Genomic DNA, 127,025 nt, shown 5'->3' with positions numbered 1-127,025 from the left:
AGAAAAAAGTGGGATTCCCCTTTAAGTCAGGGATATCGATACCAGAGCAGGGTGCTAGGTATTATTAGCAGCAGAATCTCAGAGGTGACTTCATCAATCACTGGCCAGACCTAAGCCGGACTATTACCGCACGCAAAGTACTGGAGACCCCATCACCAAAAACACGGTCTCTGGAAGATGGGACTCAGCAAGACAAAGCAAGAATACAACAGGGTTACACAGGAGGGGGGCAAACAAAGTCCAGTAGAAGATCATAGAGATGTAGTCTGGGAGACCCTTTGACCAGTAGATCCCAGTAATGTCATGGTACAAAGTGTCACCAGCAGGTTGGGAGAGAGAGTACTATTTTGGGTCCATCTGGCCAATGACCGTTTCGATAAATGTTTTAGTAACGAGGTCTTGTTGTTTGAATCACGAGCACTGAAATGATCCAGCGGGGTTTATTCATTACGGAGGGCGTTTGCTGGCTGAGCTTTCAGTGCAGAGATTTCACCGTGTTTTAGGAATGGCCAAGGCTGGCAAACGTCTCCTGATCTGGCCCTAGTTCATAATTCATAAAATAAACCGAGACATTGGGTGGAGAGAGCCCTGGTTCTATGAAATTATTGGGACTTTTGAGGCACCCAGGACTCAAAAAAGCTTGGAAATCCACTATTAGGTTTCAAATAAAAACAAAGATGCAGGTAATGTGTTGGATTAATATTTATTCGTTTATTTATTTACTTAGAAACAGTAGAATGTGATTGTGGATACACGTAGTGTATCTCTGTGTTATTTTGTTAGATCTGATATTTAATCTCTCCTATAATGAGATATTTTGTAATTTTCCAAATCTAGAAACTATATTTTTATACAATGAATGCAATTGTTTTGCAATGTATTACTTTTATTACAAAGCATGTGTTTAAAGGCTTATATAATTGTATATAACTGTCAGATACCCAGCTCTCTTAGGACTCTTTCCTCCTGGAATTTAGTAAAAACATGGCAATTTATTAATATGGCAGCCATCTTTTATTATTGTATTTATTTTTATTTTTTATTTATTTTTATTATTGTATAATCTCGCTATCTTTTATTATTATATTTATGTTTATTTTGTATTTATTTTTATTATTGTATTTATTTTTATTTTTTATTTATTTTTACTATTGTATAATCTTGCTATCTTTTATCATTGTATTTATTTTTTATAATATATACTTGAAATATCACACTAATAATGCATTGTGATATATTATTATAAATATGCATTAAACCTGATATATTATTAGTGGTAATATATACTATATACTATAATATATACTATAATATACACTTTCATTATTACATTATTACATTATTGCTTGGGTGTAATATATCTATGTCATTGAATTAATATACCCGGCTTTGCGCTCTGTGTAATATACCTCGATTATTACATTACTTTATGTACAGCACACCCAGAGAAATAAGATATATGCACATTCATGCTATTTTAGTCATTAAAGTTATCCATTGTATTATAATTTGTGATATTACATCAAAGTAGGTATTAATCTTATTGTATTATTATATATTATATTTATAATCATTCTGTTTGTTACATTGATTACTATATCTGTCTGCATGTTATATGTTTTCAGGATTAGTATCGCTGATGTTCTGCATGTTGGTTTCCAAATCTTTTTGACTCTTTAGTATACCGATTGGCACCCTGCCTACCCCGGTACCGGGAAAGAAACAGCGGTGAGATGACGACAACTCCCACAGTGGAAGCAGAAACCACACGAGCCCCCGAGATGAGTAAGAAGTCCAAGCTCCATTTCATGATTATCACGTGATTTCAACAAGCAGGCACAGTAAGTATGAGAAAAATGATGTCATAGATCCCACTTCTCCCACCCGTGACAGGGCTAACGGGGGAATTACTGGCGCGAGCTCCGTTAGGGAAAAGGTAAAACCCATGCGCGTCACACAAAATGTGCACAGCAAGAAAAAAGGTGCAACGCAGCCAAAGAACACAATATAAGCAGACTGGCTGCAAAGAAAATTAACTCTTTAAGTCCCTTTAGCATCCTGTAATGAGTAGTAGATACCACAAAACTCACATGAAACATACCACTGCTATTTTGGTACGTTTACATTATATAGCACGTAGAAACAGAGACCGTTTGCCATCGTTTGTACTTTGTGGGGGATATGAGATGTGAAATTTTATGCATTTATGCCCCAAACACACAAAATAAAACAAACTCCTTTTACTGGATGCTACAGTAATCTGCCGATGGTGTTGAATGTTCTGAGGGGTTTTCCCTGCGAACTTTCATTGCAAACGTCTTAACGTTAGATGTGCGGTGCGGGTTCGCGGGTACCCTTCAAGAACACCAATAGTATTCCAGTATTTGACAGCGAAGGGGTTAACAAACCATTTAATAATAAATCATTTACTTGCTAAGTCTCTGTTGAGCTGAGGAAGCAGCATGAACCACAAATGTACCACACACTGTCATCTCACTCTCTTCCCACTGAGCCCCCTTCCTCTATATATACCACACTGCGATCTGAGCCCTCCGCCCACTGCGCTCTCCCCGTCCACTGCGCTCTCCCCGTCCACTGCACTCTCCCCGTCCACTGCACTCTCCCCGTCCAGTGCGCTCTCCCCGTCCACTGCGCTCTCCCCGTCCACTGCACTCTCCCCGTCCACTGCACTCTCCCCGTCCAGTGCGCTCTCCCCGTCCACTGCCCTCTCCCCGTCCACTGCCCTCTCCCCGTCCACTGCACTCTCCCCGTCCAGTGTGCCCTCCCCGTCCACTGCTCTCTCCCCGTCCACTGCACTCTCCCCGTCCACTGCACTCTCCCCGTCCACTGCACTCTCCCCGTCCACTGCACTCTCTGATCCTTCCTATATAACCCCTCATCACTTCTATATACACATCACACACGCTTATCTCGCTATTTATTATTTACACACAGATATACCTTCTGGTCCTCATCTAAAACCACTCCGCTTCCCCATTTACCTACCCCAAAAACCTACGACTACGTCTCAGTCGTTTCCCTCGCCCGACACATTTAATGCTTTTCCCACCAGCCTTCCTTCTCATTCATTATTTTCGGGTGCCGTGTGGGATAACCGGTATCCTCCGAGGTCCAGCACTGGGCGTCTTAGGAAAGATAGGAAATAACAAGTAAATTCATTATAAAAACACCTTTTATTCGTTTACGCTTGACAGAAATAGACTGCTAAGAGTAGGCGAGCGCTCTGCAGAGCAGAGTAATAGACAGGCAGCAGGAAAGCAGTGGCTGCAGGGCGCATCTGCCAGGCGGCACTGCGGGTCAGGTTATTAGAAACCGCAGTGCAGTGTAGAGTGTCAGCAGTGCATCTAGCCATAAATCCCATGCAGCAGTGCAAAGCAGTGCATCATACACTGAAGTCCGTGCCGCTGCACTGCAGAGCTGCATATATGCAACAGTGCAAAGCAGCATATTGAGTTGAGCCTGCCATGCTTCTTTGCAGAGCACTGAATTATAATGCATACACACGGCAGGGCACAGTAGTGTTTAGCACAAGGAAGTCCGTCGCACTGCCCCGCAGAAAGCATACAGCAAACAGACGGGACAAGCAGTCAGCAACAGCATATGCAGTGCATCTTATTACACAACACTGGACAGCAGTGTATTACACAGCACTGGCAAGCAGTGTATCACACGGCATTGGCAAGCAGTGTATCACACGGCACTGGCAAGCAGTGTATCACACGGCACTGGCAAGCAGTGTATCACACGGCACTGGCAAGCAGTGTATCACACGGCACTGGCAAGCAGTGTATCACACGGCACTGGAAAGCAGTGTATCACACGGCACTGGAAAGCAGTGTATCACACGGCACTGGAAAGCAGTGTATCACACGGCACTGGACAGCAGTGTATCACACGGCACTGGAAAGCAGTGTATTACACAGCACAGCCTACACTGCCAATCACTGTGTTATATAAAGCGCGGCCTGCTCTGCAGAGCGTCGCACCCTCCTCGGCAGCCTGTAATAGAGCAGCATTGCCTGTGTCACACACAGCGTAAGATATTGCACGGTATATCACAAAGCGATACGTAACAGAGAACGGTAGAGGAAAACGTCAAGCAGCGCACTGCGGAGCACGACATCCGTGTCATGGAAAGTATTACGCGTGTGCCATGCAAAGACAGCGCCGCTCTGAGCAATGCTCTGCAGAACGCTCTCGCTCACGGCGGCCCTGGGCCATACATTATGGGAAGACATTAGAGCAAGAGATATAGACAGTGCAGGTATAATGTATATACACACGCATATATATGTGCAACCATATATGTATGCATACATAGAAGTATAATATGCATGGTTAGGGGCTGAGGTATAACACATCGGAGGAAGTTCGTGTTCAGCCCCCTGCATACCAGACCGAAGCCGTGACATTTTGGGCGCTCAATGGAGAAATTTCACAGCAATGGACTGCAGGCTGGTCTGGTCATGAGAGGGTTAACAGGTGCAGGGTGCGTTTAGTCCTTTTAATGGCACATTCATTGCTTTGATTTTTCTTTCTCTTTCAAAAAAAATAAAAAAATACACTTTTGTCTCCTAGGAGCAACTTTCAAGATGGCTGCCGACGGCCCAGGAAATGATGTAATCGGCAAAAATCTTTTTGTGTCCCTTGCAATGATTTTGAAGGACAGAATCCCCAAATGATCAGTAAAGTAAAGCAGCACTTCTTCTGTTACCCCGGTTGGGGGTAGAATGGGACAGGCACGGAACGAATCCCCCCATTTCAAGATCAGCGGGGCGTTCAAAAAATAAGTCCTACGGACGCCGGAAACATCGAACCGCAAGACTCTCAGCATCTGGGTGTTGATCACCACGACACCCTGCGCTGTACTAGTGCAGGGTGTTGATCAGCGCGGTACAGCGCAGGGTGTCAATCAGCACGGTACAGTGTAGGGTGTTGCTCAGCACTGTACAGCGCAGGGTGTTGCTCAGCACTGTACAGCGCAGGGTGTTGCTCAGCACTGTACAGTGATGCTCCAGTTCATTATTCAGCGCAGCATCTTCACTCCCATTACCTTCAGATGCTCAGTACAGCGCTGTACACAAGGCCAGCCCTAAGGTTTTTAGCACACCAGCCTCATGTTCCGGTTTTAGAGGAGAAGCTGGTATTACCACAGCTGCCGGTTAGCGGCTTTTCTGGTACTGCTAGCCCCGATAGTAAAATAACCTCCCTGCCTCTATACGCCGATCCGTGGTGTTTCTGTACCGTGAATCATCTGCACAGAGGCATCCAATCATTCTCCGCGTATGCATGGAATGGTACAGCACTGTGTATGTCGAGTATATGGACTCTGGATTGTTACATTGTGGCAAACTCGGTGAATACGAACTCAGGAGTCCTCTTGCGATCGGCGTCTCCTTTGGTGCGGATTGCGAGCTCCTGGCCCCGGGTGAGGAGTCCGCGCAGGGCCGAGGAGCGATCCACGCTTTAGATTTTGCTGTTTTCCAAATGGGAGTCGATGTGTTTGATCAGAACGTCGTCGGGGTAGCCCACAGGGAAGGCCAGCTGGCACAGGGGGCAACTCCTGACCTCAGAATCCACCGTCTCCATCAGCAGCTGCGGAGGCAGAGAGACAGCGATTAACGCCACGGGATAACCAAACAAACGTTATACAGCATAGAGACGTCAGTAGCAGAGAGTTTATTCACAAACGTGAATCTGCACAGACTTTGTTATACAGAACGTGTTTGCCCTGTATAATGCGTAGTTAAATCACTGATCGTTCTTGGGTCTCTTCACCTGTTGAGCTATACATTATAAAGGGCTCAGCCCTTCTTGTGAGGGTAAGCGGCCATGGCTGGCCCTTTATAATGTATATCACAGAAGCATAGGATTCGACGGCAGATAAGAACCATTCGGCCCATTAAGTATCAAAGTCAGTGAATGGAAACTGCAGCTTTCCCTGTTAAGCTGACCATTCTCTGATCAATAGAAGTAAAACCCACCAACCACCGTGGGACCCTTAAGAAGTTCTATGGTTCCGTTATACGTTCCGGTAAATATAAGAATCAGACTCGGACCCTCTTCCCATCGCTTGCTGTTCATTTGAATTCAGAGCGGGTGGGTTTTATAAGTACGTGGACCCCTATGCCGTATGGCTGCCTCGTTAACCCGTGTTAAGCTGTCTCCACGCATGCACCCTCCTCGTTACCCCCCGAAATCCTTACACCCACCACAGTGCTTCCTTCCTCCCCACACATTCTCACATTGATGGAGGGCCAGGATTGCGCATGTTCCGCGCGGGAGTACGATGCTGACATTCTCCTGTTAGCCATGTCAGGGATGGGAAACCCAGCACAAAAGGATGCACAGCGCACGGCTCCAGGCTCCGGACTGGGGGGCGATGGGGGGCTCCACTCCTCCTCATCAGAGGATTGCTGTGGGGGATCCTGGAAGCAGGGGACAGTAGGGGGGCTGCCTGCATATTCCTCGTTGTACGAGCGCTGTTTGGGAAGGGTGGCAGTGCCTATCGGCATCCAGAGGGAGCGGGGCGCCCGCGGGTACAACGTTTGCTCATTAATTTCAGAATAACTTCTGCGGGCTTGGAAAGATGCCTTTGCCTGGTGGGTGGGGGGCTTAGGGTATGATACCTCCGCAATACCAGGGGAGGGGCAGGTCGTCGGGACAGGAGATAGCCGAGAAGGAGAAGATGGGGGTACTGGAGAGCGGCGCTGGTGGGCTGGGGACTGGGGGACAGGCGATCTCCTCTGCATGATGGGGGAAGGGCACTGGGAAACGGGGGATCTTCGCTGTGAGGAAGGAGAGTGGCGCAGAGGGGTGGGAGAGTGGCGAAGGGGACAGGGTGAGTGACGGAGCGGAGGAGACTGTCTCTGACCTGAAAAGCAAACAGAATGGATTACGAAAGAAGGGAATGAAACTCTAGGGTCGCACGATACATATCCACGTTACCCACGTTACCCACGTTATCCATGTTATCCACGTTTTCTCTTACCTGCTTGGTCCTCCAACAGCTCCCTTAGGATCCGGCCCTGCAGAGCGGTCAAGTCCCGCAGGCGATACAGCTCCTCGGTCAGTTCGGTATAGGCCAGCGCCAGATTAACCCTTATTAAAGATAAGATAAAAGAAGATCTAAGAATTGAGAAAAAACAGTCAGGAACTCCTAATATTTATCAAAAACATAAAACAAGAGAAACCCAGTGAATTCCCAACTCTGGTTATGATGCAACGTTCGGGATCGGCCATTAGGCAACACCAGGAATGGCAAACGGAAGAATCGGCCGTAATCACCAGAGTAGGTGAACAGAAACTTTACAGCCCTACCGCACTGGCGTGAAAGGGGCCGTTATTAACGTCTATGGGGCCCTGGACAAGCCTCTTCTTATGGATTGCTCGCATGTCCCCAGGAACCCCGGCTTCTAAGGTTCTCCGTACTCCTACCCTCCGATTATTCCTCCATCACAACACTTCTCCCTCTCACCATCTTAATCCTTACGTCTCCCATCAATCTACTTTAGTCAGCCAGTTGTTGGCCTTTTCTTGTTGCTCTTGGAAGAACAGAGCTCACTTTAGTAGATGACACCAAACAGGTAGAAGCTTTTGCTAGGAAAGGAATGATTATTACCGTACCGTATGGATAAGAGAGGCTGATGTGGTTAGGATTGAGGTTATTAGAGAAAAAGAAAGGAACACCAAGTGTGGGAATTATGGTGTCTCACCCCAATATGAATAAATAAACTTCAACAATAAGAAGGAAGCGCACACAATAAAAGATATTTTTGCATATTTTAGTGAGTGCACCAGCTTCTCCTTATTTCAAGCATTGGGGTTATTATCAGGGAAAATATAAGAAGTCTTCCAGATTCATCATGTTACCCATGGAGCCAAGTGTGACAGTGAGACGGCCAACATGCGCTGTGGGGCAGACTGGGTTTGTTGACATGGAGTGAGATTTTAGGTACTGAAGATGAGGAAGGGGAACGACCGACAGAACAAAACAGAGCAAGCGGTCTGACGAGGAAGAGTATGTCGGTGCGCCGTTAGCATGCAGATGTCCCTGAAACCCAAACAAATCTGTGAGAGATGAGAAGAATATGGAACCCAGAAAGAGAAGCAGAAAGAACGCTTAACATTCATTCACCCCACAAGCTGGTATCGCAGCATTAATGCCCAAATATTTAGATATTTAGTATTTAGATTCTTCGGTTACCCATTTTACTTGTCCGTAAAACCTAAAGAATATTCTTTATTATTATTTATTTAAATTGATCCCTGAGGAATGAAAGCTCCAGATAAAAGCAGATCATTCTTACACGTTAAAAAATAACTTTCAGGTGACAGGAAGAGAGCGCTTATCGCTGCATCTCGCCCAGAAATGAATCACAAAACGCAGCTCCGAGCGCCGTCTCCTGCCCCGCGGTCTCTTCCTGTAAAGCGAGGTTACTCAGTACTTGCAAAGCCGGACAAAGCGCAGAACGATTCCAAAAACCACACAAATACGTGAAAGCCACACCAATAAACTCACGGAGTTCCGCGTGGAGATAAATATCCAGGCTTCTATTAACGCGCTGCCTTACGGTCAGTGGAATACGGATATAATCTATATAATCGCCCCGGGGGGTTATTTGCTGCAATGTTTGAGGCCTTTTAGCAGTCAGCGGAAGGCCCCGGTTTAACGGACCCTGCCATTTGTTTGTCTGATCGCAGGAGAACTGCGGCTTAGGATCAGAAGCAACGTAAAGTTTATTTTATTGTATTTTTGTTTTGCTCTTCAGAAAACAAACACCGGTAGGAAATGAAACTACGAACGGGCGTTTTTACTTAAGGCTTGGTGCGTGTTTTCTATATCTGTCTATTATCTGCACATCCTTATTTCCAGACACAAATATATCGCTGCAGGAGCCTCTACCACCTCTCGTGATCCAGGAGCCTACAGGTAAAATGTAAAAGGCTCCCAGGTATGGCGCTAAGGTATGGCGCTAAGGTATGGCGCTAAGGTATGACGCTAAGGTATGACGCTAAGGTATGACGCTAAGGTATGGCGCTAAGGTATGGCGCTAAGGTATGGCGCTAAGGTATGACGCTAAGGTATGGCGCTAAGGTATGGCGCTAAGGTATGACGCTAAGGTATGACGCTAAGGTATGGCGCTAAGGTATGGCGCTAAGGTATGGCGCTAAGGTATGGCGCTAAGGTATGACGCTAAGGTATGGCGCTAAGGTATGACGCTAAGGTATGGCGCGATCGCCATGTTCCTGCAATAACGAATAAATAACAGCGTTTACTCCCTTTTGAGAAGGGAGCAGCCTTTGTTTGCGATCGCAGCGCTCAGAACGTTGGTTTCTGTTAGTGAATTGCATCGCTCTATTATTAACGTGTACTCAAACCGCTCTAATTAATTAATTACGTTCTTTGGCCATTTAAGTGTTTGGTGAGAGTAACGTGTGAAGCGCGAACGCATCCTGTGAAACGCACAGACAGCTCAGACTATTTATGGGATGCAAACTGAATTAGCGTGAATTACGCGCACCCGCATTTTAACAGATTTCACCAACTTTTTTGATGCGGTTTAACACTTTTGCCTTGGATTTATGTTACCATAATAGATTTCAAACAACAGAGATACGATGGTTACCTGAAAGTAGCATCCAACTTATTCTCTAAACCTGACTCCTGGACCCCTCTGAAACGTAATGAAAGCCCCCTGAGCCACGCTGAGCCATGACTGGAGCGCTCTGACTCTCCCCAGGCTGATCTCCAGAGACGCGGGGAGAATTTGGGTCTCATGGGACCCACTTGCTGCCCCAACCTCTAATGGGTTTTAGCTAGACTTAAAGGGACACTCCAGGCATTCTACAGACCCCCCCCCACATGTGCCAAACACATCTCCAGACACATCATACAATTACCCCAGTCAGCTCCAGCGGAAGAACTGCCCTGCCACGACTGACCGCTGTCAGCAGCCAATCAATGGCCAGAATTGCCAGACCTCAGAGGTGGGGGGGGCAGCTGCTGGAACAGCACTGCAGCTTCTACCTTAGGCAAGTCCTTTATTAAAGTACTAGCACTAGCTTGAAGGAACATCGATGTTTTAAAGCATGCCGGGTTTGTATCTTGTGCCTAGGAACACACGTATGACCATCCACCGGGACAGTGCCAGGTGATTCGATTCACACCACTTTAATACTTTAATTGTGAAGACTTTGTCGCTAGAATTAAATGGCCGCTAGAATTAAATGGCCGCTAGAATGAAATGGCCGCTAGAATGAAATGGACGTATTACAAGCGTAGTATGCATGCACACCGGTCGTATTAACCGTTTAAGTGTCAGGGGTCTGGGCGACACACTGCACCATAATGCTGATTCCCCCCCTAGCACAGGAAGGGTTAAACGTAAGGCTGGCGTTGATGAGGTTAATCTTCGGACCGAGGGAGCAATCGGAGCACAGGATCCGGCTTCAGCTCGCCGAGAGTTTTTTTGTGTTGTTGTCACTCGGCCAGGGACACCAGAAATAAACACTGCAGCTCAGGAAACCAGCTGTGCGGTGCGGGGCAAAACCACACGGGCTGCGGGGGAGGGGGGTTACGGGGACTGACAAGAGGGGCTGATGTGACTAATGGGTGGAGATGGGGGTAATGACTAATAGGGAGAACGAGCGTCACTTCGAAATAATATAATGTATGTGGGCAGAGCACCCGAGGAACGGCGGGCAGAATAATGGCAACGATGGAAAGATGTGTACGGAGATGCAGATACACGGATAGGAAAGATGTCTGTCTCGCGTCATTTGCATGAGTGTTTATTGGTTTTATATCTATATATCAAAAAAAGAAACCAAAGAATGGAATCCTCACCATAATAGTACATTTCAAATAGAACTCTTAATATCCAATTCTTGTAAAATTACTCACTTTTTTACCCTAGGATAAATAAATTGATAAATTGGGCTGTTTATATATATATATATATATATATATATCATATATATATACACACATCATATATATATACATCATATATATATACACACATCATATATATATATATATATATATATATATATACACACACACACACACACACACACACACATCATATATATATATATGCACATTATATATATATATACACACACATATATAAAGCAACAAAGATTGTAACTGTATATTTTTAAGTAAAATACTCACAAAAGTAAGGCACCAATAGCTTATTTAGAAGCCTAGATACATGAATGCACGGATGGAGGTTGTGATTTTACTGCGTGTTATCACAGATATTTAATTACAGAAATGTCATTTTGGGATATATTGTACGTTCCCTGAAAATATAAAACACGCTGGTATTTTATAAATAATAGAATTGGCTTCATATATAATTGTATTAACCTGTACTAACCTTAATATATTATTTTGTTCATTTTTTTTTTAAAACAAAATAAAATCATGACAAAATGTATACTTATAAGTAATGCAACCTAATGGGGGATCCTAAAACGTACGTCAAGTTCAGACGCAAGGGCATCATCCAGTTGATTGGCTGCCTTCAGGACATAAGGTGCCCTAAAGGTCCTGAGTTTGAATCTCTTGGATCTCACACTCAGCTGAGTGCTCATCCTTTGGGGGGGCAACCAACTCATCTCAATGACCTGCCCCAGAATATGCTATGGAACCCCGGCATAGTGTAGCTCGTGGGCAAAAGCCCCATTTACACGACTTTGTTGCTTATCATCCTAATAGGAGATGCATTCCCTTGTTGAATATGGGTTTAAAGATTATTTAAAACGTATTGAAAGCTCCCAAGAGGCAGGGCCCTCTCTCTCTCCGCAGCAGTATCTCTAAAAACGCGTTACTTTTATTGCACCTTTTCTATATTGTCAATTTTAATGCCTTTGCTCGCTTTCACTTCCTTTTGTAACGGAGGACAGAATCTGCTCTATAAATATAACGTAAAGTAATACGGTGCGGAGTGGAGATGATAAAGGAAGATACAGTAAGACAGAAACGAAGGGGATACAAAGGGGATACAAAGGGCGTATTTTGGAGCAGATTTCACACCTGTTGGTAGCCTTGGATTTTTTAATCAGATATGGGGGGGCCACCTGCCAACCTAAGCCGATTATTGTGAGACCACCTTTCTAAGTGTTCTAGTGGAGTTTCCAGAAGTGCCTCTGTCCTCAGAGATTTATATACTTTTTTAACTATAAAAATGTAGCAGAAAATACTAACTCATCGTTATTTACTTTAATATACAGCACATTCCAAGGCAAGAGTTCAATATACTCCTTCTATATACTCCTTATATATACTCCTTCTATATACTCCTTCTATATACTCCTTCTATATACTCCTTCTATATACTCCTATATTCCTTTAATGATTGAAAAAGTCTAAAAAATATAGGCAAATTGAGAAATAAATACATGAAATATATATACCGGTATATATACATACATACATATGAATAATTCCTCTGTATTTAATTGATCCGTTAGCACTCATATGTTTTATCTTTGAATATATATTTAGACGCTTCCTGCCTGTAACACTTAAGGGATAGACCCAGCCTCGATTTCTGTAATCTTGACATCTTTTAGGGTAAATCCTCATCTTAAAGACAGCCTTTTGAACTTGCGGTCTTCACAATCTATTTATGTCCTGCATCAGCTTTCACACCTATATTCACACTCCTCCTGGTTAATTATTCATTTTGCTATAAATTAAGTTAAATTGAAAAATATATCTGAAGTCAAGAATGTTTGGGTGAAGTCCCTTCCAGATGAATTGGTATTTTTTTTTATTTATTAATGATACCAACAGAGACCTTGAGCTTTAGCTCGGCACAGGTACAGCAAATGGTTTAGGTGTCATAAATTCCTAATATGCATTTAAGATAAAAAAATAAATGTATAAAAAATAATATAATACATTATATAAAAATACATTTATCTATTTTTCACTTTATTTTATTATTAGTTTTGTGCCCAGGGGTAGTTCCAGCAGGGCTCAGAGATGTTCAGCTAATTCTTATAGTGGGTGCAGTACAAAACCTTCTAATGTATATATGTGTATGTGCATGTGCATGTATATATATATATATATATATATACACGGTATGCTTGCTTCAAATTAACAGGTCATAAGACCATTAAATTAATAAAATATAATAATAATAATAATAATAATTATATTGAAATGTGAAATATGTTAGGTAACTATAATTGATACCTCCAGCACTAGCACATGGATTATTGGGATTATTGGAATATACATTTACATATAATATACATAATATAATATACTTATTATTATCAAAACCCGTTTGACTTGTATTATGGTATATATGGCTCACTGACATACAGATCAGTCATTTATAAGAATACACACAGCCGGGGCTGTTCACGCCACATGATGCCAACTTGCCCTGGCAGACTATTATGAGACAGTGCCCTCTGCTGTATGAAATAATGGATAACTGATGTGTATTTACAGCAGTGGCGATTGAAGCGTTAGTAACGCGTTTCTTAAAGTGAGTTTTTTTTTATATTTAGGAAGAAAGTAAAACGAGGCATTCGGTTCCGGACATTGGGCCGGATACTATGTAGAACATCTTGTTACTTATGAACACACTGTTATATAATCTATTTACATTAAAGTAAATACTAAGTAAATACTAAGTTATTTAAAGAGACAGTGACGCCTAATAGGCTTTAGAGGTCAATGAAATAAATGTTGTTTACTGCACCGATCCCTGTTTTTTTACAAACCGATTAGCATTTGCCCCCTGCTCAGATACCTGGCAGCGATCTCCTTCTGCCCCCCCCCTCCGGTATATTTTTTACCCCAGGTTTACTGTTAAAGTTCCTTTAATTCTAGCATCCTCACCATCAGTCCAAAAGTGATGCTGGATAAGCGTAATAGCGGATAAATATAGGAAGCCGGATGTATATGTCATGCTATAAGATTACTTACTGGTCGTCGCCGACCTCCTTCAGCCAAGCCATCTCTCGCCGTGTCTGTCCTTTCACCAGCTCCTGAAGTTACAGCGACAGACGGACACGGAACAAGAATTTACTGCCATATACAGTGAAGTATAACGTACAGATTTCATTATACGTAAAAAGGAGGTAAGAGGTCCGCAGCTGGATACCAGAATGACAGAATAACCGCCCTGAGACTTAACTGAGTCATGATGAGCGGGATCGGTTTGCCATATTAAATAAAAAATAAAGTATTAAAGCAGCGCCGGCCGGCGGCATCAGCACCCAGCGGCCGTTTAGATTCGAGGGTATAGAGGGAAACATATACAAAAAATGGCTAAGATGTGGTCCTTTTGCTGTTTGTAGCTGACCTTTTGCAACAGCTGGAGGGTTATAGGCTGTCTAACCCTAAAACAAAATCAGTAGTGAAGGGAAGGGCATCTATGGCACCGCGGAGCTTACGTGGAGATGTTGTCTAGTAGCGTAAAGAATATTTTCTAACCTGCTCGCGAGCCTCTTTCTGCTGCTTTAGCTGCTCTTCGAGGCGCAGAACGTCCTCCTTTAGCTGTTTTTCTCTGCGCTGGGCATTCTGCAGATCTCTTCTGGCCTCCTCAAGTTCCGCATCTCTCCTTTGAGCTCCGATCTCCCGCTGCAGGTCCAGGCTGCGGGGGGCATGCCAGCTCATCGGGTGCTCTAGAACTAGAGACGTGAGATGTGAGAGAACCTCTGCAAACCCTTTCCATAGAGGCTTAACTAGAAAAATTGCCTAGGGGGCCCTCCACCTCACCAAGCAACATGTGCCACAGTACCACCTTTGCCCTAAACAACTTGTGACTGTCACCTTTGCCCCAATCAGCTTATCACTGCCATCCTAACCCCCAAACAGCCTGTCTGTGGCACCTTTCCCCCGGCTTGTCGATGCCCCCAAACAGCTTGGGGGCATCTTTACTCAAAAAAGCTACCATGTGCCATCATTGCCCTTAAATAGCTTATATGTACATCATTGCCCCCAAACAACTTGTCTGTGCCTTCTTTGCCAATTGCCTCCATTCCAACACACTCAGACATATAAACACACAAATTACACACACTTACTCATACTCACTCAACACACTCATACACATTCAGTTCGGTCCAGGTCAACTGGTACGAGAAGAGAGGGTTGCAGGGGTCGCCACTGCATGTATCTGTATTTTCCATTGAACGTCTTACCGTGTTGCATGCCTGACCCGGGGTGTAGAGAGAGGTACTGCATGTCTGGATCGGAGAGAGCAGACCCCGGGAAGGGATGGGGTTCATTGCACATCTGCAGCTGCTGCTCCAGGGACTGGATATGGGCTACGTGGCTCAGAACAAGGCCTTTCTGAAATGTATCGAACATTAAAGCGATAGTAATCGTTGTATAAGGAGTAGTTACTTGCCCCATAGCAGTTATAGAAGACATTAAAAAACAGTTCACAGATTGCGTGGATACCAGAATAACCATAAATATATATTTATGACTTATTATCCCAGCCGCAGACATTAAAAGTTCCGTGTGGACGAAACGCGTCCATTTATCTCGTACGTATAAATCGAGGAATGCGCTAGGAAGTTATCAAACGCCTACGATTTGAGATGGAAATCGCTGCACATTTACCATTTCATGTAGCTCCTCGTGCAGCTCACTCCTCTCAGCGCACATCTTCTCGCAGGCGCGCACCATCTCTCCCAGCTGCTCCTCGTTCTCTTGGTCCTTCTGAATCTGTGGATACAAATCAGTAGTCCCCATGACCAGCAACATACCTGCAGATCTATATATATACTATATATATACTATATATATACCGGCATATATATCTATACAGCCCCTGGATTTACACGATACACGATACACAACGCACACCCAAGTCACAGCTCCTGAAGTCCATGCTTTACGTTCCTTACAAGTACAAAAAGACCTTTCATAGCATTGATGTTTTTTCCCAATGAGTAGAAAACATCCTCTAATCAAATGAATCTACCAAGTGATCTCACCGATTTAACTGCGTATTACACCGATTTAACTGCGTATTACACCGATTTAACTGCGTATCACACAGCACCAAACCAAGTCAGAGCTGTTACTTCTACTCTGCCATAAAAGTATGGTAAATATCGATGGGTAGGACCACTATTAAACTCCACTCGCCACTCTAGTAAGTTCTGCACTGTAATTTATATTTTGAACAACGCGTGGCCAGCAGTATCGTCATATATCCAGAATACAATTAAAACCAGAGATACTGCAGGGTCTCGATTCCCAGCTGCCATGAACTTCCACTCCACGTATACTGGCAGAGCGTGACGAAAGCTGGGACACAATAAGCGGCACATCCGTGAATGAAGGCGATATCGTCACAGTTTCATAAATGCAGACTATGGTGTGAGATCTGTAAAAATACGCAATTGTTTGATCGTTTCTCACCTGTACGGCCAGACCTTCCAGCACGCATGATCCCTGCAGCAAACATTTATTAATTAAGGCTGTAAAATCAATATTAGATGGATATTGAGCTAAACAAGGGTTAATGGAATTGTCCGTTATATTAGTCTCTGGGTATTGCAGTATTGGCTGAATCGTTTTAGGAGGAAAGCATCCGTCCGTTTCTCCAGGTCGCGTCCCTCTCCAGGGTGCTGAAACACGGAAGGTTCTGCGTTCCTACAGATCGTCCGCTCCGTGTGGCTTTGTGATAAATAATGGAGAAAGAGCAGCCAGTCGTGGCCATTAAACTTCTCTCCCACCATCGCAAACCATATATACAGGGGCAGATCCTGTTCAAGTCAATCGGAATTCACTATATGATGTCATATATTACATTAAATGTATAACGTGGTTACAATAGAGTATAGTGAATAGAAATAATGTAAATATCATTAAACTTACTGGTGCTGTAGGAGAAGAGGGCCCTGCTCTTGTTCCATCTCAATTCTTTCTCTTATTTCCTTACTCACCATAGAATTATGGTCCCTTTAATATTTAATTACCCCCCCTTCTCAGAATCATTTATCATTTACTAATTCCTCTTTTTTTTAATTCCTTTTTAACTCTTTTATGTCATGCCCTCTTCAGAACATGATTAGTACAGCTTTCTGATGTCATTCTATCTACGCTAAATCCTCCATTCCCAAGCCTTTTCTCTTCATTTTCTTCCCTCCATCATCTTTTCTCTGCCTTTTTTTGTTTTCTGTAAACAGTCCAGGAAGTTTTCACTCACCTCGCGCTGGAAATCCTCCGTCCTCAGCAAGGAATGTTCCTTGGAGTCATAAGGAGAAAAGTTGGGATCATCAACAAACTCCGAGATAATCGGGTACTGTGAATAAAGATTAAAAGCCATGAAATCGGGATGCCACTGATTGAGATCTTTCCTTCTCCGATCGCATAGTGAGAGTTTGATAGCCTGGGGGTAATCTTGGTTGTAGGAAGCCTTGAATGAAAATATTGCATTTTGTCTTTAACGCTAGAAACTGAAAATAAAGGTAATAAAGTCCAACATAGAAAAATATGTAACGTTACAAAGATGAGATCTGTAGAAGAGAACTAAGTGGTGTAAAAAAGTAATGTGTGTCTAACAAAAATTATTATATGATCATTTACTCTATAACTGCTTATATCTGGGCAAATATCACAGATTTTTCCCGTACCGCTGCCTTCTGTAAGATACTTGAACAGCCTGCCAGTACACTTTGCTTCTAATCTCAAAATAAGTAACAATAGCAGCACCAGGAGGTACGGATCAAATAAAGGGTAACGTGTCACCTAACAGAATAATGATAGAGACCGTAACAACACAACTATAATAAGTCCTCTCGCTGCTCTATTACAGGACTCCCAACCTGCAACTGTCCAGTAACAGCTCAGCTGCGGGACCTCTTACCCTAAAATAGTCCAGAACCCTTCGCCGCTCTCTCACAGAACCTCTGACCCTATTGGGTTCCGGTCTCTCTGGCTGCTCTGTTACAGCACCTCTGACCTCATAACAGTCCAAATCATCTGAATGATGTATGAACTGTTCCCTGACTGCATGCACTGTGCTGTTTGTGATGATTTCAGTAGCATCATCGGTGGATCTGCCACCTTGCTTCTGCTCACCTTGATCTCATAGACTTTCAATTTCCGACGCAGAGTTGCGTTCTCTTTCTCCAGCACGCTGAGACGTTCCTTGATATCACCGTATGCGGTTATGAGGGCAAAATGAGATGCAGAACACATGTCCCCAGACTGGTCGGTGTTGGGGCTGTCCACCCAGTCCTCGTCCTCCTCCTCCTCGTCCTGTGCAAGTGCCTCTTGTGTGATGATGCTGATATCATCATTAAATACAGAGTCCATGGCCAGGCGCAGGGGGAGAAGCCAAGCGGCGTAAATCCCTCTGCACTTGGCGCCCTGTGAGGACGGCAGCGTTCCACAAAGAAGGGCCGTCCACGGTAGTGATGAGGACAACACAAGCTGCCCTAAGGACAGATGAGACCCTGTCCCAGACTCTGCCTCCCTATTTGGGTCTCTTCTCTTTTTATTCCTAAAACACCGGTGTGGCTGTGCAGATACTCACTGACCCCACCGTGGTTTGATGTACAGATGAAGCCTGGGGGCCTATTTCCAGCCTTGACCTGCAGATGAGCCCCCGTCCCAGACTGTCAGCATTCAGCCCCCACTCCAAGCAATGCAGATGATGCGGCGCCGTCTCTCTCCTGCCCCACATTCCTTGTTATGGTCAGGTCTGGCTCGTATTGTCCTGCTGTATCATCGAGCTCCCTCCTCCTCCTCCTCCTCTTCCCAGAGCCCTCCTCTTCTCCTTTCCATTCAGACTGCATACCCCATGACACAATGACATCAGTTCCTCTGAATCACCCGGCTCAGGGATCCTAAAACATAAAATCTAAGAAGCTCCAGGATGCCAGGAAAAGAATTTGTTGTCTGTCAGGAGCAGACGTATTGATCCCAGATGCACTTTATTCTCACAGCTGGGAAAAACATATAATAAAGCGGATTTGGGCATTTTATGTCATGCGTTTACGTGATATATTCTGACACGCGTGTACACAAGCCACAGTGCATTTCTCGGTATAAACACAACATAATTGCACTCTATGTTTCTATTTCTACGCTCAGACCTTTACCTCTGCTTTATAAATCACGGATACATAACGAGAAGTGCTGTGTAGGAGGTGACGTGGGAGGCGATGCTGGGCGCTAGTTTAGTGTTTGTCTTGAGATTTAAATATAAGAATTAGACCTCTATGCATGCATTTATCCCCCACTTTAACATCTTCAACGAGTCCTTGAAATACATTTCATGTGAATATTCTTAACTCACCATCTCACAGTCCATTGTCTTTTTAGAGTGATTTGTACCGAAGGACATTCATTCGCATTCACTTTGAAGAATGTCTATTGCATTTGCTTACAGTATCCATTTGATGGTTAAATAAAGACCGGAAATATGATGTCATCACATTGTGTATGGCCACAGTGTTTATCAGTCTTCACTTCCTGTCGTAACATCCTTATTTTTGATTGAATGTCCAATTCAAATTTTTTAAGTAGCATTAACTCTTTACTAAGCGGTAACTTCCATAACATTACCCAGACCCACCTTAGGTGCCCAATATCGCAACCCTTGCCGACATTGCCCACCAGACGTTCAAACTACCCTAGGTGGGGGGTTGGCACTAAATGAACCGTGCATTTCCTATGTGACCCTGTCCAAAGGAAACTCATAATACCCGACATTTTAATTGACCCTAACACCAGGTGAACGGCAATCACCATCCATCACTGCAATTCCAGGAGATCTCCAGAGATTGGGAACCTACGTGTTTGAGCCCAGGTGGAGCCACTCCATCCATCATTGTTTCTATAATGTCCAACTCATTTGCAAACAAATGTTAAGCTCTGCAGCCCACTCTGTAAAGATTTTTGGACGGCTCTGCGAAACGTAACCCTAGAAACCAGGATTCTCTGCTAGGAACGCTCAGATAATAGCCACGCGCTCCGCCACAATCCTGGAAGGGATGTGAAACAAAAACGAACCAATCTGTTCCTACAACGCGCTTTACTGTCTAACAAAAAGTTTTCTGATAAATAATAACATCTTCAGTACGTGATATTAACCATTTATGCTGATAAAGATCTTAACGTAACAGCGAACGCACCACGCTCAACATATAATCCAACCTGAACCAAGTCAGTTTAATGACGCACGCCGCTCAGGGAATCAGAAGGAAATGGTAAATATCGAGCGATTACCGTATTTACACGCTTGCCGCAGCGTAAACGTATGAATTTATACTCCTCCCAGCGCGTCATGTGCGGGTATAAACTTTATGGTTTAACGCCACACATTTATTGACGAGCCTTGCTAATCTATAATGCGATCTTAATTCTTTTGAATTCTGTCTACTTTTCATTTTTGATTTATGAAAGGGATTTATTGGGATGCGAATGAATGCATTTTAAAGTACTTTTTGAGAAGTTTAAAAAAAAAAAAAAAACTTCTGTAGAAGCTGCAGCTTCCCACCCTCTATGTGGTCTAAAAATTATCACCAGTGATTGGTCAGAAGGAACAAAATGGCCGCCCCCCCACTTCAACACACGGATGTCTCCTTATCCCCCCCCCAAGAGGTCTCCAAGCTGGTGCTGAAGCCAATGGGCACAGAAACATAGGTGAATGCAAAGAGGAGCCATTCATCCCATCTGATCTACTTGACTTTTCTTTGGTCTTGTCACGGATTCAGCCGTATGCCTCGTATCTCATGCATGCTGTACTATCCTGCATCACTTCATTTAGGAGGCTGTTCCAGTTATCTACCGCTGTCTCCGTAAACTGCCTTACATTATATATAGTCACCCTCCTCCGAACTCTCTGCAATGGGTCGGTATCCTTCTGGATACGGGGTCTCCACAACACCGTGGGTGAGGTCTGACCAGAAATTTGTAAAGTGGCAGAACCAGCTCTCTGGTAGCCCCAGCAACAAGGCACTTTTCCCCCATTTATAGAACACGATGTATGGTGATCACTTACCACAGAACATTAATAAATAGTTCCCTTTCATTCGTATTCTCTATAATCTCACCTTCACTTCTCAGATGATGTTTAGTGCAAACATTTTATTCCGTAACTTATATTGCGTCACAAGTTAATCAAAAGCTGCCAGGAGAATAGGATACAAAATTTTACTTTAATAAAGAATTTTCAGCGAAAGCTTTAGAACTTCAACAGCGTTCCTAGTGTTTGTGCTGCTGTATCTTATCAGAAAAGTGCTTAAATATAGCTGCAGTACAGAAACTTCGGGTCCAAACAAACAAAATACGGTGTGAAAATTATTCAGTGGCACCGAGAAAGATTGCGTTTATCATTGCTGCTCCAGTAAATTACAAGAACAGACACGGAGCGGTGGGGCAATAACCTAAGATTACAGATATCAAGTATCGGATGTTTTAGAAGTTTGTTTCTGAACCGATATGAGCCATACGCTCCCCTTACGTTCTCGCACTTCCCGGAGTCACAATTTCCGGAAGGCCGTATCGTAAGCGGTGCCGGCACATTAACAGATTTAACCCACACTCCGGGGACACTAAAACAAAGAGGCAGTCAGACACACACAAGTTTCATTTCCAGCACTGCATCGCTTTTTATTCTCCTTGTAGTCAAAAAATCACACAGCCCAGACACAGGATGCATTACGGAATATTTAGTGCCCTTCGCAACGTGACAAAAGGGGTGACAAAAGAGTTTTAACCCCAGCAGTACCAGACAGGAGGATCTGGATGCGCTAACGTTTTTTGTAAATTTGGTCAGAGATGAAAACCTGCACCCTCATCACCCCTTTACAGAAAGCCAAGATTTTAAGGTAAGCCAGAAGGCACCGAGTGGTAAACTACATGTTGCCCACTCATGAAAAAGTAATCATTGCTTTCCACGATGATCTGGAAGCGCCACTCATTTAACTCCTTTAAATTAACCCCTCTGTGTTCAGTTACCCTAAAGGCCCATAAAGAAATGACGTGCATAACCTTAAAGCGGGAAGGATGCCTACGACACACAAACACATTCACTCCTATCACAGACAGCCGGGCTCCGCAGGGAGTTGGGGAGGGTATGGGACTCACCAAAATCCCTTTACGTGATCCCACCAAAAAACAAGATAGAGGGCAGGGGATGTTTGACACCATTTTATTAATCTTTAACTGCAGTGAAAAAATAGAACCTTGTACAAGTGCCATGGTCCAACGTACGTCCATCCGTATCTAGAATATACTTATACATTTTTTTTTTTAATTATTTTCATTTAAACTATTTTTTTTCAATTTTCAATTTTAATGTTTAAGTGCAGGAAATTGAGTATCACATTAGTCAGTGAAATAAAAGTTAGCGTAGTGCTCTATGGCATAGCATCACTTGACTTACTGATAATCCGATTTTTTTTTTTGTTTTTTTATCTCACTACAAGGAGGGAGCCAGCACCGACTCAAAAACAAGAATGGAGAGAAGTGAGCCGCTGACCCCCGCCGAGCAAAAGGTTATTCACACTGAAGAAACCTTTAAGGATTTGATTCTTTGGCACGTTAGAGGGACAGGGCTGTTAACCTTCAAAACAAATTTCAAATTCTGACTCAATTTTTGAAGGATAGGGCACTATGTGCTAGTTTGAGGGCTTTTCCTGTTCCATCAATTTTAGCAATTCCTCTCTCGCCCTAGTCACAAGTTACCAAAAGAGTTAATGCCACAAGCAGCTCGCTTACTACAGGACTACAGAATATCCAAGCCAGTGTTTCCCCTAACTACTTCGACTGCAAGAGGCACCTGCAATATGCTCCTAAGTGCCGCTTGTAGAAAAGCAGTTAAAACAGAGTTAAACTAGAAAAAGACATTTTTCATACTAGAAACCTTGTATTGCATCTGATGACAATGCTGCGTGTTATTCCTCTAGATGAATCCAGAAGCACTTAGAACACTAAAAACCTTCTCCTCAGGGTCAGAATAAACGGCAAATGAAGTTCAGACTGTAGACACTGCTGTACCTCCTCATTCACACACACTCACTCTGACTGAAAAATCCTTCCGTTCAGGCTCCCTGCTCTCAGATGGGTTGCACGGCAGGGGGGTGCTGCATTCTTCAGCAGGGAGTTTGGAGGGGAAAAAAAATAAATGCAGGGGGGCAGATGTTATAATGAATTAAAAAATAAAGTTACACCAGTCACTCCTGCTCTGCCCTGGCCACAAGGCAGTGAAAGCAGACGTCTACTGCGCTTGTTCCTCTTGGGGGGATTGGGCAGACTATCACGGTTCTTCCACCTCATTCCCAGGAAGTCTGCTCTTCTCACAGCACTGCTGTGGTTGCATTATCGGTATGTTTGAAGCCTCACTCATTCATTCGCTCATTCCCAAACATTCAGTATCCGCTCATACTTCTCACTTCCGGGATATAATTTTGTTTTCAAATAAGGTTGGAGATTTCCAGTGGGCTATTAGGCATCACCTACCCGGCAAGGTCTAAAGAGAAAAGAGGAAAAATTAAAAGGTAGAAAAGCTTGTAATAAATGGGCAGTGGTTCACTGCTGCACTCCCCAGGTCACCACACAGCACCCTTTCCTTACCAGGCTTGACTTTTTAGCTTCCTCAGTTCCTTGGTGGCCCAAGTAGCAAGAGTTTTTGTCTTGTTTGTCTTGGACCTCCTTCCTTCTGTCAAAAGCTCATGAATCATTGGACGAGCTTCTACCAGTTTAAGAACATCCTTCCCAAAAGCTGTGCATAGATCTCTGAGGTGACAAAGGAAAGTAAGCTGCTAAACACGGACAGGGGCATATACTTCCGGGCACAAACCAAATCCGCATATTAAGGTTTTTAACCAATAAAGTTAGACTATACATCCAGAAGACTTTGCAATACAAGTCACAATTGTTATATTGCCTGTAAAGTTACCAGAATAGGCTTGATGTATACTACACATGAAAAAAAAGACTTTGGTAAATGATACATATTAGGGACATTAAGTAACATTTTTTTTTAGTGATGAACCTCCTTTTCAAATCTAGATTTCCAGGGAATCCCTAAGCCATTAATACTCACCCAATGAGACCAGCACCACAGGCCACAACACTGTCTGTGTGATCCTCATCACCGGCAATGTGATCTATGAAGGATAGAATGAACTCCACACGAGGCTGCACCAGCATCACATCAGCTGTAAAGTTAAACAGCTTGTTAAAGATGACAATATCCATATACACTGTCCAACATCAAGTTATAGTTACAGTCTAAACACACTGAGTTTTAAACCACCTTTTTGCAAACTGGAAGGTGTAATATTTAATAGGGTGCAGAACATTACAAATTACTAAAATCCAGGAGTCAGAAAGTCATGGCTCCAATAGTTTTAGGTCTAGATCATTATTGCACATCCTAAAAATATGAAGCTGACTGCTAACTTCTACACAATGTTTTCCACCCCTCTCTGCAAATACTCACGGTGCACGTTTTCTTGATCACCCTTGAGCCCTTGGATGATTCCGGTGTATGCTTCCAGACAACCCTCTCGCAGGTCATTCAAATAATCTACCATATCGTAGTCTGTCTAGAGTGTGGGGAGTAAAGGAGATAAGGGTCACCTCTCGGAGCTGTGCACCACGGATGATGTCTAAGCCCCAAAGCAGCCAGAGAATATTAAAAACAGTGTCCCAAAACCCAATAGCCTTACTCAATCTTCAAGTACTGTCCTACATTCATTGCGAAGGTTTATTGCCTTACCTTGTCAACTTGAGCTTGCGATGCTTGCTGTAATGTGTTGAGAACAACATCTAGATATTTCTTAAATTCCCCCCCAATGGCCAGGGCAATATCACCAAACACAGACAAGATCTGTGGCTTCACTGAGCGGTGAACATTCTCATTCTACAATGGAGGAAAAAAATATTAGAGTGTAAAATGTATTTTGTAGTCACTGTTTAAATTCACAAGATGATCAAGGCCTAAGATTAGTGAGTAAAAACAGTTCTTACACCCAAGTTTTCCAGGAGAAGTTGCATGATTTCATCACAGAATGGCAGAATATTTAGTTGTAGAGCTCGGAACAGATCACCTACAAGTCCCACAGCAGCTAAGCAAACCTGGAAGAAAAAAGCAATTCATACAAAATGAAAAGGAGTAGGATTTAGCAGGGGGGGGTATTAGCTTCTCAATTAAAAAGTATCCCAATATCTCAAGACTCTTGATGCCAGAAGGCACTGAAATAATGTCTTCCCTTATAGCAAGAATGTTAGTCTTCAGAAGTCATAATCAACACAGCTGTAATTCTGTGTGGTGCATGAACATGTCATCATCAGACCAGAGGAAAACTATTTTTCACCATCAGTTCACTAATTATGAAGGGCCAATACTGGCAGGTTCCTCCAGCTAAAATGGCTGAGCTGATACTGTTTAGAAATGTATACACAAATACCTGATACTCTGCATAATTCTTCAGGCCAATACCAAGGAATGGTTTAAATGCCTCCATGTACTTCAGAAACTCTGGTCCTAACACTGCATAAAAAAAATAAAAAATAAAAAGTTAAAGTACAGACAAACCAGGCAGTGAACACAAACATTTAAAGTTGTGATCACATCACCATACTCAATAGCACTTACTCCATGAACAAAGGAATCAAGATAAAGTACCATGCATGAGATATAACCTTATAAAGCCAAACGGTATCTTCACCTTCAACCAAAGTGCTCACAGCCATCAGAGCATCCTCTTGCACCCCCCCAGAGCCAGCGGTGCTCTGGAACATGCGGAGCAGAGACGCCATCACTACATCAGATATCTGCAGTGCGTCCTGGGGTTGCACCTTCCGAAGTACATTCTAAAAAGAAGAAACGGACAGTGAAATAAAATGTGGAAAAACAGTCTAGAAACGCATGGCTGAAACGATCGGTCTACAAGGAAGGCGACCCATCTTAAGAATGTAGAAAAAATGGGCAAAGAGGCGTCTTCAGAGAGTCATAATCAACACAGTATTTCTGCGTGGTGCATGAACTTGTCATCTTCAGACATTACAGAACTCACATCGCATTGGTATCAATATACACCGACATGCAGAAAGTACATGTGAAGTGTACTTCTAGATATGTAGAAAACATGAAATTTGAAAATATGGAGACATGCGCATATTTTTCACTGAAGTATACGTACACTTGTGAGGTCAGAACTAGGACAAACCTTTGTGTCTTTATAACGCCTTACCTGGAGAGTAGCGCACAGAAGGGACTGCAGATCATTGAACTGGATCCTATCTGACGTGCTTTGTATGTGGGACTGTGAAGAGAGGAGAGGAGGAATACATCACAACAAGCTGCTGGCTCAGAGTCCTCAGTCTCACGCAGCAGATGCTCCAACTCCTACCTCCATCTGAAGCACTTGCTGCAGCCGCTCCATGATCACCAGTGTGGTTTTCTGCACTGCGGGATAGCAGTCCTTGGCACTGTTCTTAACTATTTCCATTAGGGCTTCATAGGCAGAACTTCGTAGGTTGTTCTGGTGCCCGTCGGGTCTGGGGGGAGAGGGAATATTAGCTTCTCAAGAAAACAAGTATCCCAATATCTGTACACTCAAGAGTCTTGGTGCCAGAAGGCACTAACACTGAAATAATGTCTTCCCTTATAGCAAGAATGTTAGTCTTCAGAAGTCATAATCAACACAGCTGTAATTCTGTGTGGTGCATGAACATGTCATCATCAGACCAGAGGAAAACTATTGTTCACCTTCAATTCACTAATTATGAAGGGCCAATACTGGCAGGTTCCTCGAGCTAAAAATGGCTGAGCTGATACTGCTTTTTACTCCAAGGGACCGGATATTTTTTAGTATATCTTTGTTCAGCCATGATTCCTTTTTCCTGTTTAGTGTACCTGTACAAATTATTAGACGTGCAAATGGGCCAAAAATGATGGATGAGTTTTTCAGTGTCCTCTAAATGTTTTCCTACCTTCACTGCTGACCACGTCTACATCTTCTTTCATAAAAGCATCTCTGTGGACATAACCAGGCAACTCGTGCCAAAATGGCAAAGCTTCGGTGAGGGCATCTCTCCGATCCTCCAATCAGAGAGGATGTCACCACGTGAACTGAGGGCAATGTGGCAGTGCTTGCAGTGACGTCCTCTGCCCTGATTGGAGGACCAGGGAGATGCCGTCACTGCAGCGCTTCCATTTTGGCACAAGTTGCCCGTTATGTCCACAGAGATGCTTTTATGAAAGATTGAAGCGCAAGCGCTGCCATATTGCTCTCAGCGCTTTTGGCGACGTCACTGCTGCGCCGCCATTTTGGCAGAAGTTGTCGGGCTATGTCTGCGGAGATGCGGACGAAGAAAAAAGATTAAGGATTGAAGATAGATGAGGAAGCGGTTGGCAGAGAAGGTAGGGAAGCATTTAGAGAGCATAAATAAGTATTAAAGCGTGAGTGAGAGTGAGAGCTGACCCATGTCAATGTTGGATGAAATGTTTCTAATGTATAGTGAAGTCAAGGACTTTAAACTACAACTCCTGCAAACAGTTTAGTAAATAGACTGATTACAAGACCTACTTAATGAAAAGTGTGGTCACTGACCTGTCTGTGGTTTCAAGCAATTTCTGCACGATCACCTCAAAGGAGCTGGACAAGCAATACGAGGCAGGCTCTTCTTGGTCATCTGTTACATCTGCTGCTTCATATGCAGCTTCAGCCAAACTGGAAAAGGCCTGTAATAAGGCATACGATTAGACAGAACTCCCACCCTTCAATTGCTCAACAAAAAGATACAAAACATGGTCAACAACTAAATTACCCAGCAGACGTTGGAAGCAACTCTGGGTTCTGCCCCAAGTCCTTCCATGAGGCACTGCAGAAGAGGGGCCAGGTAAACGTCATTGATGGCCGCCTCAGGCAGCAGCTCACATATCCTGCCCACAGTCCATGCTGTTGTGTCTCTAACAACCACACTGGGGTCCTTCATGAGCTCAACCAATGTGGCCATGGCCTGTGGAAAGCAAAAAGATCCTATTACATAGAATTCCAAACCAAAAACATTCCTGAACAACGTGTTGCCATGATTCCATAAAAGAGCAAATAAGTTAAAACTGCAGACTAAAGGGAACGTATAAAAACGTATTCTGATTGGCTTCATATTTAGGAGGATTTAATGTCACACTATGGCCAGAAAACACACAAGTATTCTATCTGCAATAAATAGTTCAGATATACACACAGTTGGCGTTTCATAGTGCACAACTCTAGATTGCAGAATATATATATTTATATATAAGCCATGCTGCTTATTGCTGTCCTCAGAAATTCATAATCAACAGAGATCATTCTGTGTGGTGCATGAACATGTCATCCTTGGACAAAGCAGGAAAATAAAGGTTAACAATCTCCTTAATGTAAGGACATGTATGAGACTTCACACCTGGATGACTAGAGGTTTCAGCTGGCAGGCCTCTGGTCCTTCTAGGATGCAGCCAAAAGCCATAACAGCAGCATCTCTGTAACGCCAGTCCGGATTCTTAATATGCTCCTTAATGAACGGTAGGACATGGGGAACAATGTCATCCTCACAGCAGGTGGCAAGAAGCATGAGGCACACTCCGGCAGCCTTGCATGGATTCCAATCATCGTCGTCATCATTTTCGTCCTGGAAAAAGATTAAAAGTTGTATGCAGGTATACTTAAGAGGCAAGCAAATTCAGACCCACATGACAAAAAACAATTTCATTCCCAAAGGGGCCAAGACGAAGACACCAAACACTAAAGCCATGCTAAAGCAGTTTTTAGACGACAGCAGCACTTTGCTCACCTGCTTTGTAAGAGTTTGGGTCAGGATGGGGACAAGGTACTGCAAAGCCCCTTTAGCGTAGAACTTGCTCGTATGCTCTGGAGGTCTTCCTTGCTCAGCTGCCTGTACATAAACATTCATATATGACAAACTGTGCATCATGGTATTAAGATGATCCCCCCCCAAAAAAAAAAACCTTTTCATTTCACTTGTGTATGGATATGTATCGGTAAGAAATTAAGTCTTCAGAAAGTCATAATCAACACAGATGTTATTCTGCGTGGTGCATGAACATGTCATCATCAGACAATTATAAGAGTTATGCATTAATCTGAACATTTAGAAAACTATTTCAAGGAACACTCAATGTCACCAAGTTGTCACTTAAACGCTCACTAGAGAGAAAACAAAAATGTTCATCATAGAATATTTTATAGCAAATATCCTACCTCAATACGCCGTGCAAAACTAATTTCTGTGAAACACATGCCCTACTTAAAATACACATTAATGTGGAAAAATCGAGAGGTTTTAATCTCAATTGGAGTGAAACCGTTTTGGAATTAATTTGACCGACAGCCCGCTGAACTGCAGAAAAAAAACAAACGTACCTCTGTTGCCTCAATTGCAAGGTCCATCTCCTCGTCACAAACGTTGGACCAGAATTCAATTCCCTGCAGAGCAACTTCATCTATTTCATTCTTCATTGCTTCTACAGTGATCTGCAAACCCAAACACATATGAAGCCGGATATTGGAGACCAGCGACTTCTATCAAACTCCTGAAAAGTAAAATACTCACAGCAAACAGTGCAGGACCCATATAGGTCTCCATGTACTGGTAGTAGAGAGACATGATCTTCACCAAGTTTTGCAAAGCAGCTACTCGTACCTAGAGGACAAAAACGATCCAATATGTGAGCGGAGAAGACGCCATTAGCGGCTCAGGAAATTAGTCTAAACTGCTACTCACTCTGGTGTCTGGGCACTGCGTAGCTTCACAGACCACTTGCATAATATAGTGTCTTTCAGACTGAAAGGAAAAAATATAGCAAAGTGACCAGTCAGTTCCAGATAAGCATGTCTATCCACAATAAAACAATGAAATTCCACCCTTAGAGATGAAAAGCATATTGATAAATATATATACATCTATATCTATATCTATATCCTCCAGTTGCATAAAGGAAAGTAAATGAGACAGGAAAAACAAGCTTCCAAGGCACAGATTAAAAGTGCTGAACAAGGAGGTAACTTCAGCAGTTGATGAGGGGGCATGAAACAGACTGAAGGGGCTGAACACGTTAAAGCCATCACAATTTCTATTCCCTGGAAACAATGGCTAATTCAAGCATCTGAAATGTGTTATCTGCCAGCTCAGCAATTCTTCTCATTCCCGGTGCCACGTGATCAGCGTGGAATCACTGCTCTTAGAGAGCATGCTTTGGCCAGTAACTTCTCACAAGATCCTGTTTTGTCTCACAAGCGATCCACTCGGTGTGGCATCAGCTGTTTACTCACCTCCTTGTCGAAGTTGGCTTTGGTAAACTCCAGGGAGTTGAGCAAGGCATTGGTCGCTGCCAGCCTGACATTGTTACTGGGCTCCTCTTTCCTCATGCCCTGAATAATTGCTGTGAGGATCTCATTGGATTTGTGCTGCAGTTGCTCCGGGTCCTAACAAGAAAGCAAAACAGAACAAATAAGGAAGAGAAAACACCAGGGTGCAAGTAAGTACTCAAATAAGCTAGAGATCCTGGCAAGCAGGCCAATTACTAGCTGATGGTCAGCTAACACACAGGCCTTTTGGTTTGGAAAGATGTTTGTAAACTATAAAGAGGTACATCAAGATAACAGAAGACACTTTCTATCATCACTCCAGTTATGTTAAAAGGTGTGAAAGAACTGCTAAAATCTCCTAAAAGGAGGCAAAAGCTAAGGTGCCATTGATCCTCTATTAAAAACAGACCTTTTCCCATTATCACAACTACCCTGAGTGGAGCTCTAGAAAACAGATTGCACTGTGGGGTTAAAATAGGTCTTAAAAAATTGCTTGGATAACCCCCACCCTGACCGACCGATCGGACATATCGATGCCACAACTTTGAAGTAGGTGACACGCAATACAGTCAAACAAACTGATTTGCCATGCAGCCCGTGGAGGTGCCCCTGCTGCTATGAAAAATGCAGGATGAACCTCTTTTGTCCATACAGCAATGAAAGGGTTAATACAGTGCAATTGATGTAACTTACAATGTCCTGGCAGATGTATCCTATCGCCTCCAGCGTTGATTCTTTCATGTGTTCTGTACTGTTTGGGTCGGTCACATTGGCAACCAGCTGTGGGATGAGCTGAGGCCATTGGTTTACAGGTATTTCAGCACACGCTATGCCTGCCACACACTGCGATGCCGAGCTGGGCCTATAGCTCTCTGTGCCAAGTGTCCGCAAGACCTGAGGGGAGATGGCACAACAGCCACGTGTCAGCAAGGTTGCATAGCGTTTGGAACCAAGATCCACCATTCTTTCAAGCTGAGCTACCTACAACTTACAAAAGTTTTGATTTCTTGGCGGGCATTGGCATCGATTGCCAGCCAGCGCTGCTGGTATTGCGACTTCACATCAGGATCTTTTGAAGTGAGAGAGTTCTTAATTTGCAAGCCAGATGCAACTCTGGCCACCTGGCTGTTTGAAGGATTTGCAAGGACTTTTGAAAGCTCCACCAAGAAGGTTGGCTGAAAAAAAAAAAGATAAGAAAAAAAGTATCTATTAATCTGTACAGAAATGCAAAGGATTACATTAAAATACCAACTTTACACGTCAAGAGTAAATGCATGGATCCAGTGACACGCTGCTGGATAATCTGCTATAAACAACATTTGCTGAACGCATTTGCTGAACCCAAGTGCTTTGGGTACCTGTGAACGACATGCATGCATTTAACCTGAACGAATGGTGCATTGTCCACGCCACAGACACCACATACTCTAGGGTGACTTTGTAAGGTGGGGCAGCTCATAGAAACCCTTTTTACACAACTGCCTCTATTAGATGAATGTCCGTTATCGAGGATCTGTGACATCTTACTTACCCCAGGGGCTAAAGGCAGAAAGCAAACTGGCCCATATAGGCTGCCCTTATAGATGTTATTCCTTAGCTTTATGCTGAAAGCCTTTAACTCCTTTATCATGTTTGGACTAGAGAGAGGCCTGTATATTCTAAAGGCCTCCAAGTAGTAGCACAGGCAATGTAATAAATATCTTCCGCCATCGGACTGAAAATCATGCCCTTTAGTTATACTACTCCTTCCCTGATACATTGAAAAGGTTTCACTATCACCCCTTTCTCCTCTGACATGCAAATATTACGTTGGTAACGAGTTCCTGGATCTTTTGGTTAATAAGGTCATGTGCCATTTTCGTGGCCCTTCTTTGAAAGCTCTCTAAATGTATGTCCCTCTAAAGCCATGGCCTCCGGAACAGGACGATATTCTAGTAAGTCTACATCACTCTGAACCGAAGCCTAAAGATCTGCAAAAAGCAAATCTCCCCCCGCACCAAACCAAGAATACTAAATACTCGCTGGTATTCAGCCTTTGCCAGGGAAACCAAAGTAAAGTGGAGAAAAAAAAAAATCTAAATAAGTATTCCGTCACACTTCCAGACCATACATCGGAGACGTAACCTTTAGCCATCTTAAATTGGAGGAATAATCATGGGGATCCCAATAAGGGGTACGGCCTGATCCAGCTGATAAAGTCACTGCTCCCGAAGCTTGCTCTCAAACTTTGTAAATGATAGTTAGAGAGAAAAACTCAACTTCATCTTTATAATAAGTAACTTTAAAACCAGATCTCAGACAATCGCACTAATTGCAAAATATAAGCTCGTGCTTGATGTCGTTTTAATAACTGAGCATCGTATGCACACTAGCACCTACATTACATGAAAACACTCCCTTTAGTGAATAAACCCCAACACTTACAAGTCAGGTAAGTATATTCGATTACTTAAAGGATCATTACGAACCCTAAAAAAAAAAACCAAAACACTACATACTACAGCCTTATAGCGAGTGTAGAGAGTGTCTCATCGAGCAACTACAACTTCTACGATGGTCTAAAACAGGGGTTCTCAAACTGCGGCCCTCCAGCTGCTGCAGGACTACATCTCCCATACTCCTCAGCCAGCCCCTTAGCTGAAAGAGCATTATGGGAGATGTAGTCCTGCAGCAGCTGGAGGGCCGCAGTTTGAGAACCCCTGGTCTAAAAGCTCAAAGAAAATGTGTGCGTCTGGCTGAGAGCAGCGAGTGATGTCCAGCTACATCCCATACAGCGTCTAATAAACGCGTATCTGAGAATAGCGTCACAAACACAGAAACGTAGAATACAAGGGCAGAGAAGAACCACTTGACCCACCTAGTCTGCCCACCCTGGTTTAGAGACTCAGACCTTGCACTCAAATTCAGGATAGCTTTATGCATATCCCATATATGAATATCTTCACTGTTTTAGCCCCCTACCACTTCTGCCAAAAGGCCGTTCCACTAATCCACTGCTCTCAGTAAAGCGTCCTTACTTTACATCTAAGCTTCTATGACATTTTGCGCTAAAATTACTAAAAAAAAATTACTTCACGCAAGGTTTTCACATTCCTCTTCCCTCCAGCACATACTTAACATCTCAGTCTTACAACATTTTAGTCGCCCTCTAAGCTATCTCCAGTGTGACAATATCCTTCTGGAGATGGTCTTCAGAACCTCACACAATTCTGTAAGCGAGATGCGTAAAGTAGCAGAACTCCCTCCAGCTAGAGGGTGATACAGGAAGGTGGTATAATTTCCCCGTTCTGGCAGGAGAAAGTACGTAGGCACAGAGTTACCGGCCACAAAACCACCATATCTCCCGGCACCACTACGATTGCTTGGGGCATTTTGCCACCCATTTACAGGGGCACTATGAGACCCCCTTATCTTGCTGCAACCCACGTTACAAGAACGCAGCATCTTTCTTCAGACAAAGCTATTCCAGTACAATTGGACCCAACCACGAAAAGGTCTTTCACAAGCACTGATCTGCCACATCCAAGTAAGCTTCTTAAGTCTGCATGCAGCTCCACTGCTTGTTTTTAATTCTGAAGCATTAGGTTTCCCTATAACCACAGATGCATGTTTCCCATAAAGATGGTTGACAGATCTCTCTTTGAAAGAGACATCCATAAAACTATCTTTAGGGAATCAGACATAACACTACTTGCACTATTAACATTACCTAACCACCCATGCTCAGGGTTTTAGGGGAACCTGTATGATCTACTTGTTGGAAAGGCCGGATAAATGAGCCAGAGACTTACGGCGGCCGCAATAGGCCATTCAAAAATAATAATGTGACAACATTGAAGATCCGTCTATCGCGTCTCCCCCCCAGCAGGCTGCATTACAGTATGTCACACAGCGAGGATCCCTCCCAACTACGGAGCCCCAGCTCAACCCAACGTGCTTTGCTACCGCCTCCCGCGCGCACCGCTCCCCGCGCTCGCTAATATCATTGGTCCGACACAAACCGGCTCGCTTTTTTCTCAGCTTTCAATTGGCTGCCGCACGATGGCGGGCAGGTTAGGCTGCGCCTGTCTTGGCGGTTGCAATTTAAGGCCTAGAAGGAGTCCGACCTCAACTGCCGCAAAATGACAGGAAAGCAGGGGATTAACCCAGCACACAGCGACAGAGGTTCAGTCAGGCCATTGCCTCAAGCTAAGCGCGGGAGCCCCAACCGCCTGCCAGCAACCACTGACACTACCCACATATGTCATTCCCAGTGCTCACCAAGTTCTCGATGGCCGCCTGCTCCAGGAACTTCTGCGCTGCCTCCAACTCATTACGGTCTATGGCAGAAAGAAGGAAAAATCAGGCCCGGCAGCTTCAGACAGCGACCCCCCCACCACCACCACATTGCTGACGGCTAGCACTATAAGACCCCCTCAAAGCAGCATGCCCATTACCTAAGACCCAGGGAAACCCCCCTGCTCTGTGACCAGAACCCCACGACCCACAGCACCTCCGGCCGACAGCCTGGGCCCGGCACATTCCCTGCCTTACCCTCTATTCCTCCTGCCGCCCTCCTCCACCCTCTCGGCCTTCACATCCTATCTCCTTCCCACTATCTCCCTGCATTCCCCTTCCCGCCTCCATACCGGGCGACACGGTCTTCTCGAGGATGTTGATGAGCTCCATGCTTGCGGTGCCGGGTCAGAGCTCGGGCGGTGCCGGGCGGGCTGCCGGAGGGAAAGAGAGGGAGGGAGCGAGCGTGGCGCGGAGGAATCCAGGCGCTCTGTGAGAAGGGGGCGTGGTTCCGTCGCGCATAGATATTAGCCGGATCTCACTGTACGCCCTACTTCATGATTGGCGGTGGGGAAGACGGCGGGGCCAGTCATTGCTACTGAGGATTGTGGGAGCAGGGGGCGTGGTTTGCTATGTAGCGGATGTAAAATCAGCATGTGAGTGGCATGGCGCGAGGCGCGTTCCTTCATGAGAGCCCAGTCATGCGAGATTATAGCGCAATAAGTTATTACTCGGTGATCCTGTCACTGTACTGTACACACTTTATACACAGAAGGGCCATATTGATGCTTGGCGCCTAATGGCCTCAGTGTAGTTTGCCAGAAACCACCTGGTGTTGAGGAAGGAGCATGTTTCAGTCCAAGCCTCACCCATGGCCTGCTAAATACCGGTCCCGCTCGCCCTCTGTTACCCCACCTTGCCTTCAGGGCTTGTACCTGTTTGTACCGTATGTGAATGGTCACGGTATTCACTAATCTATCTAAATATGTTCTACCGAGAACGATGGTCTTTCCATGCTACAGGGGGGCGGTTACTCCAGCATATCGTCCCCGCGTGATGACCTTTCTCATTTTGCTCCGACTCACAAACTTCATTGGCTTCCAGTGCGACGAGAGTCGCATTCATGGAAGGAATATTGGGGCAGCTTGTGTCACCCTAACATTGTCCAAAATGTGTCATTACCATGAAGCGGGCATACGCAGACATTTTGGACAATGTTATGCTTCCAAATACGTGGGCATGGTTTGGTCAAGACCCTTTTCTATTCCAGCACGACTCTATCCCAGAACACAAAGCAAGGTCCATAAAGACGGTTGGATGACTTTGGAAGAACTTGACCGGCCGCACAGAGCCCTGACCTCAACCCCATCAAACACCTTTGGGATGGACTGAAACAGAGATTGGGGGTCCGGGCATTCCGTCAAACATCCGAGTACTCTGATACGCGTTGGTAGATGCCCACCTGCCACCTTCGTGGTCTGATGATTCTTGCTCCTGATGCATGAGTATAAGGGTTTTCATCAGACCCTTATGTCTCTTGTACAAAAATAAGGGTGCAGCTAATGTGACAAATGCATACGAGGGGTTCTGCAGAATCTCCCCCCCCATGCATTTTCAAGGGAAGAGCCTAAAACTTTAAAGGTACCACTCAGATATAAGCATTAAAGTGCATACAGTGACTGGGGTTTCCCTTTAAGTCTGTATTTACCTGGTATTTTGGTTGTATGTATTTTGTGCAGGTTACAGCGAATGAATGAATGACATCACATTCCTTATGCCAGTATTTGATAAGCAATATTGTGTGCAAGTTCTGTGTTTTTCCATGTTTGGTGAACTGCATACAAATTAAGAACAATAGGAAATGACTTAATGCACCAAAGTTGTCGGCTCTTCCAATCCACCCTGATGCCCGGGTTCTATTTTTCATGTAAGGAACATGGTCCAGTCATTAAGCAGGCATTATCTGAATGATGATGGGGTGGAACATTGCTAGGTATTACTACCATTCTGTTGTACAGATATTAGACAGAATTTCAACATCTATTCACCCGCAGGAAAATTCAAAATTTTAAAGAAACAAGTAAAACGCTCTGCTTGATGTAGAATGTGAAATAACATTCATGCACCTACACGAGTTTAGCAGTGAGTTTAAAAAGCTCCACGAAGCAATCTGGCAAAAGCCCTGTCCACGGAAAGGTAAAGAGAGATGAAGACAAACCAGTAGAAGATGAACAAAAACAACTAAACAGTAAAAGACGAGCAAAGAAAAGACAGGTTAAGGAAGTTTGGTTCAGGAAGCAAAATAAATCCTTGTGCATATTCAGTTTGTGGGCTTCCTGATACCGACCTGACAAACGCATATGAAACACGTGTCCGTTCGAGACTTCATAATCAGATGCTGCACACGTTACAGGGAAAGGAACCAGAGATCATCATGGACACATGGTATAGACCTTTTGCCTCCGCCACCTGATTTCATGCATGCGCACAGACAAATCAGTTGTTCAGTTGAAGAAATGAACCACACGAGAAACACAGTCACATTTTGTTTTTATTAACGTCAACATTTTTTTTTGTTGTCATTTGTAAGTTTTTTTTCCTCATCTTTTAAAACAATAGCACAAAAGAGGACTCAGTTGGGCACGTCTGAGAATTTAGGCCCATGGCCCTGCCACTATGCCGTTAGACTGCACAAACCCAGAATCTGGCTAACCTAGAAAATAATCTGGAACCGGGGGGGGGGGTAAGGAACCTTAAGGACAGCAGGACAGTTTCTGCACGTTTCTTATGAGCGCTGAAGAGGGACAATCAACGGTAAGAATAAGCCCTTCAGAACTATAGAGACCTCGGCTGTGCAAGCCTTTTCAGTACCGTCCAGGCCACCGAGAGGAACATAGTCGTGAGGGAAGGCAGGTTAAGTGCAAGTACACGTATGTGTAAAACCTATGTTGCACCTTTCAACAAGCAGTTAAACATCCGAGCACAATAGGCAGCAAACGGTACAGAGGAAATCACAGAAGGGGAACCCTCTTTAAAACGAACAAAAAAAGAGAGTAAAATAAATCACTGGCTAAACCCAGCCATCCACTTGCGCAAAGCCTTGGCTGAAGCACACACTGTAATGAGCTGTCACGTTACGGCCCTCTTACCTACAGATAACCGTCTGCAATGGAACCAACAAACAGTCCCACGTCGGGGATGCTCTTGGGGAAGTTCCTGCACCCGAGGGCTACCGGGGAGATTCACAGTTAGCAGCTGTACGCTACTTCTATCAATTATATGTACAGATGGTTTGAGTAATTGAATAAAACCCCTAAGGAGATGATGGGGACTGAGCGGGAGCGAATGAGAACAGGGAGACACTTTTTTTTTTTTTTTCCTTTTGTTGCATCTGCTTCCCACAGGGTGCAGGGGGGGGTTAGGGAATTAGGAAGGATGGGTACATAGCCTCCGTTATTGGGGGCGGAAGGTCTAGCCTGTCAGGGCGGTGAGACAGCAGGCGGGGTAGATGTGCATCACACGGTCGATGATGGAGCCCTGCGTTGCCGAAGGTACTCGTGCATGGCGTCGGCGTCGCGTTTCAGCCAGGCCGAGTTTAGCAGTATGTTCTCGCAGCACTGCTGCACCGTACGCTCGGCAGATGGGGCCGGGTGGGCTTCAAAGAAGGTCTGAAGTGCAGAAATCATGTGGTCAGTGAGAGGAAACAAATGGCAGCATCTATATTATTATCACCCCTAACAGAATAGATTTATCCATCTAACACCAATGCTGTAAAACCAAAACAAGCGGATTTTCAGGAGCTCACAACCACAGAAGTGAACTAAAGTCAGACCTTGGCGAAAAAGCACGTACTGAGAGCTCTGGAACCCACTAATAGGCATTGGGTTCTAGGCACACTGACCAGCTGGATAAGGGGAACGTTAAAAAGGACGAACAATGAAGGCCAGTTTTAGAAGTATGGCAAGTAATGCCTTCGTTCTCTAGCAATGGACTTGAGACTTTAATATTCAGTGCAGCCCATTATTAAAAACATTAATGAATGTCTACAAACGTTGCTGTGAGCACGAAGAGGGTCACGCCAGGCCACCTATGCAAATGCATTCAATCTTCCAGACACCTAATTTCTCATGCATCAAAGACACAATCACTATTCATTGTATTAACAGGCAGTAACTTTATATGCAGGAATCGATGGCCTGCTGTTTATTGGAGGCAAAGTGAGATTCAGACTTTAGTGTCATTTAAATTTGTGCACCAAGTGCATAAAATCCTAAACAGCATGAGAAGATCTGTAAGGGCTTTGAGACAAGCTGGGATCGATCAACCGCTTTATGCTTCTGGTTAAACTATTGAGCATATCGTTGATATACAAAGTCCAGTTAGCAGGAAAGTAATATCTCCTACGAAGAATGCTTGATATGAAAAACGTGAGTACAGGAAACGTATTCCGGGATCTACTAAACTGGCACTATTGGCAACAGAATGTGAAAGACCAGGTAATATCATTAAATGCTTGGATTTGGGGTGAAAAAATTACCTTGATTTCTGCAGCCATCTTTTCACTTGCGAAGCCTTCCAGTGAGACCTGTAACGAGACCGAGGGTTACAAACCCCACCAAGGGACTGCCTGATACTGAATTCACAGCATTAGAGTTGCGCTGAAAACCGTTCAATTTTCCGTACAAGGCCAAGACTCTGATCCCCGCGTACCTTTATTAGCCTGGAGATGAGGAATCCTCCTTGGTACCGATTATACAACTCCTGCCAGTTCTCTTTCACAAAGTTCCAGGCAGCTTTCCGGCCGATCTTACTGCCGCCAGCAACCCCTCCAATGACCGAGACCGTGTCCTGGGGACGCACGTCATCCTGCGAGAGGACACAGAAGAAAAATTGTGAATAAACCACCACTTATTAATGGAAACACACAATTCTATGAGCCTGGAAATTGAGTGCCAACAGAAAAAGATCTAACCTACTGAGTTCTACAAAACAGACCCCAATCGTACCGACACTCGAATATATGCTTTATTATCGAAGATTATTTCTATCTTTCTTTTCTGCGGTCCATTGAGCATTTAACAGAAAAACTGTTTTAGTTTTTTTCCTTTGGCATCTGCCCTCATGTTACACAGTTAAGTGTTTGAACCTACAATAAAACAGGGGCATCAACTATCTTTTGTGGCATTGATCAGCTTTATTATTCAAAGCACATCAATCCAAGGCCACTAAGCGTTTACACCCAACGCGTTTCATTCACATAACATTTCATTGTAACTTTGCCAGTAAAGAGAGCTGCGTCATCCACTTTGGGGGCTCAACCCGTCTGCTGGCTCTCTTAGACAGGTCTACCGCTCTGGTGTGCAGACTGAACCCATACCCACGCAAATCCTACTTCCAGGAGAATGAGTAAATCTTTCATTCACCATTCATTCGCATATTATTTAGGAACAAGCCTCACTTAAACATAAATGTCATTCTGCCACTACTCACAGAAAGGGAGAAGGTCAGCACTTTCTGGATTAACTCCTGCGTGGAGATGGCCCCCAGAACCCGTTCAATCCGATTCTTCTCCTCCTGCATGTCAGCTTGCTTGTGGAGCTGAAATCAGAGGAAAACTTTCCTTAACAGACTGTGTGTATCATGCAAAAGTCAGATTATATATTACAGGTCATAGACGGGAAGGGATGGATCAATAATACAGCCAATACCCAACCTTCTAAAACCCTGCGCCAGTGACCCCAGGCATTAGGTTATAGTTTACCCCTTTTTTTTGGCATGCAAATGCATTTATCTGAATGCACTCCTATATACCCCCCCCGCCGCTATTAGCCTGCAATTGAGGCTACTGAAGGTATCTCCCACTAAGCAGCGCCGTCATTCGCCAGCCAGCCAGCTGCAGTGTAGGTTTGTGGGAGATTCCCAGGGGGCCTAATGAGACCCCTAGCACACGTGCCAAAACCGGAACAAAATCAGAGGCATTGGTGCAAACCACAAAAAGCTACTACCAGACTGCAGAAGGCATTACTTTACTGGTGGAAGGGCGGTGTATCCATTTAAATAAAAAATACTAATAATAATAATATAATATAAAGCATTATTAGTTCTTTAAACTTAAAAGAAGCCTAGTCACTAGGCAAAGCACAGCCAATATGGTTCACTAACCTTCAGCATGGTGTCCAAAGTTGTGCTGTCCCCATGCTTCAAAACGGTCACATAAACCTAGACAAGAGACATACGTTAGAGAAGAGACCGAAAAGGCGTACCGAGCCGACAAGCAGACAGACAGACAGACAGACAGAAAGCACTGACTGGACTTCGAAGGTCAGCATTCAATGTGTTCTTTCCCTCTACATGGTCTTTGAACCGTCGTCTGGCTTCTTCAACGGTCGGTTTGTGGCCAGCCTTACCCAGTTTGCCTAAAACCAGTCCTCGGAGCAAAGCATCCAAATGCCCTGGGAAACAACAGCAAAATCAAGCGTCACGAACCGGTGCATCACGTTTCAAGCGCCTGGGCGAAGAGGAGTTTGGGAAGCTGTTAAAACCTTTTACCGTTATCACAAATTAACAATATATGGTTTTTCGTAGGCGTATTGGTGCCAACTGATCTCAAAATATCACTAGAGGAGCAGTACCGGAGCGGAACATGTGTGAGCAGTTTTTAGTTTTTCACCTACCCTCCCCGGGTTTTGGGTCCCAGCCCAGACGTTGTCCAATAGGGGAAAAGACATCGCGGATGAAGCCCTGGATCTCATCATAGAATTCTGTGTGGGAGAGCAAAGTGGACAGTACCCCCAGGTTGCTGCTTAAGTCGTTCCATACAGTGTAATTGGGTTCATTTACAAAGGCTTCCATGACTTTCAACACCTCGACCGTGCTTATCATCCCTGCACGGGCCTGACAGGAAAATGAATGGGTATGAAACACAGCAAGCACAGAAAGGATTTGCCACCACTGGCAGTAAAGATGTACTATAAAGCCAGCCAAACAACATAATAATCAAGATGTAACCCCCTGAGGGAACTCAAGACTCACTAATGAAAACAGATCGTTCTGCAATCCCAGTCTGTCCACCGGCGGCAAGGAGAGGTCTCTGATGCCAGGCAATAGGCTATCGAGCATGGCGGGGCTGTACTGGGTACGATAAAAACCCACCGTTCCAGGGTTAATCTAGAAAGGAGGAAGATTAAAATGCCTCAGAAACACCTGTGCACCACGTAAACATGTTGTTGTATACAGTAATATAGTGTAGAACTAAACAAAAGTGGGTTTTATTTCATATTGCTCAAATAGACTCCGTTTATCGGTGGACATGGAGGCTGTGGTAGGCAGTCATGCAATATCCGGGTGACATTTCCCACACAAGCACTTTAGACCGAGCTAATGGTTTATGGAAATGCTAATCAAGTCCTGCACTCCATAGACTTTCATTAACCAAAGGGTCCCGCTGAGTAATTCAAACAGAGCATTCTATTGTTTACCACAGGGCAATATTATAAGGACTTGGCTCGTATGGCAGAAACTAGAAAACATACAGATGTCAAAAACATATATAAAAGGTAATAACAGAAAACCAAACTTTACATTATGGTGGCACTGAAGATGGACCTTGGTGGAACTCTTATCTAGCAACAGATGCCTCCTTTTGAACATTTTCTCCTTTATATTCATCTACTTATAGTTCAGTATTTCAAGCTTACCTTTACCCACTGATCTGGTTTCATACCATTCAGCGAAACAGTCATCTCTTGCTTGTCCATCAGAATCTTTAATTTGGAAGAGGACGGTGCTTCACTGGTGCAGATGTTGATCGGTACCATCCACTGTGGACACTCCTCACCTGAGCGAGGGCAATAGGAGGATGTTATATGGAGAGAGGGGCAGCAGGCTGACCCGCCAACCTATCGTCGGAAGAAGTAAACAAAGGAGATAAGAGAAATAGATAGAAAGGAGAGACGGGTAGGGTGGAGCAGCTCAGGTAGAGCAGAAGAAAGGAAGACACCAAAAAGTATTACACAAAATGGATGCAGTGATTCGAGGGCAAACTGAGCCCTGTAAATACACTGCAGCCAAAGTGTAATCAAATTCAGATGGGGCCTTAATCATCCATATCCCCTCACAAATAGACTGGCTGCCCTTACCATGATGTGGTCCACTAGCACAAAACTTCTTCTGAGACAGTTTGAGGATCCTTGAATCTTCATTCTGTAAGAGTAGAGTTGATCCAGAGGCAATGAAACAAACCTTTCCTACCAGTGACCCTCAAAGCGCCTTTCAGGTCACGAGGTAGGACAATGAACATATTAGACTTACAACGCTGCCAATATCCTGCAAGACAGAGCTACATATGGAAGATGAGGGTATTTCATGCAATTCTCAGTGTCTCGGCATCCAGTTACCTGCTCGGAATCCACGTAGATAAGCGGGAAGCCCATCTGCTTGGTCCAGGTGCTCATCACAGCAGCAATTGGTTTCCCACTGGCCTGTTCTAGAGACTCCCAGAGGTCCTCTGCATCAAAACGAGTGCCGTCAATTTACACGGAAGAATTAGGACTCGAGCACCAGAGTGGCCGGGTCTCTAACATACGTACCCGTGGAAGCGTTCTTCTCTTGGAATTTGGTGAGGTACTGATTCATGCCTTTGCGAAAATCCTGGAGAAAAATACACAAATGATTAAAGGAATTGAGAACAAACGTCTTCAATGCGCTGAACGATAGAGAACTCTTTACTTATGTGTCCCCTTTTATTATGAGGGGACACAAAATCCCCAGGAAACCTTCCATCCCCTAGCTTTGGGGTGCTATATGTCTCAGTTTAGGTTTCAAGACCTTTTTTATTCTTTAATAAAATATTTAACTGAATGCTATGTATTTTTGAATATTGACTTTTAGGGTTACCCCCTTATCAGTTATCCCTGAAAGGATTTGTATTTTTTATCGTTTTCCACTCTTTTCCAGTGGAAAAACAAACTTGTTACCCTTCCCTGAATTTCTCTTTGTATTATGTTAGGATCTCTTCCCTTAGAAAAGTTGAACTATATTGCCCTTAGCTATACATTATGTATCAATCCACCTAATTAATGTTTAAGAAGACAGCTCCAAAAACCCTGCCAAAAAGCTCGCCCGCGTACCAGATACTACTTACGTCGTCACCAATGTAGTCGTGCAACATGCGGATCACCGAGGCTCCTTTGCTGTAGGAAATGGCATCAAAGATCTCATCCACTTCGGAGGGGTGTCCCACATTCACCTGTAGAAGAAGCAAAAGGTTAATCAAGGTAAACGTCTGATGATCAGCAACGCGTTTGCTGCGATATATATTTCTGTTATATGTTGGTTTAAAGATTTGGGGTGCTCTGCAGTTGAATTCTATAATTCCATCGCTTTTTAGGCATGAGGCTGCTTTTAAATTTTTCAGATGAATAATTCCCATAGGTGACATCTCAGTCGCTTCCACCAAGTGTCATGGAATACACAGGATTTCCCATGAAACCTAAACAAAGACTGGACCAGAACCTTTTGCATATAGGTGTAAGATCGGGGGCATTTTAAATGCACAGCACCCCTTTAAGAGGAGTTAAACTGCACAGCTACTTTCCTGCTTACTAAAAGGCTTTCAAAGGCAGCTTCACCCGTTTGATGCATCTCCCCTACATGGAGAACCGGAGTGATTGATCTTCTTCCAGTTCTCTATCAGAGGCCGAGCCATGCGTACCGGCCAAGGCTGATAAGGCCTTTTTCCAACAATGCCGGCATGGAGCCAGGAGTTAGCAGAATCCATAAATGTTGATGAGGGAGTTTAGTATTCTGGTACATGCGTGAAGAACGTCTCTAGGGTGACTGCTGGGTTTTTCTGCAGAATCTAGTAATTCAAGACTGGACTTTTATTATTGATTGATTTATAATAGCGCCATCATGTTTTGCTATTCTAAATAAAAATGCACGCTTTCAATGTGGACTGCAATGTCTATGCTGGTGGTTGTGATGCCATCAAAGGAAAAGAAGGGGTAACAAAAAAAAGAGACATTACGTTAACAAGCAAATTAGAACCGGTACATCAGGTGAGCCGGTGCCGGGGTAACTTACCTCAATGGGGTGGCTGTTTTCCAGTGCATCCAGTTCTTGAGCCCGTGTATAGTCTGCAAACACAAACTGCGTCCAGATATCGTACTCTGGGAAGCAGTGGTCCACACAGAGGTACTCTATCCAGGAAGCAAAGCCTTCATTTAACCACAAATGGGTCCACCATTCCTACAAGAAGTGCAAGAGGCAGATGTTCGGGCACACAGATCGCAAACGCATCATCACGTAACAGTTTCCAACTCAATACTTTATCCGCGTCGTCCGCTTTTATCGGCAGCTTCAGGATCGCTGAAGTTTGCAATAATTGGGAATAAAAAGAAACTAAAGCTGAAGGGTTTGGAAAATGTTTGGATACGATGCCATTTTACTGCACGTCAACCGCCCAGACCCCTGGCATCCTGATAGAGGAGAGCTTGATGTATATAGCCCAGCGCTGGGATTTAATATATACTGCCTCGCTTCCACAGAGCTACGGAAAGTGAGTGCACTCAATTTGTTTTAATAAACATTTTACACTACTGGACGTCTCGGTTCCTGGGGTCCACTCTGTGAGCACCTTTTAGCGTAGAAGCCTGCCATGGGTTAAATATTTACCGATGCTCAATCACATATATACCTTACACACTAGAGAGTGTAATTGATGTTCTCACTTAGTGGAGCAGCACCCTCAGAACTTTTTGGTGCCCACTTGACACGCGTGGCACGTAGAGCGACGCAGGAATTTTATGTAGAGTTACCAGTAAGGAAAGCAGTAATATGTTTGGTTTTTTTAATGTGACCGTATTTTATCTATTATGGGTTTGGATCTCCCAAAGCATAAACGTACCATAGTGACCAGGTTCCCAAACCACTGGTGCGCCAGCTCATGTCCCACAACTAGAGCTACCCACTGGCGGGAAGAAGAGCAGGAATCCTTGGGGTCAATGAGAAGAGCGGTCTCCCTGCAATTATAGAAAAAACATATTCGTTAACAAGCTGACGGAGCGAGGCTCAGGGCCGTATGCCTGGAGCCCATATGCATTCCATCCAACTTTATAGCTCTATGTACTTATACATGATCCTCAAGTCAGCACCAACAAGGCTGACGCTTCTCATCATTCCCCTGCCTCACCTGTACGACTCAATGGCCTATAAAAGCTCACACGGAGAAGGAGAAAGCAAACCCACCTGTAGGTTACCAGGCCCCAGTTTTCCATGGCTCCTGTGAAAGATAACAGACATTGTATAAGGAAGGGAGGCAGACCCTACGGAGGGAATCACCTGCACACAGAAGGCCATCGTCGGGAACATTACCAGCTGCAAAGTCTGCAATAGTGATGAGGTCGATCTTGGGGAGAGGGTAGGGCACATTGAAGTAATCCTTGTAGAAAGGTAGAGTTTTAGCAGCGACCTACATACGGAAAAAAAAGTTACAACTTAGACCGAGTATAGAGTACTGTGTGCTTGCTAAAGGAGTCTCGGTAAACAGCTACCTGCCTGGCAGATGTATATAAAAGGCAAGTTACCTCCAAAGCGAACTTTCCCTGCTCAGCCTTCCCAACCGGAGTGTAAACACGGATTAGGATCCCATCCGACGACCGCGTCTCCACAAAGTCATACTCGCCAACCACAAAGGCAACGAGGTACGTGGACATGACCGGCGTTCGGGCGAACTTCACTTCCACCATGCTCTCATCATCTGGGTACGGCTTCCGCTCAATCACATTCTTATTTCAAAAAAGGAGGACAGAGGCGGTTAACAATGGTTTACGTTTTAGACACAAAGAATGTCTAAAATAGGGGATGCTGGGGGCTAGCGTCTGCGACTATTGATTTCAATGAGCACCTTCCTGCCACTCATTGGCTGCTTGAAGCAGCCAATCACTGACGAGAACAGTCAGTCCTTTATGCCTCTCCATTGTGAAAGAATGCATATGGAAGTGCTGACAGGTGTCAGGGACGTTACACCGTCTTTAAATGTCTTAATAAGAGAGATACACATGGAAGACGGCTTCTCCAGCTAGGTTTTCATTGTTGCGGTTAGTGCCGCCAAAACTAATTTACCGGCAACACTCAATATTACACTCAAGCGCATACCATGTTGGACAAAGCAACTCTGTCCTTGGGGACAATTAGCGTGATATCAAAGGTGGCCTTGATGGCGGGTTCATCCCAACAAGGGAAAGCTCTCCGTGCATCGGTAGCCTGCGATGAGAAATACGTTACTTGCTTGCGGTACATTTTAAAAGCGCAATGATCGCCCCGCACGCCATGTACCGGACAATCGAGTGAAAAGCCAGAACCTCGTCCTTCCCGCAACGGCGATTTCCTTACCTCAAACTGAGTGACTGCTGCGTAATGCACCTCCCCGGAGGCCGTGGAGTATTTACTGCGATAGAAACCCTTCATCTTATCGTTCAGCTCCCCGACAAAATCGATTTTCAACATTCCAGAACCTGTCACACAAAACAGCGAGACGATCAGAGGAAACTACAACGGGAGAAGCTTGAGTTTTCACAATAAACACAATCGTGCTCGATTCACTTGGGCGAGAGGAGAAATGATAGAGCGAACCAAAAAGTTATACGGCAGTCAGACCCGAAAAACGTCCTATTCACGTTAACGGATTCCGAAATTCTGTATCATGACACGGAGATTAAAAAGAACCTCAGAGCTCACCTTTCTGTAGAGTGCTTGGGAAGGACAGGGTTACCTTCTCATCTTCATTCTGGTAGTTGAACCCCGTGGCATGGATTTCTATAATCAGAAGATAAGATTGTAATTAAAAGGTGTGCAGAAAGAGTCATTACTCGTCTTATAGAACACCTGCCGGACGTCTAGCCAAGACTACCCAAGCTGCGTTATACATCCAATTAAATAAGAACGTAGACAATTGTTTGTGCAAGTGCTAAGCGTGACTGGGTACAGAGGCTGGGTGTCTGCGGTCCAAGTTCAGGATGCGCTGAGAAATAAAACCAGTGTTTAGAGTCAATTACAGAGTGGGGGCCACCAGCATTACTGAACGTGCCGCTTGCTAAAAACGCCGTCTCTCTGCTAGCCGTAGACAGCGCTGGCAGCGAGGACCATGCTGACCTCATACCTGGCACAGGAGGAGACACGCGAGACCGGTGTCAGCAAAAGCAGACAGACGTCCCGGTGAAACACAAGGGGGGCTGTCTCGGAATGATTATATTGTCAGCGAGATGAGTGCGGTTCCAACCGGGTATAACCCATCACCTGATGTCAAGTAGATATTTCTGCAGTTATATATACAGCGAAAGAAACAAATAATTTGATATTTTGAAGGGGGTCAAATCATTATTTCACTGAGTAAAATGCAAATCAGTTTATGTCTCATTTGAAATGCGTTATTCTGGATTTTTTTGTTATTCTGTCTCTCACCGTTCAGATAAAATAAAAAATAAAATATAAAATTATAACTGATGATGTCTTTTTTTTCAGTGGGAAAACGTACAAAATCAGCAGGGGGGCTCAAATAATTTTTCCTTCACTGTATATATTGTTCGTAAAAAACGCTACAAGTGGAATTTGACATTTTTTTGTTGAATCTGTACAATGTGGTTATCACGTCCGACATTGTGCGATAAAATGGCTGTATCGTACAGCAGAGGGACTTTTATTCCCCAGAATTGGGCAAGAAGGACTTTTCTTTTCTGCAAGTCGGGTCCCCATAACAAGCCTTTATTCTCTAAAACGCGGGCCGCACTTCCTTTCCTGTTCCTGAAACGCTTGTCTGTAGTTTGTATTTTTACGGCACATGTAATTTCTTCTATTTTCGGTTGACATCCCCCTCCATGTGCCAGCAGCCTGTCTCTATGCTAGATACGGTAGATCGCTAATCCCTGCGCGCTGGGGATTAACAGACCGCTGCTGGGAACGCGAAAGATCATAGTTCAGGGGGGACGGTTTAACGCGGCGCACACTGTGCTCAGAAACCTCTCAACGCGGACACCCTGCAGATTCCATCAAAACGAATGTTAGTAATGATCGTTTTCACAACACAAGCTTTCATATTTTATTATATATATGATAAAAACCGTCCCGTTCCCGTAATATTTATTAGTTCAGTCTCAAAAAAGGAAAGGGAAAAAAACAAAGTACAGAGCTGCCGCCCGCATGCCGGGAACACGGCCCTCCTGACTGGAATTGGCCCCGGTATTGTAAATGTGGCAGCGGTATAGTTCTTAACATAGAGTTACGATGGAGTAATGAGCTATAAAAATATCCTTGGCAGCGCGAGGCTGAGGGCCGAGCAGGGCCAGCGCGGGCTTTAGCCCAACACCTAGCTTGGCCCAGCTCCTCATAACAGCAGCTCGAGTCAGGGGAGTCACTGAAGCACTTCCTTTCTTTCCATAATTGGTTCCAAGAAGGGGCATCTTCTGAGTGTTATTGGCTCGCCGTGTGCATGGGTCAGAGCCCATTTCCCATCCCGTCATGACTGACAAAAGTTCTATGGAGCGAAAAATCTAAGCAGGATTGAGGCAGAAAGTGAGAAATCCATAGAGATAAATTTAAGGTGGGACAAAAATGAAGGAAAAATGATGAGCCATGTCTGCTTCGTTCGTTACTCCAGCCCCGACAGCGTTATCTGGAAACGAGTTCTGCTGCTGCCGGCATAAGGCAATCAAAGGATGGTTCAAAGCTCTACAGAGCGGGTGTCTGGCGGGGCCGGGGTCGGCACAGCTGCCAAGCCAGTTTAACGCACTGGAAATTACAAGCCGACGGGTCCAAATAACTTGGCAGCAAAGCAACAGGATAAGAGATCATTTCTGCAAGCCTGGACCTGCGAGGGGATGGAGATTCGCTGCAACGAACACAAGGGAGGGCTGTTCCCAGAACACACGACGTGCTAGAGGCAGCCTGTTACATCAGCACAGAAAGGACTACTCCACGCGGGGCAGCAGTAAAGGCCCTCTCCTGAGATGGAGCGCAGGGATTAGGGTGTAGAGCCTGACGGTTGCCACAGCAGCAGCGACCAGGAAAATTCAGACTCCCCAGTCATTACATTTATTCATATAGTGCCAGCAGTTTCTGTAGCGCTGTAGCAGGAGTAGTACGGAAAGTACAGGGCCACCGTGAAAGATCGTATCCTATGAAATAACGACATATGGACTTGTAGCAGGCTCATCTAACCGCAGTTACTTTTTCATCTCCAGAACACAAATGTGGGCAAGAGGGGAAAATCTGGAGGGCATCCTCCACCCCGCCGGGTGCACACGCTAAGAAAGAACACGCGAAACTGAGTGTCCATCGCTTCCTCCCCCACACGCTAACAATGTAAATCCAGCTTAGCCCTGCTCTCTGGCCCGGGCAGAAATCTCCATTAGACCCATTTGTCGTCTTAATTACTAATGGCTTTTAAATTACACTCAAAAATAATTGTTCTCGGCAAACAGAGATAAGAATAACAGAAATCCGTGCGTATAAAGATACACGGGAGAATAAAAGAGATGGAAGTACGCAGGGGCAGCCGTGGGAGATGGAAATACACGTTAGGGAAGGACGATGAGGGTCCTACGGAATATTCTAGAAATGTGTATTCATACCTACATTAGCAGGTGAGGCGAATGGGGGTAGGACTTTCGTATGTAAGCTTAGCGTTTGGTCAATGAAGGAAAGCGTTCACCGTCGATCAGGAGCCCCCATTACAATCGTCTCATAAGACGTTTCAATGATTTATTCCATGATCATTATCCCTGTGCTATCTTCAGCTGTCAGTTCCCCGGGAAGAGCGTATACACCGGCCACACCGGCCTTTTATATCATAAGCACACAACATCAGAACAGTAAAGTAAGCAGGTTTACCCCCACAGACAAAAAACGTTTTGTATTTCTTAATGCTTAAGGCGCCAACATTTAGGAAAAAAGGTTCACAAGAAGCCATTTCCCATCTTATTTTGAGTATCCCGGACGGCCACTGACCCGGCCCACCGCTGGAGTCATTGTCCATTCTCACCTTCATCACCCTCTGGAGCATAGGAAGCGGTAATAATGTCAATGTCTGCGCAGTTCATCACAATCTGGTTGGTGGCATTTGTCACCTAAAATGCACAAAAACAAAGAAGATGGTTAGTTGCATAGATTTACTTTTTTGTGAACCTGCCTTTATGTAGAAAGATCCTACACGTCTAAGCAGCGGCCCCACGAGTTAAGCCAGTATCTCCGTACATTCAGCCGGTCACCAAGGACCACTGTATTTTTTCACACCGATAACGTGATTTGCAAAGTTTTTAAAACCTTCTGACTTTTCCCCCCAAACGATACAACCACGCACATTGTGGAACATGTATAGAAAACATTTTGTAGCACTGACACCCAATGAAGATCCACCATTAGATGGACTTGCATAAACGTATAAACTTTGTAACAACAGAAGACTAAGTCTAGGCTTGGTAGCCCCCCCTGCCACATTACAGGGAGCCGTGGCGCGGTGATAATCCGGCAGCGGGGTGAGAATGGCTGGCGGCGCGGTGAGAATGGCTGGCGGCGCGCTGAGAATGGCTGGTGGCGCGGTGAGAATGGCTGGCGGCGCTGCCCCGGTGCTGATAATACAACGGCTCACTTTAGGATGCGGTCGTAAAACTTCCTCCGGGCACAAGACACATGAAAGCATGTTGTATGTGCTACAGCGTCACGTGAACAGCCAACTATTTCCAACTCGCATATCTTGTTTTTTTGTTTGGCTACAATATATACTGAAGGTGCAAACAAAAAGCAGGAGGCTGACAAATATTTGAAGTACTGATGAGCAATTTTATGAATGGCAAACGCCAGTTAGGGCGACTGCTTCGTTTACTCTTCGGACTCTATTGCTAAACTTCTGCTCCACGGTTACAACTCAGTTATCGCGTAGTCGCGGTCCTTATCTTATCCTTCTCCAGGTAGTGTGTGCTGCCGTTTGGTTGATCCGTACACAGGCGTCCACCAGCTGTGTATGACGACTTGTAATATATTTTAAATCTTAAAAGTAGTATATATATATATATTTTTTTTATTATTATTATTATTATTTATTTATTTTTTATTATTTTTTTTTATTTTTACAAAAAGTCAGCTAACGCAGTTGAGATCCTCCCTCCAGTTTAATCAGTTTCAGAGCTGTCATATTCTTGGGGGGGAAATATTCTTGGTATGTAAACCACACGTATGTACTCCACCTACAGGAAAGCACATCCCCGCTGAACAGCGTTCACAAACCATCGACCAAACACAACCAGGTCCGCTCCGGGAAAAATCCGCCACAGACAACGGCACAATTCATGGCGGAGTGAGAGATATGTAAAATGTATGATACGTGTAGCAGGGAACGCGGGGTATAAAGGGGCAACCGGAGGAAAGGGAGACCAACAGCCAGACCGTGCTGGAGAAGAAGGGGTAATTAATGTCAATGACGTGACCAGTCAATATGACCAATGAACTTTAACGGAGATCGCGAGCCAGGCCTTCTCATCCAACATCAGTTCCGGACCTTATAAATGGGCTGAACGAATGGATGAATGGGCAGAAATTCACACAGAAACAGTCCAAATATAAAGCCCAACTTCATATAAATGTCTATGCATCTACAACGCAATGCCAGAAAATTCCTTGGTGTAACGGACAGGCGTCCCAATACTTTTGTCCATATAGTGTATTGGTCTCACAATGGATGCCATAGAAACACAGACTTTGACAGCATATAAAACCCGTTGGCCCATCCACGCCTATCCCACGCCTATCCCACGCCTATCCCACGCCTATCCCACGCCTATCCCACGCCTATCCCACGCATGTCTAAATTCCCAATACGTTCAATAAGTTACACTGATTGTAAAAGGTGTCCGATTCGCACAACATCTGTAATATAATTGATGCCAAGAGACAGAACTAGGATTTGTTTCTTGCGATAAACACCATCTAGGCGTTATAAACCTGCTTCAGACCAACCGCGAGTGAGCTTTAGCCGCGATGAGGGCGACTCGGTCAGGGCGAAGGTTGCACGGAGATTAAAGGTTTAAACGGCAGCCAAGTAGAAAAGACGAGAGACTCTGTAGTGATAACCAATCGCACAAGGAACGTGCACCTTGTAACAGAAACGAAGGGGCAAAAATAAACGAGCGAACAACTAGAAGACTTCCCGGTTACTCGTTCTTACACAAAATCCTCAGATATCACCAAAAAAAATATATATTTCAAGGCAGGTTTTTCATAGAATATTAAGAATTCTTATCCTTACAGACAATCAAGATGCCGAATAAGTCTTTGTTAATTAAAAAGGAAATATACATTTTCTTTAACCCTTAAAGGACTCTCAAGTTTTGTTTTTTTAAGACTTTCTTCAGGTGTTATTTCTCATTTAGTGAAATTACTCAAATTATTTGTTTTTTGGAACCAAAAGGGTTTTTAAACAATATTCAAAACCATCATACAACTCAACCGAGAATGGGCGGCCGTTTCATGCCCTACGGGGCTTCCTGCTGACAATCAGTCTGATCCAAGGGCAGTCCAGAAATGAAATGCAGGCAACGTTCCTCAGCGAAGGAACCGATGACCCAAGACGTACAGTTTAACCTTCATCCGCCTCACAAGTGCAGTTGGTATCTTTCTAGCACAAGTGAAAAAGGAGATCTAGGACTGGACTCCCCTTTACACTTGGGGTGGATCCCAAAAGATCCTTGAAGGCCGAGATGACAAAAAGGATCAAATTAAACTCGTAGCATTAAAATAGAAAGAAAGAATGCAGTGTAACTTCGCTTACGCGTCATCAGCACAGACAGCGAGCGGGGGGGGGGGATTAGGGGGGGATACTTTGCAGAACCCACCTGCCAGGTTGGAATGCAATGGGAAGGAGACCCACGCAGCGCACTCGGCCAGACCCCCGACAGAGCGCGTTCATTCAATTATCTGCTGAGTTCAGTGGAACGCAATTCCAAAAAAAACAAGCCTAGAGCCTCATAAAGTGAGAATGAAAACAAAAACAGCATAACATTTAGCTCGAGTCAGTAGGTATTTTAAAAGGACCCTCCGATGTCCCGTACAGCGCTACCGCCGTAAGTTCTGTCAACACAAGTAAAATATGCAGCTTCCCCCTGAGCCCCGAGCCCTGTATACCAGTAAGAGGAGAAAGAATTCCTAGTATTTCACTGGGGGGGGGGTAGCGATACAGCTGGTTGGACAACCCAAAAGCCTTTAAAAGTTTTATAACAGACCTGTCATCCACACACACACACATACACACGCACGCACGCACACACATACATACGCACACATGGACAACACGGCATATAGAGGCTCATACCACAAAAAAGTTGCATAAGGAACGCAGCTTAGAGAAGTCCACGTATACATTTTATATTTCTATAGGTTCCTGGTAACGCCACGGCAGTTGAAATGTATGAGGCTGGGCTTTAGGCTCAGCCAGGAGTTTATGGCCCGTGCGTCAGCGGGGAGACTCAAAGGATCTAAAGTCTTGGGTGGTGAAGAAGCCTGGGCCATTCTAATGATGCAGGGATGGCCCACAGCCAGGGTGTCCAGCCAGTCACCAACGCTAAGAAGCCACCGGAAAAACACCAGCCGTAAGGCAAAGGGATCAAGCGATAAATCATTTGTTTCTTATCTAGAATTTCCCCAGAGCCCACCACGAACTGCAAGGCAAACATGTAAAGGCCTGCATCGTGAAATGCGGCAATACAGAAAATCACGTTCATAAATGGATACAATTCGGCGGCACAAAACCCCATTCACAATATCCCCAATATTCCGAATCCCAGAGCGGAGAGTCACACGGGTGCCGTCTTTGTGACCAATATTTCAATATATTATATTATATACACACACACACACACACACACACACTGGTGCCTGTATGGGGAACCCGGCCGGACCCTGGTTACATCAGAACATTTGTTAGATGCTTGGATGACAGCCACCGGTCACCTCTAGAGGGACTGCAAAAACCGACAGCTGTGAACAGCAATACAGTCACACAGTGTGAAAAGTACGCTTATCGTCCACACAACCGAACAAACGTCACCCTACAGACGATTAAATGACATTCCTGTGACGCTCAACTATAACCGTCCGTGGCTCTGAGACGACACTGAATAAATCTAGCAAAATAAGTTTCGTAATACCAGCGATGTCAACGTTTGTGTCACATAAACCCCGTCTTCACAGAGCAGACGAAAGATCTCAAAGAACTCTAATAAGCGTAACGAGGTCTCAAAGGGAAGAACCACCTGTCTGAGTAAGAGAGAACGCACCTGCCAGGCTGGGCACAACGTGACAAAAGGCAGCTGTTCGGGGCGCCCCGCCAACACAAATGACAAATGACATCATCACATCCCATACCAGCAAACGAGATATCGCCGATCAGCCCCTGCGCTGCTAATCTAGTAACTCCAACTCTAACCGCTGGGGTAGGCATAATGCTATCCTGAATCTAAGACGAGATCAAGAACAACGCAAGGTATAAAAAACAGGCGGAAGGAACAGGCGGAAGCGATGGGCCAAAGCTGCCGTCAAATTCTATGGGTCTGTTTCTTTGGGGCAAATGAAACTCTTTACACAATACGGGCTTTATTTCAGGATTATCATAATCCATAATCATAGTTACTGTTAATTAATGAGGTTTTCAGTGTTTAACCCCTAAATTTTCCATCTGACCATCTCTGGTCAAACAATATTTAACAGTTAGGTAACACTATGCATCCTATAGTATATATATATATAAAAATATAATGTGACAATGTACGCGTTGAACCTGTGACTACACTCTATTACAGTGCGGAATGGGGTGTATTTACAGTGATATCACCGCACACTGCCCTACAGACAAGCCTACAACCGCCGTCACATGACACAAAGAATGATGGATTTCTCAGGCACACCTTTAGCTCCAATATACCTGTAATTATGTTGCGAAGTCAACGTACATCATATCTTTCAGAAAGTACATCTGATTCAGCCAAAACACAATTCTTCCAGGACAAATTTTCCCGGTTTAAACAAAAATCTAACGTCTTAACCATAGAATAATAAATGCGGCTACGTATTTCTGTAAAATGTCGCAATTATTTTTGGTAGGTTTAAAACAAAAAAAAAAAAAATTATGAAGTTGAGAACAATGAGGAGAGATCTGCTGGTCATACGCGATGACAGGCAGAGATCACTGTACGAGGTTCACACGACGATGTCTGTACAGGAGAAGGGAGAGGTGAACGAGACACCAAACCATGTGCAGGTCTGCTGATCGGAGCGACTCCAACCCTGTGATCAGCACATACGCAACGGCGCGTCTAGAGAACCCTCGCCCGGCCAGACGTTACAGCGAGCCGTAACCAACCCCTCTCACCTGCAGAGCTTTGCGCCATTAACCCTCGGCATCCCCCGCCGCACACAGGCTGTTCTGCTGCAATGACATGTGCAATGACACGCATGCATCACGGACAACTCACTTCCCAACTTTACACGCATCCCTCCCGGCATAAAATACACTCATTTCCCATTAAAAAAATAGACGCCTAAAACTTATCCGATCACATAGAACGCTGACAGCGATATAGATCTGCAGACACACGGGATCCGCTGAATGCAAATAACACGCCAATCCGGGACGCACATCTAGATTATATGCGTATATACATACACACTAATTATAATATACATATATACCGGTATATATATATATATATGTATAAACCCTGCATAATACGGACCGCAGCTATAGACGATGTATCCAGACATGTTCATACATTTGGTTCCCTTAGGGGATGATGAGCAGATCGGTATATAAGGAAGGTATATATGTGCAGACATTACATATATCAGAAGTTACCATTAATCTACTCCCCCCCCCCACCCAGGGGTTTTCTCCCCCCCCCCTCCCAAAGGGCAGGTTCCCCACCGCCCGCAGCTCTGCAGGATCCCTCTCATCTACTCCGGATACCTCCACGGCGGCCTCCAGCTTCCCCTCAAAGGTGAAATCTATGAGGTCGGGCTTCAGGCACAGTCCATAGTTGATGGGCCGCACGTCAGCGGGAAGCCGCTCGAATGGTCTACGGTCCGGCATGGTGGAGGAGGGTAGCCCGGGGCTGCGCGGCCTGTCACAACGAAACGAAAAATTACTCCGGAACACAGATCTGGCAGGTAGGCGCAAGCGAACACCACCGAAACACCCAGCGGGTACCGATTGACTGACTGGGGGCGGTGCCGTATCACGTCAACGCGTCAACCGTATCCCAGCCAACCGCAGCTCTCTACACCCACCGCTTGCAACACACCCCGCGTGATGAAACTCCGCCTAGCGACGCAGGGCACGGCCAAGGTTCAGCCACACCTACTGCGTACCAACACCCTGGCCTCAGCCAAAATCACGCCCCTCTGCCAATCATATTTACCCCACCCACTACTGTAGTGAATCCCTGCCCAGCTTTCCTAAAATAGTGGATTACCTTCTCATTCTGGGCGATGTGACGCGCGGTAGGCGGAGGGGTCGCGGAGACACCGATCATTGCGATTTGACAGCTGGTAGGTTGTGCAGGTGGAGTGTGACGGATGCCATTGTTCTCCAGTACCCTGTCCGGCCGTGTGTCGCTGGAGTGGGGGGGTCGCTGGAGTGCGGGGTCACTTGAGTTGGGGGTCACTGGAGTGGGGGTCACTTGAGTTGGGGGTCACTGGAGTGGGGGGTCAGTGGTTGCACATACGCGTAGATTCCATACACAGTCCGTGTAACAATGTACACAAAATCCCACAGGGACTACAATTCCCATCAGCCTTATAATCATCATTCTGGCTGAAGGCTACAGGCGTTTATTTTTCTATATTAGAAAATACACTTCTTACAATGTAACAAATTAAATTTTGTAATCAATGAATGTCTCCTGGTGTCTTTATTTTACCTTTTTTGTTACTTTTGTATTGTAGGATGGGTTAAAGGGGGGCTGTCACCGGCAGTGGCGTAATCAGAGTTACGGCTGCGTGTTGGGAACAGACGTGATCGGATCTTGTAGACATGATCCAAGAGCGGCAGCGAGGTGGTTGAAAAAGCTGCAGACCAGTTAAAGACAGTACATTCTGAAAACTATTTATTACAATTTGTAACGAGACCCCAGTGCCATCTTTGTCTCCAAACAGTTTGTCTGTACCGTCTTTACTCCAAACAGCTCTGCCCTTTTGGGGGAAGTACATAGACAGCCCAGAATAACGCACATAGATTCATGGCGAAAGAGAGGTGCAGATGCGCTTTTCCACAAATCTACCCCGAAGAAACATGCCTTGGGACAGCAAATTGCCTTCCCAGTGCCGCCTGGGTCCCATGGACCCACCAGGAACCATATAAAGGCAGCAAGGATCAGTGGCATACCTGGGCTGGTATGGAGTGGGCTGTCAGGGCGGTCCCCTCTGGGTGCCAGGGTGCCTGCTGCCATGGGGGTGCCGTCACCCTGACAATTCTCTCCAGAGGTGAGCTGAAATGGTGGGTCATTGATCTCCTTACTGGCCCAAAATTAAGGGAATGCTAGGTCTGTTACTATGTGCTGGCTTTTGATGCTGAGCACTTGGATATGATGTCATATCCCGCTGTTAAGCATCGAAGCTGTGCGCACCTAATCATCCAACCACGGGACCACCAGGGTAAGGAGAAAAGGGGAAGAGAGAGAAATAGGTGCAGCTTACGGCTAGATATGCACGGCCGCTGTAGCACCTGATCTGCCAATGGCCAGTGACCCGCCGGGGACTTGTACGGTGTCCCAGAAGGCCTGCAAACCTTTTTTTTTAGCTGTGGCCAGATCACACTGAAAAAGGTAACAAACAAACCAGTGCTGGGTTTACAAAGACAATTGTGTGCAAGACTGGTAATAGAAAGAAATTACAAGCGGTAGAAACTTCATTTAGCTCCTTTGTAAGAAAGTCTGAGTGCTCGATACCGCGCAGGCATCCCCCCCATACGTCGCGCTGTATATATCGCCTACCACGTCATTATTTAATGTTACCTGTGCATATTTGTTGTGGATACCTTCTTGTGTCATAGACAAAGGGTGTATTTACTTATATATTGAGAGCACTTTTAGAATAAAGCAATAGTAAAGTGGCAGAGAGGGTACAAATAGCGAGCCCAATATCACTCGAGTACGATGCCAGCCTGCGCGAATCATCAACCATTGGAGAGCTCGGCTTTCATAGAGTCTGGTTTTCAGTTGAGGATAGAAACATCTATTAAGGGCTGATCCTCATAGGTGAAAAGTCTCAATATCTGGAGTACATTGAAGAATTGCCTGGAATTACACTAAATATCTGTCTTTGATGCCCAGATTTGGAGAATTAGCCCAACGGCAATGGCACATACAAACACAAAGGGTATCTGATACACCATGCAGCCATTTATCTGACTGAATTCATTTGTGGTTCTCCTATTGGAGACGTAGCCACTTTTGATGCAGTGTGCGTTATATGGGGCTGGAAAAAGTCTACCGGTTTAGTCGGAGAAGCTTCCATGCGCCATATGTTTTGTGCATTCCCCATTCCTGGTTCATTGGTGTGGGTTGGACCGTAGGTTGAAAGATGCCAACTAAGTCCTCAGCACAGTGTTACGTCTTGATGGCTTCCAGCTTCAGTCACTTGGCACTAGACTGCATTTAGAGGGCATTAGATTGTTGATTGCATTGGGGTAGATGTCGATATGGTGCTCCCTCTCCCGACGAGCCTGGTGTCTTGTCCTGTTAAGGGCAATCTGATCCCTTCTTCCCTATGTGGGACATGCCAGGAAGCAGACGGCGCAGATGGTGGTCCCTTTGCACAGGGTGTGATGCTGTGCAGGAAGGCTCTACGGAAGCTTCGTGATGTCAGATTGTAAAGGAGAGGGATGAGGCAAGAGCTGAGGTAGTAGAAGCAGTGGGTGATGGGCTGCAGGGTAATATACGAACGATAATAGATCTCCGTCCATTCATTCTTCCTGCGCAAGACCGTCATTAGACGCCGAGCCTGAAAAGGTAACCAACACACAGCCAACGCTCCAACAATGCATCCTGAAAAGGAAGGAGAATATTACATACGTCAGAAACCGTTTCATTTATTCAACATTCTGGAGTTTATTAACCGAACCGCGTGTTTCCGGGTGGCTAAAGGCGAGCGTAAACCAGTTAGACCCTGTTTAATGTGAGATCAGAGAGATAAACTTCTACCGTTCTCACTGATTATTACAATAACCAATAATGTGCAAAAGTTTTAGGCAGCTGTGAAATGCTATCAAAAACATGTCTGGTTTTTTTTAAAGCATTCTTACTTTACAGCATTTTCACACTTGCCTAAAACTTTTGCACTGTGTACAGAAATACCGTTTTAAGGACATTCGCTTTACAGCCATTGCCCTGATTCTGTACGCCCGCTTCGGACACACACAGCCATGACGCCAGCACAATGTTATGTCTTTCGAGTTTCTTTTGAGTGTTTCGTGTTTTGTGTTGGAAATGACCTGATGGTTGGGTGGGATTGCGTTGCAGGACACGCACTGATAAGTGAAAAAATGCAGTCCCTCACTTTAATTACTATTAGTTAGCATTTGTGAGCTGGTAAAGTAGCCATATACAGGTCCACGGACCTTCTGTGGTCAGAAGAAATGGATTAGAAGTGGCGCCTGGCTATTATACAAGCAGTTATTGTTCGTTAGCGTGGCCGGTAGAGGGTTCTTTATTTTATTCGGACTACTAGATCCCCCTTTTTGTCACCCTGCATTTTCTAAGAATTCTCTTATTATATACACTCAGGTATTTTGATTCAAGAAATGAAATGTTAGGGACCGATGCCTGGCACTTACCCAGCATTCGCGCATTCTGTCTACGGACTGCGATCGTCTGTCCACTGCAACATCTGCCAAGTAGCTGGACAGACCCACCGGGTCCTGGGACCTCCAGGGAGGTCCCGCTTTCCTCCAGTGCCCTCCTCATCCTCCAGCAGGTTACAGCCACAACCAGCAGAACACCCAGATAGGTTACGAAGGACATCCAGACGCCAATGGTGAAAAGCCCCCTCCAGTGGTTGAGTGGTGTGCACACCAACAGTTGACCCTTCACAGCTTCTTCATAGACGTCTTCTAAACCCATGGAGAAAAATATTGGAAGCCCAGCCAGAAAAGAAGCAAGCCACAGCAGACAGAGACGGAGACGCACACCTGAGGCTTTTCGTAGGTGAAGACTCAGGGGTTGGCATGTGGCCCGATGCCTTTCACAGCTTAGAGATAACACATTGAGTATGGCAGCATAACAAAGAACCTCCCACAAGTAGTAGAAGCCTCGACAGCCAGCAGTGCCCAAAGGCCACGGGAAAGAACTCCAGATACTTCCGTACAGCTCTGCTGGAATGCCAAGTACCAACTGCAGGAGATCGCAGGCTGCCAGGCTACACATATGGTGCCTGAGAGAAGCCTGCACGCTACGCCCGCTTCGGAAGCCATGCAGGACTCGAAGAACCAGAGTGTTTCCAAGAATGCCAGCCACTAGCAAGAGTACGTATGCCAGAGATACCACAGACTTTGCGCATGTGCTGAGTTTGATCGGTGCCTCTGAGGTTTCTGCTACTGGAGGCATTGCCTCAACAATAGGGTATCCAGCGCTACAGGAACTTCCGAAGAGCCAGCTCACACATGGGATTCAAATGAGACAGAGTCTATCCTGCTATATATTCTCTAACATTACCATAATCTATAAACCTCTTAGATGCTCCTTGGTTACTCTTTACTGTCAATGAAGCCACTGTAAACACTCTGCGAGTGCTGGTGAATAATGGAGCGTGAGGTTTGTCGTCACTCCACCTGCTCTCTGCCCGAGCTGTGATTTTATTGATCGCTCTTTATGTTATATAGGCGGTCTGATCGGCGTATGATGGTCCAACGAGTCTGCAGGCTCCCTGGTGAGTCTTTGAGTCTACGGGCAATGTGTGTAATCTCTGATCCATCCAAAACGGGACTGGTTCATTTGTGAGATCAGTCACCGGTACATACAGGTGCTGCGTTGGATGTGGAGAGACCCTTTTTTCATCCTTGTCAATCCAGTTAGCTTGCTGTTTAGTTTGTCTGCCATCCAATCCTCATTCTGCGTAATCTCCAAAAAGACAACAGATTGCAACTCCAGAGAAAGACCTGGTGCTGAGTCTCTTCCCCGGTGGTTGCGTTACCAACTTTCGTTGCTAATACTTTCTTGCTCCATCAATAACAGACATCTCGGTATAAATCCGCTCTCCGTTTGTGAACGCCGCTGCATACTCTCTGGAACATTCTATGAATGCCGCCGGCGAAGAAGTCTTGGTTTGTTGTGCGGTTTCTTTAGACGCCTCTGTTATTGGACGATGTCTTCCTTAGTTTATTTTGTAGTTTCCTTTGATGTCTCATCTCTCTCTATTAATCACGCTTTCTCTGGTGTCATCTCTCAGTGGATTACTTTCCTCTACACCCCCCCCACTTCATTAATTAGGATGGGGGACAGCAGGATGTGATAGATGAGGGTGTTAGGGGTAGGAGATGCTCTGTGGGTCAAAGCCCCTTATACTGAGATCCCTGCCCGTGTGTATATACAGTATGTATGTGTGTGTGTGTATATATATATATATATATATGTATATATATATATATATAAGAGCGATCAGAGGTTTTAAATAAGACATTAATGTTCTCTGTGGCCCGGATACCGCGCTGACTATTCCCAGGAATGTTACCGATGCTATCGCTCAGGGGTCCCGACGCCGGATTGCGTTGCTATTAGGATCATAACATCTTCAGGTCCTGAGCTCTCCATCGGTCATCGGTCATTTTCGGGTGGGCATTGCTGGCCATAGAACTTTATGGAGGCGCCGGGCTGTCTGCTAGTTGATGGGATTAAATCCCTAATCCTATCATGTTTAGTGTATAAATATCTGTGCCGTCTATAAAGAGAGTTCTGTTGCCCCTCTACACCGTCCCAGCTAGTGTTACTGTCACAAATGTGATAATCAGGTAACGGAGGTACCGAGAAATGTTCTGCAGCTACTTATCCCTGGCTAATAAGGGTAATTTATTAGTGCAATGCACTGCAGGCTACAATCATTTAACTGTAAATACCCCGGCACGGGTTGAATGAACCGTTATCTTTTCCCTGTTGTTGCTGGCCTCATTACATGAAGCGGCCTGCGTTGTATCTCCGCCGGTGTCCATTTATGTCCACATGATATCACGCCGAAGACATGCAGCAGCATAAACAGAGTTACTGCCCTCCCTGACCGGCCTGGCCCAGGTCACCTTCAATACACAGAGTCACAGCGCCACGTTAGCAAACATTCAATGCAGCCGGCGCCACGGAAACCGAGTCGCGCTGATAAATCGCTAAGTAAAAAGGAAGCTGCTGTGCAATACTACAGACTGTGATACACACGCAAGTGTCACCCGCTCACCATCAATGCTAGAGCTGTGAACCAGAACACGGGGGCACGGAAGGCGCCCACACGGCGCCAGCGTCTACAACAAGACTCGGGAAAGCCCATGGGGCAAAATTCTTATATGCCAACCATAGAGACAGGTGTGAATGTTTAATGTAGTGTGGCTATCCACATGTATGTTTGGAGATATATATATATATATATATATGATATGAATGGGAAGATAAAAGAAAAAACACCATTATTTGGGATTTCAGTTTCTTTTTTTACCCTAAAGGTCTAAAAGCAGGTCAATAAGAGATGCCGGCTGTAAGGCTGATATATATATATATATATATATATATATATATATATATATATATATATATATACACACATATTATATACATATATATGCCCGCACATATAATATATATTTATATATAGATACACTTATATATATATTATATATACATATAAATACAGTTATATATATTATATATACATATAAATACAGTTATATATATTATATATACATATAAATACAGTTATATATATTATATATACATATAAATACAGTTATATGTAGTTTAATTGCCGGTGCACGGTACTATTGCAATATCTACACCTCTAACACCCACCCAGTCAGAGTCATTGACAGCTACCTAGCCACACCCACTCACTTCCTATTGTAATCCAATCACCGCTTTACTGGTCACATGGCAGCGAGGATTCCCGGCGTCCACTGCGCAGGCAAGATGGCTGCCTCCATGAGAATGTTCCGGGCACTTGGTGAACAGGTGAGTGGAAAGACGAGAAGAAAGTAAATGAATTCGTGTTTATTCACACGGTGTGGGGTAATTTAAACTTCCTTGCCGTGCGATGAAATAGTTGTGTGAATTGTGTAGCTGTTTGGTAACGGAGCATCATATTAATCCGCTACTGTTCTGACTGGACATAGATTTAGAATAAAGTATAGTTCGTTAACCAGATCATTGTAGTTAGGGACATTTTAAATAAAGGATAGTTTTCTCTATGTGATTAGTATTTTAGTGTCTTTTTTATGCTGGTGATTAGTTATTGGTTATGGTCAGAGAAGTAAAGGGCAATAAGGTCAGTCTCTCAAATTTTATACATCTTTTACTTGATGTTTCTCCATATTTTTCTTAAAAACATTATTTGTTGTGATAAAATACTGTTTTGGATAAGACATATGACAGGTGGACGTTATGAGGGCTGGCGGCCTTCCCTGAGTCCACGTTGACAGCCCTGGGCCAAGAAGAAGCACTTTATATGCCTATTTGTGGGTTATAGGTATAAAAGTCATGTGGGTTGGTTGTACTAGGTATTTCTGTTATTTACCCCGCAGGGGCTAGCTGCCATTCTCAGTCCACCCCGATTGGCTGCCCCTGTAATGATCCTACCCATCAGGACCAAGAAGAGGTACTTCATACCCCCAGCTGTGGGAAGTAAACATAAAACTATGAGTGACATGGTGAACAAGGCTCGGGCAGCTGGTGTGGTGACGCCTCAGGAAATCCAAGAGCGGCCGATCAACGTGTCCTGCACAGGTGTGACCCACTCCTTAACCGTGTTTAGATTTTTATCGGTTCTGTGGCGTACTTTGCGAGGAAGGACCCTGCTGCACTGGCTGGTTGGGATCTGAACGTATTTTTACACTTCCTTTTCTTTCCCTTAGCTGGCATATTTGACCCATATGTGCCACCTGAAGGTGATGCCCGCCTGTCATCGCTTACCAAGGAGGGGCTAAAGCAGAGAACTCAGCAGCTGAAACAGACAGCGGCCTCTCAGCTAGCGTATGTATCGGAGCTGACTTTGTAATACGGTCTCGTCTGTGCCTTCCGTTTCTCTTGTAAAATCCCATAATTCTGTTTTCAGAATTCGTAAGATTAAGGAATATGACAGTGAATTCAGAACAAAATCATTCCCAGAGAAAGCTCAGGAAATATTTTTAGCAGCACACGAGTGTCTGACACAGTAAGTACCATGATTCATCCCGCTCACACTCATATATGCTTTTCTGTATATACATAGAACATTAGGTCTGATTGATACGTACCGTACCATCTGCAAATGAGTACACACTATGTCATCACAACCAAGTATACCAGTGCTAGAAATGTAATATATTCTAAAACCATTTATAAAATATCTGAATAATTAAATAGCCACGTATGTTCCATTGGTACTTTCAATGGTAATTCTCAGGAAAGCTTGGAAGCGAGGGAGGAGGTGTGATAGAAACATTACATAAAGGTATTTAACAAAGTACAGGACAGAGGTTCGTTTCCAGGGATGGGAAATGTTAGAAAGGGTTCATGCTGAACTCTAACTTAAAAATGGAGATTGACCATTGAAGAAAAAAAAAATAGCGAAGCTGAACTTTTATTTATGTGAAATCATCAGTGTAGTGGGCGCTGCGTTTTAACTATGATGAAATGTCCACCAAAAGTAAATTTGACCCAGTGTTGTGGGATATCAAATAAAACAATTCCTTTCAGAAGAACAGTTACTTTGTTTATATTTAACACAATAAACAGATGGGGATGTAAATAACTGTGGGTTCAGTGTTTTGATAATTAGGTAATTTGTTTGTTTGGTTTTTTTTTGCAGGTTTGACCGCCACAAGTTGCACAGCTTGGTGACAGAACGTTGCTATCCTGTAAGTAAGTTGCGACTCTTCATCTGTTTTTGACCCATGGGAAATGCTCTGACGTTGTTTCCTCTTTTCGTTCTCGCAGGAGTTGGTGCGTGGAAATAGATATCGAACTCTGCGCTGGAAGTTCATAGAATCTTTGGAGCCTCCTCGCGTAGTTCAGGTTCGTTGTCCCGACATGGTTACCAAGGGAAACCTCTATGGCCAAGTGACTGTCCGGATGCACACCAGACAGGTGAGTGTTTGGTCCAAATGTACGCTTTCTGTTCTCTTAGTTAACCATTATCTGCAGATAAACAGAGCACTCTCCTTCCACTTTGGCATTGACCAGTCATCATTGTGTGTGACAGTACATAATACAAGGTCCCCCCAGTAATCGGCTAGCATTTGCCCAGCCAAGTACTGGGAGAGAATAAATGGATTTTCCGATCAATGGCTGGATAGCTTCTTGTATCCAATCTAGAGATCTCGTTCCTCTGTGGATTACGTATGATGTATTGGTGTGCCACGCGGCTCTGATTTTATTTTATGATACAGATCAATAAAATATCCTGCCCTTTTCACTCCCTTTATCTCTCCTTCCATGATTAGAATAGTCTTACATTTTTTCCATTTGTGTAGTCTATTTATACCATTTCCCACAACTATGCTTTTGCCATAGAGTCTGATTATATATGACCGATTTGGACGCGTACAGTACGGGAACGAAGAACCAAAGGATGTTTTGGAGTATGTGGTATTTGAGCGTCATATGGTAAACCCATATGGAACATGGAGAATGCATGGCAAGATTGTTCCTGCATGGGCGCCACCCAAAGACCCCATTTTGAAGGTAAGGAAATCTCTTATCTCTCTAGAAATTAGTGTTAACCTTTCAAATATACAGCATATATTTAACTTGCTTTTTTTCCCCTTTTATTGTAGACTGTGATGTTGCCTGGTCCTGACTTGAAGCCGTGTCAGGAGCTGGAGGATGTGGTCCATGAGACAACCCAATCACCGCAACAGCAGTGGTATAAATAACAATGCTTATACTGCCAGCTATGATGAACGTTTCACAAGTAGTAGGTTAGGTGCTGGATGTGTTATACTGCATTTTAGCAGACAAATTAACTCTGCAAGCTCGTGATCTGGGGTTCATCCAACCAGAACTGGGACATCGCTTCACAGACCCTGGAACCCGTGGATTAGTTTGGCTCCTCAACTTGTAAAATAATAAACCATGATAATAGGACTTGGGAACAGTGCCAATTTTTGTTGTACGTGTTTGACCATTTTGCACGCTGCTTACTCTAAATATATCAAAACAACATAGACAAGCTTTGAAAAGAAAGGGCATTTTTTTTATTTGAGATTCGGGTACTGACATAGGAACAATTCTAAATTCCAGCTCTTTATTTCTGTTTGGAGAATACAATAGTTTCTGCAAAGTTCTGATTCCTTCCATTCCTCAGTATACATACACATTTGTACACCCAGTCTAGTTGCTTGCCGGCTATGCATGCATAGTCTTCTTCACTCAGTCCACCCATATGTACAAGCGGTGCATTCACTCTCACTATGCCCATTCACCAGAATCTAATATTATCATTGGAAGTCCCATGGGCAGACATCTGCTTTATGGGAGACAGATTCTGTAGATGCCAAGGGCTTTTCCTGCACTTCCCATGGACATATTTCTGCCAGACTGCAAGAGTTTTCATCTCTTGTAGGAGGCATAGCCTGCAACTCTGTACCCTCCTGGGGTGTAATGCTGCTCTCTTGGTTTTCGGCATGCACTTTGCTTTGCAGTCGTAAGGAGTGGTGCCAGCGTTTGCCATGCTGTGCGGGTTTTATAGGAGGGTAGAGATCACCCATGCGTCCTTCACTCTTACTCATGATTTTAGATAGTGGCCTGGGTTCCTCACTTGACCAGCTACACATGGAATCTTGCTTACTTTGTGACTTGTACAGCTGACCAAGGGGTGGCTTGCTGGTCTTGGGAGACTCCAAGGGTCCTGAATCTACAAGGGCCTTAGTTGCAGGGTCCCAGCTATGGCTCTGCGATTGGCTCAAGATTGCTGGGGTCCCTTCAGAGTCCAGACTCTCCCAGGGGCAGATCTCTCCCCTTCGAGCCTCTAAATCCAAGCTGTCTGAAGTTTTAGATTGAATAGGTCCCCCGTCAAATGTTTTACTCTGTGATTGACTGAGGAGCCCTGGGGATCCCCCAGACTCTTCACTTTCCCATGGGCACACAGCATCTCTCTGCCGCCCAAGTTCCTCTAGTTTCATGACTAAACTCTGTTCATTCAGGCCTCCCATGGCCACCTTTTCCATCTCACCAGTTTCCCAGGGGCATATTTTTGCTCTTAGGTCTCCAGCATCCTTGCCCTCCCAGGGACAAATTTCCTCTCGCTGTCTTTCCTCCTCCTCACCTTCCCAAGGGCAGATCTCTTTATGTAGACCCCTCTTTTCACCTTCCACTGGAGGTGGAGGAATGTGGAAGGAGAAGTTACTCCCTGATTGACTCATAGGACCCCCTGGACCTTCGCTATCTGTACTCTCCCAGGGGCATATCTCACTTCTTCTGCTTTCCACACTGTTTGATTTTTGTGGGGCATCATGTGGCCCCTCCATGCTCTCCCAAGGGCAAACTGCCTCTCGCAACTGACTCATTCTCTCAAATTTGCTGGCTGGTGGGGTCTGTTTAGACATTTTAGGAGAAGAGGACATTTCATCCTTATCCTTATTCATTTTCAAGAAACATTCTCTCTGGGGGGAGAGGCACGCCTGACTCTCACTTTCTGCCGGCTCATGTAGTTGTGACTTAAGTTCCCCATCCCTAATACAGTCTGATTCCGCATCTTGTGTCTTTAATTCTTCCACTTGCTGCTTCTTCAGCACCCCTGCTCCTTCAGCAGCCTGTCTCGCTCTCTCTTTATGCTGTCTTCCTGCGGCTGTTCCTTTAAATGCCCGAACTGCCAGAACCAGAGTTTTTAATGTACTTTTGTGAATTAGTTTTGCAGACTCCCCCGGACTCTTTCCTCCTGTACCGATAACCTCAGCATTTAGTGCCTTGAATCCTTCACCTTCTGCGTTACTTGGGGGAACCAGAGCTGCACCAGGCTTCACTGTGATAGATGAAGGGTCCCCTGTTTTCTGCTGAGTGCTATCTTGTAAATGGTAACAGTTATTCCCTTCTACCCCATCACTTCTAAGATTCTCTCTGCTTCCCAAGCTTTGATGCTTAGCACCTGTGTCTTCTTTCTTCCCCTGAGAAATGTGGGGCTTTCCTGATACATGGGAGGTGTCCATGCTACTGCATTTTCCAGGTGCATAGGTGACATGCTTCTGAGCCTTACTTTCACTATAGGTAGGGAGCTCCTGAAGCTCCCATGGACACACCTCAGCTTTGTCGAAACTGCCTCCCAGCAGTGGGTTCCTGCTCCCTTCCGTAGCTCGTTCTGTGGAGGTTTCTGAGGCTCCTGTAAGTGGGCCCTTTCCATGTGCACTTCCAATCATGCTGTGAGATTTTTGTAGAGCTCCAGTAGACACACTCAAAGGCTTTTTATCTGCCAAAAGGTTGTGCGCACTAAGTGACTTACAGACTAAGGGGGCTTGACGAAGAGAGTCCCCATGAGAGCGTAAAGACACGTTTCTGGCAAGGTTTCTCCTCATCAGGGAGTCCCGTAGGGAGGCATCCCTAGCTGAGCTCTCCAGCCGTGGAGAGACAGAACCGCTGTCCTTGGATTCTTGCATGTGGTCATAAGTGCTGTGTGACTTGCGCAGAGAAAGGACTCTTTGCCTCAGTGATTCCTCCCGCAATTTAACACTGCCACTGTCCTGCTGCCTTCTCTTCTGTCCTCCACCGGAATTTGGAGAACCCTCCTTTTCTTCTCGCCCACACTGTCTCGTAACAGAATCTGGAATCTCAGTTATACGTCTCATAATAGAGCGACCCAGTCCTCTCCGAGAACTCCTCTTTTTTTGGAGATGAGGATTGTTGTGGATCATCTTCTTTGTTTTGTGGACTTCCAGTTGGGCGTAAAGCTTCTTAAGCTCATCCTGCAGAAAGAAAATGGTGCTGTGTCAGACCAAATAATTATGACGTGTTCACAAAATAGCAATTGTCAAGCAGTCTCTTCACGTGTTAGACAATATGGAATATACACTAAGTGAGGATGGACTGCAACCATTGTGTGTGTTACTTGTAGGAAAGGCTGGCATCCACCTTGCCAGTTCGACATCATTGGCAGGCCCAGACTAGCCATCCGGTGCCTCCCAAGCACCTCATGCCAATTCTGCAACAGATTGCGTCTTTTAGTGTGAGGGCACCAGTTAGACATATGTGGCTGCTCGCTGTAAAAGTGTAAGCATAACATGAGATCACATATATCAAACTAATTTGGTTTACCAAAATAATTGGTTAGGCCACAGCACTTGGAGTGCAATAGCTTGTCTATACCCATAAATGATACAGGTGACAGGTGTAGCTTATTGTGCATGACTTGGCCAAGTAATTCTAATTCTCTCTTATAGTAATTGTTAACTTCTGCCCCAGACAGGGAGTGAAACCTGGAGTAATACCAACTAAAAGGGCATAAACTATCCTTGGTGTCATGTGAAAAAGAAAGGACACCCTCTTTGTATGGTTTTACACATCAGGACATAATAACAATTATCTGCTTAGGTAAATACAACCTCAGGTGAACAATACATGACATATTACACTGTGTCATGATTTATTCAGCAAAAATAAAGCTAAAATGAAGAAGCCATGTGTGAAAAACTAAAACCATAGAATCCAAGGAAGGTGTAGTTTCTTTCTCACACGTGTGTGTGTATCTGTATATATATATCAAGGACTCCACCCAATCAATAATCTAAGTCCCACTGGTTAAAAGGAAGCACATGCGTGTAAACAGCACATTCTTACCCGTATGTCATCAGGATCCAGGCTGTGCTCACTCCACGCAGACGTGATACTGCTGTTCAAATTTGATCGGGAGCGTCTCAAGTCCAGCTCATCCTCATACACCTCGGCAGCTATCTCCTCGCGCGGAGGTCCTCCTGCGTGTAAGAACTGACACAAGAGCATATAGATACTGAAAAGCTAAGTCACCCATACATTCACGGACTACCTCATATGCACATTAGTAAAGCATACCTTTGGTACCAGGAGCAAGATAAGTGTCATAGTGACAGTCCCATGTGTGTGGATAAAAAAGAGGAGCAGTGTCCAATCAGGATGAAGAGATGTGACCATGACGAACCTTGAACAAAGGAAACCCAAGGCAATTGAATATCATATAAATATAATTTGATGTCCTGATATATTACCCTGTGAAGACAACCACAAGGCGACTGTATTTGACTTAGTTGCTACTCACCTTCAAGTACAGGAAAAAATAAAACCTTGTACCTGTTAATTTTTGTTACTAGTCTTTAGTGTTCAAGTTCACGATATGCGGTGTTAAGCCTCACCTGAGCACATGGAATGCAGCTGAGACAAACATTTCATTGTGAACAGCAAGTCCCATATAACGAGGCTCGTGGAAGGCAGACGGGACTGAGCGAGCTTCATAGCACAAGAAAGTTCCCCAGGATAACAACAGAAACTCACCTAGAACAAGAATTACAGCAAGTTACACACCTGAACACCATGAGTGATCCTGAGATGGACCACAAGGCAAGTCATATATGATACATAAACTGAACTCACCCAGAGACATCATATAATCCCAGCGATCGTGGTCACATGTGTAAAAGACAAGCCCCTCGCGTGTTTGTGAACGGATAACCATAGGAACCCCTCGCTGTAGGTTTTCCAGAACCCCTAAAGTCCATCCCACCAGAAACCAGGTGCAGAGCAACACCATGACCGACAGCATTCGCAGCAAACGCATACTTGTCATGTAGGGTATACGTTGAGCAGTCCTTGAAATGAATACCTTCATTACCCTGTAAAGAATGAATTGAAGACCCGTGCTATCTATTAACACGTCTGATTGCACATACATCCACTAAACATGCATACAAACAGAGGGACGGGGTATAACCTGTTCACACCTGTAAAGTTTCAGCACGATGGTCCCATAAACAATGCAGAACCCAAGCAGGCGCACCCATCGCAGAGCGGCACATCGGAACACACTTGGCTTAAAGTAGAGGATAAAAACCTAGACCAAACATTTATGAACAGAGTCAGCCCACTCGGGTTATATGGGGATCTGGGATATATTGTGGTGGGGGGGGGAGTCACTCACCGGAAAGTACAGTAACAAGGAGCCAAACAGGATGGTTTCCAGAAGAAGAAGACCTGAGGCACGGATCCTCTGCGAGGGCAGAAACAGAGTCAATAGGTGTGTGTTTGGGGAGGAAGAAAGAACGCTGGGGTTACATAGTTATATAGACTGAAAAAAGACCGGCGTCCATCAAGTTCAGCCTTTCCTATATCTGTTAATTTGTTGCTGTTGATCCAAAAGAAGGCAAAAAACCCCGGTTTCGCTCTTTCCAATTTTGCACTAACCAGGGAAAAAATTCCTTCTTGACCCCAAAACTGGCAGTCAGATTTCTCCTTGGATCAATAAGCTGTTTCCCCCATAATTACAGATTATATCCCCGGATACAATGTATATTGTTTGGTGTGATAATGGCAGTGTAGTAACAATGGACATTGCTGTTTGGGGCCTTAATGCAGTTAAGCGCCATCTTTGTAATCCAATAAAATAAAAGTCTCCCTCTCTGGCCATTTGCAATGTTGGGTACGATAGTAATTATTATTAAAATTCTGAAGCGCCAATACTGGATTCTTTAGTGTATAATACAAATATTTGGGAAGGGTGAAAGATACACTTTATTGATTGTATCGCGTCCGCTCACTTTGCTTTCGCGGAAGTTGTAGGCCACAAGCATGCTCAGGAAGACCCCCAGCATTCCTGCCGCTTGCAGGGACAGCACGGTGACGCGCAGGGCCCAGTCTTCCTCCACGAGACACGGGGAGCCATCCACACACGTAGCACAGCCCTCGCTGCAGCGCCCACAGGCTGTAACCCCCGGGTATGCGCTGCCCGAGCCTGCGGGGGGCACATGGATCAAAAAAAAAGTACAGAGAAATCATAACACATACACACATATACAAAGTAACGACGTGTAACGATCAACATACACATGTTTGAAGTAGACGTATACACGTATGTTTATGTGTACATTCATTTACAGCTATGTACATATACACGAAACACTAGCACACACTGTTACTTTACCCTCGTGCTGTGTCCTGTAATAGCCAGGCTGGCACACGCATCGGTACCTGCCCAAGATGGAGCCGTTTCTTTCATCCGATACGCACTGAAGGGGGGACACGCAGCTCAGATGACGGCAGTTACTGCTAGTATTACACACATTAACTATGTACAGCGCTACAGAATATGATGGCGCTATATAAAACAATAAGTAATAGTTACTGTATGCCCAGAGATCAAATAGGTAAGCGTACCGGGGAACTACCCAGAGATCTCCCTCTTCTTGGGGGGGGGGGTTCATAAATGGGAATTCTGGGGCAAATTTCTCATGGTGGGGCAAACACTGGAATGTTACATTACATTGTGCACATAGATTCTAGAGATGGTTCAGTGAATATGCTCGGGTCAGAAAATCAGCAGACAGGGAACCTTCACACGGTACCAACAACTTGGAAGCACTGCGTTCTGAGTAAGTAGGTAGGTACGCGCCGTGTAAACCATTGGCAGACCTCGATTACCTGTGTGCTGTTCTCATCACAGCTGTGCGTGTTGGCAAACCATCCAGGCCCCTGGGAACATTGATCTATCCCCAAACTCTGCAGTCGTACGTCCACCCGCAAGGCTCCTCTGAAAAACAAAGTGTATCGTTGTTCATGACACTAAATTGACTCATTTACTCATGAGTAGGAGTATCTCACGTTAATCTACAGCTCAAACTCACAATAGTTGAGATAGGAATAGAGGAAAATACACTTTTCTCCTCCTAAGTGCCTTACATAAATAACTGAGAAAAGGTTACCGACCATGCCTCCAACCATGTCTCCAACAATGTCTCCAACCATGCCTCCAACCATGCCTCCAACCATGTCTCCAACCATGCCTCCAACCATGTCCAACCATGTCTCCAACCATGTCTCCAACCATGCCGCCAGCCATGTCTCCAACCATGCCGCCAGCCATGTCTCCAACCATGTCTCCAACCATGTCTCCAACCATGCCTCCAACCATGTCTCCAACCATGTCTCCAACCATGTCTCCAACCATGCCTCCAACCATGCCTCCAACCATGCCTCCAACCATGTCTCCAACCATGCCTCCACCATGCCTCCACCATGTCTCCAACCATGTCTCCAACCATGCCTCCACCATGCCTCCACCATGTCTCCAACCATGTCTCCAACCATGTCTCCAACCATGCCTCCACCATGTCTCCAACCATGCCGCCAGCCATGTCTCCAACCATGTCTCCAACCATGCCGCCAGCCATGTCTCCAACCATGCCTCCAACCATGTCTCCAACCAAGTCTCCAACACGTTGGACACAATGCAGCAATTATTCTCAGAAATTAGAATAAGGAATAATGTCCCAGTTCTCGTAATGGAAACCATTCCAACTTAAACCATAAGCTAAATGAATGAGTGAGAAAAATGTGAGCGGAGCATCCAGCCCGCGGTGTGATTTTGAGCTCAGAGTGCTGGGTTTTGAAATATTTTGTGCTGTACCAGTGCTGATGTTTGTGTGATGCTGGCATGGCTGGGTAAACCAAGAACTATTCTCTGTAATCACCCTCTGTACTCCAGGGCTACATTCTCTTACAGATGGAAAGGGCACCTGGTAACGTTCGTCTGATCTCTGCGTGTAGAAGAGATGGCACAAATGTTCCTGCATGCTGGCAAGGTGGCAATAAATTTTATCAGCAGATACGATGCCAACATGCAGCCGCCCTTATAAATTGAGATGTTCTACCCATCTCTCAGAAAGGCATAAGATTTTCCATCATTAGAATCGACCATATATGCCCTCTGGGCTTTTCATGTGCCTTACTTGCAATTTTATGTACATTTAGCAGGGTGCAGGAAGATACTGAGGATGGAGGTACGTCTGCCAGCTTTAGCCACAGCTTTAGCCACGTGGCCCGCACTCTCTTAGGCTTCCGCAGGGTGCTTCTCCTGGCCTGTCATGATATGTAGAGTAACGAGAGCTCCATGGAGGACTGGGGGGCCTTTCATTATAGTCACATTTGGTGATTGTGTGTTTGACACGACTCTAGTGCGCGGTGGTAGTAGCGGTATAGGTCGTTATGCTATACGTTATTCTCTGGGGAGCAGCACCCAGCACTCCCGTGAGTGATTTAAGCATTAGGGGGACCGGCATTAGCCCACTGATAAGTTAGGTGAGGATTCAGAGGCGACACGGCTAGAAGGACACGGAGAACGTCTTCACAGGTGGAATATCCCGTAAATAATTTCTTAACCCTCAAAGAAGATAGGAAGTCATTAAATATGGATGCCGTAAAAGGGTGAGGGCAACCCACGAGGGTACTCATCATCAAAGGCTCGATATCAAAGGATGAGTTAGTGGGGGCAGCACTGAGCAGGTAGGGTCGACATATTTGCCAAATTTACAAATCTCTTCTAGTGCAAAGTGTTAAAGCCCCAATCCGGAGGAACATTCTGCTCGTTTCCATGGTGACTGCTCCACATTTAGAAGTCTGTTATTTCTAAAGTGTCCTGCGGATGAGAAGGTGGCAGAGCGACATGGATCACGCTGAAATGCTAGGGCAGGGATATGCCAGGGTCGTTAGAGCCTGGCATCCCGGTGCCATCTGCTCACTCAGAGCTGGCGGAGGGAGATTTGCGGCTTAACAGATGCTCAGTTTGAGGGCGGATGTGAGTGATATAAAATCAGTGTTTGTGAGAGACTAATCTGAGGGGGGGAGGAAAAAGTGAGGCCATGAGAAAAATATGCAGGTGAGATTAACGGGGGTTTGTAGTAACCAGTGCATGCGCAACAATGTTATAATACCAATAACTGATTCACACACACACATATATATATATATATATATATATATATATATATACAGTGTTTAAATTCCAGTGCATATGCAATATTGTTATAATACCAATAACTGATTCACACACACACACACACACACACATATATATATATATATATATACAGTGTTTAAATTCCAGTGCATATGCAATATTGTTATAATACCAATAACTGATTCACACACACACACACACACGCACACACACACACATATATATATATCCGGTGTATAAATTCCAGTGCATATGCAACATTGTTATAATAACAATAACTGATTCACACACATATATATATATATACAGTGTATAGGTCCCAGTGCATACACAACAATGTTATGATACCATTAACTGATTTATATATAAATATATATACCGTATATATACATCCAGTGTTTAAATTCCAGTGCGTGCGCAACAATGTTGTAATACCATTAACTGATTTATATATTTATATTTATATTTCTATATTTATATTTATATATTTATATATACACTTCCAGTGCAGGGGAAATCTATGCTGAATTCGATCTTTAGACTCCAATGAATGAATCAATTTAGTTTATTATAACAAAGCACAAAAAGTTAGGTGTTAGGAGTCTCTCGTTAAGCTAATATTTGGATTTGTTAAGATCAGAGTTATTCCTCTGAGAAAGTCGTATCTTGAAAGGAGAAAAGCATGCAGCCCCCCTTCTACCCTACCCCATCATGTTCTCCTTCTAAAATGACGGTAGTCCAGACGCTAGGATATGTCAGCTCGCTCACTTACTTAAACTCAGGACTCAGGTCAGGCTTCAGTCCAAAGAACGCAGTAGAGAGTGAGACCATCCATCCCGGGACAAAATGTCCCCCCTCGCACTCTAGAAAGGGTTTGGACCAGTGTACATGACTGGGGTCCACAATGTAGCTGTCTCCCCTGCTCCACTTTGGGGTATCAAGGCTTTGTAGATCATTTAGAAGGATCTCCTTGGTGAGTGAGGGGCTGGCTTGAAAGTTACCCCAAGATCCCCAGTCCGTTCTGTGTTTCCTATGGTGGTGAGGTGAAGAGAGGTCTCGTAAAAGAATTTCATGGCCCTCCTTCGTGGCCTGAAGAAGCAGCTGAGGCTTGGAGGACATTGGATGGGTAGTGAGAGAGAGCATTGCCCGGTGTATGTGGGGGTCCCCTCCTGCCAGACTTCTCACCAGAGCGTGATACCATTCTATGTCCTCCCGTATACTGGACTCACGCATGTCGCTGGCCTGGAATATCATGTTGAGGAAGTTGGTGGCATGAAGCAGGGAGTCTCTCGGGCCTCTGGTGTGATCAAGAATTGTATCTGTAGGGCGGCCCCTCAGGTCAGTGAGTTCGTGTCTCTTTGTGCAATTGGCTTCAGACAGAAATAGAAGGTTACCTGAGTGCAGGAAGCCAAGTGCTGCTCTACGACCCTCTTCATCAGGCTGGTCTGGACCAGGAGAAGGGGGCAGTGAAGAAGAGGCAGTAGTTGGGGTGGATGGAGAGGGGGTAAATGGAAGAGGAGATGATATGGGAACATGTGGAGAAGAAGGTGGAAGATAGGGGGGAGATGTGGTTAGAGAAGGGATAGAGGAAGGAATGGAGGGAGTGGGCAGGGGGTCTAGAGAGGTGGATGGCGGAGGTTGAGTTGGAGTTGGGGCTTCCTCCATAGTAATGTTGGTCCATGAGGTGCTCTGAAAAATCGGACTGGCATGAAGAATTTGCTGGACATGATGGCACCAAAGCAGTGCCAACCATAAAACTGCCATCTCTCCGTCAGGAAGAGATCATGCCAACGATGCTCTTCCTGCGAGACACCGGTGTAGATACAGTCCCCTTGGTGTTGAGTACGAGCCTCCCATCTTGCAGCAGGACCTTGGAGTGGTCAGTGTATTTAACCCTTTATTTCATCTGCATTATGTGACCTGAACGATACCTGCTAAGATCTTCCATGTGCCGTCCACGTTCATCTCTCACTTCCTATCACACCGACGGGTGCCCATGTCTTCTCCCTGCTCAGTTCCCACCCCCACCTTGTCTCTCTGCCCTGTCACATCCCTTCACCCATTTAACTCTTTCCGTTCTCTCCAGCTGTCGTCGTCTTGTTTTTCTCTCTTCAGCCCTTTAGCTTTTTGCCTCTGTTTCGACCTCTCTCCTGTCTGTCTGTCTCTCTCTCTCCGTCTCTCCTGCTTCCCCTCCTCTCTCTTCTGCTCCTGCTATGCGTACGTCACTTGGTTCCCGAATCTGTGCTGGCACGGCCTCCTGCCCTGTGCCTATTCCCCATACGAGGTCTACCTAATCCCTGCGCTCAGTAAAGGAGCTAGGTGTCTGAGAACAAAATGATAGGCTGGGAAATGGGTGGAGAGGCTCCAAGATGAGGGTGGAGAGACTGGAGACAGGGGAGATGCAGAGACGTGGGGGTAGACTGGCAGCTGAATAGGGTATGCTTAGTGCAGGGAGTGGGGGTGAGTGATGCGGCGCGTATGAAGACTGGATAAATGATCACTGTGGATTATGAAGGGAAGCTTAGCGCTTACTCGGAGAACATAGAGGAGAAGCGATCAGCGCAGGGTGGATGTTTTGAAGAGATCCCCACAGTAGGGAGGACGTGCTTAGGGGCTGCCTGGGGCAGAACGCAGAGCGGGGGAAAGCATGTTCATTATTATTACTTATTGTGTTATATAGCACCATCATATTCCGCAGCGCTGTACAATGGGTAGACAGGACATCACAAGTGGCATATAACATATAACATGACAATTTTACTTACAGAACAACTGGTGAGGGGGGCCCTGCTCAGACGAGCTTACAATCTAGAATGCATGAATGTACGTGAAACAGAAGCAGGAGATCTGTGAGGGACCCTGAGTGACAGGCGGAAGAAACGCCGCACACAGATACTGATCGGACGGGCACGGAGGTGATCAGTGAGGGTAAAGGGATTGGGGGGTGCACTTTGGAGCATGCAGTGTGTGGGATCGGGGGGTTAAAGCTGCTCCACCATTCTCCTATCGCTAGGAGACGCCAGTTGTGTCGTCACAACCTGGATGAAGCTCCATGGCAACCGAGGCTGGGAGCGTTCTCCTGCCCCCCCCAACATCAGCATCAGTCCGTGCGCCATGCAGAGTGTGTGTGTGTACATAAACAGCATGCGAGCACACTGCGTGTGTTATATGTGCTGTATGCGTGTTTTAAGAACACGGAATCCTCTTAATATTAGCAATGTGTGAATCCATGCATCTATTAGGATTAGGGAAGTAACGTATAAACGTAGACTAAACGCTGAGTCATTTTCATTCCAGGGCGAAAACACAAAATATTACAATTTTACCAAATTTTTCTTAAATTGGTCCAGCATCGATCTTAATAAAAAATGGAAAAATCACTTGTGATGTGGATAGAGTGAGAGCAGTGGACTGCCGGAGTTAATGAGTGACAGAGGCGACATCAGAACACTTGTAGCAATTACAGACTGGCAAAGTGATGCATCCAGGCTAACAAAAAGTGATGTAAGACAATAGCGGCCGCTAGTCAGAAATTGACATTTATATATATATATCATAATGCCAGCCAAGCAGTCAAGGACAATGACATAGTAGTTCTAGCCAACCCGCCACTGACGGTGTCATATCATAATAGTGGTAGCCAACCCAGCACTAACATAAAGATAATAGTGCCAGCCCAGCTGTCAATAAAATGTGACAAAAATGCTATCAAATAAAGCCCTGAGAGTGATATGTGACCATGATTCTAACCTGCAAAAATCCGACAACAATAGTGCTAGCCAACCAGTCACCGGCAGTGATATGGCAATAATATTATTAGCAAATCAGGCGCTGGCGTGACATGATATCATTCCAACAGTTGGTGCAATATCTATAAACTTTTAGCCATGAAGACATAGTGAGAGCGCCTGACAAAGCATGATTGTCCCTGACCTCCTCTGTTACTATATATGTCTGTGTATGTATATATATATATATATATATAGAGAGAGAGAGAGAGAGATGTATGTCTCTGTGTATATATATAGAGAGAGAGATGTATGTCTCTGTGTATATATATATATATATATAGAGAGAGAGAGAGAGAGAGAGAGAGAGAGAGTGAGAGAGAGTGGACGGGTGTAAAGCTTCTCTGCCTGATTCCCCCTCCTGCAGGCTGTATAAATATCGGTCTCTCTGATTGTGTCGCTTCAAATTAGTGTTGTGTGAGTGTAGAGAGTGGAAGGACAGATGGCTGCAGAGAGCCTGGGGAGCGAGGGATCGGTCACAGATGTGGGAGAAAACCCAGACTCTTTATTTCCACATCTACCATGTCACCCCCCCCATCACCTTCTTTCCTATACATCATACGGTTGCCTCTCCCGTTGTATATATCATCACACATCTGTCTGCATCCGCTCCACATCACCTCTCCTGTCTGCTGCTGCTGCTGCTGCTTGTGTTTAGTTTCTTATATAGGGCGATGCTAGTAAATAGAAGGCATTGTTGTTCTGTAGCATATGCTATTGTTTATTTAGTATAAACATAAAACATAAACATAGTATAAATGTTTCATTTCAAACACTAAATATAAACTGCGAAAAGATATGATGGCGTATTGAGGGAAAAGAAGGATAAATAAAAGAGTGAAACTCATCTGGTTCCATGGTATCCGTTTGAAGAGAGAGATGGAGGTTTGGTTAAATACCACCATAACTCATCTAAACCTTTGGCTTTTTGTGAATATAACCAGGCCTAGTACTGAAGCTCAATTACCAAAAAATAATGGATTGTCTTTTCATGCCAAAGTGGAACATGGTCCAAAAGAAAGAAAAATCACCATATATTGATATAGTGATAGCGTGCCCAAGGTCAAGGTCAAATAAGGGATCGCCTTGATAGATAACATAAGCATTTGTGCCAAGCATTGTCTGGAATAAGAAACTGGCCTTGGTAGTGGTAAATACAGGTAATTCCCATGATCAAAAAGACCAATCTAAATGTGGGGAGATACATTTACTTCCCTCTCTGGGTAATGACAATTAACAGCGAGTAAATACATGAATTTCTACTAGAAATAGATGAATCGATACAATAGATAAAAAGGAGTCTCTGAACCAGAGCTACATGCAAAGCAAACAGAAAGAACCTAGGAGTTGTTTAGCCAGAACAGAATGTTGCCTAATGACCTGGCTGCATCTTATTCCAGATGCCATATGTGCTTACACGTGTTACTTCTCATTATTAGCATGCGTTTTACTTCACTGTCAAGTAAGGAACCCGCAGCACTTTATTGACACAGCCGGCAGAAGTCAGTTTTATTTCATATTGTCATTTTATTACCCTAAAGACAGTAAAATGCATCAGAGTCCATGCAAATCAGACTCGAATATACATTTTATTTATGGCGTGGTACTGATCCGAATATATATATATACATGAAACATTGAACATAGATAACAGATCCTCAGCTATAATGAGCTTCCAAAGAAAAGGCACCCAACCCGAGTTCTATTAACAGGTTAAAGGTGCTGCTGCACTTCCATGAAATATTAATTGCACTCTCTAGCATGAGAAACAAACAATCTGTCATTTTATTCTTTCTTCCCAAGGTTTAATCACTTAAAAAACATAAATCTTTAAGAAGCTTTTTTTCAGTTTCTATGGCAACAACCCATCAGTGCCTGCTTTTATGTCACATGATGCTTACGTGTTCCCAGAAAAACATGCGAATGAGGGATTTTGCTTGATTAAAAAAATCTAGACATTCAGCAGTAGTAGAAATTGTATTAATGGTTTGTAATGTATTATTTCATATTTCTATTTCATTTCATAATAAAAATAACAGAAAGTGACTTCTTCTGCATTATACTGAGTGGGACAGGCAATATGAAATTCTGTGATGAGAAATTTATATTTTTGGAAACCCGAAGTCTGTGGCCCTGCATCCAAAAGTCACGCCTATGCCGGTGACACGGTTAAGATCTTTGACACTCAAATAACTGGCCAGCCTATTCCAGTGGCATTAACAAAAAATCCTGCCTCCCCTGCCTATTGTGCCCAGGGGTCCCTCACCATGTACTATGTTTTGGATCTAAATATTATGGGGGAAATAAATGCAATATCCAATTATGTGCCAATAGTATATTAACAAACACCTTGGGAACGCTCGGTAATAAAATTAAAATGACAGGTGGTTAGGACAATTTAAAGGGATGATGAGAAGCCTTGGCAGCCCTAGGACTTAGGATCCCTGCAGTCCTATGTTATGCCCCTAGCCTATTCACAAGCACCTGCCAAGATGTATGTAGAAAGCAGGCGACAGGGTGTAAGGAGTGCAGGTGAGGCGTCCGGTACAGGAGGTGTAGGCAGGGTCTGATTCACTAAACACAGCAAAGTCCAGTAACTTCAGGGGAGGCAGCGTAGTCCAATATACATTAGCCGAGGTCAGGGTCACAGAAGGCAGCTTAGTCAAAAAATAATCCGGGGTTAACAACAGGAATTAAATATCAAGGCAAGGAAGAGCTCTATTAGGCACAATAACACCAGTGATACTGGTGATACTCATGTTTAGATGTAATTTTCTCCTTTCCCATTAAGACCTCCACCGGGTGCCGGAGAGAAGGATCCGGGTCCCCTGCAGCGCTGCGGGGGAACTGGATCTTAGTCTTATAGTCAGACCTCTATTAGAGCTCTGAAAATCGAGCAGATACGGTATATCTAAGGTTGTCATCAGCCCCAGATTGACAGGGACAACCCCAGAATAAACCGTGGAAACCGCTGGGCTGGTGGCGATTTAAAAATGAAGGCAACATTGTGTTACGTGACCCTGTGGTGTTAGCATGGAGCTGCATTGCAGACAGACTAAGGCTTCACGCCAGGTACATGTGGTGTGTGTGTTAGTGTATGTGTGAGTGCGACTCTCTGGGTGTCTGTTAGTGTGGGTGTGTGGCTGTGTCAGTGCTTGAGTGTTAGTGTCTGGATGTCTGTGTGAGTGTATGGGTGTCAGTGTATGTTAGCGTAAGTGTCTGAGCATCTAGGTGCCAGATGGCCTGGATCGGCCATCTGGCACAGGTGGGCTGCGGGTTGACAGTGCCCCATATTTGTCACATAAAGGTGCAAAGTGGCCGTATGCCCATCGCCAATAAACGCTGCTAGTTGGACTGTTCCATTCTCTTGTTTCTGTAAAACCCCTTCTGGAACTTTCCTCCCAAATCACATTTTTATAAAACCTCCACTGAATTTTTCCAGTAGGTCCGGCCACCCAAAAAATGAACTGCGGGCCTGCGACATATTGCGTTCTTTTTTCTGAAAGAACGTGACATCATCCGAATGGGCGGGGCCGCCTGTCTCCGGAGCTGTCACTGATCTCACCGGTAGTGACGTTTCAGAGTACCGGAAACAGGGGCGGGCTCCGATGAGGGAGCTGCTGGAGCTCGGGGAGCGGAGCTGGGAGAGGCCGAGGCTCGGGCCAGGGCCTGTAGAGCCACCGGGGACATGCGAGGGGCAGCGGCAGAGGAGGAGGCCGCGTCCTACCGGGTGCTGAGCCGGCTGCTGGCCTGCGGACCGGAGGCGGGTGAGGAAGCAGCCAGACCCAGGCTCATGGTTTTCCGGAATATGCTACGAGGGGAGGAGGATGCAGAGGCCTCGCTAGAACCGGGGGCTGGAGTAGAAGCGGTACCGGAGGAGGGGGCGCCCCAGCCGTCAGAACTCTGCAGTCGGCACCGTAAAGCCGCACAGCCTGGTGAAGGCCTGGAACTGCAGCTCGGGGCTTTGGGGCTGCGAGGGGCCGGTTGTCCCTGCGAAGAGACTAGCGATGCTCTGCTTGTGCTGGAGGCCCCAGAGGCTCGGCGACTGGAAGAGGAGGAAGACGGAGAGACAGTGGAGGGACAGGCCGGGGCGTCGGCCAGGAGAGGCGCTGGGCGCAAGGGCTCGCTGCGGATCCGGCTGTCCAGGATTTTCCGAACCAAGAGCTGCGCAGGAGCCGGAGGAACAACTGAGAGGAGAGGGGCCGGGGACCTAGGGGGGTCCGGCGGGAGCCTGACTGACATGTCCCGGGACAAGGAGCTGGAACTGGGCAGGTGAGAGCCGGGGAGATGTGGGAGGCTGGGAAATTCCTTTATTTTGAGTAAATGGTGCAGAAACTCCTAGTAGCGCAATAGCCGGTGACAGGAATCGCACTGGGATTTATTATGTGAAATTCCCATTTAGAATCCCAAAGGTCTTCAGTTTCCCCGATCCACAGAATCTAAATAAACTTCTATTACTTTCTGGATACTAAGTTACCGTGAGATAAAGAATGGATGACTTTTGACAGATGTGCCGTGGAATCCATACAGGAGGCAACATCTGTGCTGCGGAGTGGAGCATTGTCTGTCTTTTGCCCTCTAATCCCCCCATGCAGCTCGGAGGGGTTTATTCTCTAAAAAGAAAGTTGTGGTTTCAACGCCCTCGCTCCATTATTAATTATAAAAAATTCTAAAAGGGGCAACACTGGCCGGTTTCTCCAGCTAGCGGGGTGAGCCGGCCAACTTTAACATATAAATCGACAGACAAGAAAGTACTGGAGAACCCTCCCTGATTTACCTATACATTATACGGGGCCCGCAGCAGAAGCTCATTGGAGTTCTACATTCATAATGTATAGTGAAGTTTGGAGTTGGAGCCACAACTCTCCCGTCAAAATTCTCTTTAGTGAATAGACCGCTGCGTTTTAAAGCTCCAAATCTGCTATTGAGAAGGTGACTTATGTTCTTACACTCATGCTCATCCAAGTGAGTATTATGGTAATTATCGTCGTAAGCCTGCGTCAAGCTGATGCAGGATAAAGGCGTCTCCAAACAAATTTCCAACGCTTCGCTTCTGTGCTTTCTGTGGCCCCTGAGCGCCAATAAATTCAACAATTTCATTGACCCATCTTTTCTTTAGTCGTCTTATTAGTGCCAAGTTGTCTCAAAGACTTGATCGGTCCGTCCTTTTGACACTTCCACTCGCTGGTTACTTAGACATTTCCAGTTGTGCACTCGCCATCCTAATTTCTAAACTTTGTAATTTCGGCTATATATATATATATTTGATAGCCAACGAATAATATGCGTAATGGAAGAGTTTATTCATTGTGGTGCCCTGTTAGTTGCCAGCTGTCTGTGAATATATTGTTTACAAAAACAACCTGCCTTTTGTTTATGGCTCTGTTTATTAATGCTTATGATGGCGGTCTTCAAACTCAAATCATTGCTATTAATAAACAGATTTGTGAAGGGGCAGAAATACTGATGATCGCTTGATTGGCAGGAGGATGGGGAAAAAAAACCTTAAGCATAAAATACAGAGCTGTATACATTAACGTAATTTACCATCGACGGAAACCGGCTTTTATCTTTTAGTTTCAATAAACTTCCTTTATCCGGAAGCCGCCATTGATTTTGGTGACTTTCCCGGCTCAAACACCACACTGGGCAGATTCTTTATGGCAATGCTAATGAAGTCCGTTCCGCTATAAACTTTCATTAGTCAGAGTCCCCAGTGAGTTATTCCGTTTACTTCAGACGGTATGATGAGAAGTCTCGGCTTGAACACAAACAAAGGAGTGATGTGGAGCTGCCTGAAAGCATTATATCAACGAAAAACTAAAACCGCTTCCCTTTAATCATCTGTCTGAGCCGTGTATCCCGTAGATGCCGGTTCATGGAAATATCCGCATTAACTGCACCGCTATGGAAGAATATTAGTAACGTGCTGGTTTTAGAGCCAGACGTATACCTTGTGGCTGTAGGTGCGAGATGAAGCTGTAAAAGATGTCTACTTAGAAGAAATGGAAGGTTCAAGCTCTGAATGTTTAAGTAGCGATGTATTGTAAGTATTCTAACGTAGTTCATGATTTATCATTTGCATAATTTAAAGAAATCAGACATTTTTGGAGGAAAATCATGGTGAATCTCCTCCGGCCGCATGATTCTTTGTTCACCGCTCACGCCTCGGACTAGGCGTTGTGTGCCGTATCACAGTGTCCCATCGGATGTATCGCGCTGTGAGGTGAACGGTGCGACGTGCTGTCAGAAACAATAAATCATCTGCAAATGAAATCATATGTTATATTCATGACGGCCATTCCCGGAGAATCCATCTGTTTTGTAGCCCGGGTGGAAATGTTGCAGTTTTGTTACGTTGCCCTCTATTGGCTGTGATGTGTAGTACCACGCCGTGTGTGTGTGAGTGTGTGTGTGTGTGTGCGTGTGTGTAGCCTCTCCCCATAATGCTTGTATTTCATGCTTTGTATTCTGTTTTGAGATATCCTTAGGTGTGATACATATGTCAGATATTTCACCTGTGTCCCTATACCCTATTTATTTTCCCCTGTATGTGTAACCCCGGTTTTCCCGCAGCTCATGAGCTGGCTGTGGAGCATTGTGCCCTTTGTCTAATAAAGCCGGTGTTACCCCTGTTCTACCTCCTTTATACTGGTTTGGGTTGTGTTATTGAAGGAGGAGCAATTTTAGCCTCAGCATCTCAGAACCTCCAAACTGGGAAGAGCTATTTGGCCCTCATAGCCACAGATGTGATGTGAGGGCTTCCATGAGCCGTTATGGCCTCGCCGTCAAAGACAATGGGTTTGATCCAAGGAGTAAGGGCCTACTGAGTTCACCAACATAAATCTGTCCAGGAGTCTGTCTGTGCTTAAAGCCCCTTCTATTCCTTCTAGCAGTCGGAGAACTGGGTTTGGTCTACTTGATGGTGGCCAGCTGGGTCTGATACTCTCCCCTTAGCCATGGGGAGGCCCAGGGGCCATGCAATATTATGTATTAACAAAAAAGTATATTTTAAATGTCTTAAGTTCTGATGCAATGGTCTAATATTCTCAGTCTTTGCTCAGTAACGTCATTATTCTCTGTTATGTGGGGAACAAAATCAACATCGGTTTGCAAATACCATAGGATGTCTAATGTTCTGACATAAGGAATATTAGATTCCGTCGCCATGTTAGGTACACATGTCCTTTTCTCTAAAGCTCAAAGCAACAACATAACACCTAGTATTTATATATCGCCTTTCTCCCGGTGGGACTCCAAGCGCTTTTAGCAGACGCTCTCGGAATTAACTAAATCGACAGCTGAATAATAGTTGTTACCCCATAAACTGTGCGGGTCTACTCAGCCCTTTATCCTAAAGGGCTGAGTTGACCCCGCCGGGATTTGAACCTGCGGCCATGAGGTGTGAATAGGCTCTGTTATGTTGGGAGATCGTCCTCCGTGTCAACTTATATTAAAAAGGCATTAAAAAATAAAAATAAGCAAAAATGAGCATAATAAGGAGTTCTTAATATATTTAAATCATTTTGTATCACTTTTCGCACACACCCCGGGCACAAACAATCTTATGATTATCTATGCTGCAGAAATTACAAAAACAGCAGCGGTCGATAAAATCACTTTATCCTCGGTTTTCATTCCTGATTTAATTCAGAGCTAATTGCAAAGCTTTCATTCTCATCGTAATGTGCCTGCGCTCTCCTTCACTCTATGCCTAGGTCCTGAATTCTGCGTTCCGAGCCCTAAGAATACTTAGGCGCAGCACCTGAGTACCGTGCGCGCGGCTCCGCACAAACGTCCGATTTCTGTTTTAGGTGCAGGATAGAATCGTCTCTTCCCGGCGGGGCTTGTGTCGTGTAATCACAGAGGTGTGTAGCGGCACGTGTGGTATACAGGCGTTGTTTTTGTTCAGGTTGGTGTTGGCTGGGTATGTTTGCTCTGCCAGTGGCACCGCGGACCTTCTACCAGATAATGCATTAAGAGATAGTTGTGCCCTTTTTGCGTTCTCGGACGGCTGATAATTGGACGCGGTTCACCAAGTGAGTTAATTGTTAATGGCTTTTTACTCTCCATGAGCGTTTCTAAACTTGTACTAATAGAAGGCTAGCAGCGGGGTGATGTATTTTATAAGCCCTTTGGGGTGTAGATGGTAAGGTATAGCTTTATTATTGATGCGTTGAGAAGGTACTGTGGCTTGGAACAGACTCCTTGGATTGTAATCTCAGCCAGGGAGAGCGTGGGTGCTTTACTCAGAAAACAGCGTCTTGGATATCATCCCTTTTTCATCTTAAGTCGTCTCTGGTGCCATGCTGCCAATTAGTATTTTCCCATCTTAATTTATAATTAAACATCGTACATCTCGTATGGGTTCTTCACTTTTATCATCCGTTGCAGCAGCCCTAAGTGTTTGGCCATATATTTACCATATTTTTATTACCGTGAACGCTATATACATCTGTATAACCTGCTGTACCTTATATATATATATATATAGAGCTAGAATCTCGCATATACCATCACTCGATGTGTCTGCTGATACTTTGTTATAGAAGTATTTTAATTATTGTGAGTTGGAGGTTCTGGACGTTTTTTTCATCCTGGTACTTTTGGGATGTATTGTATGAAATTAGTTAATCACCTTTTATGTTCTTTATGGCAGGATTTGAGACAATGAAACCTCATTGGGTTTTTTCACTAAAAGCAGAGTTATCGGGAGAGTTGTGGTTTCGCTGCCCTCACTTCACACTTCATTATGAAGGGGTGATACAGGCGAGTAGGAGCTGACCCTCCACAATGAGTAGCGCCGTGCTTGATGTGCCATACGCATGGCTTATATTGCCAAAACGGCCTTATTTTTGTTAATATGGGGCTTCTCGTGCCATCGGAGGATAGGACTGCAAACCCCATCTGGAGAGCTGGGAAGACAGAAGTTGCTGCCGACTGTGTGCACGGAGGGGTCCGCAAAGTAAGGCCATCGATGGAAGACTTTGAGTTAGTTTTCCACCCGCATAACTCATCACTAGGTACCCCCTGACTCCATTGCCTGTGTGATTTATTTCAATCGCTGGTTGTCGTCTGTATACGCTGTAGATTCTGTAGATATGTGCCAGACAGCGAGATAACGTCTTTCTAAATTCCTTCCTTAAGTAGTGTTCTGTTTTTTTCCTTTGCCATGGGAACGGTGTAATCTTTCGCATGGATTGTGTTACGGTGCCAGGCCCTCCTTCGCATCCTCTGTCGGAGCCTGTCAGGGGGCGGCATGTCGGAGAAGCGCGTTCTACGCCGGGTACGCCGGCTCCCCTGATGTTAGCGCCGTATGCGGTTCAGCCTTCAGGCGTTTTGTTTGGCCTCTGTATTAAATATTGGGCTTATTTTGTTCTTGTCTGTGTCAGTTAAAGGGGTCATCTTACGGAGGAATAAGTATTGTTTGCACATTAAATAAAGTGCTGTTTACAGTATTGAGGTTTAGCGTTGACAAAAACTTGGGTTTACTTCATGGCTTGTTTTTCCTTTCTATTAAACTCCGTTTATCTGCAGACCTGGAGGCCACCATTGTTATCCGTCGTGATATTTTGGCCGACTCCTGCCCGAACACCACACTGAGCTACTTCTTTACGACAATGACAATGAAGTCCACAAAACAGAGCAAATGTTTCAGCGCGTCCCCAGCGAATACTATTCAATAAAACACCTAAGGCATAAATATTGGGGATTCTGTCGTACTATATGGCTGTGTGTTGCTTAGCCCACCATATACCCCAAGTTTGACGAATCCCATCTTTTTCACTCCTATTTTGATTACCAAGGAGCTGAATCAGTCCGACTGCCCTCCGTTTTAACCCAACTGGGACTCTCAATGGAGAGCCTTCTCTGGACACCATTAACGATAATGATGTCGGTTCCTCCATAAAGGTTCATTAGTCGGTGTCCAGGAGATTAAGACTGGGCCGTATTATGGGTAACATATTAACGGGGCACAGAGCCGGGACGCGTACAAATGGCTGATGTGCAGCTGTTAAGGTTCTCCCCTCAGGTAGAAGCTGCTTTGTGGGGGGGGGGGGGTTCAAGTTGGATGGAGGTGGTGATTGTGCGAGGTTTGTCTCCTGCCGCCGGAGGTGGAGCAGAAAGCTAAATCAGGCTGCGTGATTTCAGGTAACACACGCAGGGCGGCTATATGTTTGCTCCTCACAAGAATAGTTTGAGGCAAAGAGCCTCCTCTTTGAGGTAGAGGGCTGGGATGCGGAGTTTTTTGGTATAATTCAGCAGGCAAGCGTGGCACAGACAGTTTGTCGTCGGTCCTGAACACCCCGGTGGTTTGCCTGCAGGGAGGTCACCTTGGCTGTGATGCATCCCGTATGGCCGTGTTACATGCTCACGTGTGCTGTGTACAGCCTTGGATGTAAATGTTTTAAAGGGCAAAAAGCCACAAAACATTTCCCATTTCTAGCTCTTAAATCAATAGCGACAGAGTCCTGCATATATTTAATGAATAGTAACCTACAAGTGTTGGCCTTTTTTATGGGCACTGTTTCCATCGTCAGCCCTGTGGATGCGGTGTCCTTGTGCTCTTTCTCAGTTCTCTACCTGGTTTGCTTACGCCGCAATTTCTTTTGCTTTCCACAGAAAGCCCCGTTTGACCAGAACTCAAAGTGCCTTTTCTCCGGTCTCCTTCAGTCCCCTGTTCACTGGTAAGTGGATTCGCAAAGAAGGAGCAGAACGTCTTTGGTGTTTGCCGGTAGCTTTGTAACTGGTTTTGTGCTTCCGTTTTCTTTTAGGTGAAACGGTGTCGCTGGTGGATGTAGACATTTCACATCGAGGATCTTCCTCCTCGCGTCCGCCAACGCCGCCTCCACCCCCTCGCAGAAGCCTCAGTCTTCTAGGTACATATCCTCCTCATTCCATCTCTCTGACCACCTTCCGCTATGTGTGACTGAATTCTGAAGTCTGAATCTGTTTTGTGATGTAACTAATATAAATTAAATGCATAGAGATGGTTCTGGTGAATTCCTATGCATTTGAATGCAAAAAAAGTCAATTATCAGGTAACACGGAGCTTTTATGTATGAAGGAGGACTTTCACCATCTTAAGGCGCATTCTCTGACTTTTCACGTCCCGTCTTGGTCTTCAAGTAACGCGTCTGAAGTTATTATAGTCGCTTCTCTGCTTGGGTGATGTCTACAGGTTGGGTTCCCCGGGCCATATTCCGCTTTACTTTTCAAACTGCATTTTTATGTTCTCTGGTTTAAAACGCTTTGGCAAATGTTAATGATTTCCTTTTGTTTTAGATGATATTGGTGGGATACAGCCAGCATCTGTTTTAGTGGGTCCAATGGGCTCTTCTCTGCAGTCATTTCCACTGCCGCCACCTCCTCCACCGCATGCCCCTGGTGAGACTTTTCAATCCGCAATCTGCCACTGAATGGAAAGTCCTCTGATTTCACCGATGTGTCTATTTATCTCTGTTTTCCTGCGGCTTTACGCATACGGCTGTAAACGCGCTGTCCCACTTTCTTCCTGCCCCCGAGAGACAGAGAAACGGCAACAGCACGGTTCACACATCTGCATGATGTAAAAGCGCTGTGAAAATCCTTACAGCAACGTAATTTCATGTTGTTTTTGTGAACCTTCGTCGATCTGGTGACTTGTGGCTCACCCCGCTCAAACACCACATAGAGCCGGCTTTTTATGGCAATGCTAAGTAAGGCCTGTCTGGCTGGGTGAGCCATACACACGGTTATTAAAACAGCACTAGAAAACATATAGAAAAGTGTTCCCCTAAAAAATATTGCCAAATTTGGCACGTTATCCTATCACTATTGTTTAAATTATAGTTATTGGTGCTTCGGTGCAGTTTCTTATTTTCCCCGTCAGTTACTGTCTGCTTTATGTTCTTTCAGACCCTTTACCGCGAGTTGTTCCTCTCCGGCCCGCTGAGCTCGTCCCGGTCCCTCTGGTGCAGCCGTTGCAGTGCCCGCTCTTGCGGCAGGACTCCAGTAGTTTTGCTGCCAGCCTTCGAGAACTGGAAAAAGTAAAGAGCTGTTATTCTCTGTCATTGAGTAATGGAAATGTTTTTGTTTGTAGTAACCATTGCCATCTCTGCCGGCGCCCATCTACTTTCACGCCTTCCTTCTTGCCCTTTCTAACTTTTCCTTGGGGACTTGCCTGCCGTTCTGTGCCCGGTTTCGCTCTCGCTTCTATATTATATGTTTTTTTTCTCTTAACAGTGTGGATGGTACTGGGGGCCAATGAACTGGGAAGATGCAGAGATGAAGTTAAAAGCAAAACCAGATGGCTCCTTTCTGGTGCGGGACAGCTCCGATCCACGGTACATCCTCAGCCTGAGCTTTCGCTCACAAGGAATCACGCATCACACACGCATGGAGCATTACAGAGGTGAGGGCATCACTCGGCATCACACTCAATGTGCGCATGGGGCTCCGCTCATAGGAGGGCTGTGCACTCGCTACATTGGCTTGGCCTTAAAAACATTGCCCATGCGATGCATGTTTCAGTTGTGTGGATGCGTTGTGCTGCCATTTTATTGCAGCGTTGATGTATCTTTCTTTTACAGGTACCTTTAGTCTCTGGTGTCACCCCAAGTTTGAGGATCGTTGCCAGTCTGTGGTGGAGTTTATAAAACGAGCCATAATGCACTCAAAGAACGGGAAGTTCCTGTATTTCTTGCGCTCGCGAGTTCCAGGTGAGCCATCGAGTTGCCCGCTGTTTAGCTGGAATCATTTGTTCCTGCGCACGTGTCTGATTCGGCTACTTGTTTTTACCAGTATGGCTTCTGGTTTCCGATCCTTCTATAGCCCGTTCTGGTTCTCACCTGGCCTTCTGCACATACACAGCAGCTTGCCTCCTTTCTATATCCCTAAATACACGGGACTTGGCATCAAGCTTACTGCTTGCTTCCTATAATAACTATTATTAATTACTATTATTATTCCAATGTGCTTGTCATTTTTCATACTGTTTATCTCCCTTCCAGGTCTCCCTCCCACCCCGGTCCAGCTCCTGTATCCTGTGTCCCGCTTCAGCAACGTGAAGTCCCTGCAGCATTTGTGCCGCTTCCGGATCCGGCAGCTGGTCCGGATTGACCACATTCCCGAACTTCCCCTTCCCAAGTAAGTATCCGTTTGTGGTGAACTTGGTTAACATAACGCAGAATGTACTCCGCAAAACGGAGCAGACGCGTTATTCTGTCTAACTACAGTCCGTTGGATTGTTTTATGTGCTCATCTGAATATAATATCATTATGTTATAGTGAGGGATGGGCTGGATGTGCTGCACTTCAAAACATAAGCTTCCCAGTCCTTGGTAATAGGCAAAGCCCCCCTGAGATGTACTCCCTCTCCTATTGTGCAGGGTGTGTGTGTGTGTGTGTATGCAAACACAGTCATCGTCACTGTATAATTATCATTTCTAGATCCCACACTAATTACCAGTCACAACTAAACAGAGTCCCTGCTAAGTGCTGTTTATGCTGCACTGGGAGGTCCGCGGGTTTGATTTGGCAGCAGGGGTGGAGAGGGCTGTCAGCTCTGATCATTCCACCCCGGGAACTGCTCACCCTCCGATAAAAGCCTTAGATATCTTCTAAAGGTCAGACACCGAGGAGCAAAGCGTACAAACAGCAGCAAGCATGTACACGTAGTACCAGAGCCTCCGAAAAGAGCTCCTCTGCGTGCCGTGAAGGATCCGGAAAGGCATATACGTTTGTGAATACATTGTGCCGAATTCATTGGGCTGAATTATTCACTAATTATCAATGCGGATGGTTTAGAAAGGGAACGCAGTCTCACAGGAATGGTTACAAACCTTTATTATTTTCTTTGTCTCCATTATCTATCCACCCGTTGCTGTGCTTCTCAGCACTGACCTTGTTCTCTTTCCACAGGCCTCTCATCTCGTACCTGCGCAAGTTCTATTACTATGACCCACAGGAGGAGATTTACCTTTGCCTGAAAGAAGCTCGAAATGTTCCCAAAACCGAGTCTGGGCTTGAGAGCTCCACGTAGCGAGGCTCTTATACCTTCCCTTCCGACCACTGAGACAGGTAAGCAGCGACAACCAAGTGTGTACTGTGACGCCATAGATTGCACGCAGGCGGTTAGACCCACGGAAACGCTTCTGTCTCCAAGACGTGCTTTTTACTTCAGTCAACGTAACTGGTTTTTGGACAATTTCCTGACATTTATTCTCCCTCCCTTACTTGGCCACCTGAGCCAAACAACAACAACAGCAATCACCACCTTAACAGCAGGGGTGAGAACCTAAAGGCGGCGCTCCTGAAAACTTTAAATACTTAAATATGCGTTTTATTCAAGCCTGAAATCAGCTGCCAAAAAGTGCTTCCCCCAGTGCTTCGCCGGCACAGGAGCTGAGTGTCGGTGACTGTTAGGGGACAGCAAATAGCTTTGTGGGGAGGGCAGAGGCAAAAGGGGGGATTCTACAAAACCCACCGCTGCGTTTTGGCAGCCTCTGTTTGTTGATCGTAATTTCATAAACCACCTTTGTATTTCAGGTTAATGTTGACTTTGTGAAGCCCTGAGGCAACTTCCAATGTATCTCTGTCTAGGACTGAGTGCTGGGGCAAGAAAACCGTGACCCCAAGAAAAGGATGTGTAAGAATGGGACAGCATTTCAACCTGCCCCTCGTCCTCCTTTTAACTTTCCCTCCAGATCACCATCTGTAAAGAACAAGTAGTAGTAGCCGGCAGGTTTTGCTCTACATGGTTTCAGGGGCCGTACCGCCAGCTTGACCCCCTTCCCGCACCCTGAAGGTTTGCTGCCTGCTTCAAGCTGCAGACATCAGCATCTTCAGTGTTCCCGAGGACGGCAGAGGCGATAAGGGGTGGTAAACGGTTCTCGAGCACACGTCTTTCTACTGAAATGTTAAGCTTCTCCCTGTACAGATTGTCCTGCGCGCCGGCGTCTTCGAGTTAGTTTGCCAAATCTTTGGATGAGATGGGCTGCGTTGCCGCAAAATGTACTTGTGTATTTTATTTTACGAGGAGGAATAACACCGAGCCCGTATCTTCATGGATGATGCATGTCTGGAGGTGAAAAGGGTTAAGGAAAATCCCCCCAGCCCTGCGTCTAGGCCTGCGGTGTACGGATTATACTACTGATGGACTCTCGCTCGTGTGATGAGAGGGAGGACGGCGCCCCTGCATTAAACTACTGATAGGAATCTCTAATCCCCACTCTTTAGTGGGAAAAGACAGTCATCTCTCTATTGCTTCCTAAACCAGGGATCCCTGACGCTCAACTCAAACAAACTGGATTCTCTGAAACACTTGAAGGATTCCCGGTCTACTCACTGGAGTGACGGCGCCCGCCGCTGCCACGTCACGGGTTATCTGAGACGGAACGGCGTCGTCCTGCCGTACATGCGTGCTTCTGGCTGCCAGCGGCAATTACCCCATCCTTTACGGGACTGGTAACAGCGCTTGCTGTACGTGACTTTATTTCCCTTTTGAGATAGGGGAATGATGTGGATTTCTGCTGCCCCCACGGGAAAAAGTCTTTAATTTCACTGGAAACGAAATTCTCTCCAGCACAATCTGTTCTCCCTCCCTCCATTCGGTCCTTCCCGGTTTTTGTGTATATTTTGTTTCCTCCTCTTAATTTATTGAACAATGGTCTGTGTGTAATTTATTTCCCTGATTGTATGTCCCCCGCTGCTTGTGGGTTTTTAATATATAAAATTATGAGAAAAGACTGGCTGTTTTGGGGAGGGGGGGGTTTCTGTCCGGTGTGAGTGCGTAACGCCTGCCCTCCTCTCTAGGTTTGGGGGGCGAAGAGGTTCGATGTGTCCTAGAAGTCCTGATTGTAAATATTGTGTTCATAGGCATGAGAGGGACACATTCCTTTAGTGTGATTTTTATTTTTTAAACATATATATTTTTGACTCCCAAGAATTATTTCTTTGTAGACCTTGAATAGGAAATAATGGGAAATTGTTTTGTGTCAGTGGTCTGTCTTTCTACTTTTTTGCTTCTATCTCTCCTCCCCACCACCCGAAATAAAAGCACTCGGCCCTCTCTCCATCGCGTTTCCTATGTAGGTGCTTGTGGATCTACACTTTTTTTTATTTAATTTTTTTCTGGACATTTCAGGAGAAGTGGAGAGTGGGTTTAAAATAAACAGTTTAGAAATAATACCGGAATTGGGTGTATCTTGTTTGTCTCTTTTTCATGTTTTATCTGAACCTTTGGAACGTTTTACATAACTGTTTACAATATGGTTTGTTTTTTCTCAGAGGAATTTTTTAAAGGGATTTTCATATATATACAGAAAAATAATCAGAGAGCAGGTCGGAATTATCTAGATTCAAGAGATCCCCGTTTTCCGCTACGGTGATACTGCTCTTCTCGAAGCGAGTAACCCGGATCCCTGTGGACATGTCCTGGATCTTCTGTCCCACAGCCTCTACCACCGTCCATTATCGTGGCAACCTTTATCCCTGTAAAGGCCTGTTTATGGGTGTGTAGAGCGCGTTCGGGCGTTATAATGACTCTAACCTAGTTGTCTAATCTCTTTGATATAGGGGAGGCCTGAAAACCAATCCAGAACAAAAAAAAACCAACTGAATAGGTTTCCTCAACCAAAAAAAGTTTTATTCCGTGAAATCGTAGTGCTTTTTGAAGCTGAAAAATTAAAATACAGGAATCCCATAGCAGTCGGCAGAATGTTCCTGTCAGTTGCTCCGTGTTCACCAGTTTACAAACTCTTTATCTAACCTCCTTCGTTGTACTTTACTTGTATTTCTACAAAGCTGTGTAAACAGCGATTATTTTCTAAAGCCAGCTTTTAGCCACGAAGGCGTCCGCTATACAGACAGATAAAAAAAATGGCAGATTACGTTAAATGGCAGCAGTAAAGTGTGAAAAAATGATGCAAAGTAAGAATGCTTTCAAATTCTATGTTACTGCTGCACCTTGGCAGGAATTTGTGACAAGAAGGGACAAATAGCTTGAGCTGCACCAAATGTAAGACATCTTCAACAGTGATGGCGGAAAGCCAATGATTCTAAGAGTCCCTTATCGATCGCTATAATATAATAGATATAAGAGCATAATGGTTCCTGCAAGATTCACAAGAAAACAAAATGAACATTAACCTCAGCCTTCCACCTCTATTATTCCGTATTCTAGGGGAACACAGACTGCGCCCCCCGATCTGAAATAAAAATGGAAGAAAAGAGAAAGAAGTAAAAAAAGAGTTCACCTTACAGGCTATCATCCGATCCCAGAAGTAGTCAACACAGGATCTATAGGTGAACTTGCCCATTATGCTTAATCCCTTTTATGGAGGAATGATTTGTTGCAAATATACCTGAGCAATGGCCCTATGGGACCCCTAATTACAAGAAACATTGGTGTCAATGACGCGTTCTGTATTAAGTAACTCAGGTGTTCCTGGGAAGCAGGGTAGTTACTCTTATATTTACGTCCAAGGTCACCAAGTTGTTACATTTCACCCACTGTTTGCTATGTTACAAGTTTGACCAAATCATCCCATCATTGACTGAACAATAAAAGAGGCTCCTATTGTTTAAGGGACACAATCATTGTCAACTAAAAAAAGAAATAATGGCTTGTTTGGTTTTACACAAAAAGCTTTATTTATAGCTCTTTAATCGTTAAATAGCTGGGTTTTAAAATCTTTTAGCATCATCGCTCCATAGACATGCGAGAGCAATACTTTAAATGCGTGTGTCTTATTTTATGATGTGCCACCTGAGGGCAGTGCTGTCCATGCGCGTCCTCCCTGCAGAATATCTATTTAAATGGGGGGGAGGGCGCTGAAGTAACAGAAATTCTTTACATATGTGGAGCGCCGCTGTTTCGGGACATGTGATCCCTTGAAATATTTGCCCATTGCCAGATGGTTGCACAACACGTAGATTCATGCACATACACACAGGGCAACCAGTAGCCCTCTGGCTTTAAAACAAATCTCAATGCGATGATTAAACATAGCCGCACCGAACTAATGAATAGAAAATATGTAAAATGAAATGAAAATAGTAAAAGTGCGGTATATTCCGCAGCAGTTTGCAGGGCCAGGGACAAGCTGTCTAGTTAGTGACGTATGTTTAAGTAAGTGGGACTGAAAGGACCATGAACGGTTAGTAGAAGCCTGCACTGAAGTGTAGCAATGGGCAAGCCAATGATGGCCCTTTCTCAATACATGGCCGGAGGGACACTTTTGTTTTAGGTGACCTTTTGGTTGGATATGCCCGGCTCCGTGGCTATGAAGATGTAAAGTGCGGCTGTGTGGATTTACATCATTCAGCGGCTGCTGGCCTTAAAGTGCCGGGGCTGCCTGATGTTTATGGAGAAGAATTATGTATTTTGTTTATGCTTTTTTCTGTTCACATGATTGTGACTGTAGAACGTTCCTAGAAAAGATGGAAATCAAGAAGGGAATTAGAGACTCTCACTTGGGAGGTATACTGTCTGATGGACTACAACTCTCAAACTCTGTGCTGCCTGCGTCGCAGGAATCTAAATACTGCCGAGGACCCCTAACATTTGCTCAAACCTGACTTTCAAGACGGGCGAAGGAATGTAGGTATAAGTACCGTATAGAATGTGTGTCCCAACCACACCCGTGGAGTGACAGGTGTCCTGCCTCTAAATACACACGCATGGCTTTAAATGTACATGTATGTGTGTTCTAATGTGACGCGCCGAAAACCCAGCCATTTATAAATAGAGCTTCAAGCCTCCTATCTACTGATTGTAATATTTTCAGACTATAATGTATTCGGAATGAATGATTTCCGCTTGCATTTCCTTCGCCGACAATACATGTAACCCGTAAATGTCATCAGTTTATTTAAATAAATCAGAGAACATAAAAGATCTCTTCTTTTATGTTTTCTGATTTATTTAAATAAATGTCTAGCTGGGGGCCAAAGCCGTGTAACCGGTAGATCAAAATATTTTGGGCAGTTAAAGCATTTGCGGCAGCACAAGCAATTGCTTGTAAAAGACAATAAAACACCTTTATTATACTTGGCTATACAACTCAATACAGGATAATCAGCAGATGTGTCGTATATATTTATTGTAAACGTTAGTCAGTAAACAACGTTAACACAGATGCAATTCTAACACTTTGAGTATCGATCAATAAAACAAAAGGATACAGAGAAATTCTGGAATTAATAAGCAGCAGAGGGACAAAAACAAACAACGCTACGGGGTCCCCATCAATGGAAACAAAAGATACCATGATGGTCCGCACAATCTCAAGAGAATGATCCGGAAAAAAGCATTAATTGCCGGCTTGCATCAATATTATTCCCTGCTCTGGGGCACACGGGATCTGAGTAATACCCAGAGGTAGTGAGCACAGGATCAGCTAGCCAGGGGGCCAGGCTCCTGTAACTAAGGCTCTAGGCTACTGGGGGGTAGGCTCGGGGGTCCTGCCCCGAATGACGTTGCATCTACCTCTGAATGCGGGGGCATTACTGTTCTGCTAACCCTGAGCTTGAGTGAAATTAACCCTTTCTGTAAAATAATAAGAATTTCCACACTGATCTCTTGTAGCGGTTCTATGATGTAACGCTTGTTTAATGACTTTGTACCCTTTGTATGGGCTCTCTATACAGCAGCCGCCCGTGCAGCATACACATTACATACAGCTATTGAAATATGTTGACCTGCCCCCATTCACAGCCTGGAAATTCCATCTAATAGAAGCAGTTTCCATGACAACACTTCCTGCCTTATGTGTGTTGATGGTGGTCTGAATGGTTTAAAAGGATATGAGCAAAATCACCTTATCGGATGCTGGCGTTCCCCAACCGCACCCATTCCCAATCTATAAGCGCATGCACGGCCCCATCTAGCCTTGGAGACGTCTCGCGCAGAACGCAAGATGAATGACCCCTCGCCCCTCACCGTGTTACATTTATGTTTCTATATAACGCATCATACGCCATAACTCATCACGCTGTGCGTACAATACATGTATGACTCGCGCCATGAACAACACGCATCTTACGGGTAGTCGGGTAGTCAGGGAAGTGAGTCTTACGGCTACTTGGCCGACAGTAAGTGCTGATGAATGAGACAATCAGTAAGTGCCGATGAATGAGACAATCAGTGTGTTCATATCTGATGATCTCACAAGATCCTCGGTTATACTGGCGTTTGACGATTATAGAGATGCTTAGACGTGTTGTGCAGTCACGCCGTGCGGAGCAGTCACGCCGTGCGGAGCAGTCCCCCTTATGCGGAGCAGTCACGCCGTGCGTTGCACTAGCGCCGAGCCGGGGGTCTATCCAGCTTACTCCTAGGAAATGGATTTTGTGCAAAACAAAGTAACATAAAATGGAATGGGAATGAAGCGAGCGTTTTCCTATCATACAGATTTCTCATTCATTTACAACGATATCTGTAAACACGCCGTGCCGAGTAATCGGATAACAAATATCACGTGATAAAAAGGGGCAGAAAAGCCCAGGGGTTTGGTGCAATTACTGCTTTGGCGAAGGTGGAAATGGCAGCTCCCCAGTCGTCTTTTTCGGGGGTCACGCTCCCCAAAGCCATATGGGGGGAAACGAATGGAGGGCCAGATCTTCTAACCATCTCCCCCAAAGTCTTCAAGGGGATCTGGAAGCCAAAAGGTCGTCCGCCATTCCACTCCACTGCGTGATAAATAATAATAATAAATCAAACTTCCCCTCTATCGCTGCCACTGACCATCACAGCCAACGGGAGAAGCTGGGGAGAAACGGGATTTAACCTCAGACAGGTAGAGCGGGGCAAGTTCAGTTATATCCCGGCAAAGGCCGGCAGACCGTGGCCCCTAACAAATGATTAGGATCTCCTTTGGACTTTAACTCCCATGGCTCTCAGCTGGCCCTCACTTCACCATTATATTCCTCGTCTCCAAACAGCCCGTTAAACTTTCTATCCCCCCATTTAAAAGCACACAGAGAGCAGCCGCCGCGCATGCTCCATCTGGGACACAGCTGCCTGAGCCACGGCCTCCCGGCTCGTATTGTGTGACACAGGAAGCCCTCTGTCCGGGGAAGGGAGATGGAGGCGCAGGAAGAGTTAACGGCGAGAGACACCCTTTTCCTGTTCTACAAGTGACTTTTTTTGACTCAAGGAAATGAGAAATTCCTGAGCTTGTGACGTTTGTGGCCAAAATGCGCATGCCGGGGCTCCGAGTACCTTTCTATACGTCCCTATACCTCTCTATACGTTCCTATACATCCCTATACCTTTCTATACGTCTCTATACCGTTCTATACATCCCTATACCTTTCTATATCTCTCTATACCTTTCTATACGTCCCTATACCTTTCTATACCTCTCTATACGTCTCTATACCTTTCTATACGCCTCTATAGGCGAACGGGAATCGCTAGGACCCCCAATATTTGGCAGAACGCATCACATGAAATATACCTTTTATTGGGAAAAGCGGCAGTAAGCGATTTTCTAAAGTTTGTCTGAATATCACTTTTTTAAATTCCTACAAAATACAGAAATATTTTGCCGCCCTGCGCAGGTTAAGTGGCAGAGGTGGCTGCTTTCTGGGCATAAGCCGGCGGGGTTGCTTGTTAGCCAGATCCCCCCCCCCCCCCGGGATCGCTGAGGATCTGGCCGCGGGGGCCGGGCTGGTTGGGCAGCGAGTGTAGAGTGCGTGCCGGCCCGGTACCCGTCTGCGGGCCCGATGAGTTTTGGGCAACTGAATTCCTGGGTCATATGGGGCTCGCCCCCTGACGTGGAGGTTGCCCTGTGCCCTGACCTCATGGCTTCTTTCCCTTATTGCCCCCTCTGCATTTCTCCTTTTTTCTCTCCCCTTTTCAGTCTATTTTCCCCCAAACATCTCCCCGCACCCAGGGTATTCCTCCTTCTCTCTCCATTTCATTCTTTCTTCTTTCCATCTTTCTTTCCCTCCTTTCATCATCCTTCCCCCCCCCCATCTATCCCTCCACCCTATCTTCCTCATACCACCTCTCCCCAAACACCCCTCCACTACCTTTCCTTCCATGGATTCCCTTAACCCTTTCCATCCCTTCTCCTCACACTTTCCATTCTCTCCCAAACTTCCTCTGCTCTCTCCACCCATTCCCCCCGCTTCTCTCCCTGTCCCCCCCATCCTCCCCCCGTCCCCTGCTCTCGGTGTCCGCGCTTCTCCCTCCGTTCTCCATCCCTCCTCGGCGACCTCTCCTGCCCCGTCTCTCCCGGTCCCCGGTCCCTCTCCACCCCCTCCCTCGGTGTGACAGCTCGGCCCCGCTCCCTGCCTCGGATCTCCCCCTCGCCTCCAGCCGTCTCTCCACAAGGAGGGGGAGGGGAGTGCCGGAGGAGGAGAGGTCCTCTGTCATCCTGTGAGGAGGGCGGGCGAGCCGTACAGAGAGAGAGCGGCTCAGCCCCAGAGAGCACGGAGGCTCCGGCCATTGCCAGGGACTCCCGGCCCCTCCACCAAATGAATGGCGTGGCTTTCTGCCTGGTGGGATCCCCGTCCGCCGCCGCCGGCTCGCAGGTAAGTGTCCGTGCGGGGTCGCGTCCGCCAGCCTGGCAGGGCTCGGGATTACGGCGGGGATGGGCCGGGTGGCCCCGTGGCTGTGCGCTGCCGCTGGGGGGCAGGGTGTGCGGCTGGCTGAGGGTCGGTGTGAGGGAGGGGGGTTAGTTAGTGGGGTGACTTCTCCGGACCTCTCCCGGGCGCCTGTAGCCCCCCGCGGACGGTGGCCGGGAAGGGCCGGCGGCGTTACGCGAAGCGCTAATTATCCCGGGGCGCCAGCACGTTCCGGAGCGCCGAACTGGGAATCTGCTGCGCGTTCTGTCAGACTTGGGCCCTAAAAGTAATAATGATGGCAATGTGTTCAGCGCTGTACCGGAATAGGAATACTAGCGGTGTGCGCAGTGCTGGACCTGACGAGGTGGCAGAGAGGCAAATGTGCAGAGCAGTTTCATGACGGTATACACGGTGCAGGACTTGCCTCCTATAAGGCTTCCAGTTGTATATGAATTGTGGAGTACAGTATAGTAGGTGGTGCTGGCGGTGTGCAGTGTGCTGTACTCGTGTACATCTCTATATGTATATAGTGTCTTTCACTTGGTAGAAGGTCTGGGTCTTATGCCACTTGTTGTGCCCCCAGTAAGTACCCCTAGAGCTGTGTTTACCCCCCAGGGTATGCCGGGGTACATCATCGGCATTGTCTGCAGCAGCGGGTGTAGCTTGTACAGCTGTGAGTACACTGCTGTAAATGATGATGGCGTGTAATGTGTATATTGATGGGGCTGTCAGTATGCGCAGTGCTGTGTGTTATATGTGTCGGGGCCGTGAACCTGCATGTTTTTGGGTCACGCTTGGCTATGATGTCATCGCACGCCCCCCCCGGCTGGTTGTGTTATTATGGCTGCCGACAGGGTGTTGGTGCGCCGGCTGCATTGTATACGGTGGTGCTGTATATGTGTCCTGCTGGCAGTATGCTCAGCACCAGTCTTAAGCCAGATGCAATAAGAAATGAGCCCTCGGGCCGGCGGTTGCCGTGGAGATGGTGGCAGCGGAGGGCGTGCGCCGGCTCGTCTCGGGTGTTCGCTGCGTTTTAGTGCATTTTTGTGGTTTTCTGTTCTGTTGTTGCTCGAATGTGTGGTTACCATGACAACAATCAGACTACAGATCTCACCGTCATCTTTCTGATCTTCCCGTATTTTTACAATTTAACCCCTTGGGTTTCATCCTGCAGGCTGACCGGTTAACCCTTCGTACACTGACAGCGGGTTTGGTTATATACTCAACAGGTCGCTCTCCGGCGATGCAGCCGACTAACTATCCTACTAACCAACTAACCATCCTACTAACTATCCTACTAACTGACTAACTAACTAGGCTACTAGCAGCCCTAGGGCAACTGAGGAGAGACTCGCGTGGCCTCTAATGTAAAAAGGGCAGAATGGCGGCAGAGCCCAGCAGAGGTGGTACGGATTCCTTTTATAGAACGTTGGGGCCGGTGAGAGCCGTTCATGTAGAGACTCGGACCTTAAACAGTTGTCTGCCTCGTCTAACATTCAGGATAGCTTTAAACTCCATCGCTGCCTCTACCACTTCCGACGGGAGGCTGTTCCGTTTATCTACCACCATTTAGACTATACTGTGTGTGTGTGTATATATATATTCTATATTGATGATTGACAGGCATGGGCACCGCCCCCTGCACATGTGATACAGGCAGCTCCCCAAGTCTTTGGTCCGGTTGGTTCCGTATCGGATGGAATCGTTAAGGTGTGTAATAATAGGGTGTAAGATATGGGATCATATACGGTTCTAACATCCCACGAAGGGACTTCAGAGGTCTTGAAAGATTGTAAGCTCCTATGAGCCGGGCTCACGTGTTCTCTAAGCCTGGTTGTCATGTTATATACTACTTGTCCTGTCTACCCTTTGTACAACGCTGCGGAATATGATGGTGCTATATAAATAAATAACTGCCGGCCCATGAGGGGGGATCGCAGGATATACACGAGTGCTGGCTTCATGCATGCGCAGTAATGGGGTGCAGGCGTGGGGATCAGGGACCCCCAAAAGTTTGCCCCAGAATGCCCCAGCAGTTTATGCTGCATGTCTTGGCTCCGGGACGGGAAGTATGTTGGGTATATAGGGGTATATCGGGTAATGCTGGTCTTGCCACAGGCTGCCACACATAATGCACCGGGACGCCCTGAGCCGCGCGGGGGTAGTAGAGACGCTCCACGGCGCACACGTACGTTGGAAGTTGTGGAGAGCGGCGCTCGGCCCCCCGCGGGGGTCCGCAGCAGCCGGGGGTCCGTTTATTTTCCTCTGTGTGTTTTTGGCAGCCGTTTGGCTTCTTCTCGTGTTCTGGCAGCGAGGAGGAAGTCGGAGTCGAGCTGGGGATTCAGCCGCGTCGCGCATGCCGGGTTCCCCTCGCGCAGGATGTCTGGCACGTCCTGTCATCAAACGCAAAACAGGAAGGAGTTCTGCCTTCCGGGACGCGCCGTGCACATCGCCTGCGCTCATCGCGACCCTGCCGTGTTCCCACCTCTGCCGGTCGGCCACTCCTGGTCGCACTGGCCCTTTTTGATTTGTAGCAGAAATATTCTGCGTGATGCCGCGCGGGAGCCGGAGTGAAAACTCGCCCGTTATGAATATTTCACTTTTTAGTAAACCGGTCTCTGGCCGTAACATGAAATGACTTCTGATTCTGTTGCATTATTGATCACGGTGTGAAGCCGCGCGCCGCGTGCAGATCGCCAGCCGTGTTATGTTATTGCTGTTATGTTACGTGTGTCACGCGGTACGGATCGCCGTCACTTCTGTAACGGGGGGGCATTGTGGCTCTGATGATAGCGCCCCATGATCCCTACTTCCAGCAGAGGTGGGAGAGCGGGGCAGCCGCCCGGGTCTGCCCACATGTAGCTGCGTGTAGTTATGTACTATTATAGGTGCCGTCCTGCAATGGCGTGTACAGCACCGTGTGTACTTATAACATGATGTCATAATGTGATATAATGCACTGCTGAGAATGTTCTGTATATTGTGCTACGTTACGTTTGGTTGGCCCATTGTACAGCGCTACAGAATATGATGGTGCTATGAAAAACAATAACAAATAGTATGGGGGATTCAGAGTCCCCCCCCATGCCGAAGGACAACAAGGGACCACAAAACTATCCTGTGCATTAAAGTGCATGCGATGGCTGGAGGGTTCTTTTAAACGATCACCATGGAAACCAGAGGGCTGTCTCTGGTGATTGCTTCACTTTTAGATATTTTCCCCATTTGCTCCGGTTCTGCGTGGATAAATATTGGCCCAGTGATTCCCTCCTTTAATGCGCGTAAATATTCCGGATTTCACAATCGTTTCGGATCGGCGTCCCGTTGTTTCCTTTGGACTGTAAGCTCCGGACGCCATCCCGTAATATTCCTAAGGGGAAATAACTGAAGAAGCGTATAGTGAAGCTTTTGTCACATATACCGTGTATATACTTTCTGATTGTATGTGGATAGCATTCTGTGTGTATAAGACGGTGCATTCTGATTGTATGTGGGTAACATTCTGTGTGTATAATACGGTGCATTCTGATTGTATGTAGGAAGCATTCTGTGTGTATAAGACGGTGCATTCTGATTGTATGTAGGAAGCATTCTGTGTGTATAAGACGGTGCATTCTGATTGTATGTGGGTAACATTCTGTGTGTATAATACGGTGCATTCTGATTGTATGTAGGAAGCATTCTGTGTGTATAAGACGGTGCATTCTGATTGTATGTAGGAAGCATTCTGTGTGTATAAGACGGTGCATTCTGATTGTATGTGGGTAACATTCTGTGTGTATAATACGGTGCATTCTGATTGTATGTGGGTAACATTCTGTGTGTATAATACAGTGCATTCTGATTGTATGTAGGAAGCATTCTGTGTGTATAAGACGGTGCATTCTGATTGTATGTGGGTAACATTCTGTGTGTATAATACAGTGCATTCTGATTGTATGTAGGCAGCATTCTGTGTGTATAAGACGGTGCATTCTGATTCTATGTAGGCGGCATTCTGTGTGTATGTGGGGAACATTCTGTGTGTATGATACAGTGCATTCTGACTGTATGTGGGTAACATTCTGTGTGTATAATACAGTGCATTCTGATTGTATGTGGGTAACATTCTGTGTGTATAATACGGTGCATTCTGATTGTATGTGGGTAACATTCTGTGTGTATAATACGGTGCATTCTGATTGTATGTGGGTAACATTCTGTGTGTATAATACGGTGCATTCTGATTGTATGTAGGAAGCATTCTGTGTGTATAATACGGTGCATTCTGATTCTATGTAGGCGGCATTCTGTGTGTATAATACAGTGCATTCTGATTGTATGTGGGTAACATTCTGTGTGTATAATACAGTGCATTCTGATTGTATGTAGGAAGCATTCTGTATGTATAATACGGTGCATTCTGATTGTATGTGGGTAACATTCTGTGTGTATAAGACGGTGCATTCTGATTCTATGTAGGCGGCATTCTGTGTGTATAATACAGTGCATTCTGATTGTATGTGGGTAACATTCTGTGTATATAATACAGTGCATTCTGATTGTATGTAGGAAGCATTCTGTATGTATAATACGGTGCATTCTGATTGTATGTGGGTAACATTCTGTGTGTATAATACAGTGCATTCTGATTGTATGTAGGTAACATTCTGTGTATATAATACAGTGCATTCTGATTGTATGTAGGAAGCATTCTGTATGTATAATACGGTGCATTCTGATTGTATGTGGCTAACATTCTGTGTGTATAATACGGTGCATTCTGATTGTATGTAGGAAGCATTCTGTGTGTATAATACGGTGCATTCTGATTGTATGTGGGTAGCATTCTGTGTGTATAATACGGTGCATTCTGATTGTATGTGGGTAACATTCTGTGTGTATAATACAGTGCATTCTGATTGTATGTAGGAAGCATTCCGTGTGTATAATACAGTGCATTCTGATTGTATGTGGGTAACATTCTGTGTATATAATACGGTGCATTCTGATTGTAATACAATCAGAATGCACCGTATTATATACACAGAATGTTACCCACATACAATCAGAATGCACTGTATTATACACACGGAATGCTTCCTACATACAATCAGAATGCACTGTATTATACACACAGAATGTTACCCACATACAATCAGAATGCACCGTATTATACACACAGAATGCTACCCACATACAATCAGAATGCACCGTATTATACACACAGAATGCTTCCTACATACAATCAGAATGCACCGTATTATACACACAGAATGTTAGCCACATACAATCAGAATGCACCGTATTATACATACAGAATGCTTCCTACATACAATCAGAATGCACCGTATCATACACACAGAATGCTTCCTACATACAATCAGAATGCACTGTATTATACACACAGAATGCTTCCTACATACAATCAGAATGCACCGTATTATACACACAGAATGCTACCTACATACAATCAGAATGCACCGTATCATACACACAGAATGCTGCCTACATACAATCAGAATGCACCGTATTATACACACAGAATGCTTCCTACATACAATCAGAATGCACCGTATTATACACACAGAATGTTACCCACATACAATCAGAATGCACCGTATCATATACACACAGAATGCCGCCTACATACAATCAGAATGCACTGTATTATACACACAGAATGCTTCCCACATACAATCAGAATGTACCGTATTATACACACAGAATGTTACCCACATACAATCAGAATGCACTGTATTATACACACAGAATGTTACCCACATACAATCAGAATGCACTGTATTATACACACAGAATGTTACCCACATACAATCAGAATGCACCGTATTATACACACAGAATGTTCCCCTCATACAATCAGAATGCACCGTATTATACACACAGAATGTTACCCACATACAATCAGAATGCACCGTATTATACACACAGAATGTTACCCACATACAATCAGAATGCACCGTATTATACACACAGAATGTTACCCACATACAATCAGAATGCACCGTATCATACACACAGAATGCTGCCTACATACAATCATTGTATGTAGGCAGCATTCTGTGTGTATGATACGGTGCATTCTGATTGTATGTGGGTAACATTCTGTGTGTATAATACGGTGCATTCTGATTGTATGTGGGTAACATTCTGTGTGTATAATACGGTGCATTCTGATTGTATGTGGGTAACATTCTGTGTGTATAATACGGTGCATTCTGATTGTATGAGGGGAACATTCTGTGTGTATAATACGGTGCATTCTGATTGTATGTGGGTAACATTCTGTGTGTATAATACAGTGCATTCTGATTGTATGTGGGTAACATTCTGTGTGTATAATACAGTGCATTCTGATTGTATGTGGGTAACATTCTGTGTGTATAATACGGTACATTCTGATTGTATGTGGGAAGCATTCTGTGTGTATAATACAGTGCATTCTGATTGTATGTAGGCGGCATTCTGTGTGTATATGATACGGTGCATTCTGATTGTATGTGGGTAACATTCTGTGTGTATAATACGGTGCATTCTGATTGTATGTAGGAAGCATTCTGTGTGTATAATACGGTGCATTCTGATTGTATGTAGGCAGCATTCTGTGTGTATGATACGGTGCATTCTGATTGTATGTAGGTAGCATTCTGTGTGTATAATACGGTGCATTCTGATTGTATGTAGGAAGCATTCTGTGTGTATAATACAGTGCATTCTGATTGTATGTAGGAAGCATTCTGTGTGTATGATACGGTGCATTCTGATTGTATGTAGGTAGCATTCTGTGTGTATAATACGGTGCATTCTGATTGTATGTGGGTAACATTCTGTGTGTATAATACGGTGCATTCTGATTGTATGTAGGAAGCATTCTGTGTGTAATGTAGCTGCACGGCATTCTGTGCTGAAGTCAGTCCAGGGTCCCCATCATTCAGTTCATGGTGACCGTGGAAGGAACACAGAAAGCATCCAGTCATCAGGCAAACGCTGCTTAAAGTTCCTCATCCTCTGGACAGCCGGAGCCGCCCAGGCAGCAATTGCTTAGCAGCCCACCAATGATTCAGCCCTGAAACACCTTGTGCACAAGAGGTTAAATATGTGAACTGCATGCATTGTGTGTCGGTAATGGGGAACGAGCTGCGGTCACCCTGTGCACTTTAGTTCAGCACCGATGGGGTTAATGTGTTTCAGGTAGCTGCAGGGACTCATTCAGTACAGCTTTGCATGACAGCTGGAACATGACGTACCGGTATGCAAATGAAGCAGAGACACGCGTCTACTCTGCGCTGCGCTGATTTATGCTCATTGACAACCCAACCACACTCCATATTGCGTTTAACCCGTTGGGTGCTGCATTTCCAGGCCTTATGCTCTCTGCTGTCTCACTGCTGTGTCGAGCAGCACAATGTCGTTTTGTTAATGTGTAAATATTTACAACCCGAACTTATTGATGCAAAAACAAAAAAATGCCCTTTCTGTAGCGAAGAGAAGAGGTTTAGTATAATCGACGAGGGACGTACAATGTATCGATGAGGGACGTACAATGTATCGATGAGGGACGTACAATGTATCGATGAGGGACGTACAATGTATCGATGTCCATCATACGTGTGTTATGAGCTGTGACAGCTAATGACGTGTGACAGCGTTAAGTAAATTGTAGCGGAAACTTATAAAAGTAACGATCAATATACATGAGCCTTAAATATACTCATAGGGGGTTTGATCGACCTATAAAAAACCCTGCCCCAGAGTAAGAGAAACTGTATTTAACCCTATGCTGATCGTGTCCATACGGTTCTGTCACATCTGGTGCTCGGTAACCGTATAGCGGTGAGGGAATCTCCCAGGAGGTGAGTTTGTTGCGTGGTCTCTCGGTGTGAGAGTGTTGGTGTGGACTCTCGTGTAGTGTAGGAGTCGCTGTATTGCACATCAACAAACAGGGAATGACTGGCAAGGGTCCGATGGGTCATTTTTGGCCCCGTTCCGGATGCCTGGGTATTTTACCTGTCCCGTGCAACTTAGAACTGAGCTCTCCATGTTTTCAGGGCCTCTGTATCACTTGCTGCGCGGCTGAGTTTGCCTCCCGAATCGAAGGATGCCAACCCCCCCTTGTCCCCAAGTGTGCAGCGCGCCATTATATAGCAACACGAGTGTGCGCGCTGTAGTAGTAAGTAGTGAGTTGTCTCCGACACAGGGAGGGGGCCGCAAAGACCAGGACAGCGAAGAGGAAGGTGATAAAACTGCCACTAATATCCTGTGCTGACTCCACAGGAACCTGCAGCCTGCGCTGCCTCTTCCTGCCCTCGGAGTCAGGATCGGTGACATAATCTGCCATGGATCAGATCCACCGTAATCACAAGCCACGGCTTTCCTCTGGCAGCATCTCACCCTCTGCTGACAGGTAGTGAGGGGTTAAAAAGCCGGAGGTGCTTTAACCAAGTTAGTGAAGATGATGAGGGAATGCCAGGTCCCCGGTCTTCTTCTTCTGGGTCTTCTTCCATGATGGGATATGTACCACCTTTCTTCCCTCCCTACTAAAAACCAAGGCTGTGGCTGATTTTCTTGCCCCCCCCCCCTTCGAAGAGGGAATCACTGAAGTCATCAAGAGGATGTGGGAACTAAAAGGTGGTCCCACATCCCCCACCGAAACGCAGAACCTTCAGGAACTCGGCTCCACCGGGACATTCTCAGTGAGGACGGTTCTGCCAGCGAGTCCCCCGTCCAACCAAAAACAAAAAACGTGCTACATGTGCACAAAACGTGCAGCGTGCGGGGGGGGGGGGGCGGCTATCGTTACGGCCCCAGTCCGTCGCTGGTATTTATAAAAATGTTACCATCGCTGAGAAGCCATGGACCGGGTCGTGGTGTTTATGGGGCTTTTACCGACCCAACCAGATTTCCCTGGTGGAAGGCAGGGCTTGGCAGAAATCATTATCCCCCTGCTTGGTTTACTAAATATATTCTGTGATAATATGGAATAGATTATATTTTGTTTTTGATTATTGGGGGTTCTTTGACCGACGCGTGTTTGGGTTGAACGTTCGCTCGGGTATCGCGGGGATAAATGATTGAACGTTTTGTGATTATCTGATGGGATTCTCTCGGCTCGCGCAGGCTCTGCGGCTCACCTCTTCAGGCCTGGAGACTGGATTTAAAGGGTGTGTTGGAAGAGGCTGCGGGTGTCTCGTCCTCCATCTCACCCTCTGCCCTAAATTCCTGCGCCCATCTCCCACCCAGCCGCATATCTCTGATCTTCCCCCATTGTTTGTGTCTGCTCACCCCAAATAATGCACGCAAATCATGCATGACGCTGGGATATTGACTCATTGTTATTAGTGTTTCACGTGTAAACGTGGTGTGGCCCAATTACACACGTGCCCCGCTCCCACATCGGGCGTTTGTGCAGCACGGGCCACGAGTGTGTATTAACGGCATACTTGGCACGCCTATCGTTCTATAGTGCGTCGTCCCCGGTTCTGTTGGAGGTTCTTTGTCCGGCGGTCCGTAACGGGTTAATAATCCTGTCCCACTCCCTCCTGTCCCTCTTTGTCTTGGATGTGCATGAATAATTAATTCCAAACTCCCACTCCTGTCAGGGATTTGTATGTTTGTATGGGATTCAGAAATGCTGCAGCATTCTTCTCGTCCGATGAGCTTACACTCGCATTCTCATTTATATTCTTATTAACTGCTTTGTGATGGCATCGGCTCGCAGCTTATTACTTATTCCCCTCTCTGCCTGTCCTCCTTTACATTCTGTATCTCACCTGCCTTCTGACCTCACTTGAGCCCCCTCTCCATACTATCTGCCCCGAGCTCTCAAACCCTTCCTGTCTCCTTCTTGCCATCATCCAAATGTTGCCACGCTGTCGCCCTCCGTGCCGCTGGCAGAAGCGCCCGGGAGCCGCGTTCAAACACACTTAGGAAGGAAGGAAATGTGAGAAAGACGGAAAGACAGAGAATTAAGCGAGGGAGCGGAGGGAGCGAGGGACGGACGCTGGGAAAAGACGTGTAAACATCCCAGCGGTCGTTACTTAGTGTGGCGTTGCTTGCGGCTTGTGAGTCTCCGGTCCTGGCACCCCTGGCAGACGCGGTGCCAATCACCCTCGCCGTTTACACCTACAGCTGGGAACTCCTAATAATGAAGTGAATTCTTTAACATACGCAGAGCCTGCTACCCTACCCTGACCCCCTCAAAAAAACCATAGAGATGTTTGCCTTTCCTACCCCCCCCCAGACAGTCGCTGGCCCGAGCCGGCAGTCTGGGCAGCTCTGATGGGCAGGTTAAGCCTCCTGCCCCCTCTCCCCCCTCTTCCTCCCCTGTGCTGCTGTCAGCTTTGGGGCTGGTAATGGAGGGGTGTGGAGAGGGACAGGCTAAGGGGTGTGGAGAGGGACGGGTGGGTGTTTGGGGGAGAGGCACGAGCAGGGTGGGGTGAGAGCCCGGAGCAGCTGCCTCTCAGCCGGCCAGGAGACGTCCCCGGTGTCTATGGATGTCTTCCCCTGGCTGTGACTCTCTTTGTGTTCCTTTCTATGTTGTGGGTTCTATGTTTTCGGCTGCTGTCCGGTCCTCCGGGTCCCGCGTCTCTCGCTGCCTCTCTCGCTGCGTCTCTTAATGTTTTGTTTCAGGTTGCCCGTTTGTCATGTTTATTTGCGACTGTCTCTTTGTGTTTAGCTTGCAGTCTTCACTCTTTTGCCATGCATGTGGCAGATCTGTCACGGGGACAGCTGCGCTCTGTGGTTGAGCTCAGGGACGATCGCTTTGTGTCTGACCGCGTCCCCCTGTGTCCTCTCCCCTCTGTCCCCTAGGCCTCCCGTCTCTCCCTGCCCCACTTTGGGAAGACTGTGAAAGTTTGTGGGGTGTAATTCCAAGGGGGGGGGCTATTAGGTGTTATGAGGATGGACATGCCCGGCATGCAGAGTGGGGTGTGTGGCCCTCGGGGGCCCAGCTGGTGCTGGGAAAAGCCGGTGGGAGTTGATTGCAGCTCTCCGGAGCCATGTTGCATTTGGCTGGCAAGATCCAGGAGCAGCGAAAATGGTGAATCAGCCTTCCCGGGACGGAGCCGGAGTCCCCGCTGGGGTAGAACACAAGGGGTAAGATGTGTGCCGCATTAACCCCTTCATAGCAGAGTACAGTGCCGCTGCACAAATCTGTTTACACTTTTCAAATACTTGACTCGAACTACGCAGACAATGTCTGGCTAAATATATGTCTTTATATATATATCCGTGCAGAGACATTTATAGTATGCCGCCGAGTGCCGAGCTACTTATAGATCATCTCCGAGCAATGCCAAGCATGCCGTCTATGTATATGCCTTAAACCCTGCGCGGGGCGCTCCCCGGACGGATATATATCACAGGGGTATGAAGCCAGTGCTGGAGGGAATGTTAGTTGTGACGTGCGCGTTATTCTGGTTATTATAGCGGGGTTTTGCCTGTTCTTGGATGTTTGTTTGAGGCAGATTATAAACTTCCGTCGGCTGGATATTGGTGTTCTGATAGGACTTCCGTCGGGTTTATTGTTTCAGATTATTTTATGACTGTGTTATGTGGGATAACTATGTGAATATAGGAAGCACTTGGATTTTGTTTCTGTCCTCACTATGCGTGATCTCCGTTTGCCGGTAAAATGTATACCTGAGCCGTGTTTTGTTCTTGACTGCTTCGTATTATTCTTGCCTGTTGGACTTCTTTATTATATGTTTTTGCACATGCAAATACTACTACCGCGACTCCCACCACCCCCAGCCGCTATCTCTCCGTCGCCTGCCATCTCTCCGTGGCCTGCCATCTATCACAGGTTCCAGGTGTTGTCTGCTGCGTGCTTTCTCTATAAAGCCGAAATCTTATTGTCCGCTGGCGAGCAGGACCCCGCTCTACCTAATGTATCGGTTCATCTATTCTCGTTTCGTCGGACTCTTTGAATGTACGGACTGTAGGAAGCGCGATATAAATAATAATCTGATTTGGTTGACTTGTGGTGAGACGCGTTGATCTCTAGGAGTATCGGTTGACGAGACTGTCGGGGCGGAAAAGCCTTAACAAGGATATAATCGCCTCCATCATAATGCAACAGACGCGTGACGCGTAGGACCTGTCAGATACCACATAACGATAAAACGGGAGCCTCGGCTTAGCAGAAGACGACTAGAAACAAAATATCTGTTCCCGGTGTGTTTCTAGCCCACCGTGTGCCATATCCACCTTACAACCCGTTGAGCCGGTCAGGATGAGGAGCCGGTCAGGATGAGGGGCTGCTGATCTTGCTTGTTTATTCAGTAGGCGAATCATATCTAGGAATAAATTTGCCTTATTTGTTTTATTATTTTTGTGGCTTTTTTCCTTTAAGGGAGCCGTTTGCTGTCCTCTGCAGAGATTTTCTGATGAGGCTGCTGGATCGCATCCATCCCAGCATCCTGCTGACCTCACCAAATGAACTTGGTCAGTCAGCAGAGCCAGCGTGGTGAGAATGTCGCCTGGCACAGGCTGCTCTCTGTCCTCCCCTCATCTGTAGTTTGAGTACGACGTCCATCAGGCCCAAACGTTTGTCTCAAGGTGGTCGGGTGGCGTAACCCGTGAAATTCCGCACGCCGCGGCTTGTGTGCAGATGATCTCTTACCGGGCGCTAGAAGGATGGTCCACACATTGCAAAGGAATGCCGCTCGCTCCTCACGCACACAAAGTGTTCTGTAACGGAATCACGAGAACCAAAGGAAAGAACAGGACTGGCTCTGTAACCCATTAACAGTACTTTATTGTCAGAGGAGTTACAGATGTATCTGAGGTCAGATCTGCAACTTCAAGCATTCACTAACATTGTGTACCTTGAGGTGCTCGAGTAATGTACATACGGGAGATCGTTCTAGATCTGATCCAGAACAAAAAGGTACTATGTAGCCACTCGACATCTCTGTTCAGCTGGTTGACGCGTGGTTTAAGCATGTGCCTTCGCCGTGGAAAGGGTGGGGATGCCTGCAAGTTCATAGATGTTGCGTGGTGTCTTCTGTCACCGAAGTTGCTTCCTCATTCCATCTCATTGCACTTTTGACACCGACTTCTGAGGTTTGAAGTAAGAGCGAGACTGAGAACAAAAAGTGAAAACGCATCCAGGCGTGAGGTTCTTCATCCAAGGCACAGTAGGAACTTGGTCACGCTCTTGGTGTCCATGAGCATCCTCTTCTCTGGAAATTGGACCTGCTTTGGTAATAATATTGATGTAATGTCAATTACTTTACAGACATAGTAGTAGATAAATGGAACGGTCTGCCTGCATAAGTGGTAGAGGATGATAGCAAGATGATTTTAACATGCATGTAGTAAAGGTATCTAAGACAGGCCATAGGAAGGTTAGAGTCTTCGCAGCAGGGGCGGAATGGTTCCTTTCTGCCCTTAAATCCAATGTTTCCATTAAAACTCCCCGAAGAGAATGCGGCAGACGGAGCAGCAGATACGAGCAACCCCTTTCCAGCGGCGGGAAGTCCTCTTCGTTGCTCTTCTTGTTGTCTCCGGCCGTACAGCTGGTTTGGCTCCTGCAAAGTCCCCGGATGGTTCTGTTGGAGAGTGGGGAGAACATCCCTGACCTGCCAAGATCTGACAGCGTTATGTAGGAAGCCTCTATAAAAGTAGAAGCTGGCTTCTCGACAACTCCAAAGCCTTTGAGAAGACACGTGTGTGTGGAACACGTCACCCCCAACTGCAGAACTAAGCGTGTCTGGCATACATGCGCACGTTCTGTTGTCAGTAGGGCTCCAAGGTGTTTCACCTGAATTTAACCCATGGTAAAATAAAATGTGAATAAGGTTTCTTTATCACGTGTAGAGGGGACGTTCTACAATGTATTGCGTGATCGGGTTTAGAGAAGCCGTGCGCAGAGCGTGAAGACCTAGTGATTGGGGATGAGGATAAGAGAGACCCGGGCCGAGATCATATAGCGTGTGACGTAAAGGTGATGAGCGCGAGATGAGTGGGCATGGAATGGACAGGAGAGAAGGGCTGCGTGTGGAAGAAAGACACAAAAGGAGGGCCATTAAAGGGAGGGGGTCCGGCGGAGGTGGGGAATGTTTTAATCACCGCGTTAGCTGTCACATAATAACGCCATTTAAGCAAAGAGCCGCTTTCATCACACACAAGGTTTGAGTTATTTTGGTGAGGAGTCAGAACTTTCATCGCCTTCCGTTAGATGCGGTGCCGTCGCGTGGCTCTCTGGTCAGTGCCATCCTTAGTAAATAGGCCAATGTCTCCTAAAGCACGGCGGTCCGCGTAGGGAGTGCGGGGGCCGCTGTCACGTCTGAGCTCCTCTAATCTCTCGCCGCTGTCTGCTTTCACTTCCAACGCATCCTCTCATGCGCTGATTCCGTGCTGATCCTAATCATTTAATCTTTCTATGAATTTCTGAGCCTGTCGTTCCCGTGGTGACCCAGACAGCAGAGGATTCTGGGAAACGGCGTCCGCAGCTCAGTTCCCCGTTCTCAGTGGAACTGATTTTGTGTTAGAGAAAATTTGTGGCAAAATTATAGGGCAGACAAATAAAATAATACTTTTATACAGCGGTGGCCGAGGGATCCGAAGGGATCCGAGGGATCTTCTATAAAGCTCGGTCTCGTCGCGTCACTAAATGAAGCGTAACAGCGATGCCTTTATGTGTAATTTCTATTATTTGTACTCCCCAAACCCGGGAAAGGGTCTGTTCCTCCATTAACAGGCTGACTGATACAAGGTACACGATGTAGGGGACCTGAGACCGGTCCCCGCGTTACGTACAGACGCGCCGTGTGACGTTGTGACGGTTACCTGGGTAGCCTGGCCGGGTGTATGAGCTCTGGGACTGTAGTCTGATCCCGTTGTCTTTATTTTGTGTGAAAACTAGAATGTACGGTAAACATCCGTCCCCAGAGTGTAATAGTGACTTGCGTGTCGTGTGAGGTAATCGTGCTCGGGGTATAATCATATATGACATCATGGTTTTCAGACTCGTCCTGCCTTCCTTGCATGTCTGGAAGCTGTCTGTGCCAGGCGGGCATTGTTCCTCCGGTCCTCCCTCATCCTCCGCCACCTCCCATGTGGATCAGCTGTTTGTGGAATTGACTCATTTCCAGGATGTCTCTGTCTGTCACGGCTCCCCATGCGCTGCCTCCCCAACCGCTGTCCCCGGTGTGATAGTTAATGTTCAGAGCGCGAGATGCCACGATATGCGTTAATTCGCTTTATTCAAAGAAGCCGTCCATTACTCTATATCTTGTCTGTTTAAGTAGAGGCTTGAGGCGTGATGCTCTGCAGGTAGTGCGGTGCTCTGCTAGCTATTGAAGGGTCCTACTCCCTATAATATTTAATGCTCTGGTCGGGGGACACGGTATGATGTGATCTTTGCATGTCTGTTTTGCCCGTGTAAATACTACTCCATGATTGATCACATGCCTGCGTCAGGCTGATGTATAGCTGATGGTAAATACCCCTGAGGATAGTGCGATACCCCCCGCGGTACCTATTTCTGTCGTTACGGTTACCGGAAAGCTGTGTGCGTGGTTAGCAGTACGCGTGTTTGGTGGTTTGATGAGTATTTGATTCAGTGGCTGCGTCTGCTTGCTTTGTATGCCGGTTGACGTGCCGCCATAGACACCTCCGCGTTACCTCTTTATTTAACCTTTTCTCTCCCTCTTTACAGACCCCCTTGGCCCAACGAGATGGGGGCTGCCACGGTAACTCCCCACCCCAGGACGAGTCCTTCACGTGGGTGGGACCCAAGACATTGGTCATCCGAAAGAACCGCCAAGGCTTTGGGTTCACACTCCGCCATTTTATTGTGTACCCGCCAGAGTCTGCTGTGCATTCCTCGAGCCAGGTATTCAAATAATAAACATTCTATAGACTGAAATGTCTTCTGCCCCAACCCTGCACGCCCCAGGGGTCGGTTCTTCTCCCACCCCAGCGAGTGATCTGCTTTCCAAACCTAGAACGTCTCGGTTATTTCTTACACCCCAAAGCCGTTGAATAGAATGATGGCGCCTTCAGAACTATAGTAGTCCTAGTAGGTCGGAGTATGTGAGCGCCACGCTTCCAAAATGTCAGATTTTATGGTTCTTCCTCAATTAAATCAACCTGTATTTTGAGAAACGTAGCGCTTTATCTACTCTCAAGCCGGTGTCGTCTGTCCTCGCTTTAAGCAGCAGACAGGGCTGAAGGAAAGAGCCTGCGCGTCCCCTGGGTGGAAGCAGGAGGGGGCTTTGTGTTATGAATGATGTCACCCTTATTACAATGGAAATGGGGAGGGCGGCATTTTGCTCATACATGGAGTGAGTGCAGAGCCGAGTGTGGAGGGGTCAGTAGGAAGGGGGGGGTAGTGAATGGAGACAGAGACCATTATGTGTTGGGGCAGAGAGTTCAGTGTCTGCGCACGAGAGAGAGAGAGAGAGAGAGAGAGGGAGAGACTCTCTATGACGATATAAAGTGTTTTATATAGGAGGCAGGAGGTGTAGAATATGGGCAGTAACAGAAAAAACACCCATAAAAAAAATTAGGTGAATTAGTAAAGCGTTAATTAATGGCGCTCACATCCTTACAGTCCTTATACTGGGTTGTAATCAACCTGTTTTTAAGCAGGGAAGACTCCGTACCACAGGTTAATGAGCATTGAGCGCAGTCTTTGTCTTCCAGGCGCTACATCTGCGGGAATTATATCGGCGCGTGGGGTTTTTAGATGTCTTTAGTAATAAATAATAATAATAAATACATTAAGTATTTACGGCTCCCTTGAAAATAATAATAAAGGAATTGAGGAGCGTGAGTATTTTCAGGAATGCGTTTAAAGGATTGAATGTATAGAATAATAAATTGCGTTGTCGGATCCAGGCAGTAACGTCGCTCTGTGTTTCTCTGCAGGAGGAGAACGGCGCTGCAGGTATGTGGCCCGAAATACATGGTTGGGGGTTTTGAGGGGCTGTGTTTTCGGGGCCATGCGTTAAGTATTCACGTGATTTATTGATTGTGTGGCCAGAAATATACGATTTGATGGCAGATAGGAACCATTTGGCCCATGTTATCTGCCTATTTTTTTCCCCTTCCTGTAAAAACTTTACTCTTTGGACTTCTTTGGACGTCTTAGATTCAGGATAGCCCTATAAGCGTGATTGTCTGTCACTTCTCTCACTGACTAGTTCTACTGAGCATGTGCGAGATGTGTACCGACGAATGCTTCCTGCTTCAGTAGCGGCAGCTGGGGGCGGAGTTACAGAGACAGACATTTTATTTCTCCATTAACTCCAGTAACTAAACAATTCCTGCCCCCGATCTGCATGAAATTAAATTAAATTAATGAAATTAAATCAGAAACCTTGCACGTTTTCTCTCCTGATGATGTGCGTTTAGAAATGTTTTCACCCCCACCCTTACCTTCTTTAAATCATCCCTTAGATTACAACCCTTTGGATCTCACTGACTTTGTGTTTTGTAGAGTTCTCCTCTGGAGCAAACCGTCTGGAACCCATGGACACCATCTTTGTGAAGCACGTGAAAGAGGGGGGACCAGCCCAAAAGGCCGGGCTCTGCACAGGTACGTTTAAATTAGGATAGATGTGGTCTCATCAGCTCATCCGGTGCGTCAAAGAGTTGAAATGTTCAAACAGTCGGAAACTCCAGGTTTAACAAATGCGCCTCGGTGATATCTTTAGCACCAGCATCTCCATGACGTATGACTTCCAGTCTGTTATGTGTTGGCCCCCTAGAACGTGTCACAAACTTCAAAGGATTCTAAGGTTGGCGACAGGACAGAGTAAAAGTCCATTAATGTGCCCAGGGCCGGGGGGCCGTTATGAGGCAGACCACCTGGCGAGAGAGAGATCTTCTAACACGTGAAATGTTTCTAGTAAGAGTTGTAAGGGAACCTTGAACCTTTAAGATCAGTTTTATTTATTTATCTTGCAGGTGATCGCCTGGTGAAAGTGAATGGTGAAAGCATCATCGGCAAAACATACTCACAGGTTATCGCTCTGATACAAAACAGGTGTGATGCGGGGCTGGGGTAAAAGAGCTGGCCTAGAGCATTATATTAGATACCCAGGTGTGCTGAGTTCAGTGACGTACCTGACCCCATCTTTGGTTTTTCCCTAATGCAGTAACGATGCCTTGGAACTCTCTATCATGCCCCGGGATGAAGATATCTTACAGCTGGTGAGTAGCAGACACCGATATCGTAGATCTTTTTGCTGCTGACTCCAAAAGCTTTTTTTACGTTTGTTTGAGACAAGGTTGAGTTCCAGAAGGTCCCACCACCTGTTTGTGGGAAGATTACAGTCTAGATATATGGATACATAGATCACTGCTTAAATCACTGGTGTATTTAACTTTTTATTGGTGCCCATCGCTATATTTAGTGCTTCTCTTCTCCTCTCCAGGCCTACTCTCAAGATGCGTATCTGAAAGGGAATGAGCCATATAGAGGAGGAGCACAAAGCATTCCCGAACCCCCTCCTGTTTTCTACCCGCTGCGGGGTCAGACGCCAGAACATGTTCCCACGTATCCAACAAGCTCTAGATTCCACCGTTCCAGCTGTGATGATGCCACAACCGTTAGGAGCCCAATGCATAGGGATATGCCAAGGAGCAGCCCTACCCATCATGATAACTACGCCCTGTGTACTCCTCACAGCCTGCCGCCTCCAAGACCTTATGTAGGATCACCAGCATCGTCGGACAGGTTCAGAGGTCCTGGACCCCCAGGCATGTCCAATCATGGCTGGGCACCCCGCCATATTCCTGAGCCACTTGGCAAAGTTTCTCCTGACCCATGGGAGCTGGTGGCCAATCCTCGTTGGGTCAGTCAATGGGAACGACATCAGGCTTTGTGCAGCTGGATGTCCCAGCAAACCCCTCGCAGGGGGGTGGCCGCCCTACCCCCACGAAGACGCAGTGCTTCTCAAGACCGGTTAGGCGAAGTCACCTCTCATAGCATCTGGTCTCATAGCGTTTCCCAGGACACACTTCACAAGCCCATCAGTAATGAGTCCTGGGGTCATCGAGCACAGTCTGACAACTACCTAGCTCAATATGGATGTTCAGCAGACAGACTGGACCTTACTGGTCTTATCTCCCCCCCATACGAGCGGCCTATGTGGACTGCAGACCGCCTCGCTCGGACAGCTCCTCCACTACCCCGTATTCCTCCAAGCCAGCCTGTAGCACCTACCCCACGGGAAGCTGTGAAACCCCCGCCACTGCAGCCCAGCTCTGGAGACTCTGGATACATCGGATACCGGAGTTATAGTCCTTCTTTTCAACGGAGAACAGAACTACTCAATGCCTTCTCTTTTCGGGAAACTGGTTTTAGTGGGCTTCCAACTTTTAGGACTGCGCAGTATCCCAGTTCCCCACCTTCCCCTCCTGTAAAGAATGAGCCATCGGTAAGTGCCAGCTCCACGGACGAGAGCTGTATGACAGAGGAAAGGCGAGAGGAGGTGGTCCTCAGACAGAAACCCCCAACAGGTCGCAAAGTGCTACCTGTGCAACGGCAAGTGAACGTACTTTTTCCAGAGGAGGGAAAGGACATGGAGTATCCGGCTTCTGCTGTTAGTGAGGAGACCTCTAGAGAGCGACCGTTGCAGAGGGTACCCCCACTACCCTGTTCTGAAGAGCCCCTGGCGTCCATCCCTTTCATAGGTAAGACTCAAACCCACGATAAATATAGACAGTGCTGTGGATACAACTGGTACGAGAACATATGTGGCAGCAAGAGCCCCCGTACCCATTGCAAAATTCACTTTATTGTGGATATTAAAATAAATAAAGGTTCCGGGCACTCAAGGGTTCCAGCTCAGGCAGATTTATTAAAGGAAGACAGAAACAACGTTTCGACCTCACAATGAGGTCTTTATCGTGGGTATTGTCAGGAATAATGCAATACGCAGCTACCCTCTCTCTGACAAATCTATCGGCTCCATCAGCCTCCTGTCTTAGCTTCATCCCTAATATGTTTAGTCCAAAGCCTCCTTTGCCATGTATGTATATTTGTGTTCACACAGGTACCGTAACGGTATTGCCAGTCCTCGCATAATGCCGGCTCCCTGCTTTACCCACCTGCCTGCCTACACAATTATACGCCTGCACTCCCCGACTCCTCCTCACGCGCTTGCGTCTTTTATTTCATTTTCAGATGAGCCAACAAGTCCAAGCATCGACTTACGAGCCAAACACATCCCTGCCTCTTGTGTTGTGTCCAGCGCCATAAACTCCGCGCCTCCCATTTCTGACGCTCCTTCTTCCCCAACGTTCAACTTTTCCATGAGCCGCCATTATTCTCAGGACTGCAGTAAGTGATTTCCCGTGACGGAGCCGCTTCATTCAGCAGATTCCTGTCCGCCGTCCCTTGCATTCACTTCTTGCCTTTCCTGTTATTTTAACTCCCCGCTGTCTGGATGTCCTTTTTTACTCACTGCATATAGTGGTTAACAGGGAAGCCCCAAAATATTATCCATTTTCTCTTTAGTTTAGCAAAAAAAATAGTCTAGTCTGTACATCGTGTTTTCAGGCAGCTGCACATTAGCCATGTTTGTGCTCGCTGTGTATCTTAGCCAAATCTGCCAGACGGGCAATAGAATGGCTCAGTCTTAATCATTCACTGGACACCATGACCAATGAAAATCTTTGGAGGAATGAAATTCACCAAAAATATCACATGACCGACAATGACGGTAGCTTCCAGGTGTGCAGAGGAATGAGATGGGAGAAAACACTTTTCTGCCTACATTTCTATATTACTACATGAATTTCTATATATTTTATGCTCGGTGAGGATTTGTTTTCTCTTTTCTGGAGGGTATCTTGTGTGCTACCCCTGGTATTGTAGCGTCCGTCCACCTCCTCTTTCTTTGCCTCCCCATTCAGTCATTCTGTATCATTTTTCCTATTTTACGTCATTCTGTATAATTTTTTCTATTTTACGTCATTCTGTATCATTTTTCCTTTTTTCAGTCATTCTGTATCATTTTTCCTATTTTACGTCATTCTGTATCATTTTTCCTATTTTACGTCATTCTGTATCGCATTCTTTTTTCGTTCTCTTTATTTCTTTCTTCTTATGCTTACTCTTCTTGTCCATTTTACTGATTTTGTACTTTTTGTTTTTGGCCTTTCGTGATCGTTATCCCATGATTGTTGTTTTGTGTTTTTTTTGTCCCCAATCTACCATTCTGCACAACCCTGCCTTTTTTTCCTTCCCATGTCCTCTTGTTCTCCTCCATCTACCGCTACACTCTGTATCTCAGTCTCCTTCCCTGTCTCTCACTCCCCTATCGTTCACTCAGGCAGTATTAAATCCAGTCGACGCTCGTCGTATCTCCTCGCGATCACAACCGAGCGCTCCAAATCTTGTGACGATGGACTCAACACCTTCCGAGATGAAGGGAGAATTCAGAGGTGAGAGCTCAGAGGGCCGAATGAGGTTAATGTGAAAGGACATTTTTAGGATAGGTAGTAGAGGGGGCATCCGTGCCTATGGGCTAAAGTAAGGACACTGGGTTTTAAAAGGTTTACTTTTCCTTTTGCAGGAGGCCCGTAGGCCGTGTTCCGAGCTTGAGGATTTTACGCAGCTTCTTCACAGATGGGGTGAGAATACAGAACACTGTGTCTTGCATGCGCATGTATGCAGGTATTCATGTACGCATATTGCTTGCACATTTTTATGTAGAAACAGGCAATCTGATTGCAGATAGGATGCATTTTTGGCTTATCACCCCAAAAGGACCTTCAGTATATATGAGTCTGCGGTGTAGATCAAAGTATTCTCGTGACTTCTTTTGTTTCACGTTTTTTCCCCCCATTAAAATGGTCTAAATTTTTCCCTATTAAAGGGGTGGGAACGTTGCAGGGGGCTTGGAGCACAGGCACTGATATTTGCTTAACACTTAAAGGAATTTAAAGGGAAACAACAAAGTAACCCATGTTTTTACTTAAAGAATAAAAGACCGAGACATATGTAGCATATTGACGGGAGAAAAAAGCCTTTTGTGGATGAATATGTGGAATAACTGTTGGGATTCTTCAGCCCCCGGACAGCAAACACCCCCACAGGGGCCGAGACTTTGCTCTTTAGCTCTTAGAAGGCCCTCTGCCTGATGGCTACAGAAATGCACGACATTTCGCAAACTTACAAAAAAAAACCAAATGTAACCAAATTCTTCCCCGTGGTGCCCAGCTGGTGCATCAAAGCTTAATTATTGCGCAATAACTGTACGGGCTGATTCTTGTAGCCACATTTTGGGCGTTTTAGTAGCAAACTAACATAGTTGGCTACTTCTAGTCCCTTTAAACACAAAAGATGAAAGTCAATCAATGCATCGACTATTCCGCAGCTATTTCATTATAAATGCCTGCCATTCTTGGGCTCTCATTAGAAGTAAGAGCTCAGAATGCGTAGGGGAGTAGAGTATATCCCTGGCTGAGAACGACCTAGATTTAGACTTAAATGAGCCCATTAGTTGGCATCTAGGATTCATGGCTTTCATTAAAATATTCCAGGTTACTGTCCTCCAAAGAAAGCTGGGATACCCCTTCCAGGGTTTGTGTGTCTCGCTGATACACAAATGTTCGCTCGTATAAATGCGGATTGTTACCTATACATTTAGTTACTGATAGTTACCTATTTATTGCTGGGTATATATATGTTGGTATTTACCCATCTATTATTCCTAATAATTTGACTATTTGTTCCTCTCCAGTCCTTGGATAGTTTGGTAGCGTCTGAGGACGGCCGGTCGAAGCATCACTCTGCTTCAGAGCTGTCGGACGCGGAGTGCAGCGATGTTCGCCGGGACGGCTGGCTGCTGTATAAACAGATACTGACTAACAAAGGAAAGGTATGACTGGGAATGAAAGCAGAGGCTTCCTTCCAGGAGTGAGAGGGGCGCGGGAATTAGCCGGGTACTTTCTGTGCCGCTTTGCAAAGATAATCTCTGTTGCTCGTGGCCCGAATTGGTCCTTTTTGGTGGACGCTCCTTTGCCAGGATTACGCAGGGTGAGATCGCTCTGTCACCTTCATTAAGGAAGAAAAGGTAGACTTTCGGCAAGTCCGTTGATGTCTGCATTTGTGTCGTTAAGGGCGCTCTTTCACATGCCTCTGTCTGTTTCCTCAGAAGGTTGGTGGTGGTCTCCGGCAATGGAAGCGCGTGTTTGCCATCCTGCGCCCTCACCTGCTCTTTTTGCACAAGGAACGCCCTGAGTCACGGGGTCAAGGGCCAGGTGAGGAGGAGCAGCCAATCAGCATCCTCGGAAGCCTGGTGGACATCTCTTACAGCGAGACCAAGAAGAAACATGTCTTCCGGCTGATGACTCCTGACTTCTGTGAATATCTCTTTCAGGCCGAAGATCGAGATGACATGTTGGGCTGGGTCAAAGCTATCCGGGAGAACAGCAGGATGGAGGGGGAGGTAAGGAGTCTGAAGCTCGAGATTAAAGCGGGCACCTCTCCTACAATTATTATACCGTGTATGCTTCTGTAAATGGCTTCTGTAAATGGCGCAGAACGTAAATGCTGTATGGGAAGTATGTTAGATATATTTAACAAAAGAAAGCAAACAATAGCAGGTTAGCAAATGGTCGCTTCCATGGCCGCAGCACATATGAGATATAAAATAATATAAAGCAGTGCATATCGAAATGAGGACAACACAATAGGCAAAAAGGCAGAGCATCCAGGAATCTTCTTCGTCCGCCCCTTGATAGGATCTCGCGAATATTGTCACAAAAATAAAATGATGGCTGCTTCATAATTTAAATGATTTTTCCCTCTAGGACCCCAGCTTTGCCAGCCAAGCTTTAATTAATAAGAAACTTAATGAATATCGCAAAGTAAGGTAAGAAACGTATAAAGGGCTCCAAAATAGTCACTCCTCACCGGTAGAACCCAGTTAGATGTCTAACGTTCACATTGTCTTGCAGCATTTCTGGGGCCAAACCTGAGACCTCTCCTAAGGTGTCCCGGAGCTTGGGGATCCGGCCAGATCTCTTGTGGGCATCTGGTGTTCCTCGTTCTCCAAAGCAAGATGGTGCCAGTAAAGGTATGATCGGTGGAGGCGCTGATCCTCAATACCTTTCCTTGTGTAATGGTTATTTTCATCTAATCTCATAAATGTAACCTTTTTTTTAATTTTTTATTGTAGAAGAAGTACCCCCCTCCAGTACCTTCCCTTGGGGAATAAACCTTATGAAAAAGAACAAGAAATGTGCCCCGAGGGCATTTGGGGTGAGACTGGAGGATTGTCAGCCAGGGACGGAGAATATGGTAAGAGGTTCTGCCCCCTCGTCTTTTTTTAATCTAATATATATATATTTGTTTTATTAATCATAGTTCTGAGAAATGGGGTCCATGTCTTTGATCAAAGCTTTCTTAGTGTCGTGCATAGTTGGACTAAACTTTTTAACTTTTAAAATGAGGGCAAAGGCCACAGCACAGTCCTGTATGGGTTAACAGCTAATTGATTTTATATATATATATATATATATATATATATATATGAATCTCCAAAACGGCAGCTCTTGTTGGGTGTTCCCGGACTGCAGTGGTCGGTATCAAAAGAAGGAAAAGCTGTGGACCGGCGACATGGTGGCCAAATCCAACAGACAGGCTGCTGGAGCTCAAATAGCTGATAAAGTGAACGCTGGTTCTGATAGAAAGGTGTGAGAACACGCAGAGCATCGCAGTTTGTTGTGTATGGGGCTGCGTAGCCGCAGACCAGTCAGGGTGCCCATGCTGACCCCTGTCCACTGCCGAAAGCGGCTACAATGGGCACGTGAGCGATGGAAGAAATAACATCACGTGGATGGCCGGGTGCGTCGCTTGCCTGGAGGACACGTGGATGCACTATGAGAAGAAGGCAAGCCGGAGGAGGCGGT

The 127,025-nt window shown here is 45.6% G+C and overlaps 8 protein-coding genes and 1 long non-coding RNA gene across 11 annotated transcripts in view; 4 read left to right on the top strand and 5 right to left on the bottom strand.

Annotated features, from left to right (window-relative positions):
- Positions 1-5,373: 5,373 nt before the first annotated feature.
- Positions 5,374-18,707, bottom strand: TBKBP1 (TBK1 binding protein 1). Its single transcript, XM_053453584.1, has 9 exons — positions 18,104-18,707; positions 17,229-17,324; positions 15,632-15,736; positions 15,205-15,355; positions 14,495-14,691; positions 13,985-14,046; positions 7,013-7,122; positions 6,267-6,895; positions 5,374-5,616 (listed from the first exon to the last, which is right to left on the bottom strand). Exons 1-9 carry the CDS (start codon positions 18,338-18,340, stop codon positions 5,488-5,490), a joined length of 1,716 nt encoding a protein of 571 aa, XP_053309559.1. The 5' UTR covers positions 18,341-18,707; the 3' UTR covers positions 5,374-5,487.
- A 3,461-nt stretch (positions 18,708-22,168) lies between these two features.
- KPNB1 (karyopherin subunit beta 1) lies at positions 22,169-35,117 on the bottom strand. Its single transcript, XM_053453016.1, has 22 exons — positions 34,986-35,117; positions 34,618-34,676; positions 31,350-31,532; positions 31,051-31,251; positions 30,322-30,474; positions 29,774-29,833; positions 29,603-29,692; positions 29,413-29,523; positions 28,823-28,924; positions 28,436-28,660; positions 27,815-28,006; positions 27,598-27,728; positions 26,395-26,542; positions 26,236-26,307; positions 25,711-25,855; positions 25,450-25,532; positions 25,010-25,117; positions 24,759-24,902; positions 24,480-24,585; positions 24,081-24,195; positions 23,609-23,770; positions 22,169-23,504 (listed from the first exon to the last, which is right to left on the bottom strand). Coding segments are annotated over exons 1-22 (2,631 nt in total). The 5' UTR covers positions 35,026-35,117; the 3' UTR covers positions 22,169-23,503.
- Positions 35,118-37,214: 2,097 nt separating this feature from the next.
- NPEPPS (aminopeptidase puromycin sensitive) lies at positions 37,215-56,925 on the bottom strand. The gene is made up of 23 exons (XM_053453143.1): positions 56,639-56,925; positions 50,669-50,753; positions 47,371-47,448; positions 47,026-47,147; positions 46,789-46,896; positions 46,218-46,418; positions 46,006-46,102; positions 45,880-45,913; positions 45,539-45,653; positions 44,716-44,880; positions 43,775-43,879; positions 43,221-43,281; positions 43,029-43,138; positions 42,771-42,834; positions 42,330-42,469; positions 41,665-41,799; positions 41,307-41,526; positions 40,942-41,084; positions 40,795-40,851; positions 40,123-40,230; positions 39,343-39,498; positions 39,170-39,217; positions 37,215-38,300 (listed from the first exon to the last, which is right to left on the bottom strand). Exons 1-23 carry the CDS (start codon positions 56,759-56,761, stop codon positions 38,148-38,150), a joined length of 2,628 nt encoding a protein of 875 aa, XP_053309118.1. The 5' UTR covers positions 56,762-56,925; the 3' UTR covers positions 37,215-38,147.
- Positions 56,926-57,148: 223 nt separating this feature from the next.
- LOC128472063 (uncharacterized) lies at positions 57,149-57,797 on the top strand. Its single transcript, XR_008346144.1, has 2 exons — positions 57,149-57,219; positions 57,616-57,797. It is a non-coding gene; the product is annotated as an uncharacterized LOC128472063 (long non-coding RNA).
- Positions 57,798-59,334: 1,537 nt separating this feature from the next.
- Positions 59,335-62,488, bottom strand: LOC128470933 (G-protein coupled receptor 39-like). The gene is made up of 3 exons (XM_053452784.1): positions 62,451-62,488; positions 60,503-61,305; positions 59,335-59,714 (listed from the first exon to the last, which is right to left on the bottom strand). The coding sequence occupies exons 1-3, from the start codon at positions 62,486-62,488 to the stop codon at positions 59,335-59,337; spliced, it is 1,221 nt and encodes a 406-aa protein (XP_053308759.1).
- A 1,293-nt stretch (positions 62,489-63,781) lies between these two features.
- On the top strand, positions 63,782-66,988 carry MRPL45 (mitochondrial ribosomal protein L45). Its single transcript, XM_053453266.1, has 8 exons — positions 63,782-63,869; positions 64,439-64,640; positions 64,769-64,886; positions 64,969-65,067; positions 65,704-65,752; positions 65,832-65,981; positions 66,408-66,578; positions 66,671-66,988. The coding sequence occupies exons 1-8, from the start codon at positions 63,789-63,791 to the stop codon at positions 66,767-66,769; spliced, it is 969 nt and encodes a 322-aa protein (XP_053309241.1). The 5' UTR covers positions 63,782-63,788; the 3' UTR covers positions 66,770-66,988.
- A 158-nt stretch (positions 66,989-67,146) lies between these two features.
- GPR179 (G protein-coupled receptor 179) lies at positions 67,147-78,149 on the bottom strand. Its single transcript, XM_053452783.1, has 11 exons — positions 76,574-78,149; positions 73,488-73,596; positions 72,991-73,075; positions 72,608-72,801; positions 71,992-72,060; positions 71,795-71,904; positions 71,448-71,686; positions 71,210-71,348; positions 70,893-70,998; positions 70,662-70,808; positions 67,147-69,790 (listed from the first exon to the last, which is right to left on the bottom strand). The coding sequence occupies exons 1-11, from the start codon at positions 77,563-77,565 to the stop codon at positions 67,334-67,336; spliced, it is 4,647 nt and encodes a 1,548-aa protein (XP_053308758.1). The 5' UTR covers positions 77,566-78,149; the 3' UTR covers positions 67,147-67,333.
- A 5,033-nt stretch (positions 78,150-83,182) lies between these two features.
- SOCS7 (suppressor of cytokine signaling 7) lies at positions 83,183-95,757 on the top strand. Its single transcript, XM_053453767.1, has 10 exons — positions 83,183-83,861; positions 90,213-90,277; positions 90,365-90,469; positions 90,876-90,977; positions 91,488-91,618; positions 91,815-91,983; positions 92,162-92,290; positions 92,582-92,717; positions 93,492-93,650; positions 94,119-95,757. The coding sequence occupies exons 1-9, from the start codon at positions 83,278-83,280 to the stop codon at positions 93,610-93,612; spliced, it is 1,542 nt and encodes a 513-aa protein (XP_053309742.1). The 5' UTR covers positions 83,183-83,277; the 3' UTR covers positions 93,613-93,650; positions 94,119-95,757.
- A 17,024-nt stretch (positions 95,758-112,781) lies between these two features.
- ARHGAP23 (Rho GTPase activating protein 23) overlaps positions 112,782-127,025 on the top strand; it is a 21,830-nt gene continuing 7,586 nt past the window's right edge. Inside the window, exons 1-15 of one of the 3 annotated variants that reach the window (XM_053453866.1) lie at positions 112,782-113,240; positions 117,811-117,987; positions 119,025-119,043; positions 119,596-119,694; positions 120,066-120,144; positions 120,257-120,311; positions 120,536-121,796; positions 122,290-122,445; positions 123,440-123,551; positions 123,683-123,740; positions 124,853-124,990; positions 125,267-125,560; positions 125,925-125,986; positions 126,072-126,190; positions 126,293-126,414. In XM_053453866.1, the coding sequence (XP_053309841.1) occupies positions 113,040-113,240; positions 117,811-117,987; positions 119,025-119,043; positions 119,596-119,694; positions 120,066-120,144; positions 120,257-120,311; positions 120,536-121,796; positions 122,290-122,445; positions 123,440-123,551; positions 123,683-123,740; positions 124,853-124,990; positions 125,267-125,560; positions 125,925-125,986; positions 126,072-126,190; positions 126,293-126,414 (2,952 nt within the window). In that variant the 5' untranslated portion in view covers positions 112,782-113,039. Of the gene's footprint in view, positions 113,241-117,810; positions 117,988-119,024; positions 119,044-119,595; positions 119,695-120,065; positions 120,145-120,256; positions 120,312-120,535; positions 121,797-122,289; positions 122,446-123,400; positions 123,552-123,682; positions 123,741-124,852; positions 124,991-125,266; positions 125,561-125,924; positions 125,987-126,071; positions 126,191-126,292; positions 126,415-127,025 lie in introns of all 3 variants that reach the window. The other 2 variants (XM_053453865.1, XM_053453864.1) reach the window with 2 other exon arrangements.

The sequence above is a fragment of the Spea bombifrons genome, chromosome 13 (assembly GCF_027358695.1).
Source record: "Spea bombifrons isolate aSpeBom1 chromosome 13, aSpeBom1.2.pri, whole genome shotgun sequence".
Taxonomy (NCBI): Eukaryota; Metazoa; Chordata; class Amphibia; order Anura; family Pelobatidae; genus Spea; species Spea bombifrons.
The sequence above is the reverse complement of the archived record's forward strand: the minus strand, read 5'-3'. Positions and strand labels throughout refer to the sequence as shown.

Excerpts from the sequence above, each read along its gene's own strand:
- KPNB1 (XM_053453016.1), bottom strand. The coding sequence starts at position 35,025 with ATGGAGCTCATCAACATCCTCGAGAAGACCGTGTCGCCCG. Across the intron at positions 30,475-31,050 it reads GATACATCTGCCAGGACATT|GACCCGGAGCAACTGCAGCA; the intron begins GTAAGTTACATC and ends CTTTCTTGTTAG. Across the intron at positions 25,856-26,235 it reads TTCTGTGCGCTACTCTCCAG|AATGTACTTCGGAAGGTGCA; the intron begins GTAAGGCGTTAT and ends TCTTCTTTTTAG.
- NPEPPS (XM_053453143.1), bottom strand. The coding sequence starts at position 56,761 with ATGCCGGACCGTAGACCATTCGAGCGGCTTCCCGCTGACGTGCGGCCC. Across the intron at positions 47,449-50,668 it reads TGCTCCAGAGGGTGATGAAG|AAATCCATGCCACGGGGTTC; the intron begins GTGAGAATGGAC and ends TTCTGATTATAG. Across the intron at positions 46,419-46,788 it reads GAGTTGCTTTGTCCAACATG|AATGTGATTGAGCGGAAGCC; the intron begins GTATGCGCTTGA and ends TTTTGAAATAAG.
- MRPL45 (XM_053453266.1), top strand. The coding sequence starts at position 63,789 with ATGGCAGCGAGGATTCCCGGCGTCCACTGCGCAGGCAAGATGGCTGCC. Across the intron at positions 63,870-64,438 it reads TCCGGGCACTTGGTGAACAG|GGGCTAGCTGCCATTCTCAG; the intron begins GTGAGTGGAAAG and ends TTTACCCCGCAG. Across the intron at positions 64,887-64,968 it reads ACAGCGGCCTCTCAGCTAGC|AATTCGTAAGATTAAGGAAT; the intron begins GTATGTATCGGA and ends TTCTGTTTTCAG.
- TBKBP1 (XM_053453584.1), bottom strand. The coding sequence starts at position 18,340 with ATGGACTCTGTATTTAATGATGATATCAGCATCATCACACAAGAGGCA. Across the intron at positions 15,737-17,228 it reads CGGAGGATTTCCAGCGCGAG|ATTCAGAAGGACCAAGAGAA; the intron begins GTGAGTGAAAAC and ends TTGTATCCACAG. Across the intron at positions 14,047-14,494 it reads AGAAAGAGGCTCGCGAGCAG|GAGCTGGTGAAAGGACAGAC; the intron begins GTTAGAAAATAT and ends CTGTAACTTCAG.
- LOC128470933 (XM_053452784.1), bottom strand. The coding sequence starts at position 62,488 with ATGACCGATGACCGATGGAGAGCTCAGGACCTGAAGAT. Across the intron at positions 61,306-62,450 it reads AGAGCTCAGGACCTGAAGAT|TTCCTGTAGCGCTGGATACC; the intron begins GTTATGATCCTA and ends GCTCTTCGGAAG. Across the intron at positions 59,715-60,502 it reads ACAGAATGCGCGAATGCTGG|GATGCATTGTTGGAGCGTTG; the intron begins GTAAGTGCCAGG and ends CTTCCTTTTCAG.
- GPR179 (XM_053452783.1), bottom strand. The coding sequence starts at position 77,565 with ATGGCAGTTTTATGGTTGGCACTGCTTTGGTGCCATCATGTCCAGCAA. Across the intron at positions 73,597-76,573 it reads GACCTGAGTCCTGAGTTTAA|AGGAGCCTTGCGGGTGGACG; the intron begins GTAAGTGAGCGA and ends TTTGTTTTTCAG. Across the intron at positions 71,687-71,794 it reads ATCGTGCTGAAACTTTACAG|GGTAATGAAGGTATTCATTT; the intron begins GTGTGAACAGGT and ends CATTCTTTACAG.
- SOCS7 (XM_053453767.1), top strand. The coding sequence starts at position 83,278 with ATGCGAGGGGCAGCGGCAGAGGAGGAGGCCGCGTCCTACCGGGTGCTG. Across the intron at positions 83,862-90,212 it reads AAGGAGCTGGAACTGGGCAG|AAAGCCCCGTTTGACCAGAA; the intron begins GTGAGAGCCGGG and ends TGCTTTCCACAG. Across the intron at positions 92,718-93,491 it reads CCCGAACTTCCCCTTCCCAA|GCCTCTCATCTCGTACCTGC; the intron begins GTAAGTATCCGT and ends CTCTTTCCACAG.